This window comes from Pan troglodytes, chromosome 1, assembly GCF_028858775.2.
Source record: "Pan troglodytes isolate AG18354 chromosome 1, NHGRI_mPanTro3-v2.0_pri, whole genome shotgun sequence".
NCBI classification, from domain to species: Eukaryota; Metazoa; Chordata; class Mammalia; order Primates; family Hominidae; genus Pan; species Pan troglodytes.
Window position 1 is genome coordinate 205,060,121 of NC_072398.2, and position 121,896 is coordinate 205,182,016.

The following is a 121,896-nucleotide window of genomic DNA, read 5'->3' on the forward strand; positions in this document are numbered from 1 at the left end:
ATATAAAGGACAGGATTCAAATTCCCCCTGACATGACACGAACTAGCCATGTGACATTGGGCAAATGTCTAGAGTTCTGTGGTCTTTTCTCCCCTATTTGTAAAATAATAGGGGTAGCCTGATAAAACAGTTCAGAGTGATAGCTGAAAGCATAGAGTCAGGGCCAGACTACAAAAGCTCTGCCGCTTCTGTGTGGCCTAGTTGAACAAGTGATCTAAGCTTGCTGCAAACCTGCTGCTAATGTTTGCCAGACCCAGGGCAGGAGTATAGAAGGGAAGCCCACATACCATATGGCTAAGTATTTAAGAGTTATAAATCAAGCTAACAAACTATTTTTTAAAAATATATGTTCTATCCTCCTACCTTGACAAATATACCTCCATAACAACCTAGAAAGCCAGGTTTTGAGTTGAGAATTCTTGGATTCCCTGGAGTTCCATGTGAGAATGTAGCAGAGCCAGCTCCCTTCTCTTCTCATTCCTGTGTGCATTCCCCAGCCCACATGCTCAGCCTCTGTTCACACCCCTTGCAAACAGCCAGCTCTAAGCACAGGGGTGCACTCACTGGCAGGAAGTTTGCCCTTGGGAGGATGGAACCAGGGAAAGGGTTGGCACAGATGCTGAAAATGGACTTGGGCCATTTTGGCAGGGAATTCTGGAGTCCTGGGTATTGAGAGGGTGGCCTAGAAGGGGTGCACAGGCTCCAGGCGGGCATATCTCTTTGGACCCAGGGAACTGTGAGGAGGGACACAGCTGGAGGAGGATTAGGGTGCAGCCCTCTAAAGAGTAGGGCCTAGGACAAGGACCCCATCTGACATATCTAAAAAAGGGGCCGGGTACGGTGGCTCATGCCTGTAATCCCAGCACTTTGGGAGGCCGAGGCAGGTGGATCACCTAAGGTCAGGAGTTCAAGACCAGCCTGACCAACATAGAGAAACCAACATGGAGAAACGTCTCTATTAAAAATACAAAATTAGCCGGGCATGGTAGTGCATGCCTGTAATCCCAGCTACTCGGGAGGCTGAGGCAGGAGAATCACTTGAACCCGGGAGGTGGAGGTTGCGGTGAGCCGAGATTGCGCCATTGCACTCCAGCCTGACCAACAAGAGCGAAACTCTGTCTAAAACAAAAACAAAAACAAAAACAAACTTTAAAAAGCTACTATCTTTCCATGCCTCAGTTTCCTTTATTTTATTATTATTTTCCCCTCTAAAAAAGGCATTCTGAATCAGTTCCTTTATTTAGAATGACCAACTCATCTGGGCTTGCCTGGAACTTTCCCTGTTTTAGCACTAAAAGTCTCAAGTCCTGGAAAAACCCTTCAGTCCCTGGTAAACCAGGAGAGTTGGTCACCTTCATTGCCTCATCTTTGCAATTAAGCTAATAATACCTCATAAGACTGTCATGAGAATTAAGTGAGTTAGTACATGTGGAGTGTTTAGACCAGTGGCTGCTGTGTGGTAAGCATTCTATGTGAGCTATTAACATTGAAAAGATTCCAGTCTAGGCCAGGTGTGCCTGGACTGGCTCATGCCTGTAACCCCACCACCTTGGGAGGCCAAGGCAGGAGGATCACTTAAGACCAGGAGTTCAAGACCAGCCTGGGCAAAGTGGTGAGACCCCATCTCTAAAAAATAATTTAAAATTAGCCAGGCATGGTGACACATACCTGTTGTCCCAGCTACTCAGGAGGCTGAGGCAGGAGGATCACTTGAGCCTGAGAGGTTGAAGCTGCAGTGAGTCATGTTCACACCACTGCACTCCAACCAGGGTGACAAAGTGAGAACCTGTCTCAAAACAACAAAAAAGATAAAATGCTGCCAATAATTATAACATGCTATTTATTGACTATGAGGACCAACTGATTTCAAAGATAAAAAACGTGGGGGAAAAAATACATCTTAGAATTAATTAAATAAATAAGATCTGTGCCAGGCACATTGGGAGGGGAGTGAGATACAGCAATGAGAAAGACCCTGCCTTCAGAAAGCTTCCAGTCTCACAGCGCACTTCCAATCTCAGTGCAGTCCAGTCTCTTCCAATGGAAGTGCACTTCCAATCTCACTGCAGCCGTGTGAGTCACAGGACTGAGACGGGTGCCACAGTGCAGGCACCAGAGCTGTTCTGAGATCAGCCTGTTGCTAGTCAAATATTTATAGGAGTTATTAATATAGACAGAATTGACAGCCATGTCTTTCTTGGGATTTTGGCTCCTCCCCCTCCTTTTCTCTAATGCCTGAAATTTCTAGGGACAAAGCCTTGCAAATCATTTTTGAATGAGTTGAGATAATGAATTAAAGTGCCACATGGTGAGTGTTGAATTGGTACAACGTGGAAGGCAATTTGGCACCATCCAAATTACAAATGTGCTTGCCTTTTAGCCCTGAAATACCATTTCTAGGAATATGTCTTGCAGATATACTCACACCCATAGGAAATGCCATATGAACTAGGTCATTCATTACAGCATGGTGAGCTATTCTGAATAACTGGGAATAACCTAAAGAGCCACGGATATCCCACTGGTTAACTGCATCTTGGAATATTCATACCATGGACACCAGATCAAAGAAATCCTTGATGTATGAACAGGGAAAAGACCCCTGACGTGGTTTTTGTTTGTTTGTTTAAGAGACAGCGTCTCTGGCCAGGTGTGGTGGCTCACATCTGTAATCCCAGCACATTGGGAAGTCAAGGCGGGTGGATCACTTGAGGTCAGTAGTTCAAAGCCAGCCTGGCCAACATGGTGAAAACCCATCTCTACTAAAAATACAAAAAATTAGCCAGGCGTGGTGGCATGTGCCTGTAATCCCAGTTACTCAGGAGGCTGAGGCAGGAGAATCCCTTGAACCCAGGAGGCGGAGGTTGTAATGAGTTGAGATTGTGCCGCTGCACTCCAGCCTGGGTGACAGAGCGAGATCCTGTCTCCTTCAGCTTGGGTTACAGAGTAAGACTCTGACTCAAAAAACAAAGAGACAGGGTCTCATTCTGTCACCCAGGCTGGGGAACAGCGGCGTGATCATGGCTCACTGCAGGTGGTCCTCCCACCTTAGCTAGGACTACAGGCCCGTGCCACCATGCCCAGCTAATTTTATTTATTTATTTGTATTTTTTCATTTATTTGTAGAGACAGGTTCTTGCTATGTAGCCCAGGGTGGTCTCAAACTCTAAGCCTCAGGTGATTCTTCTGCCCTGGCCTCCCAAAGTGCTGGGATTACAGGTGTGAGCTACCACACCCAGACCCTGACATGTATTGTTAAGTGAAAACTGCTAAGCAAAGAACAGTTACAGGAGGCTATCATGTGTGTAAAAAGAGAGGGGATATGAATGCATACCTACAAGTTTGCTTGTGTACACATGAAGAAACTCCTGGATACACAGGAAACTGATTAACAGAGATTATGGTGGGGGAGTGGTTGGTAGAGAACTTGGAAGATAAGGAGGGCTTCTTATACTTTATTTTTAAACCATGTGAATGTGTTACCTATTTAAAGTGTTACATGAGAGCTTCTGACCAGAGGCTACATTTCCCAGCCTGTAAGAATGGCCACCCTATAGGCTGCAAATCTTTATGAGAAATAAAGCTCTCCTTTCCAAATTTATGAACAGACCAACCAGCCCAAGGAATATCTCACCGATTTTAAATCGGATCTTCTCAGCTTAGCGACTGAAGACTGACACAGCCCGATCGCCTCAGAAGCCCCCTGGGCCATCATGGACGCCGAGCTTCGGGTAACTCTTACAGTGGAGGACAGGAATGTCAGGCCTCTGAGCCCAAGCTAAGCCATCATATCCCCAGTGACCTGCACGTATATATCAAGATGGCCTGAAGCAACTGAAGATCCACAGAAGTGAAAATAGCCTTAACTGATGACATTCCACCATTGTGATTTGTTTCTGCCCCACCCTAACTGATCAATGTACTTTGTAATCTCCCCCACCCTTAAGAAGGTTCTTTATAATGTCACCCACCCTTAAGAAGTTTCTTTGTAATTCTCCCCACCCTTGAGAATGTACTTTGTGAGATCCATCCCCTGCCCCCAAAACATTGCTCTTAACTCCACTGCCTATCCCAAAACCTATAAGAACCAATGATAATCCCACCACCCTTTGCTGACTCTCTTTTCGGACTCAGCCCGCCTGCATCCAGGTGAAATAAACAGCCTTGTTGCTCAAAAAAATAAAAATAAAAATAAAAATAAAAAATAAAGTGTTAAATGAATTGAATTTAACCCCATGGGAAGAGTTAACCCAGTAACTACAATTTCCATCAAAGGGTGAAAGTCTAATAGTCATTCACTCATTCAATAACCTATAGCAGGCCAGGCACCGCGGCTCACGCCTGTAATCCCTGCACTTTGGGACGCCGAGGCAGGTGGATCACCTGAGGTCAGGAGTTTGAGACCAGCCTGATCAACGTGATGAAACCCCATCTCTACTAAAAATACAAAAAATTAGCTGGGCATGGTGGCGCACACCTGTAATCCCAGCTACTCAGGAGGCTGAGGCGGGAGAATCGCTTGAACCTGGGAGGCGGAGGTTGCAGTGAGCTGAGATTGCACCACTGCACTGCAGCCTGGGCAACAAAAGCAAAACTCTGTCTCAAAAAATAAAAATAAAATAATCTATAGCAATTAGGAAACATCTCTAGCAATGATACCTAACAAGTGCACAGCACTTTAAATGTGCCAGGCATTGTGCTGTTTTCATTTACATTATTTCATTTAATCCTCACCACTCCCAGAGTGCAAATGTCTAATATCACAGAAGAGACAGAAGATCACAGAAGGATGAGAGAGGTTGTTCTTTTTTTTTTTTTTGTGAGACGGAGTCTTGCTGTGTCGCCCAGGCTGGAAGGCAGTGGCGTGAACTCGGCTCACTGCAACCTCCACCTCCCAGGTTCACGCCATTCTCCTGCCTCAGCCTCGTGCGTAGCTGGGACTACAGGCACCCGCCACCATGCCTGGCTAATTTTTTGTATTTTTAGTAGAGACGGGGTTTCATTGTGTTAGCCAGGATGGTCTCGATCTCCTGACCTTGTGATCCGCCTGCCTCAGCCTCCCAAAGTGCTGGGATTAGAGGTGTGAGCCACCGTGCCCAGCCAAGAGGTTGTTCTTTCCCAAAGTTCTCTGCAAACATTCAGGCGCCATCATCCTGGGCCAGGCCTGAGGATGGCCACTGCACTAGGGATACCAAGACAAAGACAGCACCCTGCCCTCTAGGACCTAATGGTCTAGTGAGGGAGATCGATGTGTAAAACAGCAGACTCATAGACAGGTTTTGAATAGAGAAGGGAGTGTTAGAGCATAGTGCTTGAGGATTAGGGGACAAAGGGAACAGAGAGACCGGGGACAACAAGCAAACCTCTCCCACGACACCCTTTGGCCGAGGACAGGCCTCGCAAGCAGCCGTGGAACTTGGAGGCGCCATGTGGGAGACAAACCCTGCAGCCTCAAGCCCAACAATGAACAAAGGCTGCCGGGCTCTCTGGCAGGAGAGGAGATCTGACAACGGCCTGGCCCGCCGTTTGATCAGTGTAGACATTCCTTCTAGACTTTGAAGCCTGAAGTGCTCTCCTTTAGCTGTCTACACAGATCAAATAAGCTGGATGACTGCCCTATCTCCACTTCGTTGTGAGGCTCCATAGTCACAGCCAGCTCCATAACAATCCAACCAAACCATCTGAGCAGAAGCAAAAATAATTCTCATGGGCAAAGATAGACAGTTCCAAGATGTGAACATTAACTCCTTGCTGCCACTTCAGAAGAGAGTGGATCTTGAAGTTCGTTTTAGGAAGCTTTCGAGAAGGGCGATTCTGCCCCTCTCCAAGGTGAAGTGGCAAAACTGTTGTCTCTCCTTACAGTTGAAAGCCCTTCCTATTCCAAGGCTTATATAGGACACCCACAAAAGCTGACAATAATGAGCTGTGATCTGGCTCTCGGGAAGGCAGCCCCACCCTAAAGAACAGGGATCAGACTGGGTGTGGTGGCTCATGCCTGTAATCCCAGCACTTTGGGAGGCTGAGACAAGAGGATTGCTTGAACCCAGGAGTTCGAGGCCAACCTGGGCAACATAGTGAGACCCTGTCTCAATTTTTTTTAAGTCAAATAATAATAATAATAATAATAAAAGGACAGGAATCATCCCACCTCAAAAGCACCTTTTTATTCAAAGGCTCATTCTAGGGGAAACTTTAACCCAGCCCTCTCAGTCCTCTAGCAGCTGTGAGGAGCTCGGAACATTGTCACAGACTGGCAGAACCAGGCATCTCCCAACAAACCCAGAAGCCAAGTGGCATTGCTAAAAAAGATTAAAAATGAACATGAGTTCTAACATCTACGTTCCTTGCTATGGTTTCCATGGAAATAGACATCTGCTCTAGGGAGAAAGAAAATGTGGGGGGAAGCAGTGTAAGTGCTTTCAGATTATCAGTGTTTTGAAATATTTATTTCTTTTTTCTGTCACAACATTAATAGTCAGGAATGTGAGATTTTTGTGTGGCAATTTATTGTACTTAAAAAAATGCATTAAATGAGTGGGACCTTCCGCTGTGAACCTCCAGATCAAATACAAAGACTTCAAGATAAAAAGCCTGTTCAGTGGGTAAGGACCTCTTGGGCTTGGGTTCCTTACTCATTTGTGTTGCCTGCCTATCTGTCGCTTTCCTGAGGGGTCTCATGCCCATCCTTCTCCAACTTTTCTAATGATTTCTGAGATTCTGTTCAGAAAAATGACAGACGGAAGCACCTAGCCATTTTGAAGCTAAGTTTGGTCTGAGAAGAAGCCTTTCAAGGCTCAGTATCTGAATTATTCCTGGTCCTGCTCACAAGCTAAGTGAAAACCACTTCGATTGGCTTGGTGGGGAGGCCGACCCCACACAAGGGCGATTGTTGGAAAAAATGCCGCAACAAGCATATTTCAGGCAACAGCGCATTGCTAATTGTTTGCTTTGTGTAGTGTGCTGCTGCTTGTATGATCCAGTTTTTATTGTCTCGGGCACCCCTTAGTTGTATTTTATCTCTGGCACATCCCTAGTGACTAGCTAGGCATGAGAGTCTTTCTAAATTAGGACTGTTGTTTCAGGAAGGTTGGTCACATTTGTTTCTTGATTTGGGGAGATGCAGCCCATTAATAAAATAAAGATATCTCTTCTGCTTAGTCAAGATCACAAAGCAGGTGTCTTGGTGTATTGACCACTAACCGAGGACACGGTCTTGGTCAGAGAATGGGAGGAGGCGGGGACCATGTTCATTTCATTTATTTTTTTCCCCTTTTTGTGAGAGAAAGGGCCAGTTATTCTAAGGCACGGTCAAACCAATTTCCTTTGTGCCTTTGCTGAGGTTCTGAGCTATCCAGGTCAGGGGGAACAGTGACCTTGTGGCTCCTTTTTCGATTTTTAAAAAGAACCCAGTGCTGCTCTGGGGAGCACGTGCTCTGAGAACAAAAGCAACACTTAACTGCAATCTGTGTAGTCTAGAACGGCTATTGCTCTTCCTCCCCTATCATCCGCAGAAGGCTTGGCAGAACAGATGGAGTCTGCATTTAAGCTGAGTGGCTTTGTTAGATCAAAGGCGATCAAATTCCAGAGCCCCACGCTTTCCCGCACAGGTCTCTGGTCACCGGCTCGGGAACCTGAGGATGCTGGCAAGAACGCACACAGTGAGGGAAGGGCCACGCCCGCGACCTGTGGGCTGAGTGGATTAGAAATTACGATGATGTCACAATATGGGTGACACGCCGGTGTCGGTGTAGGGCGCCGGGGGCAGGGGGCTCTGCAGGGGCGTGGAGTGGCATTGTGCTGTCACAGGGGCTCCGGCGTCTTAGGCACCCGTGTGGGTGGGGCACTAGAAGGGGCACTGCTCTGTCCGAGTGCTGCCCCTGGGGCGAGGCGGGCACGTGGCTCTACAAGGTGGAGTCCAGGCGGCCAAGGTTTGGAAAGGTACGGAAGGACCCCCCCGCCCTCCGCCTGCTCCGCCCTGCCCTTGTTCTCGAGAATGGGGAGCTGGTTCGGACCTAGTCCGGGGTCCACTGCCACGCCCTCTTCCACGGCGAGACCACCCCCCTAGTCCCAGGCCCACACCTGGGGATGCTCCCCAGGCGCCCTGCAACCCCCCGCATTGTCCTCCTGCCCTCCGGGCCAGGACTACACTTCCCGAGGTGCTTCGGGGTCCCGGGGGGCGGGGCTCCACGCGGGTTGTGGGGGGCGGGGCGGCACGTGCCGCCGCTCTCGGCCAATGCGGAGCCCCGCGGGGAGGTCACGTGCCGCTGTTTGGCGCTTTTGTGCGCGCCCGGGTCTGTTGGTGCTCAGAGTGTGGTCAGGCGGCTCGGACTGAGCAGGTGGGTGCGGGGCTCGGAGGAGGCGGCGGCTGGCTGAGGCCAGCAAGAGGGACGCGGTCGGCGGGAGGGGCTGGGCCGTGGCAGCGACCCCCTGCTGCAGGGCGGCGGGCGGGGCTGCGGGCCTCGGAGGGGTTGGTGGGCGGGGGTCGCTCCGCTTTGTGTGTGGCTCGGGCGGAGCCTCGCCTTTGTCCCCGCTCTCTGGGGGCGCGGCTGTTCGTGGGCAGGGGGCTGGGCGATCACCGGGCGTCCGCTCCGGGGTGCCGTCGAGGAGACAATAGGGGGCGTGGGCCCTCGTTTACCTCCCTCCCTCCCTTCCCTGCGGGCCCCGCCGGGGTCCCCATTGTCTGAAGGGACGAGGCGGTGCCCCAGGGACCAGCGGCTTTAGGACCAAACTGCGGGCAGCCAGGGCCGCGACCCTCCCTGCGACCGTCCCCTGGCGACCGCAGCTGGTGATTGAGGGGCGGCGCTCCCGGGCCCCACGAGGGTTCTTCTGTCTTCGCGGCCGGACGCGCGGACAGCTTGGGTGGCGGCAGGTTGGTCATGGGGACGGCGGGAGGCGGTGGCGAGCTCACCGCGGGGCCACCCGGGGACCTGTTCCCGGGGCCTGCCCCACCCGCTGAACTGTGACGGGGGTGGTGGCGGCGGCCTGGAGGTGTTTTTGGCGGGAGTTGGGGGGGCGTCCGCGCAGGGGGAGTCAGGCAGGGGCGGAGTTACCCGGATTGGACCGTTAGCCCCGCCCACCCCTCCCCTTCCCACGCGCGCGGGCTCCGGGGTGTTGAGTTCGGGGAGATTCGAAAAGGCGCGGGGAGGAAGGGGGCGGGGCCAGGGGCCGGAGCGCAGGGCGTGCTCTGATTGGCCGGGGGCGACTGGTCCTCTTTTCCTCGCCTGGACCAGGGCCACGCCCATCCTGGGTCCGGTGCTGCGTCTAATTCTCTGCTTTTCTTAAATCTTGTCGCTGCCTCTGATTTTAATTCCTAGCTTTTGGGAACCTGTCATCCTACGTTTTTGGTACTAGCTGGCGTCTACAAAAGTCATAATGTTAAAAAGATCAACAAGAGAGACAGCATTTTTCATGACATAACGGCAGCAAATAAAAGTCAAAATCTAGAGGTTCATAAACATTTTGCTTGCTGTTGGGCAAGGAAGCTTAAACCTGAGGGACAATAGGAGTTCAACATTATTGGTTACTATTAGCTTGGGCGTTTTCTTATCCACCACGTCAGACACAGACAAAGCAGGGGTGGGTATTTCATTTGCACAATGAGTTGTAGGCAGTATTAAGATGGCTCCGGGGGCACTGTTGAGTTGAATCTGTAGTATCTTCTTACAGTTTCGGTGAAATGTTAAAGAGTTTATGGGGGAAAAATCCTTCAGCCTTGTGACTTTGTCTGATTTTAAAAATCCAAGAGTTTTATGACCGAGAAAGCTCAGTTAACTTGATTTTCTGCAACCAATATCATATTCAGGTCATATTTCCCAATGTTCATTTAGTAGATTTTGATAATTTTTTTCGTGGTTAATTTAGACGTCTTTATTCCACGTATTTTTCTGACGATGTATGTAGATGTGAGATTTTTTTGGGTCGATGACATATAGAAAGGCAAAGAAAGTGATTGCATGTTTTTGAAAATCATTTTCAGGACTTTCCTTATCCCAGTTGATTGTGCAGAATACACTGCCTGTCGCTTGTCTTCTATTCACCATGGCTTCTTCTGGTAGGTAGTCTATTTGGAAAATCTGAAATTGTAATGGGCTTATGATTTTAGACTGAGATGGCTCAGGTCTTCGCCTTTGATTTGGCACTTATGTTTTGGTCTTACCAAAACCTATTTTATGAATAGGGGAAGAATTTAAAAATGATTATCACTTGAATGTGCCGAGAGCTCGTAATTGTTTATTGGACAGTTTGGCTTAGTCTGAAGCAAAATTGTGGAGTTTGCACAAGTCTTTTGTTTATGAAAGCGATTGTCAGATACTGATGTCTCAAAACAGTATTTATTAATCCAAAAATGTTGAGCTTTGTTTTTCTGGGAGATGGTTTTTATTTTTTTTGAGACAGGGTCTCACCTTGTTGCCCAGGCTGGAGTGCAGTGGCTTAATTATAGCTCATTGCAGCCTTGACTTCTGGAGCTCAAGTGGGCTCAAGCGATTCTCCCACCTCAGCCTCCATAGCATCTGGGACTATCGACATGGGCCACCACACCCACCTAATTAAAAAAAAAATTTTTTTGTAGAGATGGGCTTTCCCTTTGTTGCCCAGGCTGGTCTCAAACTTCAGGGCTCAAGGGATCTTCCCATGTTGGCCTCCCAAAGTGCTGGGATTATAGGCATGAGCCATGGTACCTGGCCTTGGGAAATGGTATTTAGATAATATCTTGCCTGCAAATACATCTTCCCCTAGTGTCAGTAGGCTGATAGGAATAAAAAGGGGAAAAAAACACAACTTTCCTCATCAGCCCTAGTTTAATACATTAAATTGATTTGGGTTTTAGAAAATTATAGTACAGTTTATTAGAACAGGAGAATCCTGGTTTTCTGAATTATAAATATAATCAATTCTAGATATCCAGGTGAAAGAACTGGAGAAGCGTGCTTCAGGCCAGGCTTTTGAGCTGATTCTCAGCCCTCGGTCAAAAGAATCTGTTCCAGAATTCCCCCTTTCCCCTCCAAAGAAGAAGGATCTTTCCCTGGAGGAAATTCAGAAGAAATTAGAAGCTGCAGAAGAAAGACGCAAGGTAAACGAAGCAATTCATAGAAAGCAGGATATTAATTTATGTAATGGGCATATCAATTTTATTTCTATAACAGGAAGAAAACAGAATTGTAGCTACACTGTGATTATTACATATGCCAGTGACTGGAAGGAAATACCACTCCTGTTACATGCCCGCTCCTTTATTTATATTTTTCTCCTTTAATACATGGTGTTGCCTCAAATAATGGAAATTAGAAACAGTTTCAGGAATGTTAAGTCGTTTTTCTGCAGTCATACAACTAGTAAGTGTTGGGGTCAGAATTCAAGCCCTGGTCTATCTTAAACCAAGGCTCATGCTTCTCTCATGCTTCCTCTTTGAAAAAGATTTGTTGCCAGATGATTCTTTGGCACTTCGGTTTTGTTTTTTGAGAGCTGTACAATAACATTTTAAATTGCTAGTGTGATTGTGTTGCTCAGCTGGTATCATGGTAGCTTTTCTCTTATCTAAACAATTCTATTATAAAGTAACTATCTTTAAAAGCTAATCAGAAGAATCAATAAGTATTAATATGCTAGTTGTAGAAAATTTGGGAAATACAGAAATTTATAAATGGAAATTAAAAGTATTCATTATCCCGCTTCCCAGAAGCAGCCAGTGTTAACGTTAACATTTTGGTGTGTTTCTTTCCATTCAATGTTACTCATTAACAACTGTACATAACTTTTCATTTAACTCCCTTTCTCAACAACCCTGATAGGATTGATTTTAAAGCTGGGGCAAGTGAGGCACAAAAGGTAAGGTAATAACCTTCCCCAGACCAGCATAGTGATTTGTAGTATACACACACACACCCGCCCGAAGAGCCTCAGTGCTTACACTAAGGAGTCGTCTTCTATGCAATAGTGTGAGTTCGTGGAGTAGGAGGAAGCAATACAACCAAAGGTTGGACAGTGGAAAGCTTTTTATACATCAACCCTGGCCCTGTAGTCGTTAGTCTGTGCTTTCCATAGTAACTGGCTAAATATAGTGAAACTCCCATCATGACTAGGATTTGGCAGAAGAGAATCAATAGAACCAGTGTCAGATGCTCTGTGGTTATCCTGCAAGTCAGTGGTTCCAATGCGTTTTGAGAACAAGCTGTTCTGTTGAAGGGGTCATACCAAGGTATGGTCTGGTAATTAATGCAGTTTCCTGAGACAAAAGCTAGTAAGCCTTTTCCTTGAAACAAATTTTTCTGTCTTAAATAGTAATCTACAGGCTTAGTCTTGAATTTCCTATCATTGTTTTATCAGTTATGGTTAAAATTTTTACAATGAGCTAGTTTTCTTTGGGTAGCTTTTGAAGTTAAATAGTGAAATTCTTTATAATAAAAGTGCCACTCCCAAGTACATATTCCTCAAGTCATCCAGATACCATTAAGCAGTAAATCTTACAAGGATTTCCTTAAGGACTAATTGGGTAAGAGATTTCTAAACAGATAAGCACTTTTCCAAAATTAAATACAAATACTAGAAAAAGAATATCATTTTCACAGTATTTTATGATAGGGATAATTCAGGTCCTAATTTCGGTGTTATTTAAAGGGACCTTATTTTCTGCCCCTTTCCAGTCCCCTTAGTAAATTATTTTTATTGTAATTTTAACTTATGCTGAATACATTTTATTTTTTGAGGCAGAGTCTCTGTCACCCAGGGTGGAGTGCAGTGGCACGATCTCAGCTCACTGCAACCTCCACCTCCTGGGTTCAAGCAATTCAATTCTCCTGCCTCAGCCTCCCAAGTAGCTTAGACTACAGGCACCCACCACCACGCCCGGCTAATTTTTGTATTTTTAGTATAGGTAGGATTTCACCATGTTGGCCAGGCTGGTCTTGAACTCCTGACCTCAAATGATCCACCCACCTTGGCCTCCCAAAGTGCTGGGATTACAGGCGTGAGCCACCACACCCAGCCTGAATACATTTTAGAGTGCCTAGCCTATTAAACTTTTTTTTCCAGTCCCATGAAGCTGAGGTCTTGAAGCAGCTGGCTGAGAAACGAGAGCACGAGAAAGAAGTGCTTCAGAAGGCAATAGAAGAGAACAACAACTTCAGTAAAATGGCAGAAGAGAAACTGACCCACAAAATGGAAGCCAATAAAGAGAACCGAGAGGCACAAATGGCTGCCAAACTGGAGCGTTTGCGAGAGAAGGTTGGTTTCTTACCTTGTAAAAGGGTTGAGAACTTGGAGTTTGATGCACCAATGAGTTGGCTTGAACTAAGTGCTTTGATAAAAGGTGTTTGGTGTCTTTTTGTCATCCATTTTGGGGCTTAACATGTTAAATGAAAGGTATATTTTAAGATGGAATATTCAGTAATTCCCAGCATAATTGCACAGTCCTTGGAAGTCCAGTAGGCAACTTGTTAGGTTCTACAAGGGACCCAGGAGATTCGATGATGGTGTCTCAACTTAAATTGTGTGGTTCCCACAGTCTGTAATATATGCACTGAGGTTGTGTTGGGCCTCTTTGAGGTGGGGGCTGGGGGTCGTGACTTGACAGGATTTTTTTTTTTTTTTTTTTTGACTGATAACACCTTACCCTTCCTTTACAGGATAAGCACATTGAAGAAGTGCGGAAGAACAAAGAATCCAAAGACCCTGCTGACGAGACTGAAGCTGACTAATTTGTTCTGAGAACTGACTTTCTCCCCATCCCCTTCCTAAATATCCAAAGACTGTACTGGCCAGTGTCATTTTATTTTTTCCCTCCTGACAAATATTTTAGAAGCTAATGTAGGACTGTATAGGTAGATCCAGATCCAGACTGTAAGATGTTGTTTTAGGGGCTAAAGGGGAGAAACTGAAAGTGTTTTACTCTTTTTCTAAAGTGTTGGTCTTTCTAATGTAGCTATTTTTCTTGTTGCATCTTTTCTACTTCAGTACACTTGGTGTACTGGGTTAATGGCTAGTACTGTATTGGCTCTGTGAAAACATATTTGTGAAAAGAGTATGTAGTGGCTTCTTTTGAACTGTTAGATGCTGAATATCTGTTCACTTTTCAATCCCAATTCTGTCCCAATCTTACCAGATGCTACTGGACTTGAATGGTTAATAAAACTGCACAGTGCTGTTGGTGGCAGTGACTTCTTTTGAGTTAGGTTAATAAATCAAGCCATAGAGACCCTCCTGGTTGATACTTGTTCCAGATGGGGCCTTTGGGGCTGGTAGAAATACCCAACGCACAAATGACCGCACGTTCTCTGCCCTCAGTTTCTTGCCCCAGTGTGGTTTGCATTGTCTCCTTCCACAATGACTGCTTTGTTTGGATGCCTCAGCCCAGGTCAGCTGTTACTTTCTTTCAGATGTTTATTTGCAAACAAGCATTTTTTGTTCTGTGTCCCTTTTAAAAGGCAGATTAAAAGCACAAGCGTGTTTCTAGAGAACAGTTGAGAGAGAATCTCAAGATTCTACTTGGTGGTTTGCTTGCTCTACGTTACAGGTGGGGCATGTCCTCATCCTTTCCTGCCATAAAAGCTATGACGCGAGAATCAGAATATTAATAAAACTTTATGTGCTGCTGTAGCAACTCCTGTGAAATGACTAAAGGGAACCTTAATTATTTCTAAAGTAGCATTTGACTCGGGTGGTTAAGGTTGGCAGATACGTCATCTTGTATCCAGAGGCTGTAATAGTCCCCATTGTCAGTGCTTTGCCTCTCAATTCAGGGAACGCCTTTGGCAGCTTTCCTGTGCTATTTGGGAAATAGCCTAATTATATATATTTTGTGCCTCTCAGACATCTGTATAAAAGCTCTTGGAAGCCAAGCACTTATAGCAAAAGATGATTGCTAATACTGCGGTGGGGTCCATGTGTTGCTAACGCATGTGCCTCTGCTGCTTGGCCTGTATCTTGAGATTGGGGTTTTACCAAACTTATTCATGAGAACAATAACAGCCTACCTCAACTTACCTCCTAAGATTGTTAGGATTAAATGGGTTTGTGGCAAGAGAGCACACTTAGAACATAGATATTTAGCATTCCATATAAATCACGATTACTGTTTTCAACCAGAGGTTAATGAGTGATCTAAGTTTATACTCTTGAGTTGGAAATTATGCAGTTTTTATATTCCTTAAATTGACTTTTAAATTTACTTAAATGATCAATCAGAGGAATTGTGAACAAAGCTTGGTTTAAGGAGTTACGCCCATGTAGGGCAAATAGGAGCAAGTGCAAGTATAGTTGAATACAATAGGTTCTGAGCAATATCTAAACCAAGAGGACAGGATGAGGCTTGTGTGCAGTGGTGCAGCACAGTTCATCTTGGCTCCTGTCTCTGGCACATAGCAGGTGCTCTGGGATCTTTAAAATACCAGTTCTGAGTAGATGGGAATATAAAGAGGGCCTGAGGGTAGAAATTTGGCATAATGATACGAGGTGTCCTACAGGTGGCAGTGAGCTTTTGTTCATCTAAGACATTTAGGGAGGGAAACTGGCCTCAGGAGAAAGCAAGGGAAGGATCAACATAGGCCTGAAAAGATGCCTCGTCAGTTACCACCCATCCCATGGTGGCCCTGACTTCCTATCAGAGGACGATCCTGAGCTTAAGTCACAGGCTTAAGTCACAGGAAACTGAAGGGGATGCATCTTACCACAGAAATAGAAGCTCTGGCTTTTCTATTTCACCTTGACCTTTGGAGAAGCACTTAGTCCTGGGCCCCCATTTTCTCCTGGATAAAATGAGATGGTTGGGGGAGATCAGTTAAGTAACTTTCACTCCCCCATTCTTTGCATCTGGCTTGGAGTGAAGAGGAGGAGCGGTGGCACCTACGAGCTTCTGGGGAAGTGTCTCTGGGTATGCATTCCCGGGCCCGGCATTCTCTGCCATCACGGGAGTCTGCGTCTGTCCCACTGGGGCCAGCCTCTCCCAGCAGTACTTCCAATAGGTTGGCCTAATAAGGCCAGAGTGGTTTGACAAGCAGTTGGGGCTGTCACCAAGGAGCAGACTCCATTCCTTTTGTCTTGAATGGAAAATGAGGCTTGTCCCTTCCTGAGGATTTTGTACTTGGGCCTTATGGTTGACTGGGCTCAGTGGAGAGAGGTTTGAAGGACGTGAAGGAGTCCCTTAAATTAACATTTGACAAGCACCTAGATTGTGCTCCACACTGGCCTTTGTGCTAGGGATGGAGAAAAGATGGGGTGGGACCAGCATATCACGTGCGCATGTGAGGGGAAGGAGAGCTGTAGAATGCTTACTTACCTGAGGGTGAGGCTCTCGACCACATACTTGTACTCACCAGGGTGCTTTAGTGCTTTGGTGAAAGGAGTGACCACAAAGGGCTTTGTGGTCTGGGAAGCTTTGAGAGGAGAAAGGACATGAGCTTGTCCTTTTGGAAGTCAGATGAACCTTCCAAGCCAAACCCCAATAAAGCACTTAATTGTTAAACACTTAGTAAGCCTGTGATTGCCACGTGCACAGAGAACCTGCCATAGTTAATGGCCTTTGGCAGGCCCTCCAGGCAGGCCCCCTCCCCATTTTTTTATTCTAAGCAGCAGAGGCTCTTTGAAGGCTTTTGAATGTGGGGGGCTGCAGTGGTCAGTAACAAAACCATTTTAAGGAAGAGAAAGTGGAGGCAGGGTGAGTTGACTGGAGAGTGGCTGCTGTTCAGGCTACGGTGGCCATGGTGGCTGTTGGGGCAGCACAGGGATGAGGTGGGAGGGCCTGCTGGGCTCTGGAGCAATCCATGTGACTGACACTGCACTGAGGAACTGGGACATGTGCTCTAAACTTGGGAAGCTGGAGGAGAAAGAAATCACTCCACTTGGGAAAATGGCAGTGCTACTATTTACTGAGCACTTAACGTCCAGGCATCGTGTTCATTTTCTCCACCATAGAGAAGTGAACAGGCAAAGTAACGTACCCAAGGTCCTAACCTAGTAGGAGAAGCTTACCCAGGCAGACCTGCTCTAAGCCCTGCACAGGGAGGGGGGCTGCTCTGACAGCTCAGCATCCCCTCGTTGCCCGGAACAATTCCCCTCTGCCTCAGACCTGCTCACAAGTCTCAGTGAGCAAATGAAAGCCCTACTATTCAGCCGTTCCCACCTCCTTAAAAAGGCAGGGCCTCTTATCCTTGCATGCCTTGGAGTGAGGTCTCATCCCCCACCCCCAGCACCTTTATAAAGGTGCTCCTGTCTACTCTATCATTCTCCCAGTGGAGAATTCTGATTTTCAGTGATGTTTTAGCTGTCCCGGTAAACCTGTGCACCCAGATGACAGTTTGGCTACCTTACTGCGAATTCATTTGTTTGAATCACTGTTAAATGTGGTTCATTTAGGAATACAGAAGATAAAGGCCAAGTTTTTTCTTTTTTCTTTTTTTTTTCGAGACAGTCTTGCTCTGTTGCCCAGGCTGGAGTGCAGTGGCACGATCTTGGCTCACTGCAACCTCCGCCTCCCCAGTTTAAGCGATTCTCCTGCCTCAGCCTCCCAAGTAGCTGGGATTACAGGCATGCACCACCGTGCCTGGCTAATTTTTGTATTCTTAGTAGAGACAGGGTTTCACCATGTTGGCCAGGCTGGTCTTGAACTCTTGACCTCATGATCTGCCTGCCTCGGCCTCCCAAAGTGCTGGGATTACAGGCATGAGCCACCGCGCCCGGCAAGGCCAAGTTTCTTATAGAAAAGCTTCCCCCTTTGGATGGAGGTTGGACTTAGATGCCCTAGAAGTTCCCTTCCAAATCCAAGACTGATTCTCTACAGGGTTGGACTGCACAGACCACCTGAGATCAGAGACCATGTCATAGACACAGAGCTGAACTCCAAGGACCCAGACACATTGCTGGTGAGCCAAGTCTCTTGACACTTGCCTCCTCCCTTTTTGCCCAGGTGAAACAAAGGTCCAAAATGTCCCTGTGGCTGAGGCCTCTGCCAGCAGAAGCTGGTATTCCGTACTCAAGGGCGTAGGAAAGGGTTTCTGACTTGTTTCGTACATGCACTTAGATTTTTAAAACTTAGTTGTAGGGTTTGATGAGCTCCAAAATGCAGCAGCTTCATGGAAGGGCTCTGGTTCATAGTTAGAAAGGCCTGGCCTGCTTCCATCGTGGCCAAGAGCAGAGCAGTACCTGCCCAGTCCTTGGGCACCATATCCTACTGAGACAAGTAGGCTGCTGAAATTGGATCCATAGGAAGAAAAAACAGGCAGGAAATGAGCCAGCTACCTCATAGCAGCCATCTCAGCAGAAGAGGACTGAGCCTCTCCTGGGCCTGGAGCTTCCAATCCCTGTGGCCTCCTGCTCCCCTCACTGGCAAAAAGCCCCAGTATTCACTGGGATGGGGAAGTCCCCATGCTAAGCCTAGCCTCCCCTCTTCCCTGCTCTCACAGCTCTCTATTTAATAGCAGCAACTAATAATTATTTGCATTGTCTCAGTGAATCCCCAGAACAACCCTATGAGGTTATCATGGCCATTCCATAGGCGAGAAGTAAGGCAACTGGACCTAGATTAGGGGATTGACCTAAAATGACAACTAGCAAGCAGTAGAGTCAGGACTCAAACCCAGACTTTTAACCCCCATGCTGTACTGTAGCTCCTCATGTATCACAAGTGTTACTCATTAATTCAAGTGTCTCCCCAGCTAGAACATAGGGTCCCTGAAAACAGGGACTCCTCCTGTCACATTCACCACTGGATCTCCTGGCTCGTGGTGGGAGGTTAATATGCTGGATTAAATGATGATGAGTGGGTGGGTGACTCCCACGGTCTACCTCAGGGCACTGGCTTTGTCCTCATCCTTTGTGGACCCCATGTGGAGTAAACCCGATTTTCTAGAAACAAATGAAGGGTCTGCACCAGCTTTGCAGATGGCTCTGAGGTGCACAATCCTTAATGGAATCCTCCTGGATCCGAACGCACAAACTGGTGGCCTGCAGCCAATGTTGAACCATAGGCATGTTGCATTCAGCCCATGCTGTGTTTTAAATTGTTGAATTAGCTGACAATTCCATGTGAAAATCTGATTTCAAGCTTATCTTGAAAAAAGCTGACAGATCTGGCAACCCTGGGCTTGCAGTCCCACCCAGCGGCCGTCAGCGGACTCTGGGCAGTTGCTGCCCCCTCGAGGCGGGACTTGGGTTCTGCAGCTCTCCATCCCCTTGGGCCCACCCACTTCTGTCTTTCGCTGGATCCGCCCTGCCCCTGCTGGAGGCCCAGCATTTGCAGTCCCTGACACAGAGACTAGTAACTCCATCACTCCAAGTCAGCCAAACTGTTTTTTAGATCAAAAGTCCAATCAGTATAAAAGGACGTGTAATAGCCTGTAATCCCAGCACTTTGGGAGACCGAGGCAGGCAGATCAGGAGGTCAGGAAATTGAGACCATCCTGGCTAACACGGTGAAACCCCGTCTCTACTAAAAATACAAAAACAAGATTAGCCGGGCGTGGTGGCGGGTGCCTGTAGTCCCAGCTACTCGGGAGGCTGAGGCAGGAGAATGGCATGAACCCGGGAGGTGGAGGTTGCAGTGAGCATAGATCACGCCACCGCACTCCAGTCTGGGCAACAGAGCGATACTGTGTCTCAAAAAAAAAAAGATGTATAATAAAAGTGAATCTCCCTCCCTCCCAGGTCACCTAGCTGTCTCCCGTGTCTCCTTCCAGAGATGTGTTGTACCTCTAAGCCCAGTCACCAAACACTTGCTGGCACCTCTATGGGCCAGACACCAGCTGGGTATCAGGATCACATGGTACTTTTTCAAAATATGAGACTCAGGACCCTCAGACCTTTGGAAGTAGAATTTCTAAAATTGGAGCCAGCCTGTTGCTGGGTGTGGTGGTACACACCTGTAATCCCAGCACTTTGGGAGGCCGAGGAGGGAGGATCACTTGAGGCCAGGAGTTAGAGACCAGCCTTATTTATTTAGAGACACAGCAAGATTCTGTCTCTAAATAATTAAAAAATGAAAGTAAATAAAAAAATAAAATTGGAGCCCCAGTGTCTAGAATTTTTTTCAGACAGGGTCTCTCTCTGTCACCCAGGCCGGAGTGCAGTGGTGCAAACACAGCTCACTGCAGCCTCAACATCCTTGGCTCAAACAATCCTCCAACCTCAATTTCCAGAGTAGCTTGGACTATAGGTGCATGCCACAATGGCCGGCTAATTTTCATATTTTTTGTAGAGACGAGATTTCACCATGTTGCCCAGGCCGGTCTCGAACTCCTGAGCTCAAGCAATCCACCAGCCTCAACTTCCCAGAGTGCTGCGATTACAGGCACGAGCCATCGTGTCTGGCCTAGATTTTTTTTTTTTAAGCCAGCGTTTCTGTTGCTTACCTAGGCAGAGACCCCTCAGGATGCAACATCTAAACACCATTGCCATCTCTCCAGTCCCCAACAGGCTGGTGGAGATGGGCCTGCAGCTGCACCCATCACAACCCCTGCTCACAGTATGCAGACTGTACCCTGCACAGGAGATCCCACTGAGGAGATGTGGGGCCTGAAATCCAGTCATACCCTACAACCAAGGCACACATTACATTCCCTCATCTTCCCAGGAACAGGCACCACTTCCTAATTTACCATGTTACCCATTCAATACAAATACAGGGAGACCTGTGCTCTGCTCTGCTGTGGGACACAGATAGGGGCTCCTCAGGATGCAGGCCCAGGATGACTTCCTGTAGGAGATAATGCTTGGGTCAAGTTTGGTTTAGGGAGTAGAAGCAAAGAAGTCACCTCTCTACTTTTTACCTCCCCAATCCAGGCTACCCCACCCCATGACTCCCTGTGGTTATCAGGGACATCACCATTCTCCTGGCCACTGACAGGGACACTTTAATAACAGTACACATTGGCCGGGCGCAGTGGCTCACACCTGTCATCCCAGCACTTTGGGAGGCCAAGGTGGGCAGATCACCTGAGGTCAGGAGTTTGAGACCAGCTTGGCCAACATGGTGAAACCCCGTCTCTGCTAAAAATACAAAAATTAGCCAGGCGTGATGGCGGGTGCCTGTAATCCCAGCTGCTTGGGAGGCTGAGGCAAGAGAATGGCTTAAACCTAGGAGGCGGAGGTTGCAGTGAGCCGAGTTCACACCATCGCAGTCCAGCCTGGTCAACAAGAACAAGACTGTGTCTCAAAAAAATAAATAAAAACCACTGTACATCAACAAGGCCCTTGGGGACAGCTGGGGCATAAGTAGGTGTCAGCCATACATCAGAGCAGTGTGCCTGCCCTGAGCTGCTTGGGGTTGACCAGCCTGGTGTCCAGAAATGCCTGCTGGAGGGAGTCGTGGTACAGGAACCTTGTGCTCTTAGAAGGTCTCCTGAGAGGCCCTGCAAAGCCAGAGTCCCTCTTAGCAGCTCGGATCAGCGCTATCAAAGTATAGCTCGGGGATTGCTGCCAGCATACAAACTTTTACTGGTCTGCAGCGAGATAAGTACAAAAATTGAAAGTAAGCATTTAGAAACTTTTATAACAATTTTACAAGGTCTTGTCAAATGTTATTAAAACGAAGCTGAGGCTAGAATTTCACCTTTTTCATTTCATTTTTTTCAATTTAAACAAATTGTAGTAAAATATAGATAATATAAATGTACCATTTTAGCCATTTTTGAGCGTACAATTTAGTAGCAGTAAGTGCTTTCACAATATTGTGTAACCACTAGTATTATATAGTATATATTTTTAAAATTTTACAGAAGTATTAAGTTAGCAGCAGATTAAACATTTTTTTCTTAAATTGAGCTTGAGAAGCGCTGGCCTAAATGGTAACCTGTGGGGAAGCCTTGATGGTTTGGAGGTTCCTAATTGAGTCCATTGCTTGGCTTTTTTCCCCAAATCACGGAGTGGAATTAGGTCCCAGAGAATGGTGTTGGCTGAGGCCCAGGCTCCCACCCGGGCTAGAAAACTGGGCAGACGGGCACCACCCTTGAAGGGAGGCCAGCCAGGCACTGCAAAGCCTGGGGTAGTGCTGTCCCATGTGCCTGGGCCGGGAAGGCTAGATGAGAGGCCTGGGGGCGTTTGGTTTAGAGGCCCAGCAGGCTTTCCTTCTGACTCAGTGTAGGGAGGCGGTTGTTTAGAATCTCAAGAATCTCAGCTCCAGCTGGGAGGACCCTCAGCGGCTCAGTGGTGGCATCTACCCTCCCTGTTTAAAGAAGGAATCTGAGGTAAGAGAGAAAGAACTGGTTCGAGCTTGCAACCAGTTAGTGATGTAGTAGTGATGGTCTCAAATACAGGCCTTTTAATTCCTAGGCAGAGGCAGGGCAGATATTTTTTTTTTTTTAATAAAGACAGTCTTGCTCTGTCTCCCAGGCTGGAATGCAGTGGCGCAATCTCGGCTCACTGCAACCTCCACCTCCTGGGTTTAAGCAATTCTTCTGCCTCAGCCTCCCGAGTAGCTGGGATTGCAGGCACCCCACCACCATGCCCAGCTAATTTTTGTATTTTTAGTAGAGACGAGGTTTTGCCACGTTGGCCAGGCTAGTCTCGAACTTGACCTCAGGTGATTCGCCCACCTCGGCCTCCCAAAGTGCTGGGATTACAGGCGTGAGCCACAGCGCCTGGCCTAATTTATTTTTAATTTTAATTTTTAAATTTTTCTCAGACTTTAGTGAGCATAAGAATGGGCAGAGATTTTTAAAGTCACACAGAATAGTGTTCCGGTTCTGGCTCTAGAGCTTTTCAGGGGGCTTGGGCACCCATACCCTCATCTGTAAACTGCAGAGACCCCCTTGCAGGCTGCATGAGTATTGAGCCCAGTGCTGAAATGCCCAGCACAGGGCTGGCCCCTCCCTGCCCAGTGTTCCTCCTGCCAGCTTCATGGGTCTCCCCAGCCTGCCATTTCCCCCTCATTGTGTGTGTTGGTGGTGGGGGGTGGGGGGTGCAGATGAAGGCAGATCCTCTTCCCCAGAATAAGGAGAGCAGGGGGCTCACAGCCTGCTGCACTGGCCCACCTCCACAGCCCTGTCCCCACTGGCCGCCTCTCTGTACTTGCCTCTGCCAACTCTCTGGGTCTTTGGCCTTTGGCCTTTCTTTCCAAGATGCAGAACGTTTGTAAAATGAAGGGGTTGGACCAGAAGAACTCAAAAGTCCATTTTGAGAAGGGGAAGCTAAAGTTCAGATGCCTTAAAGTTCTGTGTCTTTTCTAGGAGGTCCAAACTCCCAGCATATCTGACTGGGCTGCCCCCAGGGGACTGGGACATCTACTTTTGTGTCACCTGGCTCCATCATTTCTCCCTCCTCTCTTTTCTTTCTCTTACATGTCTGAAGTTGTTTGAGCTCTTAAACAATTTGCCGTGCATTGTATAGGCATTTTACATAATCCATCTGAATTTTTTTTTTTTTTTAAGATGGAGTTTTGCTCTTGTTGCCCAAGCTGGAGTGCAATGGCATGATCTCGGCTCACTGCAACCTCTGCCTCCTGGGTTCAAGCAATTATCCTGCCTTAGCCTCCCAAGCAGCTGGGATTACAGGTGCCTGCCACCATGCCCGGCTAATTTTTGTATTTTTAGTAGAGATGGGGTTTCACCATGTTGGTCGGGCTGGTCTTGAACTCCTGACCTCAGGTGATCCAGCCACCTCGGCCTCCCAAAGTGCTGGGATTACAGACATGAGCTGCTGTGCCCGGCCCTGATTGAATCCTTAAAACAACCTTGTGAAGTAAATACTATTCTTTTTTATCCCATTTTATAGATGAAACTGAGGTTCAGAGAGGGTTAGGTCACTCATCCACTGCTAATTAGAGGCAGAGCCAGCAGGCTGCTTGCTCTCTCAATGCCATTTTCCAGATGGCGGGGGTCCCATTCTGGCCTGAATTCATGGGGCTCAATATGGCAGTGCCTGTGCTCACCTCTTCTTTCCAGTTTTTTCCAAATGGTCTCTGACTCAGTCCCCGGATACGCTCGCCTAGCAGGATCTCCTGGGCTGCTGGATCTGTCCCGTAGACCCTGGCCGACCTACGGATGAAATGAGTAGTCAGACAGGTATGCACTGTAACAGCAGCTAGATGACTGCCTGGCTCTAGTGGCCAGAGAGCAGCCCCAGCTTCTCGGGTAATTAACATTTATTCTTCCCCTTTCAGGGAACTTCATGTGCAGATAATCAAAGGTCAGTTTCTGGTCAACATAAGTAAATAAGCCTGTTTAAGATAAATTCCCCCACACTCCCTTGTACCTACTCCTTGCCCTCTGCCTCAGGGTTATGGAACAGCTGCCTTCAGCTGTTCTCTCCTGGAGCTTTGCAGAGCCCTCTGACCTTTCAGAAGGCCTGCTCCTTTTCCCTATAGTTTCTCCCACCACTCTGACTGATCTCCTACACTGGGCAATCAGGGAAGAGGGCTGGGATGTTGGTCCAGTTTCGGACATACCTCATGTGTTGCGTCCCCTTCCCCAAGCTCCTTCTTCTGCTTTCTCTTTAGATCTTCAAGAGCTAGAAGGTTCCCTAAGAGACCACCCGAAACAAGCCTCTCCATCCACGTATTCATTGAATGAATACACCTCCAGTCCTCCTACTTACCAGGCAGTGTTAGGTCCTGAGGATACAGCGATGGACAAGGCAGACAAGGTCTCTGCCCTTGTTTACATCCTGGGGGAGAAGACAGACTATAAAAGAGATTAGGATGAATGCTGTGAGGATGAAAAGGGTGATATAACAGACAATGACTGTGGGCAGGTGCAGTGTGTTCCTGGCAAAGGGAACTGCTAGTGCCAAGGCCTGATGACAGGAACTAGCAGGTGTGAGGAAGGAGCCTAAGTGAGGCCCTCTTGGCTGGATGAGGTGGTCAAGGGGGACCCCATACAAGGAGGTGCTCAGGGTCCAGCTGTGTAGCCTGGGGCCAGGGCGAGGGTTTGGTTATAGTCTGCATGATGCAGTTTTGAAGGGCTTTAAGGGGGGAGTGATGTGATCAGATTACGTGTGTAAAGAATTCTTCAGCCACCAGGAGGAGAATGGACGGTAAGGAGAGCCGGAGTGCACAAGGGAGAGAGATGAGAGTGGCTTGGACAGTGAGGTGGAGGGTCATGGTCAGATTCAGGATCTAGGTCATGGTGAAGCTAACAGGAGCTGTTGGACTGGATGTGGGCATGCAGTGAGGGCTGACTCTTGGGCTTTTCCCTTGGGGAGCTGAGTGAAGAGGGGTGCCATCTACTCAAACAAGCCTGGAGAAGGAGTAGGTGTGGGGGGATGGATGGAGGGGAACAATGGTTTCATTTGGCCATCGTGGCAGACCTTGCTGGCTGCTCTCCCAGGACTGAGTCTCTCCTCCCTTATAACAGAAACCTGAAAAGTGTTTTATTTTGTTGTTTTTGTTGTTGTTTGAAATGAAAGGTCTCACATATTTATTACTGAACCCAGCCAACTAACGCATTCATAACAGATTCAGAGAGGAAAAATGTATTCCAAATAAAACATGTCTAACTGCAGATAACGGTGACATTTTCAGCTTGATATGGTAATGTGATTGTGACCTTCAGACAGCACAAATGTGTGTGCCATCTCATGTGCAATTCCTTATAGACCCAGCTTGGTTTTCCTCCGATGTCTCCTTTTGGAGTTTTACCTGATTTTATTGCCAGTTTTCATCCTAATCCCCTGGAGAATGGAACGATTTTGCTTTTGTTTCTTGACCAGGAAGTCTTGTGAGAAGACATGGCAAGAAGCGGAGTCAAGCACACACCACGATGGCAGAGAAAGGGAGAGAGGGGCCATTGTTTTTGTTGTTGTTAAGTAGTCACCTGTCTGGCTCCTTGTACCTTTTGCCCTTTTCCCATCCTCCTTTTTCCTGGAACAGAGACGTGATACCTAGAAGTACAGCAGCCCTCTTGTGATCATCAGGGTAAAAGTCACATGATGGCTGGGACAGGGAGATGGATAGATCGTGGGTCCTTGATAATATCATTGAGCTGACATACCAGTCTAGGCAAGTTGATCATTTTACTTGTTTAAGCCACTGTTTTTGAGCCATCACACCTGGCCCATTGTGGCTTTTCATTGCTTGCTGCTGAATGAAGTCATAGCTGATGGAGTCATGTTGAGTTCAAGATTTTTGGAGGAGGGACGTGGGTCTAGGGAAGGAGGATGAGGTTACCCCTATGTACTGAGCTAGTCAACCCAGAGTTCAGTCGCTTATTCATTCAAGAAATATTTATTGAGGACCTACTATGCACCAGCACTATCCCAGGTGCCAAGAATTTACCAGCAAATAAAACAAGGATCCTCACCCTTGAGGAGTTTGCATTCTGCTGTAATCAAGAAGCCAGCCTGACTTATGGGCAATTGCATTTCATTTAATCCCAAGGGTGGTGGGGTATGAGGTGTGAACAGGTGATGGTGGTCGGGCATGGCATGTCTATTCCCACAGCCCTCCTCACCCACTCGTGATGTTAGCAAATCAAAATAGTCAACATGTTTCTCCAGTGTTTTCTAGGAGCCAAGCACTGTGCTGTGTTCTACCTCTGAGGGAGGTGTTCTGATTATCCCCATGTTATAGGAAGGTTAAGAAAGCAGCTCTAGTCACACAGCTAACCAGCGGTTGTGCTAGATTTAAACCCAGGGCTTTCTGACTCCAGAAATTCACTGACCCCCTCCCACCCCTGGGCAACCTCTTTAAAAAAAAAAAAAAAAAAAAAAACAAGGGCCGGGCACGGTGGCTTACGCCTATAATCCCAGCACTTTGGGAGGCCGAGGTGGGTGGATCACGAAGTCAAGAGATCGAGACCATCCTGGCCAAAATGGCGAAACCCTGTCTCTACTAAAAATACAAAAATTAGCCAGGCATGGTGGCACGCGCCTGTAGTCTCAGTTACTCGGGAGGCTGACGCAGGAGAACCACTTGAACTTGGGAGGCGGAGGTTGCAGTGAGCCAAGATTGCGCCACTGCACTCCAGCCTGGCGACAGAGCGAGACTCCATCTCAAAAAAACAAAATAAAGCAAAAAAACCACAAAAAACACATCTTTATTGTCTAGAAATCTATATTTTCAAAATCCCCCAGAAAAGATGCTGTTCTCTCACTTCCCCCATTTTCTTCCTTTTCTTCCATACCTCTACTATAAAGGACATTTTTATACCGTATTAAAACTTCACCCAGATGTCCAGATAGCTCCCCACCTATGTATTTCTCTTATTTGCAAGCTGCATGTTCATGTAGCCATCTAAGATGCCAGATAGCCCTTGTACTCCATTCCCCACTTTGTTTCAGCATCACTGGCTTTCCTGTTAACCCACTGAGGAAAGCTTCGGGATTGAGGGGTAGACTTACCGTAACTATGGGCAAATGCTGCAGGCTCCTGGACAACCTCTTGGCCCCTTTTCCTGTACCCCTTTTTGTCATTGTTTAACAAACCACTTCCTGATTTCCCCTTTCTCCTTGTTTTGGAAAGGGACAATGTCTCTTGTTCATTCCTGTGGTCCAGGCACCTGAATGAAGGCCTGGCAACCTTCATTCCTCCATCCCACTTTTTAAGAAGCTTTCTCTATGCTGAGTGCTGGGAATATAGACAAGTCACAGAACAAGACGCACAACCCAGGAGGGAAACAGGTAATTAACAGGTGTCACAGTGTAATGGGTCTGGTAGGATAATCAGAGGGACCAACCTTTCCTTGGTACAGGAAAGGGCATCCAAGTCAGAACAGGGTGGTGGGGACCGGTCAACGAGGGCTGCCTGGAGGAGTTGACACCTGAGCTGAGTCCCAGATGAGAAGCAGGAGTTGAACAGATAAATAAAAGCAGTGGGGCCAGGCACGGTGGCTCATGCCTGTAATCCCAGCACTTTGGGAGACCGAGGCAGGCAGATCACAAGTTCAAGAGATCGAAACGATCCTGGCCATGGTGAAACCCCGTCTCTCCTCAAAATACAAAAATATTAGCTGGGCGTGGTGGCGGGCATCTGTAGTCCCAGCTACTCAGGAGGCTGAGGCAGGAGAATCTCTTGAACCTGGGAGGCGGAGGTTGCAGTGAGCTGAGATCGCACCACTGCATTCCAGCCTGGGCAACAGAGTGAGACTCCATCCCCCACCACAAAAAAAAAAAAAAAAAAAAAGTGGTGGGGGTGTTCCAGACAAAGGGAGCAGCACATGGAGGGTGGAGAGAGGCGAGATGGCAGCATGTGAGCGTGGCTGGACTGTGGATGCAGGTGCACTCGTCTCCCACTAAGGAGTCCCGCCTAAGCATCCTAGAAATCCGGGGCCAGAAGGATCTTAATCATCAACAAATCCAACCTCCTCCTTTTCCAAATGAAGCCCAGAGAGGGGAAGCCATTTTTCCAGGGTCACATAGAAAGCTAATGATGGAGAATAGACTCAAACTCACTGCACTGCCTGAGTTTTGGATTTTCTTTTTTTCCTTCCATTCCTTCCCTCTGCCCTTCCCTCCCACTGTCCTCCAATTCATATTTCTCACGTGCCTACTTTGCACCAGCCCAGTACCCTGACCTCCTTGCCCTAGAACCTTAGGCTTCCAGAGCCTAGGTCATCACCACCTCTTCCTATCAAACCTCCTCCCCACACCCCGTTCCTGCCTGACCTTTCCTACTCGTTAAAAATCCAGATGCCTAGGTTGCTTCCCATACCAACAAGATCAGAATGTCTGGGGGCAGGGGCCAGGTGTCAGTATTTTTTAAAGATCCCTGGATGATTCCATTTGTAGCAAAGTTTGAGAACCACTGTTTTAGCCCTGATGAAGGGCCCCTCCACCTCCTGTCCCTTGGCCTCTGGGTTGCAGATGACCTGGTGATTTTTCTTTTTCTTCCAGATGTACTTCTGGACTCACGGGCCTGGGCCCCACCCAGCACAGATCTCTGCTGAGCAATCTTGTCTCCACTCTGTTCCTGCCCTTTGCCCAGCCCTGGGCCTCCAATCTGCATTGATTACCTGGTCTGACCTCTCTCACCATCCCTAGGTACTTAATAAATATTTGCTGTTGATGATAGCAATGACCTTGAGACTGATGAACAGTCTGGCCAAGAGGATCCTTGATGTGGAAGATAGAAAAAGCCTTTGGGGTCAGGCAGACTTGGATTCTAATACCAGCCAGTTCCGCTTGCTGTGTCTGAGCCTCAGTTTACTCATCTGTGAAGAGGAGGTAGCAAGAATGAAAATGCCTGCCTTGTGGTTTGTTGTAAGGACAGACACTGCCAACGTAGAGGGCCCAGAAGCTCACAGACCAGTTGCTCTGAGAGCAGACCACTCTTGCCCTGATGGTAGGGAACTATTTTTGTGTGTGGCAAGTGGGACCTTAGGAAGGGAGGCAACTGTGAGGCTTCTGAGAAGGACCCTACACAAGGGAGTTTCCTCCCAGGGCAGGTGAATGGAGAGGGTGGCAGAAGCCTACGGGAAGGGGTCACAGGGATCAGCTAGAGAGTGCCACCACCCTTCCTGGGGAATGCAGGGCAAGGTCCCTGGTGGGAGTTTTCCTGGGAAGCCAAAGAAGCGCCCAACGAAGACAGAATCAACATTTGGGTACCTTCAGTACCCAGAGGCAGCAATGCCAACTACAACCACACTGGAAGAAGAAGACCCTCTCCGCATAGATTCTCTGATCTCTTCCTCCTTCACGGCACCAGCCCTGGGGAACCAGCATGGTGGGGAAATAATGAAGCTGGAATACAACCACTTACAGACTTCACAACCTCCTCCTGTAGATACCAAAGGGATTTTAGGATCACATTTTATTTCTCACCTGAGCAAGAAAAGCTACAGGAGCATCTCAAGCAGAGGGCAGGAGTCTCCAGAGGAGTTCAAGGGGCTCTGACAAGAAAAATCAAGGGGCTGTGTTCAAGAACTGGCTCCCTTGGCGATTATATTACAAAGCCCATGTGTGCTGGACGCTGATGAAATTGCTGCCAAATGCCTGTGTAGCCTTGGCAAGGCCCTTTATTTCTCTGGGTCTCCGTTTCTCTCTCTGTCTTTTTTTTTTTTTTTTTTTTTTTGAGGCAGAGTCTCACTCTGTCGCCCAGGCTGGAGGGCAGTGGCGTGATCTCGGCTCACTGCAAGCCCCACCTTCTGAGTTCACGCCATTCTACTGCCTCAGCCTCCCGAGTAGCTGGGACTACAGGTGCCCACCACCACGCCTGGCTTATTTTTTGTATTTTTAGTAGAGATGGAGTTTCACCATGTTGGCTAGGCTGGTCTGGAACTCTGGACCTCAAGTGATCCACCCACCTCGGCCTCCCAAAGTGCTGGGATTACAGGCATGAGCCACTGTGCCTGGCCTGGGTCTCCGTTTCTCTAGCTGTGAAATGACTGTTCTAAAAGAGCCCTGCCGGACTTTGGCAGTCTGTAAGAAGACCTGAGTTCTTCTCTCAGTTCCAAGCAGGAAAATTGAACGTACCCTGAGCCCAGAGCCTGCAACAAACTCTGAGCAGCCTCAGGAAGTCAGGCAGTGAAGTCCAAAAAATGATCTCTTCTGTATAGGGAGAAAATAAAAGCTTAAAAATTTGTAGTTTGAAGATGTCAGTTGCCATGTCAATTTTTATATTATTATTTTTTCCATTTCCTGGTAATGAGATGCTGTGTTATCTTTATTTATTTATTTATTTGTTAGAGACGGGGTCTCGCTTCGTCGCCCAGGCTGCAGGGTACTGGCGCAACTATAAGCTCACCGCTGTCTGGAATTCCTGGGTTCAAGTGAACCTCCCACCTCAGCCTCAGCAGCTGGGACTAGAGGCACATAATACCACACCCAGCTAATATTTAAATGTTTTGTAGAGACTGTGTCTCACCATGTTGCCCAGGCTATTCTCCAACTCCCGGGTTAAGCAATCCTCTGGCCTCAGCCTCCCATGTTCTTTTTTAAACAGCTTCTTTAGAGCACAACTTACATACCATAAAGTTCACCTCTTTTAAAAGTGTACATTGCGCCGGGCGTGGTGGCTCACGCCTGTAATCCCAGCACTTTGGGAGGCCGAGGAGGGTGGATCACGAGGTCAGGAGATCGAGACCATCTTGCCGTCTTGGCTAACAGGGTGAAACCCCGTCTCTACTAAAAATATGAAAAATTAGCCAGGCGTGGTGGCACGCATCTGTAGTCCCAGCTACTTGGGAGGCTGAGGCCGGAGAATGGCGTGAACCTGGGAGGCAGAGCTTGCAGTGAGCCGAGATGGCACCACTGCACTCCAGCCCGGGTGACAGAGTGAGACTCCGTCTCAGAAAAAAAGTGTACATTGCAATGACTTTTAGTAAATGTACAGGGTTTTGCAACCATTACCTCGATCTAATTTTATTTATTTATTTATTTATTGAGATGGAGTTTCACTCTTGTTGTCCAGGCTGGAGTGCAATGGCGCGATCTCGGCTCCCTGCAACCTCTGCCTCCTGGGTTCAAGCGATTCTCCTGCTTCAGCCTCCTGAGTAGCAGGGATTACAGGCGCCTGCCACCATGCCCAGCTACTTTTTTTTTTTGTATTTTCAGTAGAGATGGGGTTTTGCCATGTTGGCCAGGCTGGTCTCGAACTCTTGACCTCAGTTGATCCACTCGCCTCAGCCTCCCAAAGTGCTGGAATTACAGGCGTGAGCCACTGCGCCCGGCCCTATTATTATTATTTTTTTCTTAGAGACAGAGTGTGGCTTTGTCACCCAGGCTGGAGCACAGTGGTGCAATCATAGCTCACTGCAGCCTTGAACTCCTGGCTTAAGCAATCCTCCCGCCTCAAGTCCTCCACCTCAGGCATGCACTACCACGCCCAGCTAATTAAGGTGACATTAAATAGACCTGAGGGAAGTGAGGAGACCAGCCCTGCCGCTGTTTGTTGTGTGACCTGAGCCAGGCACAGGGCCTGACACCTATCTTGAAGTTCTTAATTTTTATTTATTTATTTATTTATTTATGTAGACAGTTTCGCTCTTGTTGCCCAGGCTGGAGTGCAATGGCGTGATCTCGGCTCACGGCAACCTCCGTCTCCTGGGTTCAAGTGATTCTCCTGCCTCAGTCTCCTGTAGCTGGGATTACAGGCATGTGCCACCATGCCTGGCTAATTTTGTATTTTTAGTAGAGACGAGGTTTCTCCATGTTGGTCAGGCTGATCTCAAACTCCCGACCTCAGGTGATCAGCCCATCTCGGCCTCCCAAAGTTCTGGGATTACAGGCGTGAGCCACCGCACCCGGCCTGAAGTTCTTAATTTTTGTGTACATTTTCATTGTGTACAGGGTATGTAGCCAGTCCTGCTGAGGCCAAATGAATTCCAGGCAGAAGGAACACCAAGTGCAAAGCTCACAGAGTGGGCAGGTGTTAACATCTTTGAGTCTGGAGTAGGAAAGGAGGCCATGGTTGGTCTCTCCTCTCTTTCTGCCCTTTGCCCTTTCTTCTCCTCCCCAGCTGCCCACTGTGGTTCTGGCACCTCCAGGGCTGATGCAGGAGGGAGAGGAAAGAGGTTCCGGAGTCAAGAAGGGCCTGACTCCTGGGTACTGTCTTGAGCAAGCATTGATGCTCTCTGGGCTTGGCAGGGGTTTAAAGCTGATGCTCGGCCCGGTGCAGTGGTTCAAGCCTGTAATTCCAGCACTTTGGGAGGCTGAGGTGGGTGGATCACCTAAGGTTAGGAGCTCGAGACCAACCTGACTAACATGGTGAAACCCCGTCTCTACTATAAGTACGAAAAATTAGCCGGGTGTGGTGGTGCGCGGCTGTAATCCCAGCTACTTGGGAGGCTGAGGTGGGAGAATAGCCAAGATTGCACCACTGCACTCCAGCCTACGCGACAAAGTGAGACTCTGTTTCAAACAAACAAACAAAAAAGCTGACGCTCTTTCTCGTTTGGGGGGTGAGAGGAGCACTTTCATGGAAGTCCTGGTCCGGCTCCCCACCGCTCGGCCTGGGACAGAGACCTATGTGCCAGAGTTTGTATGGGAGGTGATCCCAGGAGGTCGAGTGAGACAGGAAGGAGGTTGCTGCTTTAGGAAATGGAGTCCAGATTCCAGGAAACCCAATGGGCAGACAGAACGGGTTGTTTTCTTTTGGACCAGAGTCCGGGGTTTCCTCAACTGCTCCCGCATCCCACTGGGTGTCAGCTGCGTGTGCCTCTAGTCTGCATCTGAGCTAGTGGGCTAGGCAGCCCTCCCAGCTTCAGAGGGAGCCCTGAGGCAGAAAGCGGAGGAACACCAGGTGGGCGAGTGGGGTGGGGCTGGTGTCAGCATGCGCGGCACCGTCCCCACTGCAGAGGCCGACCTGAGCTAGACCGAGAAGGTGTGACCTAGCACATTCTTATGCCTGCGGCCCTGGGGGTGGTCCCTGCAGGGTCTCCCGGCTGCACCCTTGTGGAAGGTGGATGGGTCTCCACCAGCCAGGTGCTCATTGATGACTCCCTCAATCCCAGGACATCACAGATGCCTCCAGCTTCTTCCTGCTGAGGCCTCACGCCACCAGAGGAGAACTTCCTGGGATCTGGATCCGAGGCCGCCCCAGGCAGACTCTCTCCTGTGGCCACCTGTGTGTGCGGTGCCCTCTGGCCGCAGCCCTCTACTCCACCGCCTTAGGGGGCTTCAGCCAGTCCTTTCTCTTTGGCTTCTCAGGCAAGAGTCAGACACCAGGTCATAGGTCCTGGGGCACACCCAGCACACACACTCTGACTAGTCTTTTGGAAGCCCCCTCCCTGGGCTTGAAGTGAGAGGGAAACTACCCCCTCCCACCCAACTTTCTACCCCTGCTTTCCTAATGTCATCTGCCACCACCAGGTCCCCTGTGCACCAGCCCCAGAGCATGACGAGGCCCCATTCCCTAAGCTTACCCCTCCCCTCCCACCTCTGTGCCCTGGACATACTGTTCCCTTTGCCTGGAAAGTCATTTCCCCTCCTCAAGGCTTGGTGAACTCCTCCTCATTCTGTGAGACTCATCCAAGGAGGCCATAAAGCAGTGAATCTGTCTTGGAAATCAGTCCTGCTCCATTGTGCTCCCACTGCACCGTGCTCACACTGCTCTGTGCTCACACTGCTCTGTGCTCCTACTGCACCGTGCTCCCATCACCTTGTGCTCCTGCTGCATTGTGCTCCCATTGCCCTGTGCTCCTGCTGCACCGTGCTCCCGATGTCCTGTACTCCTGCTGTGGAGTAAAGAATTGAAATAGAGTAATACTTGGCATTTCTTGAGCAGTTACTATACGCCAGGCACTGTAAGCCCTTTCCTTGTACGATTCCATTCGCTCCTCCTGCCAACTCTATGAGGTGAATATCATGACCCTGCTTTTGAGTTGAGGAGACTAGCGTCAGGCGAGGTTACAAAATTTGCCAGGGTCACAAAGACCTGGTACACGGTAGAGTTAAAGTGTGAACCCAGGCAGAATACGCCCATGTGCTTCGCTGTTTTGCTACCTCTAGTGAATGATGGCCTTGTTTGGGGGGAAAAGAAAAGAAGGTGTTGGAGATAGCTCAGGCCCTACACATTGTTTCTCTTGCTTTAGGTCCACTGAAACCCTTACTGATGCTCTCCCAGCTCAGAGCCTGACTCCTTTTGGTCTCTGAGCTGATGGTCTCCCAGCTCAGAGCCTTTTGAGTCCTTTCAGGTACTGGACTTAGGTCTGCCCAGGAATCCAGGCTTGCTGGAGACCTTGATCTACTTGGGGCTGAACCTGGTAGCTGGAAGGGCAGCCTGATGATGCACAGGCTACCCACAAGGCTCCCTTCCAGGGTTCAGAGCTCACAGGGTTATAGGGGTCCGGGCTCCTGGAACCATGCATCACTGGGCCTTACCCAGGTGGCCAGAATGCTGTCAGACTGCCCAGACTGGACTGAGGATGGGGGGCAGGGAGGCACTTGGACTGGGGAAAGGAGTTGAGCAGAGCAGGACAGAGAAAGAAGTGTCTGGGCCCCCAGCTTCCCTGCTTGATATCAGCACCGTGGAGCAGATAAGAGCAGGCTTGGATCCAGGTCCACCACTAGCCAACTGGGTGGCCTTGGGCAAGTAGCATTCTCCCAGGCCTGTTTCCTCATCCACAGACGAACATATTGGCAGAACAGCCTCATGGACCTACAGCACATAAAAGGGGCTTTGCATCCGGCCATAACTGTCCACTGTCTTTACTTCTACTGTTTTATCCTTCAGCTCTCAAATAGCCACAGCCTAGTTTCATGCAGTGAATTCTCTCCCACAAGCACACCTCCAGATCCACTTCCCAGAACCTGAATACCTCTGGAGCTGTGTGACCTGGGACACGAAATTTCTCCTCTCTGGGCCTCAGTTTTCCTATCCATAAAATAGGGATTGTAGGGGCAGAAAGGGTAATCTCTTTCCTCTCTGTCATAAGGGTCATGGCTAACAAGCCTGTAACAAAGACAAGTTAACAAGAAAGAAGCATGACAAATTTATTTGATTATAGTTTTATGTGGCACAGAGCCTTCAGAATGAAGACCCAAAGACATGGGGGAAACTGTCCATTTTTATGCTTAGCATTAGAACATGCCCTTTTTGTCCAGTCATATTTCTCCACAGCTGTCCATATGCCATTAGAATCGCTTAAAATCGCTTGAACCTGGGAGGCAGAGGTTGCAGTGAGCCGAGATAGTGCCACTGCACTCCAGCCTGGGCAAGAAAGCGAGACTCTGTCTCCAAAAAAAAAAAAGGAGACTCAAAAGCAGTCTCTCTCCTGCCTTCCTGTCTCTGACCCCTAAACCATAGAAACTAGAACCTCCTAGAACTAGGTCTGCAACCTCCGCCTCCCAGGTTCAAGCGATTCCAAGCTATTCTAATGGCGTATGGACAGCTGTGGAGAAATATGACTGGACAAAAAGGGCACGTTCTAATGCTAATAAGAGACAGAGTGAAGAAGCCCAGCAAGACCTGTCTGTCCAGATTCTTCTTGGCCTTTCTGTGCAGCGTTCCTCCCTCCTGGGTATGGGGCAGGACCCTTCTGGAATAAGGGTCTTAATTTCTTTCTTTTTTTCTTTTCTTTTTTTTTTTTTTTTGAGAGGGAGTCTAGCTCTGTCGCCCAGGCTGGAGTACAGTGGTACAATCTCGGCTCACAGCAACTTCCACCTCCTGGATTCAAGCAATTCTCCTGCCTCAGCCTCCCGAGTAGCTGGGATTACAGGCACCTGCCACCATGCCCAGCTAATTTTTTATTTTTAGTAGAGACAGGGTTTCACCATGTTGGCCAGGCTGATCTTGAACTCCCAACCTTGTGATCCACCTGCCTCAGCCTCCCAAAGTGCTGGGATTACTAGCGTGAGCCACCATACCCAGCCAAGGGTCTTAATTTCTTTATGACCACATGTTACACAAAAAGACTGGGGTGGGGTGGGGGTGGGAGGCAGGAAAGTTAGAGATAGATTATATATATATATATATATTTGAGATGGAGTCTCACTCTGTCACCAAGCTGCAGTGTAGTGGTGCAATCTTGGCTCACTGCAACCTCTGCCTCCTGGGTTCCAGCGATTATCCTGCCTCAGCCTCCTGAGTAGCTGGGACTACAGGTGCACACCACCACACCCAGCTAATTTTTGTATTTTTAGTAGAGACGGAGTTTTACGATGTTGGCCAGGATGGTCTCCATCTCTCGACCTCGTCATCCGTTCACCTCGGCCTCCTAAAGTGCTGGGATTACAGGCGTGAGCCACCGCGCCCGGCCTGGAGCAATATTTTTAGGTGTTATGCCTGGTTTTGGGGGAAAAGGGTTCTAGTTTCTATGACCTGCATTGGGAAAGAAATATTCTAGTTTCTATGGTTTAGGGGTCAGAGACAGGAGGGCAGGACAGAGACTGCTTTTGAGTCTGCTTTTTTCTTTTTTTTTGGAGACAGAGTCTCGCTTTCTTGCCCAGGCTGGAGTGCAGTGGCGCTATCTCGGCTCACTGCAACCTCCGCCTCCCAGGTTCAAGCGATTCTCCTGCCTCAGCCTCCTGAGTAGCTGGGATTACAGGTGTGCGTCACCACGCCCACCTAATTTTTGTATTTTTAGTAGAAATGGGGTTTCACCATGTTGGCCAGGCTGGTCTCGAACTCCCGGCCTCAAGTGATCCACCCGCCTCAGCCTCCCAAAGTGTTGGGATTACAGGAGTTTGCTTTTTCTTTTCTTCTTTTTCCTTTTTTTTTTTTTTTTATTCTTTCCTTCTTTCCATCCATCCATCAAGTGCAGTAGTGAGGAGGGGTAAAGAGTCGAACAAGGAGTTTGATCTGTAACTGACTGAACAATCAAACTGAGATAATTCACTACTTTTGGACCAGACTGAGGCTGCTTCTTAGGCCTTCACTTTGGGGACTTTGGTGTATTATTTTCTGAGCCCCCACAGGATCATCACACTCACCTCAAAGGAATGAATGAGGGTTAAATGAGATAACAGAAAAATCTCTTGTCACCTCTCTGAGCCTCAGCTTCCCAATTTGTAAAATGGCTTAATTATAGTATGTGCTTCGTAGAGTTGTCTGGATCAAAGGAGGTAGTCACTGCAACCATTTAGTGCACCGCTTGGCACATGGCAAGAGCTTAACAAACTGTAGCTTTCTAAAGGAGCCCAGCATGGAGCAGGTGTTCCAAAAATGAAGGCTGAGTCCAAGTCACCTTCCAAGTTTTTAATTTTTATTCACAATAACAGAATATATTCTATTATGCAGAATATCTTCTCCATAATGTCCTTACTTGTTTTCATTGCCTGTTCTCTATCAGCTGTAAATGAAGGTTTTCTATGCTACTCTTCCCATTCATGCAGGTAACAGATTTAACTAATTCTTATGGGTTTGTCTGAACCTGTTGAAGGAGAGACCGGTTTCATGCTATTACATTACGATTATATAACTAACCTTCCTTCCTTCCTTCTTTCCCTTCCTTCCTTTCCTTGCTTCCTTCTTTCTCTCTCCCTTCCCTCCCCTCCTTTCTTTTCCCTTTCCCTTTCCTTTCCTTTCCACAGGGTCTCACTCTGTCACCCAGGCTGGAATGCAGTGCTACAATCATAGCTCTCTGTAACCTGGAACTCCTGGGCTCAACCAGTTCTCCCACCTTGGCCTTCCAAAGTGCTGGGATTACAGGCATGGGCCACCTTGCCTGGCCTGACCATATGAATTTCAAATATAATAGAGAAATACATCTTCCCTAGGACTTTGCAGTGGACAAAGACCCTTCATGCTCATTGCTTTTTTAAATTCTTCTAACAGTGCTGGCAGATTGGTGGTATTATTTCTATTTTACAGATAATAAACCTGTGGCCCAGAGAGAACAAGGAGACTGTCCCAAGATTCCATGGTGAGTTACGGGAGCTCTGGGGCTGGGATCTTCGCATCGTGCTTAGGCACAACCGCCTCTCCCAGTGGTCTCAGAACTCCCTAAGGGCAGAGCGGCTTCTTCTCCTAGGCTGTCTCCTCTTGGCCTCCCATCCGGCAGACTGTGTGCTCCCAAGAGCCGCGGGAGTGGGGGTCTCCCAACTCTGCCTGTTCCAGGTCTTTGCATACTAGAGGAACGGGCAATCTGTGGCATTGTTGATCCAGTATTTACCGAGGGCCTGCTATGTGAAGGGATTCCTCACCCTTCAGGTGCTCCCAGGGCTGGGAATGTGTAACACCAGAGGGTAGAGAGTGGGTGTTTGAATACAGGTCCAGGCTGGGTGCACTCGGCTGGGCAGAGCCGGGGAAGCTGCCCGAGGGGCGGGTTTCGGGTGGGAACTTGAAGAAGCCAGGGGTGCCCAAAGAGGGGGTGGAGCTGCCCCAGCAGAGAAATGAAGGTGCGAACGCTGGGGCGTATCTCGAGCAGAGTGGCCTCGGGAGCAGGGGGCGGGGTGGGCTGAGTAAGCGTAGGGGCCGGCCGGGCTGTAGCTGGGAAACGCAGCCACTCTCCTGCGGCCGCCCTCCCCGACCCTCCCAGGGTCAGCCGGGCCCAGAAGCCGGAGCCTGCGCTTCCCGTCGTCCCGAAGTGCGAGAAGCGCGGCCGCAGCTCTGCGCCGAGGAGCCCCGGGAGTCCACTCCCGGGCCTCGGTCTTCCCATCTATGTGACGCCACAGGAAGTCCTGAGACGCCACCTCTGCGCGGCCGACCCCTCTCCCGCGCGTGCAACACGTGGGCCTGGCGGGGCAGAGCTGCTTGTGCGCGGCGGGCGGGGTGCGGGGCGCTCGGCGTCGCCCGGGCCCGCGGAGGCGGCTGTAGCCAGAGCGCCCGAGGCCGCCCGCCCTCCCCCGGCTTGGGGCGGGGCCGCTGCCCGGCTGCTCTTTTATCTGCCGGCTCCGCCGACCCGGCCCCCGCGGCCCTCCCAGCTCGGCTCCGGCTCAGGTACGGGGCTGCCAAGACGGGGAGGCCTGGCTGGCCGCAGACGAGGGTGCTGTCCACGGGGCGCGGCGGGGCGGCGGGGCGGCGGGGCGGCGGGGCTGCGGGGCTGCGGGGCTGGACGTGGAAAGAGCAAGGCTCCGCGGGGCAGGGGCGGACTTGGGACCCGGGGAAGACAGGCAGGACGCGGAGCCGGAGGGGAGCACCTGCGCTAAGTGAGAGGACGCCCGCCCGGGGAAGCAGCCAGCGGAGGGCGCAGGAAGGAGGAGCTCGCTGGATGGGGGCGTCTTGGGAAGGGTGGGAGGAGCAGAAGGAGCACGGCTGAGGAGGATGCGGATGGGGGGCCTGAGAGCCTGTTTGTCCAGTGAGCAGGGGAGGGGAGGGCTGCTTGGAGAAAATGAAGGATGGAGGGCAGGGAGTGGGTAGGGGCGTCTGGCCCGGGCAAGGCCGCTGCCTTCCTGGAGCAGGACAGTCAGGGAGCTCACTGCTTTCTGGAGGAGGAATCTAGGTGAGACCGGGACAGGAAGGGGTGTGGGTGCCCAGAACCGGCTGATGTGAAGGAGTCCCACTTAGGGATCCAGGAACAGTGGGAATAGCACTGCTGGGGGCCAAGAGGGGCACTTGCTCCATGGGCCCAAGCAGTCTAGACACCTTGGGGGATGAGGGAGCCTCCCCTGGTGTCAGGAGAGCCTGGGGGTCCCCCACACACAGTGAGGGAAGGGGAAAACCCACAGCACTTGCCTCAAGGCTGCAGGCTTTGAAGACCTTCAGAAATTTCCCTGTAGCAGCCCCTGGAGGAGGCCTGTGGGGCTAGGTCAAGCCAAGGCCTCGGAGTCTGAACAGTTTGATGGATTCGGAGTCTGGGTGCTCCTGGGTGGACAGCCCAGGACCCCAAGTCTGAGCTCCTATAGGAGAGAGGGACCCAGCCTCTGGTCATGAGGCCTGTGCTACCTCTGGGTCCTTTTGTTGAGAGGCTGCCCCTCTCCAGCCTTAGTTTCTCTGTCCAGAGGGTTCCTTGCTGGTCAGCAGTGCAGCTCAGGTCCTTTTTCTGTGCCCCATGCTGGGTGACTATAGCTCGTTCACCCAACCTCTCTGGGCCTAAGAGATTCCCCCTCCTCAGAGCGGTTGTAAGTCTCAGCTCCACAGAATACTTTCTTTAAGAATTGCTTTTTCAGGCCATCTGTGGGAGCTCACACTTATAATCCCAGCGCTTTGGGAGGCTGAGGTGAGAGGATGGCTTAAGCCGTGAGTTCAAGGTTGCAGTGAGCTGAGATGGTGCCGCTGTACTCCAGCCTGGGGGACAGAGCATAGACCCTGTTTAAAAAAAAAAAAAAAAGTCTGGGTATGGTGGCTCACACCTGTAATCCCAGTACTTTGGGAGGCCGAGGCAGGCGGATCACCTGAGGTCGGGAGTTTGAGACCAGCCTGACCAACATGGAGAAACCCCATCTCTACTAAAAATACAAAATTAGCCGGGCGTGGTGGTGCATGCCTGTAATCCCAGCTACTCAGGAGACTGAGGCAGGAGAATCGAAGCCGGGAGGCGGAGGTTGCAGTGAGCCGAGATCATGCCATTGTACTTCAGCCTGGGCAACAAGAGCGAAACTTTGTCTCAAAAAATAAAAAAAGAAAAGAAAAGAATTAGGCTGGGCACAGTGGCTCATGATTGTAACCCCAGCACTTTGAGAGGCCAACGCGGGAGGATTGCTCAAGCCCAGGAATTCAAGACCAGCCTGGGCAACATAGTGAGACCTTGTCTCTACACATAATAAAAAAATTAGCCAGGCGTGGTATTGTGTGCCTGTGGTCAGGGCTACTCAGGAGGCTGAGGTGGGAGGATCGCTTGAGCCTGGGCAGTTGAGGCTGCAGTGATGGCTGCACTGCACTTCAGCCTGGGGACAGAGTGATACCCTATCTCAAGAAAAGAAATAGTTACTTATTTCATTCTGATCACATTTTCCAGTACAAATACATGGAGGTCCCAAGTGCCAAAGTTACAAAAAAAAAAAACAACAGTTTCTGTTCAGTTTTGGAAGACATGTAGGGACTTTTTCTTTAAACACTTTGGACCAAGTTGGGGAGTTAGCCTGCATTGAGGGAGGTGACCCAGTTGCTAAGAGACTGGGAGGCCAGCCAGGGATGAAAACTTTGCCTGTATAATCTGTGGTCACCACTGGGTGCCTGGGAGTTACCCACGGTGGACAAAGGGCAAGAGCGCTGGTTTTGGAGTCAGATAGATGTGCTCTGCCCTCCCGCCTCCAGGGCTGGGCTCCCAGGTTGGCTGTGGATCCAGAGAGTTGTGAGGGAGAGGTAAAATGTATGTGAAAGTTCTTGGTAAACACCCAGCCACTATATATTATGAATGGTAGCACCTAATCTCCTTAATGATATTTCAGGTGCCATATTGGGTCATCCTCACTAAAGACCCTTCAAGAGGGTTTTCCTCCAACAGCCCCAGTATTAACATTGGTCTGGCCTTATTATTTGTATCTAATGGGGTTAGACTTTCCCTTCCATGCTGAGAAAAAGTTGTCTTTAAGAGAATGTGCTGAACAATCAGGGCCCGGAAAGGCAACAACGAATATTTTGCATGCCAAGAAGGAGGCAAAAGAGGAAGTGGAATTGTACCCAAATAATACTTATAATAGGTGTTATTTAGCTGAGCTGTAAGCTCCAGGAGGGCAGGGTATTAATATATTGAGGTGTTGGCTGGGCACTGTGGCTCACTCCTATAATCTCAACACTTTGGGAGGCCAAGGTGGGAGGATGACTTGAGACCAGGAGTTCGAGACCAGCCTGGGCAACATAGCAAGACCTCGTCTCTACACATAATTTTAAAAAATAGGCATGGTAGCATGCGCCTGTGATTCCCAACTACTCAAGAGGCTGAAGAAGGATCACCGGAGACTGGGAGGTCAAGGCTGCAGTGAGCTGTGTTTGCACCACTGCACTCTAGCCTGGGCGACAGAGCATGACCCTGTCTCAAAAAAAAAAAAAAAAAAAAATCCTGTGGTGTTACCATTGGTATGAATTCCTTGGGCTGTTAGTTCTACGAGGGCAGTGGTTTAAATGGCTCTGTCACTGAGGAAGCTGCAGCGCCTGGCACATAGGAGGCCTAAAGTAAATATTCTTGGACTGTCCCAGGGCCTAAGGGCCCTTGGAAGTCACTGGTGAATTTACTGTCTCCTTTGACATTTGGAGAAACAGGGCCAAGAGGGGAAGGGACTTGTCCAAGGTCACACAGGGATTGAGTGGCTGAGTCAGGATGAGAATCCCACAGAAACGGCAGAGCCAGCACTGTGCCAGAGCCAACACCTGGCATCCATGGCTTTGTTTTGCTTCCACAAGAGCCCAAGAGGCAGCTATTTTAATCCTCTGATTCCAAAGAGGAAACAAGCTCAGAGAGGTTGAGGGACTGTTGCAGAGTCACACAGCAGGTGAATTCCAGACCCGAAATTTCATCCTCACATAAAAATGAGGCCTGTGGCGTCTCTTGAAACAGCCTGCCGGAGAGCCTGCAGAGATTAGTGGAGGAGGTCCACCACCAGGGCAGCAGTCTTCTCCAGTTCTCCAGGCTCACCACCTGGCTGGCTTCCCTCCAGGCTGGATCTTCCTAGGCCCTGTGGGCATTTGTGTGGGTGAGCCCGTTGGGGCAGGGAGCCTGTCTGCTTCATTTTCTGTGTGCCCCAGCACACAGAATGCCTGGGTAGCGTTGAGGCTGGCATATAGTATAAGCACTGAGTGAAATCTGTGAGATGGGGGTAACCCAGGGCTCTCCCTCTCCATAAGCCCATTTTCCACCACCTCCCTGCAGCCTGGTCTGTTTTGCCCCACGGGTGTTATGGGAACCTTTGACAGTGTGTATCCTTGGAGAGCAGGTGGGGGCTTGCAAGCCTTCGTTAAGGAGAGAGGTGAGGAGGGCTGACCTTGAGTTGAGGAATATGAATTGGGAGGGGTGAGGAAGTGGAGGGGAGGGGAAGGGAGGAAGGAGCGGCTCAGGCTGACAGAGGCACTCCCACTGGAGCCCTGGAGATCGCACTTCAGAGGTTCAGCCAACCCAGAAGACTCCCAAACCTTCTGCAAGACATGTCCAGGCCAGACCGTATGCCATTTGGATCACCTGCTAATTTGGTTCACCCTCTTGTGCCCTCGTGCTCTCCTGGGCTTCTGAGCTGCTGGAGTTGAGGCCCCTTCCCCTGGGACTGTCACTGCTTAGCCACGTCTCTTGGGCCTGTGGGTAAGCACCAATTTTCAGGGCTCTGTGAATTCGAAACAGTTACTCTGAATGGTCTTTGCTAAGAACAATTTAATGATTAAGTAAGGTCAGTGTCCTTGGAAGTCCAAACTCTAGCCAGATTTCCCTGGTCTACACCCCTAGGGATAAGGTAAATGTTTAAGCACACAGTGAACTTCCTGAGGCCCCCAAATCTAATGGAACTAGCTATTGAGGGCTAAAAGAGGATGGTTTTTTTAGAAAACTCGAAGCAAATCTCTCAGGCTGGGGATATTTCAAAGACTACTACTATTATTATTAATAATAATTGCAATATTTGTTGAGTCCCTAAATGAAGCTAAAACTTTGTTCTAATAAATTTAATCTTTACAGCAACCTATGAGGTAGATAATATTGTCATTCCCATGAAGGAGCTAAGGATCAGAGAAGGTAAGTCACTTGTCTAAGGTCACATAGCTAGCATGTTATGCAATCAGGAGTCAAACCTGGTTTGTTTGAATCTGAAGTCCATCTCCTCTGTGCACTTTTATACCGTCTGCTTTTTCCTTTATTCCTAACCTTCTTCCATGCTGATTCCCACTGAGTAGTGGACAGGAACCACTGAAGTTTGCCTGACACCATCAACCAGGCCCTAGTCACCTGGCTTTGCCTTTGCCCTGCTGTGTGATCTTAGGTAAGTCAAACTTTTCAGCTGGCCCTCGGTTTCCCCATAAGTCTCATGCAGAGGTGAATGGTGAGCTGCTTGCTGCAGCAGAGGCCTGGCTAGGAAGGCACACAGTTTAGCTTGGATTTCACCACTATGGGAGTGGTGAAGTTGGGGAGGAGAGGTGTGGGAGGTTGTCTTTAGCCCCACCCTCTGGTGACATCACACAAGACACCCCCAGTCCCTGGAAGCCCCGCCCCTAGTGCCCCTCATCTGTGGAAGTGCTCAGCATCTGGTGAATTTGCCCAGTCCCATAGTAGAGGTCACCAGCCCCCAGGCTTGAGAGAAACCCCCAGGTACCTAGTGCAATTTGCCAGACTTGGAGGGGCCCATGGAGGTGGGCTGGGCTGAGCTGCCTGAATAGACAGGGCCCAGCAGCCTGGTGGGCACACGACTCAGAGGCTGACCACTCAGAGGATGCCCTGATGGTGCCCTCCGGATATCCATCCTCATCCTGCTGGCTCAGGCTTGACCCCTGCCCCTGCTTTTTCCTTTCCCCTGGATCAGAGTCCCTTTCCATGGAGTCAGGAGGTGGAAACTAATTCTGAAAACAGACCTACTTAGGTGGAGTGAGGCCTCTAGCTGAGGTCTAAAGAAAATAGGGCAGTGGGGTCTCTGTCATCCTAGCATGGTGCCTCAGGTTTTGTCCATAGGGCCCATTATATCTGGGGGAGGGAGGTATAAGCGAGCGCTGTCACTCACCTAAGGAGGTGGCTTGAGCCAGGGCCTCCCTGGAGAAGATCAGGAGCAAGCAGGTAGCCAGCAACTGAGGGAGACTGAATTGCTAGAAGCCTAAGAAAGTAATTTATAAGAAAGAGCCTGGTTGCCTGCTTTAGACCAGGATTTTGCAAAGTTGTTCTGTAGGATGCAGACAAGTGTGCCTGGAGCAGGGCAGCAGTAGTGTCTGCAAGCATCTACAGCCCAGTCCTGGCTCCACCTCCCTCCCCCATCCTCCAACCTTGGGTAAGGAGCTTTTTTTTTTTCTTTCTTTTTTCTTTTTTTTTTTTTTAGAGAGTCTCACTTTGTCGCCCAGACTGGAGTACAGTGGCACGATCTCGGCTCACTGCAATCTCAGCTCCCCGAGCTCAAGCGATTCTCCTGCCTCAGCCTCCTGAGTAGCTGGGATTACAAGCATGCACCACCATGCCCGGCTAATTTTTGTATTTTTAGTAGACATGGGGTTTCCCAGTATTGGCCAGGCTGGTCTCGAACTCCTGACCTCAGGTGATCCGCCCACCTCGGCCTCCCAGTGAGCTGGGATTACAGGTGTGAGCCACTGCGGCCAGCTGGGAGCTTTCGACTTCTCTGAATTTCATTATCCGCAACAACAAAATGGGCAGAATAGTACTTACCTCCCAAGCAAGTTATAAGAGTTAATTGCAACAGGACTGTAAAGAGTGGGCATATAGTAAACACTTTCTACATTTAAACTGGCTTTTTTTTTTCTTCTTGAGATGGAGTCTCACTCTGTTGCCCAGGCTTGAGTGCAGTGGTGCGATCTTGGCTCACTGCAACCTCCGCCTCCCGGGTTCAAGGCCTTCTCCTGCCTTAGCTTCCCGAGTAGCTGGGACTACAGGCACGTGCCACCACGCCCAGCTAATTTTTGTATTTTTAGTAGAGACGGGGTTTCACCATGTTGGCCAGAATGGTCTCGATCTCTTGACCTCGTGATCCACCCACCTCGGCCTCCCAAAGTGCTGGGATTACAGGTGTGAGCCACTGCGCCCGGCCTCAAGTGGCTTTATAATATAATTATTACTAGGGAAGGAATCCGTGGTCACATAAGCTTGGCAAATGTTGATTCAACAAAGCTAAGCCAACTTCTTTGCTGCAGGACTTCTTAGAGCTTTTTTTTTTTTTTTTGAGAAAGGGTCTCACTCTGTCACCCAGGCTGGAGTGCAGTGGCACAGTCTTGGCTCCCGGCAACCTCTGCCTCTGAGGCTCAAGGGATCTTCCTGCCTCAGCTTCCCAAGTAGCTGGGACTACAGGTGCACACCACCACACCTGGCGAATTTTTGTATTTTTTCATAGAGACGGGGTTTTACCATGTTACCCAAGCTGGTTTCGAACTCCTGATTGCAAGTGATCCGCCTGCCTCGGCCTCCCAAAGTGCTGGGATTACAGGCATGAGCCATCGTGTCCAGCCCTTCTGAGAGTCTTTAATGTGCTGTTATATCTTGGGAAGTTCCAAGAGTGGGATATGGAGCACAGGACTGGACTTATCAGATCACAGGCACCCAGGAGCTAGGTGTCCACAGGGCACAGCCATCGCCATCATTCGCTGGTCTTTGCCGCAGTAGTGGAATAGAAACCTTGCTGGGTGGGAGGACTCTGGGGAAGGCCTTCCAGTTTCTGGGCTCTGCTTTCCTAAGTGTAAAACAAGAGAGTTGCCCAAGATGCTTTCAGAGGTCTTTTCTGGTCCCCCCAAGGTTCTCAGTTGGGAAGACAAAGTTGTGGACAAGAGTGGGGGCCAGATTGTTGAGGTTGAAACCATCTCTTGGGGAGATGGAGAAATCCAGAACTGGCTCCCCAACCAGCAAGGCTGGCCAAGGGAGGTCTTGTGCTCTGGATGGAAGTGGCCCCGTCAATTAGTGCAGCAGCAATGTCTGCTTCCTAAATCTGCCCTGTGCCAGGCTCGCTGGGGAATAGAAGAGTCCTGCACATGCCTGTTGTCCTAAGTAGCAGCCCCTGTGCAGCAGTGTAACGACTCCTGCTTCCCCACTGGACTAGGAAAGCCTGGGGAGCAGGGCTGATGCCAGAATCCTAATGCAGGAGGAGCTTAGGAATGCAAATCAGGCTCTGGAGATGTGGGCTTGTGGGGGTGGGGTCGTCTTGATGCTGCCCTTGCATAGCAAGCACTCTGCATTTACTTGGACTGTGTGTGACTTATTTGATTGGTTTTGGGGGTGATCACAGTGCCGCTGGGGGCAGAGAACATGAATGCTTTATCCTGCCTGAATCTCTTTTCCTTGTCTGGTGACTGGTGCAGAGGTAGTCACAATAAATATCTGATGAACCTGAACACTGAGTCCAGTAAGTAAGCTTGGAGGGAATTTATTTGGCAGGCAGGGAGGGATTGTCTGGCAGGTTTTTCAATAACTATTTGAGTTAATGAATAACACAATGAATGACGGTAAGCCTGAATTATGTAATTGAAGCCAGGTAAAACAGTATAAAATTAGGAAACGATAAATAGCCCTTGCCACCTTGTGTTGCAAAGTGCATTTTAGGGTAGTGGTTAAGAGCACAGTGGCTCACATTTGTAATCCCAGCACTTTGGGAGGCCGAGTGGGAGGGTCGCTTGAGGCCAGGAGTTCGAGACCAGCCTGGGCAACAAAGTGAGACCCTGACTCTATAATAAAGTAAAAATAAATTTTAAAAATCAGCTGGGCATGGTAACATGTACATGTAGCCCCAGCCACTTGGGAGGCTGATAGGAGGATTGCTTGAGTCCATGAGGTCAAGGCTGCAGTGAGCTGTGATTATACCACTGTGCTCCAACCTGGGGGACAGAGCAAGACGCTATCTTAAAAACAAAACAAGGCTGGGTGCCGTGGCTCACGCCTGTAATCCCAACACTTTGGGAAGCCAAGGTAGGTGGATCACCTGAGGTCAGGAGTTCGAGACCAGCCTGGCCAATGTGGTGAAACCCTGTCTACTAAAAATACAAAAATTAGCTGGGCGTGGTGGCGGGCACCTGTAATCGTAGGTACTCGGGGGGCTGAGGCAGGAGAATTGCTTGAACCCAGGAGGCGGAGGTTGCAGTGAGCCAAGATTGAGCCATTGCACTCCAGCCTGGGTGACAGAGCAAGACTCTGTCTCAAACAAACAAACAAACAAAACACACAAAAAACCAGACTTGAGTTCAGAGCATGCCTCTGCCATTTGCTACTTCCTGGCTAGGTGGGTGGGCAAGGCACCTAACTTCTCTGTACTTCAGTTTCCTTACCTGGAAAATGGGAATAATGATAGTGTTTGCCTCTCAGGGTTGCTGGGAAGCTTCTAGCAGGTGCTGTGTGAGCATTTGCTATGATTTGTTTTTGTTTCTATATCTTTTGCCAGATCATGACATTCCTGAGGGCAGGGATCAAATCTTTCACTCTGTTCTTTGTCCCATCCAGCACAGGGTCTGAGGCAAAGAGGGGCTCAGTAAGTGTTTGTTAAATGAATGAATCAAGGTTAAACTGTGTAACCCATTATAGGTCAGGGGAAAGTGGGATTGGGGGAGCAGTAAGGAGGCCCCAGAGGTGGCAGCTTGTACTGGTCTTAAAGGATTTCAGTGCAGGGAAAGGAAGGTGGCACAGGGTGTGACATTGGGGTTAGGTGGGGAATAAGGGTAGTAGGAGCAGGTCATGTGGGCCTTGAATGCCAGGGTAAGGGGTTATATTGGATTTATTTGGAACTAGCAACCATGGGCAGTTGGGGGAGGGCCTGGAGAGGGGATTTTGAGAGTGGGGGTGTGGTTCATCAGTTGTTAAATGGGGACTTTCAGGAAAAAAGTGGTCTTTTGAGTTGGGCCTGGAAAGATATGAAGTGTTATCAGAATGGTGTCATGTTGTTCTTTCTTTTTCTTTTTTTTTTTTTGAGACGGAGTTTCCCTCTTGTTGCCCAGGCTGGAGTGCAATGGTGCGATCTCGGCTCACCGCAACCTCCGCCTCCTTGGTTCAAGTAATTCTCCTGCCTCAGCCTCTGGAGTAGCTGGGCTTATAGGCAGGTGCCACCACGACTGGCTAGTTTTGTATTTTTATTTATTTATTTATTTATTTATTTATTTATTTTTGAGATGGAGTCTCACTCTGTCGCCCAGGCTGGAGTGCAGTGGCGTGATCTTGGCTCACTGCAAGCTCCACCTCTCGGGTTCATGCCATTCTCCTGCCTCAGCTCCCGAGTAGCTGGGACTGCAGGTGTCTGCCACCACGCCTGGCTAATTTTTTGTATTTTAGTAGAGATGGGGTTTCACCGTGTTAGCCAGGATGGTCTCGATCTCCTGACCTCATGATCTGCCCGCCTCGGCCTCCCAAAGTGCTGGGATTACAGGCGTGAGCCACCATGCCCGGCCTAGTTTTGTATTTTTAGTAGAGACAGGGTTTCTCCATGTTGGTCAGGCTGGTCTCGACCTCCCGACCTCAGGTGATCCGCCTGCCTCAGCCTCCCAAAGTGCTGGGATTACAGGCGTGAGCCACTGCACCCGGTCATGCTGTTCTTTCATTCAGCAAACATTGAGTGCCAGCTACTTGCTAAGCACCAGGGATTCACAAAATAATGAGACAAACTGCCTCCCCTTGATGAGCTCATATGAACAATCATGAGTGCCAGCTACTTGCTAAGCACCAGGGATTCACAAAATAATGAGACAAACTGCCTCCCCTTGATGAGCTCATATGAACAATCATGAGAAGTGTGAAAATGGTCAAAGGATGGTCTGATGATAAGCACTCAAGTGGAGGGGTCATCGTAGGAGGTTCAGGAGGCCAGGGAAAGCATCCCAGAAGAAATGTGTTTTTTTGTTTGTGGTTTTTTTTTTTTTTTGAGACGGAGTCTCGCTGTCGCCCAGGCTGGAGTGCAGTGGCGCGCACTGCAGGCTCCGCCCCCTGGGTTCACGCCATTCTCCTGCCTCAGCCTCCCGAGCAGCTGGGACTACAGGTGTCCCCCACCTCGCCTGGCTAAATTTTTGTATTTTTAGTAGAGACGGGGTTTCACCGTGTTAGCCAGGATGGTCTCCATCTCCTGACCTTGTGATCCGCCCGTCTCGGCCTCCCAAAGTGCTGGGATTACAGATGTGAGCCACCACACCTGGCCCCTGTTTGTTTTTTTAGGAGACAGGATCTCGCTTGAGATCAAGCTTGATCAAGCTTGAGTGTAGTAGTGTGATCAGAGCTCACTGTATATCAAATTCCTGGGCTCAAGGGATCCTCCTGCCCCAGCCTCTCCAGTAGCTGGGACTACAGGCACATGCCACCACACCTGGCTAACTTTTTTGTAGAGATAGGATCTCACTACATTGCCCAGGCTGGTCTTGAACTCCTGGCCCCAAGCAATCCTCCTGCTCTGACCTCTCAAAGTGCTGGGATTACAGGAGTGAGGCCGCATGCCTAGCCAAGAAATGGGGTTTTGAGGAATGAATAGGGGTTTGCCTAGTAGGCAAGATGAGGAAAATGTCTCAGGCAGAGGGAACGGCTCGTGTAAAGCTACAGACATGTGAAAGAGCAGTCCAGGGGTTGGTGGGGCTGTGTCTGGATTTGAAGTGCACTGTGGTTGTGCAACAAGACTGGAGAGGGTAGCAGGGACCAGGTCATGCAGGGTAATGGAGGGTCAGTAGGGGACCCTGGCCACTCTCGAGGAGCTAGATAGGTAGAGACAGTGGGTCTATTAGCAAGGTCATTATTGCCACCAGTTGAACACTAATGGTGGCATGAACACGGGCTGAGAGCGCCTCACCCCTCTCATGTGTTTCACATGGCCAGATCTGTTCTTTAGGAGAGAAAACAGCTGGTGCTGCTGTGTAGAGCCTGGACCAGAAAGGAAATTAACAAGGCAGGGAGCCTTATTAATTAATACATTCCTCAAACATTTATTGAGCACCTACTATGTGTCAGGCACTGTTCTAGGTACCTGGAATACATCAGGGATCCTTGCTCTCATGAGGTCAGAGATGAGGAATTCCACAGGATGAGTCTTCTGTTCTTAAACCGAGTGTAAGGATAAGGCTGACGGAGAGGAGGGAGTAGGATTTGGGCATCAGAGCCCCCCAGCTGCTGCTCGTGGGGGTAAGGACACCAGGCCCCTGACTTTGCTCTGGTCTCTCTCCCAGCTCCCTGCCCAGGCCCACAGCCATGGCCATGGCCCAGAAACTCAGCCACCTCCTGCCCAGTCTGCGGCAGGTCATCCAGGAGCCTCAGCTATCTCTGCAGCCAGAGCCTGTCTTCACGGTGGATCGAGCTGAGGTGCCGCCGCTCTTCTGGAAGCCGTACATCTATGCGGGCTACCGGCCGCTGCATCAGACCTGGCGCTTCTATTTCCGCACGCTGTTCCAGCAGCACAACGAGGCCGTGAATGTCTGGACCCACCTGCTGGCGGCCCTGGTACTGCTGCTGCGGCTGGCCCTCTTTGTGGAGACCGTGGACTTCTGGGGAGACCCACACGCCCTGCCCCTCTTCATCATTGTCCTTGCCTCTTTCACCTACCTCTCCTTCAGTGCCTTGGCTCACCTCCTGCAGGCCAAGTCTGAGTTCTGGCATTACAGCTTCTTCTTCCTGGACTATGTGGGGGTGGCCGTGTACCAGTTTGGCAGTGCCTTGGCACACTTCTACTATGCTATTGAGCCTGCCTGGCATGCCCAGGTGCAGGCTGTTTTTCTGCCCATGGCTGCCTTTCTCGCCTGGCTTTCCTGCATTGGCTCCTGCTATAACAAGTACATCCAGAAACCAGGCCTGCTGGGCCGCACATGCCAGGAGGTGCCCTCCGTCCTGGCCTACGCACTGGACATTAGTCCTGTGGTGCATCGTATCTTCGTGTCCTCCGACCCCACCACGGATGATCCAGCTCTTCTCTACCACAAGTGCCAGGTGGTCTTCTTTCTGCTGGCTGCTGCCTTCTTCTCTACCTTCATGCCCGAGCGCTGGTTCCCTGGCAGCTGCCATGTCTTCGGGCAGGGCCACCAACTTTTCCACATCTTCTTGGTGCTGTGCACGCTGGCTCAGCTGGAGGCTGTGGCACTGGACTATGAGGCCCGACGGCCCATCTATGAGCCTCTGCACACGCACTGGCCTCACAACTTTTCTGGCCTCTTCCTGCTCACGGTGGGCAGCAGCGTCCTCACTGCGTTCCTCCTGAGCCAGCTGGTACAGCGCAAACTTGATCAGAAGACCAAGTGAAGGGGGATGGCATCTGGTAGGGAGGGAGGTATAGTTGGGGGACAGCAGTCTGGGTTTGGCTCCAGGTGGGAACAAGGCCTGGTAAAGTTGTTTGTGTCTGGCCCACAGTGACTCTCTGTGCACGACTCAACTGCCAAGGGCGTCACTGGCCAATTCTTGGATTTAGGGATTGGCTAGGAGTTGCTGGGGTCCACTCCTGGGCCTGCCCCAGCTCCTTGCCCAGGGAGAGGGAAAGAGTTAAAGGTGTGGGCCACTCCAGCTTGCCCTTCCACTGCCACTCACTGGGGTGAGGCTGGGGGTCAGCTTGGTGAGGATTGGGGCTTCTAGATTGTCTAGGCAGGAGGTGAAACTTAGGCCAGAGTCAGATTTGAGCTGAGCCAGGGGAGGCCTTGGCAACCTACTTCTACTCAGATTTCATTGCTGGATGCGGAAGGGGCAGGCCCAAAATATATACAGGATCTTACTGTCCCTTGAAGCCCAGCCACAAGTGTTGGAGCTGCAGAGAGACCCCAAAGGTAGTAGATTGTGCCAGATACAAATGGGTCCCATCCAGTGCTTCATACCCCTTCAGTCACTATCCCAGACAGTGAGCCCCAGATCTCCTAGCTCTGGCTTCTGTGTCCCACACAGCCTGTTCCCAGCTTCTCTCCTGGTTCCCTTGTTAAGGATTCATTTATCCATTCAGTGTTTCCTGGGCCTCTGCTCAGAGGCAGGTCACCACTGGGCCCTGTGGATCAATGCAAGATGACAAAGGCTTTTTTTTTTTTTGAGGAGTTTCGCTCTTGTTGGCTAGGCTGGAGTGCAATGGTGCGATCTCGGCTCACTGCACCTCTGCCTCCCGGGTTCAAGCGATTTTCCTGCCTCAGCCTCCCGAGTAGCTGGGGTTACAGGCATGCACCACCATGCCTGGCTAATTTTCTGTATTTTTAGTAGAGACAGGGTTTCTCCATGTTGGTCAGGCTGGTCTTGAACTCCTGACCTCAGGTGATCTGCCCGTCTCGGCCTCCCAAAGTGCTGGGATTACCGGCATGAGCCACTGCGCCTGGCTGACAAAGGCTTTGATATCAGAATGAACTGTCAAGGGAGGTGCTGGAGAGGGATTAACCTGTGCTGCCTGGGACCCTCAGGGTCTTAGGTTGGGGAGTGTGAATAGGAGTTTGCAGATGGAGAATAGGAAGGGCATTCCAGGCAGAGGGAAACCTGTGCAGAGACCCAGGGGTGTGGAAGGAAAAGTGGGGTTGGGGCTGGGGTGGTCTGGATTATGGCCTGGATGCAATAAAGTACTGTGACAGTAGCCGCCTCTTTGTTTTTTGTCTCCTGTTTCAGGGAGGGGCCCCTGCTCACATTACTGGAGGTTTTCCGGAGGAAGCTGGGGCCCCTGGGAGTGGACACAGGGTGCAGGGAGCAGTTCTTGTTTTATCTTTGCTGGGGGATGGGGTTGGGGCCTTATATACCATATTTATATATACAAAATTTGTTTGGCAAGGGAGTGGGGGGCAGTTTTATTACTAAAGTTTTATAAGTAGTTAAGGTGTTTAAAATATGCATAATCCCACTTTATGATCTGACAAAGACTTTTTTGTTTGGTTTTTCCTTCAATTAAGGAGGGTTTTTTTTGTTTTGTTTTTAGTGGAGGGGGCAGGGGCGTGCACACTCCACCACACATATTGAGCCTCGTCGCATGCGCACCAAAGAAGTATGTTATGTTAACTTTTATAATATTGCTTTTTCCGTAGTACACAGCAATATATATACAATGAAGGAAAATTGGGAAGATAAGAAAACCCAAATTAATTAGAAATATCACTTCACTGCTGAAATATCATGGGGGACCTTATGAAATACACACACATACACACGCACACACGTGTAAAATATGTGTATATAAATAAATATTTTGATATAGGCCAGGCACGGTGACTCACGCCTGTAATCCCAGCACTTTGGGAGGCTGAGGCAGGCGTATCACCTGAGGGCAGGAAGTTGAGACAGTCTGGCCAACATGGCGAAAACCCATCGCTACTAAAAATACAAAAATTAGCCAGGCGTGGTGGCACACACCTGTAGTCCCAGCTACTTGGGAGGCTGAGGTGGCAGGATCGCTTGAGCCCAAGAGGTTGAGGCTGCAGTGAGCTGAGACTGTGCCACTGTACCCGAGCCTGGGTGACAAAGCGAGATGGCTCTGTCCACCGTGAAGACAGGCTCTGGCTGCAGAGATGGCTGAGGTTCCTGGCTGACCTGCTGCAGACTGGGCAAGAGGTGGCTGAGCTTCTATCCTCCCTCCACCAAAAAAAAAATTACAAAATTTTTGGCCGGGCGCGGTGGCTCATGCCTGTAATCCCAGCACTTTGGGAGGCCGAGGCAGGCGGATCACGAGGTCAGGAGTTCGAGACCAGCCTGGCCAATGGTGAAACCCCGTCTCTACTAAAAATACAAAAATTAGCTGGGTGTGGTGGCGTGCGCCTGTACTTCCAGCTACTAGGGAGGCTGAGACAGAAGAACCGCTTGAACCCAGGAGGCGGGGCTGCAGTGAGCCGAGATAGCGCCACTGCACTCCAGCCTGGGCGACAGTGAGACTCCATCTCAAAAAAAAAATTTTTTTACATGTACAATATGTAAACATTACATATAATATACATATATTCCATCTATGGAGATTGTGGTTAGGGACGGAAGGATGGGTGGGGGTGCCAGCATTTTTGCATTTCCAAGGGGTTTTCTGAATTCACAAAGTACTTTCACAAACCTCATTTGATCCTCTTTAAAATCCAAGGCACAGTAAACGGTGAAAGCAGGACTGAAATCTAGTTCCTGACCCCAAATTTTAACCTCTTCAAAATCCTCTCCCATGTGGCTTCGTAGTTACGCTTACATTAAAAAAAAAAAAATTACCAAAGTTGTTCGCACACTCGAGTGTCTGGTAACCACTTAGGTCGAGGACCCCTGGTCTGGAGTCGACGGGCCTGATCTCGGCTCAGCCACTTCCTTCTGGGGGTGATCGCGAAGATTCAGCGATGACACGAACAAATTCCTAAGCCCGGGGTAATACTGTAAGAAATTTTCAATATAGCAAAAAGAAAATGTACATTTCTGAGGCTGTAGAGAACCGTTCACACAGCAGCTTCCGAATCCGCTCTTGAAAGAGCGGATCAGAAAGAACACGCACTCCTCCGCGCAGGGAAATACGCCGCACGCACTCAAGGGACCGGCCGCGAAAGTTAGTGCGTGGGCGGGGCACAGCGAAGGGGGCCGGGGCCTTGCCGGGGCGGGGCTGGCGCCCGGGGCGGTCGCGACGTAGCCCCGCCCCCAGCGTTGGCGCGAGATCCGAACGTCGGCGGCCGCGGTTCTGGCGTTCCCTGAGGCGCCGGGAGCCTGCGCCGGCGTCCTGCCGGCTTCGTCTCCTCAGCGGCCATGAGGCGGACAGGCCCCGAGGAGGAGGCCTGCGGCGTGTGGCTGGACGCGGCGGCGCTGAAGAGGCGGAAAGTGCAGGTGGGACGCTGGGGGGTGAGAGGGCGTTGGGAACCAGGTAGGGCCTCGAGGCGTAAGACGGGAGGAGTTTGGGGGACACCTGGAGATGATGAAAGCGAAGTCGGGGACAGAGAAGGGAACAGCGTTGGGGATTCACAGGCGAGAGGGATTGTGGTCTGAAGAAGGTTGAAAAATGGGGCTTGGGGAGGATGGGAGGGACGGAAGGAAGGAGCGTGCTGTTGAGGGGTGTGGAGGAGCGGTGCGCAGGGAGGGGCGGCGAAGGTTCAGGTGTGGGAGAGGCGGAGGGAAAGTTCGCTCGGAGCAGTTGAACTGACCAGGCTCCCTAGGAGGCCACAGTCCCTGTGAGACGTCCTAGTAGAGGCTGGAGCATTGGGAGATGGATGCGAATGCAAATTGGGGAAATTCTCACCCCGGGGTCTGTTTCCACCCAATTTGCCAAGTTGCAGGCCAACTACCTGCCCAGAACCGGTAACTTTGAGGGGAAAAGTAGAAGCTGTGGGAAGGGGAGCTGGCCTCCTATGTACTGAGCAGTCACTGGGTGCCGGATACTGCATTAGATACTGAATATGCGTTATATGTATCGTCATTCTTACTGGGAATGAGGAAACTGAGGTTCAGTAACTAACCTAGGCCCGCCTAACTAGAAGGAGCTGGAAATCACATTCAGGTCTGTCACCTAGGCAAGATGCTCTTCAGTCACTGTAAAGAAACAAAAGTGCGAGATAATAATCATTCATGTTTCTTGAGCATTTTATGCTGGTGCTAAGTGTTTTAGGTATGTTACCTTGTTTGGCACAATTCTATATGGTAGATAGTGTAATGATACCCATTTTACATACGGAAAACAGGCTCAAAACAGACACTAGGGGCAGGATTCTTGCTCTCAGGTTGCTCACAGTCTTATAGGGAAGAAAAGAGGTGTATAAATAATAACAACAATACCTAACCTTTATTGAGTGCTTTCTGTGTGTCAGGCATTTTGCCGAGACTTTATACACTTTATCAATGGCAGGTACTCACCAAAATTCAGTAAAGTAGATTTTGTCATTATCCTGGTTTTATAGATAAGAAATTTGATCGTTTTATTATTATTATTTATTATTATTATTTTTTGAGATGGAGTCTTGCTCTGTCGCCCAGGCTGGAGTGCAGTGACACGATCTCAGTTCCCTGCAAGCTCCACCTCCGGGGTTCACGCCATTCTCCTGCCTCAGCCTCCTGAGTAGCTGGGACTACAGGCGGCCACCACCACACCCGGCTAATTTTTTGTATTTTTAGTAGAGACAGGGTTTCACCGTGTTAGCCAGGATGGTCTCGCTCTCCTGACCTCGTGATCTGCCCGCCTCAGCCTCCCAGAGTGCTGGGATTACAGGCGTGAGCCACTGCGCCCGGCCTATTATTATTATTGTTATTTTTGAGATGGAGTTTCACTCTTGTTGCTCGTGCTGGATGGAGTGCAGTGGCGCGATCTAAGCTCACTGCAACCTCCGCCTCCCGGGTTCAAGCGATTCTTCCGCCTCAGCCTCCCGAGTAGCTGGGACTACAGGCGCCCGCCACTACGCTCGGCTGATTTTTGTATTTTTAGTAGAGACAGGGTTTCACTATGTTGGCCAGGCTGGTCTTGAACTCCTGACCTCAAGTGATCCGCCCGTCTCGGCCTCCCAAAGTGCTGAGATTACAGGCGTGAGCTACCGTGCCCGGCCGATTGTTTTATTTTTTTAAAAATTATCAAAATGGCCGGGTGCGGTGGCTCACGCCTGTAATCCTAGTACTTTGGGAGGCCGAGGCGGGCGGATCACCTGAGATCAGGAGTTTGAGACCGGCCTGGCCAACATGATGAAACCCCGTCTCTCCTATAAAAAATACAAAAATTTGCTGGGCGTGGTGGCAGGTACCTGTAATCCCCGCTACTCGGGAGGCTGAGACAGGAGAATTGCTTGAACCCAGGAGGTGGAGGTTGCAGTGAGCCGAGATCGTGCCACTGCACTCCAGCCTGGGTGACAGAAGACTCAGTCTCAAAAAAAAAAAAAAAAAAAAAAAAAAAATCAAAATGTGCAATAGCTATTTATTACTCCTTGAATTAGGAATAAGCTGTTTGTACCCTTTGAATACATTCTTGAATGACATGGGATGCGTGGGAAACTTGTATACCACTTTGATTTGTTAGTTAATTTTGGAGACAGGGCCTCAGTCCGTCACCCAGGCTAGAGTGCGGTGGCGTAATCACGACTAACTACAGCCTCAACGCCCCCGGGCTCCAGGTGATCCTCTTGCCTCATCCTCCCGAGTAGCTGGGATTACAGGCATAGTGCCACAAAGCCCAGCTCATTTTTCGTATTTTTTTTTTTTTGTAGAGACGGGGTTTCGCTGTGTTACCTAGGCTGGTCTTGAACTCCTGAGCTCAAGTGATCTGCCCACCGTGGCTTCTCAAAGTGCTGGGATTACAGGTGTGAGCCACTGCACCCAGCCACCAGTTTAATTTAGAAAGAGAACAGAAATAGAATTAGGAAGAGTTCAGGAGAGCGAGAAAGGGAATATTCCACAGGGAAGAGGAGAGCCAATATTTGTCTCTCTATAATTTTGTTTTGTTGTTGTTGTTGTTGTTGTTTTCCGAAATGGAGTCTTGCTCTTGTTGCCCGGGCTGGAGTGCAGTGGTGCGATCTCAGCTCACTGCAACCTCCACCTCCCGGGTTCAAGCAGTTCCCCTGCCTCAGCCTCCAGAGTAGCTGGGATTACAGGCATGCACCACCTTGCCCAGGTGAATTTGTATTTTTAGTAGAGACGGGGTTTCTCCATGTTGGTTAGGCTGGTCTTGAACTCCCAACCGGAGGTGATCCGCCTGCCTCGGCCTCCTGGGATTACAGGCGTGAGCCACTACGCCCAGCCTAATCTTGTTTTATTGTTTGTTTTGTTTTTTTTTTTTGAGATGGAGTCTTGCTCTTTCACCCAGGCTGGAGTGTAGTGGCATGATCTCGGGTCACTGCAGCCTCTGCCTCCCAGATTCAAGCGATTCTCTGCCTCAGCCTCATGAGTAGCTGGGATTACAGGCGTGTGCCACCATACCTGGCTAATTTTTGTATTTTTAGTAGAGACAGGGTTTCACCATGTTGACCAGGCTGGTCTCGAACTCCTGGAAGTGATCCACCTGCCTCAGCCTCCCAAAGTGCTGGGATTACAGGCATGAGCCACCGTGCCTGGTCTGTCTATAATTCTTATACCCCCAAATCCTGCCTTTTTCCCTGGCAATGTTATGGTGAAAACATTTGTCTTGTTGATGTAGTGCATGACAGTTATGGAATCCTCCAGGATCTCTAGGCCCTTAACTTATTCTGATTTCTAGAGGCCTGGATCTTATGACCATACTCACTAACACCATTTCTCCTTCTTGTTACTTGATTCCCAAAGATACTTGTTAAAATCTTTGGTTCCTGACTATTAACTATTACTCTGACTTCCAACCCAGAGAAGAGTACTAAAGATTCCCTTTCACAAGGTGCCTCTTCCTAGAGTGGCTATCAAATAGGCATACAGTCCTTTGAGTTTTAATGTCAGGGATGGATGGGCAGTAGCTAGTGTCTGTGTTTTTGAAAACATGCCTCTTCCCCCTTCATCTCTAAACAGAATGGTTTGCTATTTTTGAGAGAATGAGTAGTTTGTAGTCTGGCCAGTAGACAATAGTAGTCTATGTTTGGAGTGAGTTTGCTTCTCTCCTAATTTGAACTACCCATTTGGCCTCGTTACTTAGGCCTTGTATGTATACTAGATTTGCTTTCATTTTGTTTTTATATTATGAAAATAATATATGTTTGTTTAAAAAAAATTAAACAGGACTGTGGCTCGTGCCTGTAATCTCAGCACTTTGGGAAGCTCAGCACTTTGGGAAGCCAGGAATTTGGGACCAGCCTGGGCAATATAATGAGACCGCAACTCCACAAAAAATAAAAAAAGTTTATCATGGGCGGAGGAGTGTGGCAGTTTTAATGTACATCCACAAATTCTTCAGTACTTTTCCTTCCAAAAGAACTTAATTCCCCTTTCCTTGAGCACAGACAGTATTTAGTGACTCCAATGAATAGAATGTGGTAGGTTATAGTGTTAGAATTCTGAGTCTAAGCCTGGCCAACATGGTGAAACCCCATCTCTACTGAAAATACTAAAATTAGCCAGGCTTGGTGACGGGTGCCTATAATCCCAGCTACTCAGGAGGCTGAGGCAGGAGAAGTGCTTGAAGCCAGAAGGTGGAGGTTGCAGTGAGCCAAGGTTGTGCCACTGCACTCCAGACTGGGTGATACAGTGAGACCCCATCTCAAAAAAAAAAAAAAAAAAAAAAAAAAAGAAAGAATTCTGAATCTAGGTCATAAATGACATTGCAGCTTTAGCTTCATTGTCTCTTTGGGAGAAGCCAGCTGTCATGTTGTGAGGACACTCAAGCAGCTCTGTGGAGAGGTTCATGCAGTGAGGAGCTGAGGCCTTTTGCCAACAGTTGTGTGAGTGAGGGAGTCATCTTGAAATTGGATACCGCACCTCTAGTTGATATTTTGAATGCAACCTCACTAGACTGTGAGACAGACCCACCCATCTAGGCTTAACCCAAATTCTTCATGCACAGAAGTTGTGAGATAATAAATGCCTGGCTGGATTTCAGACTGGTGACCCACTTATACCTCTTATTTCCCCCTTTTTGAACATAATGTCTGTAACAGTTATGCCTGTTCCAAATTGTATGTTACATGTATGAGGGAAGATAATTTGTCTTTAGTTCACAGGCCTGCAGATCTAAAGGAACTGTATTTAAACTACATTTTTGGACTTCACATGTACCTGTTTTAGATGCTAGTATCCTTGATATTAAGCTAATGCTATAAAGAGATGAGATTTTTGTAGAGTTTTGGGAGGGAGGGAGTATATTTTGCATATGGGAAGAATGTAAGTAATTTGGGGCCAGAAGGTGGACTGTGATGGTTTCAAAATATGTCCACACTCTTCCCTTCAAGAGGTGGAGCTTCATTCTCCTGCCTTTATGTTTGGATTGGACTTGGTAACTTGCTATTTATTTATTTATTTGTTTGTTTATTTTTTTGAGATGGAGTCTTACTCTGTTGCCTAGACTGGAGTGCAGTGGCATGATCTTGGCTCACTGCAACCTCCACCTGCTGGGTTGAAGCAGTTCTCCTGCCTCACCTTATGAGTAACTGGGATTACAGGCATGCACCACTATGCCCGGCTAATTTTTGTATTTTTAGTACAGACAGGGTTTTATCATGTTGGCTAGACTGGTCTCAAACTCCTGACCTCAGGTGATCTACCTGCCTTGGCCTCCCAAAGGGATTACAGGCGTGAGCCACTGCGCCGGGCCGTAACTTGCTTCTAATGAATAGAATATTGCGGGAACTGATGGTGTGTGACTTTTTCAGATTGGGTCATAAATGGCTTTGTGACCTCTTTTGATTGCTCACTCTGGGAAAAGCTAGCTTCCATGTTGCTACATGAAGCCTGCTAACAGCCATGTTAGTGAGCTATCTTGGAAGTGGATCCTTTCAGCCCCAGTTAAGGCTTCAGATGATTGTAGCCTGAGCCAACATCATGAATGCAACCTCATGAGAGACCCTGAGCCAGAACCACCAAGCTAACCACCCTGAGAAGCTGTGTGAGATTAATGTTTTTTTGTTTTGTTTTTGTTTGTTTGTTTGTTTTTTGAGACAGAGTTGCTCTGTCACACAGGCTGGGGTGCAGTGGCATGATCTCAGCTCACTGCAAACTTTGACTCATGGGTTCAAACGATTCTCCTGCCTCACCCTCCTTAGTAGCTGGAATTACAGGCGCCCACCACCACACCTGGCTAATTTTGGTATTTTTAGTAAAGATGAGATTTCACCATGTTGGTCAGGCTGTTCTCAAACTCCTGACCTCAGGTGATCCGCCTGCCTCCGCCACCCAAAGTGCTGGGATTACAGGCATGAGCCACCACGCCGGCTGAATGTTTATTGTTTTAAGCTTCTAAGTTTTGTGGTAATTCGTTACAAAGCAATACAACACTAATACAGCTAATATTAAGAAAGATTTTGTGAACAATATTTGGAGACTTTAATACCCACTTTCAATCATGGATATCAACAAGGAAAAAAGATTTGAACAATACTATAAACCAGGTAGACCTAACAGACAAAAATATAGAACAGTCTACCCAACAGCAGCAGAATACATAGTCTTCTCCATGACACATGGAACATTCTCCACAAATACTAGGTCACAAAACAAATCTCAATAAATTTAGAAAGATGGAAATCATACAAAGTATATTCTCCATAATGGAATGAAAGTAGAAATCAGTAACAGAAGAAAAAGTAGAAAATCCACAAATAGGTTGAAATTAAACAGCACATTTCTAAATAACCAAGGGTCAAAGAAGAAATCAAAAGGAAAATTATAATAGAAAGTACTTTGAGATAAATGAAAACAAAAATATAATGCACCAAGATTTATGGGATGCAACTAACACTATGCTTAGAGGGATATGTATAGCTGTAAATGCTTTTATTAAAAAGAATCTCGGCCAGGCGCAGTGGCTCACACCTGTAATCCCAACAGTTTGGGAGGCTGAGGTGGGTGGATCACCCGAGGTCAGGAGTTTGAGACCAACCTGGCCAACACGGCGAAACCCTGTCTCTACTGAAAATACCAAAATTAGCTGGGCGTGGTGGCAGGCGCCTGTAATCCCATCTACTCAGGAGGCTGAGGCAGGAGAACTGCTTGAATCCAGGAGGCGGAGGTTGCAGTGAGCTGAGATCGTGCCATTGCACTCCAGCCTGGGCAACAAGAGTGAAACTCCTGTCTCAAAAAAAAAAAAAAAAACAAACAAACAAACAAAAAAAAAAACCTTAAATAATCTAATCTTCTACCTTAAGAAACTAGAAAAAGAAGAGCAATCTAAACCCATAGTGACCAGAAGGAAGGAAATAATACAATTTAGAGTGAAAATAAATAGTAAAGAAAAACAATCAACATCAAAAGTTGGTTCTTTGCAAAGATCAACAAACTCAACACACCTTTAGCTAGACTGATCAAGAATAAAAGAGAGCACAGTGGCTCACACCTATAATCCCAGCATTTTAGGAGGCTGAGGTGGGAGGATCCCTTGAACCCAGGAGTTCAAGACCAGCCTGGGCAACATAGGGAGGCCCTATCTCTACCAAAAAATACAAAAATTAGCCTGATGTGGTGGTACATGCCTGTAGTTCCAGCTACTCAGGAGGCTGAGGTGTAAGGATCACTGAACCCAGGGAGGTTGAGGCTGCACTGAGCGGTGATTGAGCCACTGCACTCCAGCCTGGGTAAGAGAGTGACACCCTGTCTCAATCAGTCAGTCAGCAAGAGGCCAGGTGAGGTGGCTGAAAAAACCCTATCTCTACTAAAAATACAGAAATTAGCCAGTTATGTTGGTGTGTGCCTGTAGTCCCAGCTACTCGGGAGGCTGAGGCAGGAGAATCACTTGAACCCGGGAGACAGGTTGCAGTGAGCCGAGATTGTGCCACTGCATTCCAGCCTGGGCGACAGAGTGAGACTGTCTAAAAAAGAACATAAAGAGATAAAAATAATTATAAGAGAATACTATAAACAACTGTATGCTAACACATTTAGATAACTTAGATGAAATGGACAAATTCCTAGGAAGTCACAGACTACCAAACTTGCCTCAAGAAGAAATAGATAAAAATCAACTGACTGTAAATGTAAGGGTTTACTTCTGGACTTTCAGTTCAATTCCTTTGGTCTATAGACCTATAACGAAGAGATTGAATTAGTAATTTTAAAACTTCCTGCAAAGAAAAGTCCAGGTCCAGATAGTTTCTCTGGTGAATTCTACCAAACATTTAAAGAATTATACCAATCCTTCAGACTCTCTCAAAAAAATAGAATAGAAGAGGAGGGAACACTTTCCAACTCATTTTGAGGCCAGTATTACTCTGATACTAAAACTAGACCAAGATATCACAAGAAAAGGAAATTATGGTCTGGTATCCTTTATGAATACAGATACAAAAATACTCAACAAAATACAAGCAAAACAAATTTAGCAACACATAAAAAGGATTATAAATCATGACCAAGAGGAATTTATCTTAGGAATGCAAGGTTGGTTTAAATTTGAAAACCAATTAATATACCATACTAATAGCATAAAAGACAAAAACCACATAATCATGTCAATAGACACAGAAAGAGCATTTTGACTGACATAATTTTGTGATTAAAACACTCAACAGACCAGGAATAAAAGGGAATTTTCTCAGCCTCACAAAGGGCATCTGTGAAAACCCAGTTAACATCATACTTAATGGAAGAAGACTGAATGTTTCCACTCCTAAATCAGCAACAAGACAAAGATCTTGCCACTCTGTTTACCATTGCACTAGAGATTTTATGCAGGGAAATTTAGCAAGAAAAAGAAATAAAAGATATCCAGATTAAAAAGGAAGAAGTAAAATTATCTGTTTGCAGAAAATATGATCTTATGTATAGAAAATCCTAAGGAATCCACTTAAAAAATTAGAAAAAATGAGTTCAGCAGTGTGACAGGATACAAAAATCAGTTGTACTTCTGTATGGTAGGATTTTATCCAAAAAATGAAACTAAGGAAATAATTTCATTTACAATAGAATCAAATAGAATAAAATACTTAGGCATAAATTTAACAAAACAGTGCAAGACATACACTGGAAACTATAAAACTCATTGAAAGAAATTAAAAATGTAAATAATGGAAAGACATTACATGTTCATTGATCAGAAGACTTAAGATAGGAATATGCCCCAATTGATCTACAGAATCAGTGCAGTCCTTATCAACATCTCAGTTGTCCTTTTTGCAGATATTGACAGTCTGATCCAGAAATTCATGACATCCGAGGGATCTAGAAAAGCCAAAACAAGCTTGAAGAGTAACAAAGTTGGAGGAATCACATGTACTGATTTCAAAATTACTATACAGTTACAGTACTTAAGATGGTTTGATACTGTCATAAAGGTAGACACATTATAGATCAAAGGAATTGAAAGTCCAGAAGTAAACCCTTATATTTATGGTCAGTTGTTTTGTTTTTGTTGTTGTTGTTGTTTTTAGAATCAGGGTCTCAATTTGTTACCCAGACCGGAGTGCTATGATCACACCCAGAGTGCTGATGTGATCATAGCTTTATTGAGATATGATTCATATACCATAAAATTTGCCCATTTAAGTATGTACCCCCGAGAGATAGGAAAACGTATGTCTGCACAAAAACTTGCACACAAATGTTCTTAGCAGCGTTTCTCATAATAGCCAAAAAGTGGAAACAATCCAAGTAGTCATCAACTGATGAACATCAACTGGTAAACAAAATGGTATATCTAGGGTTGAGTGCAGTGGCTCACGCCTGTAATCCCAGCACTTTGGGAGGCTGAGATGGGGCAGATCACTTGAGGTCAGGAGTTCAAGACCAGCCTGGCCAATATGATGAAACCCCGTCTCTACTAAAAAAATACAAAACTTAGCCAGGCATGGTGGCAGGCACCTGTAATTCCAGCTGCTCAGGAGACTGAGGCAGAAGAATTGCTTGAACCCAGGAGGCAGAGGTTGCAGTGAGCCAAGATTGCGTAGCTGCACTCCAGCCTAGGTGACAGAATGAGACCCTGTCTCAAACAAACAAACAAAATAACACAAAATGGTATATCTATATAATGGAATATTATTTGGCAATAAAAAAGAGTGAAGTATTGATACATGCATGGATGGACCTCCAAGCATTAGGCTCAGTGAAAGAAGCCAGTCACAAAAGACCAGATATTGTATGACACATAAAAGGCCCAGAATAGGCAAATCTGTAGAAAAGAAAGTAAGTGATTTTCTGGGCCTGGGGTGGGATGGGAATGAGGAATGACTGCTAAGGCTAGAGGGTTTCTTTTGGGGGAAATAAGAACTGTTCTAAAATTAGATTCGGTGATAATTACACAACTTCATAAGTATACTAAAACTTAACTGTATACTTAAATGGGCAAATTTTATGGTATGTGAATTGTATCTCTATTAATAAAGCTGTTAAAATGAAAAGAAAGACGCTTTGTGGAAGAGTTAGACCTTAAATGAAGGGCCAGATTTTGTTGGAAATGGGAGTGCAGTGGGACATTATGAATACTGCCGCAGAAGCAGGAAGTATAAGGGATGTTTGTGAAACACGAAATAAAAGTTAAGGAGTCTTGAAGACCACCATAATTTTTGACAGCAACTTCAAGTTTGGGGGTCCCCAAAACCATTCTCGGGTTTCATAATTTGCTAGAAGTACTCACAGAAGTCACTGAAAGCTGTTATGGTTACAGTTTATTGCAGTGAGGAGACACGAATGAAAATCAGCCAATGGCAGGGGTATAGAGAGCCAAGTCTGGGAGAATCCCAAGCCTAAATCTTCCAGTGTCCTCCTAGTGAAGAAATAGACAATGCCAACTGCTCTCAGCAGTGATATGTAACAGTACACACAGAGTACTGCCAATCATGGAAGTTTAACTGAGCCTTGATATCCAGAGTTGTTTTGGGGGCTTAGTCACATGCATGTGGTTGACTCACCTTCCTGCTGACTTTAGTTTTCAGCCCTTATAGAGGTAATGCTGTTAATGCATGGCCTAAAGACCCCTCCATAAATCACATTGTTAGCACAGATTATTTGGTGTGGCCCAAAGCTCCCAGGTTAAAAAACAAAACAAAACACTCCTATCAGGTGGGACATTCCAAGGATTTAGAGATTATCTCTCAGGAGCTGCCAGGCCTCTCCTTGCGTAAGATTCTTTTTTTTTTTTTTTTTTTTTTTTTTGAGACGGAGTTTCAAAAAAACTTTTTGCCCGGGCTGGAGTGCAATGGCACGATCTCGACTCACTGCGACCTCCGCCTCCTGGGTTCAAGCGATTCTCCTGCCTCAGCCTTTCATGTAGCTGGATTACAGGCGTGCACCACCAACCCAGGCTAATTATTTTTGTGGTTTTAGTAGAGACGGGGTCTTACTGTGTTGGGATTACAGGCACGAGCCACCGCACCTGGCCAAGATTCTTTACTACATAGGGAATAATTCAATTTGGCTAAAGTGTAGACTATTCCCTGGAGTTGAAGGTGAGCTTAGGAGGGTAAACTAGTGCTATGTTGTTGGAAATTGATGGAAATTGTTGTCATGGGAGCTATCTCTTAAGAAGATTAACCCATTAGTGGTTATTTGAGAGTGTGTAGTATCCTGACAGGTAGGCTAGAGGAATTTGGAGGATACTGCTGAAGTTTAGGTAAGAAATAACAAGGGCTTAGTCCAGGATGGCAGAAGTTGAAAGTTGTTTATTTTTAGTTGTTTATTTTATTTTATTTTTGAGACAGGGTCTCACTCTGTCACCCAGGCTAGAGTGCGGTGGCGTGATCTTGGCTTACTGCAACCTCTGCCTCCCGGGCTCAATCGATTCTCTCACCTCAGCCTCCCAAGTAGCAGGGACCACAGGCATGCGCCACTGTACCTGGCTAATTTTTTTGTATTTTTGGTAGACTGGCTTTCACCATGTGGCCAGGCTGGTTTTGAACTCCTGAGCTCAAGTGATGTGCCTCCCAAAGTGCTGGGATTACAGGTGTGAGCCACTGTGTCTGGCCAGTTGTTTATTTTTATTTTGGTTTATTAGTCTCTCTCTATATAAAAGTATAGGTACGCTCAAGAAGGACCTAAATAGGCTTAGTAGGGGATTGCTTAAATGTTTTTTAAGGTTGGGTGTGGTGGCTTATGCCTGTAATCCCAGCACTTTTGGAGGCTGAGGTGGGCAGATCACTTGAGGTCAGGAGTTTAAGACCAGCCTGGCCAACATGGTAAAACCTCATCTCTACTAAAAATACAAAAAAAATTTAGCTGGCATCGTGGCGCATGCCTGTAATCCCAGCTACACGGGAGGCTGAGGCAGCAGAATCACTTGAACCTAGGAAGCAGAGGTTGTGGTGAGCCAATATCGCGCTACTGCACTCCAGCCTCGGTGACAGAGTGAGACTCCGTCTCAAAAAAAAACAAAAAAAAAACACAAAACTGTTTTTTAAGCTATAATTTTGGTCCAGTTATTTGGACCAGCTCTCAGTGTCTTTTAAAGCCCTTTTGCATCTTCACATATGATTACATTTAGCAGCTGGAAATTGGTAGCTGAGTAGGTAAAGGACAGAGAAAAATAAAAATAGAAAATGTGACTTGAAATAGTATTTGGAAATTGGGAGAATAGGTATATAGCTGCTGATTGTATCCATATACTACAATACTTCTGTTGAAGTTAACACTTTCCAGGGGGATTCAGGATTTGCTCCAGGGTGAGGATTCTTCCTCCACTGCATTTCAGTTGAGGCACAATGGTCGTCTTTCTTTTATAGGACTGTCATCTCTGTGACCGAGAGAGCCATATGCAGCCACTGCTATAATGGAAGTAGTTAAAATAAGAGAAGATTTAAACAGATCTTCAATAAGTAGTCCTTATTAGAGCAAAACTGAGAGTAAATGTACAATGACCTCTGATATGCATGCATTATGGCCTTTAAGTGAAAAAAATCTCATTAGCAGGGAGTACCCTTTTTTGAGACGGAGTCTCGCTTAGCTGCCCAGGCTGGAGTGCAGTGGTGCGATCTCACCACAACCACTGTCTCCCAGGTTCAAGCAATTCTCCCGTCTCAGCCTCCTGAGTAGCTGGGATTAGAGGCATCTGCCATCATGCCTGGCTAATTTTTGTATTTTAGTAGAGACAGGGTTTCACCACATTGGCCAGGCTGGTCTTGAACTCCTGACCACAGGTGATCTGCTCGCCTTGGCTTCCCAAAGTGCTAGGATTACAGGTGTGAGCCACCACACCTGGCTTTTTTTTTTTTTTTTTTTTTTTTGAGATGGAGTCTCACTCTGTTGCCCGCTGGAGTGCAGTGGCCCAATCTCTGCTCACCGAAGCCTCCACCTCCTGAGTTCAAGTGATTCTCCTGCCTCAGCCTCCCAAGTAGCTGGGACTACAGGTGCACGCCACCATGCCTGGCTAATTTTTGTGTTTTTAGTAGAGATGAGGTTTCACTATGTTGGCCAGGCTGATCTCGAACTCCTACCTCAAGTGATCTGCCTGCCTTGACCTCCCAAAGTGCTGGGATTACAGGCGTGAGCCGCCGCACCCGGCCTGGGAGCACCCTTTTATGAGACTTAGTAATGCCGGTGGATGTAGACATATCAGATCTCCAATTAGGAATTGTGATAGAAGAAATTTGCTTTTCTCCTTTCCCCGTTGAATTTTCATGAGGTTTAGATGAAAAACCAATACAGAGTGGTGCTCGAGAAGATTCCTGCAATAAATTTGTGTTGTTAGATTACTTTGGGATGGAAAACTTCATAGTTCTCTGTGGGTGTACGCTTCCATCCCATCTGTGTTCTGGACCTTATCTGTGACATCAATTATAGTGACAGGAGCTCATCTTAGCTTGGATCACAGCATTAGAAAAGCCTTAGTGTTTTCTGACAGCACTATTGCTGTTGTGCTGAAAATGTAATGAGTAGCTATAAATAAAATGAAAACGGGAAATCCTTCCTGCATATCTACCTTCCTAAAGTATTTATTGAATTGAGTACCTATTATGTGTATTAAGCTATATTAAGTTCTGTGCAGGATAGGAAAAAGGTATGTGAATCACATGCTGATGTCAGGATTTTGTAGGATGATAAGTTTTCAGACACCAAGTGATAAATGGCCAGTTCAGAAGAGGAAGAGACCACACATGGCTGGGGGAATCAGGAATGCTTGGTGGTAAGCTGAAGAGTATGTTTTGGAGCTGGGTGTAAAAAATGCCTTTCTCTGTGAGGCATACAAATGAGGAGATTGGAGGCCATCAGCAGGGACTGACATGTAGTTCAGTATTATGTTATGGGATGCATGGAGGGCTTTTGGTAGTAGAGAAAAAGGTAAACTGGAATCATCAATGTGTGCAGTGTGAGTCTACACTTTATGCTACAGGTAATAGAGAAACTGTTGACAGATTTTGAGCAAGATGACGTGATCACAGCTGTACTTTGAGATTAATCTAGAAGTTATGTGGGGGATGAATTGAAATAGGTGGTGAATGGAGGCCTGACCAGCTAAGAGACTATTGTCATAGTTTAGGGCTAGGCAAGAGTTTATGAGATCCTAAACTAAGGTAGTGTGTTTTCAGTTCTGCAGAGAACTAAGAGAGGTTTGAAGTTGAAGCAAGTTTTGAATGAATACTTTGTTACTAATTCAACAGAGCTAACTTAAGTTGTTGGAGATGTATAATGATGAGACCCTGATAGCTTTTCTTGGTAACACTTCTTAAACAATCCTCCTTAGGGCATGCTTATGAGGTAGCGTCATCCTTTCAGCCTGACTCAGTGAGGCATGACAGTGCTGACTAGAAAGGTTTTCATCCTAAATGTCATCAAATTAATGCTGGGAAAGACTAAAAGGAAAGAGGGACTTGGTGATGATGCTCTCAGTGACTCTAAAAGTGGAGGAGAATGAGTAGGGGCCCTGGGAAGCATAAAGGAAGAAGGAGCGTGGCAAAAGGAATAATACTTTCACGTGTGTCAATGGTGGAACATGAGACTTCATATACAAATTTAAGACCAGAGTGACCATTATGGAAAAAGGAAGTTACATCAAATTATGTAATAGAGTTGAAGGTCATAGTGAATCATGAAAAAAAAAGGAATTATATTTGTTTGAAGCAAAACTTTAAGATAAACTTATAGATAAATTATCGGAAGAGTTAAAAGATAAAATAAGAGCTAAACTTAATTTAAGTGCTGTGGAACCATGAGAACATTTTCTAATAGTGAGAGGAGTTATGTATATGATCCCAGCTCTTTTTTGATAATAGATTTGTTGAGCATAAGAAAGGGTCACACTTGGCCGGGCACAATGGCTCACACCTGTAATCCCAGCACTTTGGGAGGCCGAGGCAGGTGGATCATGAGGTCAAGAGACCATTCTGGCCAACATGGTGAAACCTCGTCTCTACTAAAAACACAAAAATTAGCCGGGCATGGTGGTGCACACCTATAATCCCAGCTACTCAGGAGGCTGAGGCAGGAGAATCGCTTGAACCCGGGAGGCGGAGGTTGCAGTGAGCCGAGATTGCGCCACTGCACTCCAGCCTGGGCAACAAGAGCACAACTGTCTACATAAATAAATAAATAAAACAATGAAACTTGCTGCCTCGATGACTCTTCCTTTCATGGAAGATTTCTCTGCAGCATATGTTGCTGTTTGATAGCATTTTACCCACAAAACTCCTTTCAAAATTGGAGTCAATCCTCTCAAACCCTGCCTTTGCTTTCTCAATTAAGTTTATGTAATATTCTAAATTTTTTGTTGTCTTTTCAACAATGTTCACAGCATCCTCACCAGGAGTAGACTCCATTGCAAGAAGCCACTTTTTTTTTGCTTATCTATTAGACGCAATTTCTCATCCATTAAAATTTTTATTGGGAGAGTGTATCAATTCAGTCACATCTTCAGGGTCCACTTTTAATTCTAGTTCTCTTGCTATTTCCATCACATTTACAATTACTTCCTTCACTGAACTCTTAAATACTGCAAAGTCATCCACGAGAGCTGGAATCAAATTCTTCTAAATTTCTATTCGTGTTATTTTGACCTCCTCCCATGAATCATGAATCCCCCTTTTTTTTTTTTTCTTCAAACAGACAGGAGCTCGCTATTTTGCCCAGGCTGATCTCAAACTCCTGAGCTTAAGTGATCCTTTAGTCTCAGTCTCCTGAGTAACTGAGATTATAAGGCAGCACCACCATGGCCAGATAATCACGAATGTTCTTACTGACATCTAGAATGGTGAATCCTTTTCAGAAGATTTTCAATTTACTTTGCCCAGATCCATCACAGGATTTATCTATGGCACCTGTGGCCTTATGAAATGTAGTTCTTAAATAGTAAGACATAGAAATTGAAATTACTCTTTGATCCATGGGCTACAGAATGAATATTGTGTTAACAGGCATGAAAACATTAATCTTCTTGTACATCTCCATCAAGTTCTTGAGTGGCTAGGAACATTATCAATGAGCAGTAAAATATATATATATATATATATATATATATATATTTTTTTTTTTTTTGAGATGGGGTCTCTGTCACCCTGGCTGGAGTGCTGTGGCACGATCATGGCTCACTACACTCCAGCCTGGGCTCAAGAGATCCTCCCACTTTGGCCTCCCAAGTAGCTGGGACTACAGGTGCATGTCACCACACCTGGCTAATTTTTAAATTTTTTGTAGAGACGGAGTCTCACCATGTTGCCCAGGCTGGTCTCAAACTCCTAGGCTCAAGCAATCTGCCTGCCTCAGCCTCCCAAAATTCTGGGATTACAGGTGTGAGCCACTGTGCCCAGCTAATGAACAGTAATATTTTGAAAATAATCTTTCTAAGCAGTAGAAAGTCAAGAGTGGGCTTGAAATATTCAGTAAACCATGCTATAAATAGATGTGCTGTCATCCAGGCTTTGTTGTTCCATTTATAGACCACAGGCAGAGTAGATATAGCATAATTCTTAAGGCGTAAGGATTTTCAGAATATTAGGTGAGCCTTGGCTTTAAATCACTAGCTGCATTAGCCCCTAACAAGAGAGTCATCCTGTCCTTTGATGCTTTGGAGCCAGGCATTGACTTCTCTGTAGCTACGGAAGTCCGAGATGGCATCTTCTTCCTATGTAAGACTATTTCGTCTACAGTGACAATCTGTTGTTTTGTGTAGCCACCTTCATCAGTGATCTTAGCTAGATCTTCTGGATAACTTATTGCAGCTTCTGCATCAGCACTCGCTGCTTCACCTGTACTTTTTATGTTATAGGGACAGTTTTTTTCCTTCAACCTCATGAACCAGCCTCTGCTAGCTTCAAACTTTTCTTCTGTGGCGTTCCTCACCTCTCTCAGCTTGCATAGAATTGAATTCAAGTTAAAGCCTTGCTCTCTGAATTAGGCTTTGACTTAAGCGAATGTTGTAGCTACTTTGATCATTTATCCAGACCACTCAAACTTTCTTCATATCAGCAATAAGGCTGTTTTGCTTTCTTATTTGTGTTTTCACTGGAGTGGCACTTTTAATTTCCTTCAAGAACTTTTCCTTTGCATTTACAACTTAGCTGTTTGGTGCAAAAGGCTCAGCTTTTGGCCTCTTGGGGCATGTCTTCTTCACTTAAGCATGATCATTTCTAGCTTTTGATTTAAAGTGAGAGACCTATGACTTCTCCTTTCACTTGAACACTTAGAGGCCATTATAGAGTTCTTCATTGGCCTAATTTCAGTATTAAATAGGGCAGCCCAAGGAGAGGGAGAGAGTTGAGGCAGTGGCCAGTGAGTGGAACAGTCAAAACATGCACAACATTTATTGATGAAGTTTGCCATCATATAGAGATGTGGTTCATGGTGCCCCAAAACAATTACAATAGTAACATTAAAGATCACTGATTGGCCAGGCGCAGTGGCTCACGCCTGTAATCTCAGCACTTTGGGAGGCCGAGGCGGGCGGATCACGAGGTCAGGAGATCGAGACCATCCTGGCCAACACAGTGAAACCCCGTCTCTACTAAAAATACAAAAAAATTAGCCGGGCGTGGTGGCCAGCACCTGTAGTCCCAGCTACTCGGGAGGCTGAGGCAGGAAAATGGCGTGAACCCAGGAGGCAGAGGTTGCAGTGAGCCGAGATCGTGCCACTGCACTCCAGCCTGGGTGACAGCGAGACTCCATCTAAAAAAAAAAAAAAAAAATCACTGATCACAGATATAATAATGAAAAAGTTTGGAATACTGCAAGAAGTACCAAAATGGGACACAGACATGAACTGAGCACATGCTGTTGGAAAATGGCACTGACGGACTTGCTCAACACAGGCTTGCCACAAACCTTCAATTTGTAAAAACAAAAACAAAAACACATCTTCAAAGCGTAAAGCAAGGTGCAATAAAATAAGGTATGTCTATACTGTATAAAATACAAACAGCTGCCTTTATTTTGAGGTAGGGATAATCAGCTGAAGGACTTTGTACCTGTGATCTTTCTCAGTTCCAAATAACCTTTTCTCACACAGTCATAACAGTCCACTGAGATAGAGGTAGATCCTTGAAGCCATGGGTCTTCTAAGAGAGCTATAACTGGGACAGTATCACTTCTGACCTCACTCTGACCTACGGAAGGTACATCCTTCAGCTCCTGCCAACTTGGCAAAAAGCTTTATTCCCAGATGTTTTGCTAATTGAGGTCTTAGTATTTTCTGATAATCTGTAGTTTTCTGTAAAACTTCTTTATAGGACTTAGCATACTTGTAGTAATTTAAATAACTATTAGTCTGTTATTCTCTCTTAAGCTATAAACTTTACTGGAGCAGAAAGTCTATTTTGTTCATCGCTATCTTCCCAGTCCTAGCATATAGGTACTCAAATATTTGTTGGCATACTAACCGCATTATTTTACATATCTAGGATGTGGCTCCTATAAAATTTAGAGAGCCATGTGCCAGCTTGGGTATCCTCAAATGTATTGAGTTGGTCCCAAGAGTGAGCACCTCAAGAGGGCAAGGCAGAAGTGCATGGCATTTTTATGACTTAGTTTTGGAAATCATGTACGGTGTTTGTTACTTCTGTCATACCTTATTGTTCAAAGTAGTCACAAAGTACTTTCCAAGTTCAAGGTGAGGGAATAAGGACTTCATAACACTTGATGGGAAGAGTGTCATAGTCACATAAGAAGAACATGTGAAATGGGAGATCTCGTATTGGCTATCTTTGAAAAAGAATGTTACAGTTGTTTATAATTTTCACAAAATTTGGAAAACTTTTTGGCCCTTATTTCTTCAAACATATTTTCTGTCCCCCTCCACATTGTTTTTTTGAGACTAATTATATGTATGCTTTATATCTCACTAAGACTTTGCTTCTTCCTTTTCAGTTATTTTTTTCTCTCTGCTTCATTTTGTATAGTTTGTGTTACTATTGTCTTCAGGTTCACTGTTATTTTCTTCTGTAGTCTCCAATCTGTGGTTAAGCTCATCTGTTGAATTTTTTTTTATATCTTCTATTTTCTCATCTTATTATGTTCATATTTTCCTTCAAATCCTTGCGCATATTTATTCCAACTATTTTAAGTTAACTGTTAACTTGTCTGCTAATTCTCTTATCTATCACATTTCTGGGTCTGTTTCTCTATTAACAGATTCACCCCCACCCCAATTACAGTATTTTTCTGCTTCACATATCTAGTAATTTTTTATTGCATGCTAGACATTACAAGTGCTACATTAAGTATCTGGATATTGTTGTCTTTAAAGAATATTGGCCAGGCGTGGTGGGTCACACCTGTAATCCCAACACTTCAGGAGTCCAGTGGGCAGATCACCTGAGGTCAGGAGTTCGAGACGAGCTTGGCCAACATGGTGAAACCTCATCTCTACTAAAAATACAAAAATTAGCCAGGCATGGTGGCAGGCACCTGTTGTAATCCCAGCTGCTCAGGAGGCTGAGGTAGGAGAATCGCTTGAACCTGGGAGGCAGAGGTTGCAGTGAGCTGAGATTGTGCCATTGTACTCCAGCCTGGGCAACAAGAGTGAGACTTCGTCTCAAAAAAAAAGAAGAATCTTGAAAATTGTTTTGGCAGGTAGTTACTTGCTAGTCAGCTTGATACTTTCAAAGCTTGCTTTTAAGCTTTGTTAAGGCAAGTGTTTGGAATAGTTTTTGCTCTAGGGCTAGTTTAGCTCTACTACTAAAGGATGATTCTCCTTAGAGCTCTAATGAATGTCCCTGGTATTCAAGATCATCCTATCCAGATAGTGGGAACGCAGATGTCCCCCAGCCTGTGTGAGCTCTGGGAATTGCTCAGCTTGCAATTCCAGTTTGCAGTTTCATTGCCTGGCTTTGTGGGGTTTCACCTAATACATGTGTAGGTTAGTATTCAGTAATGGACTAAAGGGATCCCTATGCAGAGGTCTCCCTTCTGGAGGTCTTTCTCTGCGCTGCAAATCTCAGCCACCTCAGTTTCCACAAATTCCAATCTCAGTCTACTCAATTCCTGAAGAAAGATACATTGTGGTCTGCAAAGCACTTCTGGGCAGAAAGCTGGAATGATCACAGGGCTCACCTTATTTGTTTCCCTTTTCTCAAGGATCACAATTCTTTACTGCCTGTTGTCTGCTGTTTATATCAATTTTTTCATGTATCTTTGATCCAGTTTTCTAGTTGTATGTGGTGGAAGAGAAGATTCTGTACCAGTAACACAACATGTTGAAGTATGAATTTACCCCCAGGATTTCTTTCTTTTTTTAACCACTTAAAGTACAACTTAGTTTCCAAATGTAAAAATGAAGTCAACTTTGAGTTAGAATAAATAACTCGGCTTCAAGATTCAGGCCTACCTCTAACTTGCTGCATGAATATTGGCAAATCTTACTTGTTTTTTGGCAGACACAGCAAAATTGAATTGAATATAATCCTATTTGCCCTACTTCTCAGGCATTCTTTAACAAGCAAATGGAAATAAAAACAAATCACATTAAATAAGGATGAGGTTATATATATAGTTAGTTGACAACTCACTTTTCAAACCTCTCTTGCCTATCTTCCAGTTCCATTCTCTAAAGAATAAAAGCGCCTGAGTTAAAAGTGTAGTGAGACTGGTGCTGTTTCACTGCTCCTCCTCTTAATATTAGCCAACTGCTACTGAATGTTTTCTATGTGCCGGGAACTGTGTAAGCCTTTTATGTGATTAAATTTACTAAATTTTCTTTTTTCCTTTTTTTTTTTTTGAAACGGAGTCTTGCTCTGTCGCCCAGGCTGGAGTGCAGTAGCACGATCTCGGCTCATTGCAACCTCCGCCTCCCTGGTTAAAGCGATTCTTCTGCCTCAGCCTCCCAAGTAGCTGGGGCTACAGGCGCTTGCCACCACGCCTGGCTAATTTTTGTATTTTTAGTAGAGACAGGGTTTCACCATATTGGCCAGGCTGGTCTTGAACTCCTGACCTCGTGAGCCACCCGCCTCGGCCTCCCAAAGTGTTGGGATTACAGGCATGAGCCACCACGCCTGGCCTTACTAAATTTTCATAACTGCCATATGGATAGGTACTATTATTGTCATTTGACACCTAAGAATGAGATTAAGCAACTTGGAGAAGGTCACATAGCAAAGTGGCAGTGGCAGAACTAGGACTGATTTTTTTTTTTTTTGTATTTTTAGTAGAGACGGGGTTTCGCCATGTTGGTCAGGCTAGTCTCGAACTCCTGACCTCCTTATCTGCCCGCCTCAGCCTCCCAAAGTGCTGGGATTACAGGCGTGAGCCACCGCGCCCAGCCAAGGACTGATTCTTGAGCCATGCTCTTAACCACCACTATGTGACTACTTAAAAACTACTGAAAATGCATCAACTGCTGCTGTAGAATCATTAATTATCCTTAAATATAAAAGAGCATCATCTCTGCCATCCTGTTAACAAATCCTGTTTGTTTAGTCAGCCTGACTGATTTCCATGGGGAAGCAGAAAGATTGGGCTATCATTGGAATATGTGATTCCTGAGAAAAACACCGTTACGATGGCTGGAAATGGAAGATGATGTCCAGCACCAACTACCTTGAGAATAGGCTATAAGTGGAGTACAGAGGATCTAGTGTGGTTCTCAGAGGATCACTGGTGTGTACTGAATCTCTACTGTATGTCTTTTAATATTAATAGGCTCATTATTCTTTTTTCTCTCCTTTCTCAGACACATTTAATCAAACCAGGCACCAAAATGCTAACACTCCTTCCTGGAGAAAGAAAGGCTAATATTTATTTTACTCAAAGAAGAGCTCCATCTACAGGCATTCACCAGAGAAGCATTGCTTCCTTCTTCACCTTGCAGCCAGGTATGGTGACCCATATGGGAATACTTCATTATCCAGAGCAAAAAAGGAGTGTGTTCATTTGTCCATGTTAGACCATTTATGAGAAATGGTGAAACCAGTGCATTGTGTTAAACTTAGCCTGTTAGAAGAGGTTATAAAACATAAGTTGTTGCCTTTTGAAAAGCAATATATGTGTACTTTTACAAACATACTTTTCTGGTTCTGTTTTGCTCAGCTTAATATTAAATATTTGTATTTGCTGACAGAGCAGTCAGGAAGAGTGTACTTGGGAGTTGGAGGTGCACTGGGGAGTTGCCCTGCCATTAGTTAGGTGGTATATATCTTGGGTTGGCCACAGTGGGTACTCTGTCTAAGGTTAATCGATAATTGATATTTTTGTGTGACGCTTCTCAAATTAGTGAAAGGTTCAAAGATGCTTTTTCTTAGCCTCACATAAAGTTGGCTTATGTCTCATCCTTTGGCTGTTCTTTGCTTCCAGGTCCCTGTTCAGGGGAGCAGCTGACTCAGAGCAGGCTGGGCCTTAAACAGCAGGGTTCCTGCCACTTGGAGGGTGTTGGGAAGAGTGCTCTAATGCCGGGTGTGATTCTCAGGATTGCTTTGCCTAAACCTTCAAAATGCCCTCTCCCTCCTCCAAACAAAAACGTACACTCTTTTGCTTTATGTAAGGGCAGATTTAAAAAAAACAAACAAAAAACCCACTTTTTCCACTTACAAATTCTGGTGTATTTTATAGTCTATATTGAATTCTAAGGAAAAGTTGAGAATTCTCACAAAACCTAGTTTCTGCAGTATAATTCTTATTGTAGAAGGAAAGAGGAAATCAGTTATTCTGCTTTGTTTTTATAATTAGATCTTGGAATAATTTCAGCCAAGTTGGGAATTCTATGTCCTCCATCCTTATCTTAAGGCAGAACAGAATCCACTCTGCCTGATAAAATTAACAGGCTGGACACTAGTAGTTGTTTCACTATTCTACCTACTGATTGACTTAGCATCCTAATTGTGTCTTCACTCCCTTTCCAATGAAATGCCTGGGGAGTGGAGGACCCACGTTTTTCACACTGTCACCAGAAGGTTTCTCAGAGTTGGATAGTTAATGTCATCTTTAAGACCTTACAAAACTAGTATGTGTTTAGCATGTTTCTTTAAGGATAATGTCTAGGAATGTATATTTGACCAGGATCACCATTTAGTAAAAAACCACATTAAATAAAAAACAAAAGCAAAACTGATGTGCCGTATGTTAAACAAACCTACAAATGAAAACTCAGCTGGTAAAGTAGGCTATGGTCTGATAGTATGCGATGTTTGACTTTATTAGGTAGGTGATGGGAAGTATCCATGTATTTGAGTAGGGAATATAAGATCTGATGTTTTAGAGTTTATTCATGATAGACTGGCAAGATTGAAAACAGGAAGATTGGCTACAAAGTTATGTGAAGAGTCTTAAGACTCCTGCACTAGGTAGTAATAGTAGCTGATACTGATTTCAGAAAAAGCCAACTGAATCCTGCTTAGGGCAGTTTTTCTGCAGAATAATATTTGTTCATTCCTGTTTTATTAGGAAAGACAAATGGCAGTGACCAGAAGAGTGTTTCATCTCATACAGAAAGTCAGATCAACAAAGAGTCCAAGAAAAATGCGACCCAGCTAGACCATTTGATCCCAGGCTTAGCACACGATTGCATGGCATCCCCTTTAGCCACTTCAACCACTGCAGACATCCAGGAAGCTGGACTCTCTCCTCAGTCCCTCCAGACTTCTGGCCACCACAGAATGAAAACCCCATTTTCAACTGAGCTATCTTTGCTCCAGCCTGATACTCTAGACTGTGCTGGAGACAGTAATACCCCACTGGCTTTTTCCTTCACCGAGGACTTGGAAAGTTCTTGTTTGCTAAACCGAAAGGAAGAAAAAGGGGATTCTGCCAGGAAATGGGAATGGCTTCATGAGTCTAAGAAGAACTATCAGAGTATGGAGAAACACACCAAACTACCTGGGGACAAATGCTGTCAGCCCTTAGGCAAGACTAAATTGGAAAGAAAGGTGTCTGCCAAAGAAAACAGGCAGGCCCCTGTCCTCCTTCAAACATACAGGGAATCCTGGAATGGAGAAAACATAGAATCAGTGAAACAAAGCCGTAGTCCAGTTTCTGTGTTTTCCTGGGACAATGAAAAGAATGACAAGGACTCCTGGAGTCAACTTTTCACTGAAGATTCTCAAGGCCAGCGGGTCATTGCCCACAACACTAGAGCTCCTTTTCAAGATGTAACCAATAACTGGAATTGGGACTTAGGGCCATTTCCTAACAGTCCTTGGGCTCAGTGCCAGGAGGATGGGCCAACTCAAAATCTGAAGCCTGATTTGCTCTTTACCCAGGACTCTGAAGGTAATCAAGTTATCAGACACCAATTCTAAATGTTTGAAGCTTTGTTTCTAAAAGTACCTTGAAATGATAGAGATGTAGGAAAATATAGTTGTGGGTGGAGAGAGGAGTGAGTTTGTTTAGGTGGGAAGGTGGCATGGGATGAAGTTGTCATTACTGAGCATCTTCTCTGTGTAAATAAAGGGCAGTACCATTGTTAAGACAGTGGGATTGGCATCATGGCTTTCCCTCAGGAAGATGGTGGCTGGTAAATTCCCTGAATGAGTCTATGATGAACACTGAGGCAGCACAGTGGGTATTTATCTCTATGAAAGTGCCTTTTACTCAGCCTGCACAGAGCCATCTCTTTGCCCTTCCAGATGTCTGACTGGGACCTTGCTTATGGATGTGTTTTTGTTTTTTTTTTTTTTGAGATGGAGTCTCGCTCTGTCACCAGGCTGGAGTGCAGTGGTGCGACCTCAGCTCACTGCACCCTCTGTCTCCCGGATTCAAGCGATTCTCCTGCCTCAGCCTCCCAAATAGCAGGGACTACAGGCATGCGCCACCACGCCCAGCTAATTTTTTTTGGATTTTTAGTAGAGACGAGGTTTCACCATATTAGCCAGGATGGTCTCCATCTCCTGACCTCCTGATCCGCCCACCTCAGCCTCCCAAAGTGCTGAGATTACAGGCATAAGCCACCACGCCCAGCCAGATGTGTGAGCTTTTAATCTCTGGCTGATCTTAACCCACATCAGCCTAAGCTTGGGATGATTACTCTTGACCCTTTTTTTTCAGTGATTAGCAAATCTCCCCACAACCCAGGTGTGGAGAGAAGAGAGGTAGAATGGTGCTAGTTTCCTATTTTATTTTTGTGGTAACTGTACAGCACTTTAAAGTTATATACTCTATGTTTAAATATCTCCCTTAAAAAGCCTGAGCTGTATAACAATCTGGATGTGACTCTGTTACCCTTTTCCCACAAGATAGGAGGGAATCCCCTTTGTAAAACTATGAATCCAAATAAATGTTTACAAAGTGGCTCTTGTGATAATTGGTAATTAAACCATTACCAATTTTATTTTTGAAAAGGCAACACTGTAATAGTATATGCTGTCATTGCCCTGAGCCTGATCTGAACCAGAGTCTAGTTTGACCTGTCTTCTACCCAAGGCATTATTCTTTGTTGTTGATGTGGTATCTAAGAGGCTTAAACAACCTCTAAGGGACAAACTTGCAAGGTTATAAGAGAACTGCTTCTTTTTTTTTTTTTTTTTTAAACTTAAATTTTATTTTTTTGAGACACGGTCTCGCTCTCTTGCCCAGGCTGGAGTGTGGTGGCATGAACACGGTTCACTGCAGCCTGGACCTCCTGGGCGCAAGTGATTCTCCCACCTCAGCCTCCCGAGTAGCTGAACTATAGGCACATGCCACCATGCCCAGCTAATTATTTTTAAAATATTTTGTAGAGATGAGGTCTTGCTTTGTTGCCCAGGCTGATCTTGAACTCCCAAAGTGCTGTGATTAGAGGTGTGAGCCACTGTGCCTGGCCTAATTTAAATGTTAAATTCTACTTTTATCGTGTATGTCATCTCTCCAGTCATTTTCCTGGAAGACCTGCTTTTAAGAATGTATGGGGCTTAGTGCGGTGGCTCATGTCTGTAATCTCAATGCTCTGGGAGGCTGAGGTGGGAGGTTTGCTTGAGACCAGGAGTTTAAGACCAGCCTGGGCAACATAGCAAGACCCCATCGCTACAAAAAAATTTAAAAATTTCCTGGGTGTGGTGGTGCATACCTGTAGTCCCAGCTACTCAGGAGGCTAAGGTGGGAGGCTCACTTGAGCCCAGGAGTTTGTAGGCTGCAGTTAGCTAATGATCCCACCACTACACTCCGGCATGACAGAGCTAGATACTGTTTCTAAAAAAAAGAAAAAGTATAGGGCAAAATCTCTACAGAAAGGGGGAAGAAACCCCGTAGAAGGGCAGGACCTTATAAGGAAAGAGGAGAAGCCAGTAGCCTGTTTAAGTTCATACACCTTAAAATTAACTATAATCCTATGCCCCTGAAGGATACTGGGTAATCGCAACTCAAGAGATGGACACAGCAAATGCATTCTCTCTCCAAGTCCTTCCTTTAATGTCAGGTAGTGCTTCAACCCAAACACAAGCAGTATACATACCATAGAGAAAGGGACCTGAGGGCATCTGAGTCATGCATGGTGTGGTACATACAAACCTTGGCCCAGCCCAAAGGAGCAGTCAAGGGCCTGGAAGGAAGATGGTTTGCTCTTTCCCCCTCCTCCTTTCTCTTTCCTACCGGGCTTAAAGTCCGTGGAAGAGAAAGTTTTTAATCAGTGGAACTGATAAGGCCTCAGGGCCGTGGAGGGTAGATTTGGTTGTTCAGTAATATAAAATGTGTTTAAGAAAAAAAACAGCCCAGGCTTCCCAGCAGTAGCCCATGTGTTGGCTGGTTCAGCAGCCTGACCTCTACATCTAGACAAGGAAGTGAGGAGGGTGATTGCTGGGCATTGGTGTAGGTTTATGACGGAGCAGCATAAGATTTTCCATGCCCTGTGAACATGTATACAAACATTTATAGCCCCTTCCCCTCAGCCCTGCTCTGCTGCAAGGAAGCTGCTGAGAGTGAGTGACAGCTGGGCACAAGTGTCTTGTGAGACCAGTTATAGGGTCTAATGCAGTGAAGTCAGTCATTTAGGACCTATTTTCACACAGGGGCAAGGAAAAACCAGAAACAACTTCTCTCTTACCCTTTAAACTAAGATACTTCATTCTACACGATTACCTGAAACAAATGTCTCAGGTCAAATCACAAGCCTTAGCTTCTGCTAGGGTTTGAAGTCTGGGAAACATATAATCCAGCTCTTCTCTTTCAGTCCAAGCTCTAGCTTGTCAGCAAGACTGTTGCAGAAGATCTATCCTTAAGAGGCAGAAACATCTGCGGTGAGGAAGGCAGCTATTGAAGGTATTCCAGGAGCATGAGACTGAGTTTGCAGAGCTGAGGGTTGTCAGTTTCCTTTTCTACTGATATCTTCTTCCTTTAGAGCAAACTTCCTCCTTAGGACCTCAGAGATAAGCACAGCAGGGTCTTCCTCCTTCAATAAACTCCGGTTCCTAGAGACACAATAATAGCTTGAGTACTTACTCTTTCCTGTGTAGTGCTGTATATCTTTTGAATACATTATCTCATTGAATCCTCACAACAATCTTACGAGGTAGGTGCCATTACAATTCCCTTTCACAGATAAGGAAATTGAAGCACAGAAAGGTTATACAAGTTGCCCAAGGTCACTAGTCACTCAGCAAGTAAGCAGTGAATCCAGAGTTCAAAACCAAACTAGCTGGTTCTAGATCTCATCTATTAACTAGAATGCTTTACTATTTCCTGAAATAGCTATAAAGTATGGGCAAAGTAAAGGACCATCAATCTGTTAGAGTTGGCCTCTGGTGGCTAAGCTTCTGCCTTCTGGCCCTGTTTTCTTAGTAGCATTTCCCCAGAGGGTCAGCAGGGGAAGTGACTGATGACTCTTGGCTATTCTGACCCTTGATAGTTCTGGAGAAAAGGTGTGCTTGGGATTTCCTACCACCGGGTCTCCCCTTCAGGGGAGATGATTTTTTATGAGAGCCAGAATTAGAGCAAAACATTCACATAAGAAACTCACTCATGGAAACAAAACCAACTCCAGACTGAAGTAGGCCCAAGTTATCTGATACATCATATAAGAGGGTCCTAGATACCTGGAAAATAGTTGCTTGAAATCCTAGTGAACTTATATACATTCATCATGAAGGTGTTTTACTGGTGATTAAGCTAAATATAAGAGCCAAGACTGACTATTCAACCTTCAAAGCAAAAACAAGAGGGACTGCGTTTGGTTGGTGACATATGTGAACCTTTGCTGACTGGGGTACTTTCCCATTCTTATTCACTGACCCAGCTCCTTCTGATCTGAGGACACAAGTGGGAGGAGGGGGCTAGCAATAAGGGTCTTGAATCTAATTTGGTCCAAAAGGCAAGTAAGAGAAAGTTTGAGAGTCAACCTATAAAACATTTTGTTCAGAAGAAAACAGCTCAGAGAAGACCAAAAACAGCAGCAACTGAATTTGGGAATGTGGAAGACCAAAGAGATATGGGTGAGTATGACCAACCTGACTAGGGCCAGTGAAGGAAGGTTAAGAGTGACTTCCCTAAATGGGTCAACTGCCAGGAAGCAATGAGGGAGTCACTTAGCCTGGTCTACTTTTCAGAGGGAAATGGATCCCAGGAGACAAAAAGGGATCCAGGGCAAGTAACTTTCCCTTTAACAAGAACTTTATCAACTCAGGAGAGGACCTCGCTTCCCTGTCCCCAAAACAGTTTTTCATCTGCATTAACAAACAGAGCTGCACAAGCTGGGTGCTGGCCATCAAGGTCTGGCTCTCAAATGCCCAGGAACCTGCATTCAAACCAAGCTCCTCTGGTGAGTCCTGTGCAGCTGTTGAAACCGCAACCCACAACTGGAGAAACACTATGCAATGGGGTGACTCCCTGAGGCTTCTTTGCCAGATGAAGTTTTTCAAGGTAGGTATTCCCCAAAGACCCTCATACTCCATCGGAAAAACCTAGAGCTCCACTCCTTGGGGTTCTACTTTAGTAAGTTAAAGGTGTATTTTTAACAAATCTGAGCAATTCTGATGGGCAGCTAGGTTTCGGAACTACTGGTGAGTCTCAAAAGCCTTATTCTCAAATCACTGAATGTGCAGGGTTTGTTTGCACAATGGACCACTGTATTTTAAAGCAGAAATCTCCAACTTTATGAAATTCTCCTCCCACCAAAAAAGTCTACCAATTTGAGATAAGAAAACATAACAAAACATAATGTCATGCAACCCCTCACTTTGAAGGGTGGGCCATGAAGACACTGTCACTAGCAGTATGAGGACTGAAGTGGTAAAGCCACCTGAGGACAGAAGTTGGATTAGATGAGCCTTCTTGTAAAATCCCTACTAGCCTCATATTTGGTTGGGGTGACCAAACCCAAAAAATGTAGTGTTGCTCTTTCCTCAAACTGGGGCCCCAGGCACTGGCAAGCAGGTAGTCAGCAAGCTTTATGAATGACATAACATATGGTACTACTAAGAACTTACTATGTAAGTATGTTGCATTACATAATTGGCCATGGGCAACTCTGAGTAAATAGATACCAGAGCTCCTGATCAGATACTTACAGATCTTGACTCTGTTTCATTCGGTGAAAGTCCTTCAGGATACCCATCATGTCTGCAAAGCTGCTGGCCTTGGACAAAGAGACGCAGTCATCCTCTTCAGACGAACTGCAGGCAGCTTTGTGTTCTGGTTTGCAACATTCAGGGCTGGCAGAACAAAGCAGGGGGACTGATGGAAGCTCAGGGACCTCCACCTCTGTCTCCTCGGTGATGTCACTAATGACAAAGGAAGTTGTAGAGTGGAATGAGGATCCAAAACAAGGTAAGGGAGAAGAGACATTTGAACTTCCTGGAGATAAGAAATCTGGCGTTAATGAAGCCGAAGCTGAAAGAGAAAACAATAGGCATGGGTGGACATTGGGGCTAGAACACAGTAGCAATATCTTCTCCCCACAGCCCTGCCTACTGAACATTCATTTCCTGGGCTGACACCATGACAATCTGGGAGAGCCAGGATGGTATCTATAGCCAGTGGAGGGTCATTCCACTATGCTTCTCACTCGGGGGCTCAGAAAGCTGTAGAAGCACTGGGCTTTTCCAGTGTTCCAGGAAGGCAGGAAAACCCAGCCCCATAATGGCCTTGGCATTTAAAAGCTCCCATTCCACAATAGGCTGTGGAGTGACAGCCCTGTCATAGGCCAAAGCAGCAGTGATAAGAGCTAAGGCCTGAATTTGTCCTTTTCTCTAACTAGACTAGTGCTTTTGACTATGCTCCTTTGAAATCTTGCTATCTGTGAATTAGAAGACATGTTCTGAGCAAAACCAGAATGGTGACAGACCTCCCAACCTTCCCAAATTTCAGTGGAGAGAATTTCCTCAGTTTTTACATTTCTAAAAATACTTTAAAAACACTAAATACACTAAAAAAAAAAACACTAAAAACACTAAATACATAAAAAAATAAAAAAAAAGATGTTACTTCTGCTTGTCTCTTGGATGACAAAAAAGTAGCCAAGAAATAACAAAGTTTCAGTACAATTCTTCATAAAACTTACATGTGAAGAAATTAAATACATGAAGATTTCAAGGAACACCATGATTTTCATGTGTCCCACCAAATGATAAATTTCAGAGCTATGACTCTGAGTCAATGCAGAGTGAAAAAATGAGGATGGGAGGAATATGAAGATAAGCCCTGAGCATCTTGGGAGAGATCCACCTGTTGGCTGTCCATGCCTCTGGTTAAGGCAGGCTTCCCATCCATTTCCAGTGGTTCTGCCTTAACTGTAGACAGAAAGCTGGAGGGGTGGGTTACAGGGCTTGTTTGCATAATAGACCACTGTTTTTTTTTTTTTCTTTTTTTGAGACGGAGTCTCACTGTGTCGCCCATGCTGGAGTGCAGTGGTGCAACTTCAGCTCATTGCAACCTCCACCTCTGCCTCCACCTCCACCTTCCAGGTTCAAGGCATATGCTGCGACGCCCAACTAATTTTTGTATTTTTTATAGAGACAGGGTTTCACCATGTTGGCCAGGCTGGTCTCGAACTCCTGACCTCAGGTGATCCACCCACCTCAGCCTTCCAAAGTGTTGGGATTACAGGCGTAAGCCACAGTGCCCGACCACTGTATTTTAAGGCCAAGATCTCCAACTTTATGAAATTCTCCTTCCACCAAAAAAGTCCACCAATTTGAGATAAGAAAACATAACATAATGTCATGAAACTCCCCACTTTGAAGGGTGGGGCATGGGGACAATGTCACTAGCAGTATAAGAACTGAAGTGATAAAGCCACTTGTGATTCCTGGTAGAAACAACAAGGCAAGGGAAGATAGGTGCTTAAAAAGGGTAAGTCTCAGTGGTGGTGGGGGGAATGTTTACTTCTTGTATTGAAAAGGAAAGCAGGGTGCGGTGGCTCATGGTTGTAATCCTAGCATTTTGGGAGGCCGAGGCAAGTGGATTGCTTGAGCTCAGGAGTTTGAGACCAGCCTGGGCAATGGCGAAACCCTATCTCTACTAAAAATACAAAAAATTAGCTGGGCATGGTGGCATGCGCCTATAATCCCAGCTACTCGGGAGGCAGAGGCACGAGAACTGCTTGAACCCAGGAGGTGGAGGTTGCAGTGAGCCAAGATCGTGCCACCGCACTCCAACCTGGGTGACAGAATGAGACTCTGTTTCAACCGTGGGCACAGTGGCTCATGCCTATAATCTTAGCACTTTGGAAGGCCGAGCTGGGTGGATTGCTTGAGGCCAGTTTGAGACCAGCCTGACTAATGTGGCAAAACCCCGTCTCTACTAAAAATAAAAAAAATTAGCCAGGTGTGGTGGTGCACACCCGTAATTCCAGCTACTCAGGAGGCTGAGGCACGAGAATCGCTTGAGCCTGGGAGGCAGAGGTTGCAGTGAGCCAAGATTGCGCCACTGCACTCCAGCCTGGGCAACAGAGCAAGAACCAGGACCCTGTCTCCAAAAAAAGGAAAACTGGCTGGGCTCGGTGGCTCACACCTATAATCCCAGCACTTTGAGAGGCTGAGGTGGGTGGGTCATCTGAGGTCAGGAATACAAGACCAGCCTGGCCAACATGGTGGAACTCTGTCTCTACTAAAAATATAAAAATTAGCCAGGCCTGGTGGCACACCCCTGCAGTCCCAGCTACTCAGGAGGCTGAGGCAGGAGAATCGCTTGCACCCGGGAGGCAGAGTACAGTGAACTAAGATCGTGCCACTGCACTTCCAGCCTGGGCGACAGAGCAAGACTCTGAGAGGAGAAAAAAAAAAGCTACTGTGGGCTTATGTAAGATGTGATCTTAAAGACACTTAGAAGAGGGTATCAGTTTGGGGGCTAAGGGAGGGACTCTGCCTGGGGTCACAGGTTAATATTTTGTTCTTAACCAAACCATTCAGCCCAAAATGGCTGGTAGAAACCATCTAAGAGGCACTACAGGCTAGCCAGGCTTCAGGACAACCCCAGGGCCCGGAACCTAAGTACCTCCAAACCAAGGATTACCGTTTTCTTTACCCCTGTCCTGCCCAAGAGCCAGGGGAAAGGAACAGCCTGTTACGTTCTGGCCCTGGCACAGGGGCTCCTACCTGCATCAGCTGCCACTATCTTTGCAATCTGGCTGCGCAAGTGGCTCAGCTCGTCCTGCAGCTCAGTAGTGCGGCTTAGGGCTGGCAGAGCTGGCTTCTTCAGGGCCAGAAGCCTCTCCTCGGACCCACGCAGGTTGGGAACAGAGGCATTGCGCTGCATGACAATCAGAGGGCTGGGTTTCCAGGTGTGCCTCAGGGGGCGCGTATCACTCCTGGACCAGGGAAAACCAAGTAGATCAGTTAGAGACAGCAGGCCACTGTGCTCCTAAAGTTCCTTCCCCCACTTCTATGAGAGTAGTATAGTAAGGTTCTGCTCCTCTCTGAGCCCACAGTTCTCATTTCTCTCTCCTTGCTGCCTGCCACCTCTTCTGGGAAGTTCTCCATTCCTTAGCAGACCAGCTACTGCCTCAACTACCTGACCCGGGCATATGTCTCCTCTTCATCCGCAGCAATCCAGGCGATGTCAGCCAGGGTAGGGACTGGGGGCACATCTCTCAAACACAGGTCAGAGATGTTGGGCAGGGTCTATGGAGAAGCAAAAGTCATCAACATTTACAGACGCCATCATGAGCCAATCAGAAACTGCAGAATACACAGGAGGGGTACCTAATCCGGCACTGGGTGTCAGGAAGGCTTCCTAGAGGGGGCAGAAGAAGGTTCCTGGTCGAAAACATTGAACAGAGGCCAGATGACAGTCAGGCATGGTGGCTCACACCTGTAATCCCAGCATTTGGGAGGCCGAGGCAGGCAGAATGCTTGAGACCAAGAGTTTGAGATCAGCCTGGGCAACATGGCAAAACCCTACCTCTACCAAAATATACAAAAATTATCTGGGTATGGTGGTATATGCCTGTAGTCCCAGCTATTCAGGAGACTGAGGTGGGAAGATGGCTTGAACCTGGGAGGCAGAGGTTGCAGTGAGCTGAGATTGCACCACTGTACTCTAGCGTGGACAACAGAGCCACATTCAAAAACAAAAACAGGCAAGACACATGAGTCTATGGGATTACAAACAGTTCTGTGTCTTCAGTGGAACAGGCCTGAGTCACCTTTTAGTAGAGATGGCAACTGTCTAAAACCACGGTGCCCTCTGGTGAAAATACAAGTACAAGGTCATCCACAACCTGTTACAGCAATAGGAAATTTTTCCTGACTAGCTTTTTATAATCCTGTATAGCTAATTGAGATCTACATTGTTACAGCAATGCTGTTTTAAACAAACCTGAAAATTTGAATATATTTAGATTTAAATAAAAATAAATGATTATACAAAAGGAACCATAATAGGATTTCTTAAAATAGCTCCTCAACCTAGAGATGTTGAGTAAAGTGAAAAATTAGGATTCAGTCATGTTGACTGTGATTACAACAAAGTAAAAAACATCCATCTAGAAAAAGAGGACTACACTAAGACATTAATAGTTATTGTATTATTACTATGTAATTATAGGTAATTTATTTTCCTTTTACTTTTCATAATTTTAATATTTTCATATGCTTAAATTTTCAAAATAAATTGGTAAGAGTCCCTTAAATAATATTTAAGGTAATTTAATAATAATAATAAATGCATATTTACACACAAGTAAAATTCAACTGTTTCTGCTACAAATTATTTGGTATGGTAGATGGATCCAGGATTGATCGCTCCTGCATTTAGATAGGAAACCTGGGACTCACAGGAGTTAAGTGATACTCCAAGGTCACACAGAGAAGAACTTCCAGTGACCCAGGAACTAGTGCTAAAATAGGGCATTTGGGGGAAGCCTCCATTTGTTTTCCTGATTAGCCCTGAATGCTCCTTTGCTCTTGGCAATTAAATGAGTAAACACATATAAAGTACAGCACAGTGCCTGACACATAGTATGTGCTCAGTAAATGTTATCTAGTATTACCAATACTACTCACATATATTCCTGCTCTGTGAGAGCCTGTGCCCTTGATTGTCTCTGCCCAGCATCTGGCCAAAGAACTGAAGAGGGTATAGCCAAGTGTGGGGACAGCCTCTATGCAGTGAGCCACACTCCCTAGCTGTCTCCCTTTTTTTTTTCTGATGCTTCTGAGGCAAGTTAGGACCAGTTCCTGCCCAGGATCTTCAGACAATTCTGGATAGCTGGCAATCTGAATACTGGGACAGCTTTTCCTGCCCCCTACCCCTGCAACACTTCCAACTCCATTCCTGACCCTAATACGAACCCTGACACCTCTTCTAATTCCAGATCCAGTTCCTACAGACTCTGCTTCTTAGCATCTTTTATACAGATTTGGCTCCTTCATTTCTGTTTCTACCTGGGCCCACATCCTTTCATGCACATATTTCTATCTCCTCTGTGTGGGTAGAAAGCACAAGTATTTCTTTTGTATCCCAGCTCCCCAAATGCACACATCTGAACCATATAGTTTGGGGCTGGTGCTTAACCATTTAGTTCCTAGAGGGAGGCAGCTGGGACTAATAAATGCTACTTAGCTTTCTACCACAGAAGGGGTCTCAAGAGACTTGGGCCAGGTAGGAATCTCTGCTGCTGAGTGGGTGCTAAAGGATCCCTAGACACAGAGGTAAGACCAAAGCACCCCAGTAAAGGATGCCCAGATTGGCCAAAAAGAGAAGGCTGAGGAATTATGGCCTCAGAGAAACACTAAAAATAGTGGAACTGGGCATGGTGGCTTGTGCCTGTAATCCCAGCTACATAGGAGGCTGAGGCAGGAGGACTGCTTGAGCCCAGGAGTTTAAGACCTAGCCTGGGCAACATAGGGAGACCTCATCTCAAAAAATAATAAAATAAAAATACTGGCTACATGGTCAATTCTTAGGGCTGGTGAAGAAAAGCAGAGTTCAGCTCAAAAATCACAATACTCAGTGTCCCATGTGGGGGACCTGTCAGGTTCCTTGTGGTCACAGGTTTGTATGCACTCAGGAGGACACAGTGACCAGGATATCTTATAAGCATTTAACAAATATTTCATAACAGAATGAAAAGTGACCAGGAAACAACCTACTTGGGCAGTACCAAGGGGTTTGGGGCACAGAAGCAGCACTGTCTGAGCCTCTACTCTCCTGCCCTTCCAACATACTCACCTCAAAGGACGCCCGGGCACACGGCTTCAAGGGTAGGTTGGTCCCAATTCTTCTTACTACACTTCGAGCAGCCCCATGTGGCTTGTTTTGCCAGATTGGGATGGTCTGGAGCAAAGAGAGACGGAGACAGCTACAACCCCAGAGAATGAATCCAACTACTGTCCTTGTCCTCTCCTCTCTAGCAGGGAGACTGAATTCCACAAACCTAGGGACAGGGCACTCTCTAGGGGCAAGTCAACTCTCAATTATAGTGAGGGCAGGTTCCCCAGTTGCCAGCCTACACCCTGGCCAGCCACCCAAGGGAATACCTGCTGCTGCTAAGGCAGTCAATGTTGGGAGGGTCAGGGAAGGGGAGAGGAAGTAGCTGAGTGTAGAGATTATCCAGGCTTTCCTTCCCGTCCTCTGTACAGAAAGGCAGACATACACTGACTCCTGAAGTGCCCCAGGATCATAGTTGGTTCTTCTTAGGGGGAGGGAGTGAAACGGTGGCCTTGCTCCAATTCCAGGCCTCTGGAGAAAGGAGTGCTCAACTGGAGAGTCTCAGAACCTTATACAGTACTTCAGCAGGCCCAGCACCCAACCTTCCCCACCATACCCCTGCCCTGGGAATGCCCCTTACCACAGTGGCTTCCATTCCTGACATTTGAACCAGCTCCTGCACTTGAAGGACAAGGCAGCCACTGGGCAGCTCCGGGAGGCGGGAGGCGTGACTCCTTCATATCAGGCCATCTGGAGGAGCACCAGATTTCCCTCTTGTGAAACAACCCCCCACAGTGGGGATTTAATGGTCACCACACAAGCCCTAAAAAACCAGGCCCTGCAGAGCCATGACTTCACAGGGGAGAAAACCAGCCCAAGAGGCTGCCCTCACCCAACACTTCTCTAAGTCCAGACTCTTAAAGGTTCTGTTAAAGATTTGCGGCCAGGCGCAGTGGCTCACACCTGTAATCCCAGCACTTTGGGAGGCCGAGGTGGGCGGATCACGAGGTCAGGAGAGCGAGACCATCCTGGCTAACACAGTGAAGCCCTGTCTGTACTAAAAATACAAAAAATTAGCCAGGTGTGGTGGCGGGCACCTGTAGTACCAGCTACTTGGGAGGCTGAGGCAGGAGAACGGCGTGAACCCAGGAGGCAGAGCTTGCAGTGAGCCGAGATCACGCCACTGCACTCCAGCCTGGGTGACAGAGCGAGACTCCGTCTCAAAAAAAAAAAAAAAAAAAGATTTGCCTAGTGAGCTTGGCCAACCCAAGAGCCTTCCTGGGCTCTCAGGTTTCTTGAGGCAAAACTTCTAAAGATGCAAATAGAATCCTTGGTAGCTACAAAGCTCATCTAGCCAAATTATAAGTACTATCCAAGCCCAGGATTCATTCTTGAAGATGAGATGTAAAAGCACTGCTGGGCCCTTGCAAAGGGGGAGATCAGAGAAAATAGGAGAACGAACACCAGCTCATGCCAATCTCAGTCTCCTGAGCTACAGAGAAAAAGAGCCAAAAAAGTTTATCCTGGCTCAGCCACCTTCTGGCTTTGTAGCTACAGGCAAGTTATTTAACTTTTCTGAATGTTGGTTTTTCCATCTGGAAAAAGGAGACAGGAAAAGCTGCCACTGGAGGCTACCCTAAGGGTCAATGAGTGAAATGGGGTTGAGTGCTTAATGAACTGTTAAAACATGACACAGATGGGTGAGGTGACATCTGACTGCTCTTCACAGCAGTCCTTGCATGGTGAGCAGATGCAATCAGTGTGCTCGTTCATTCACTTGTTCATCAAACACCAGCAGTACCCACTTGTGCCAGGCCTTGTGCTGGGCACCGTAGGGGCTATGGAAGGAGTAAGACACAGTCATGCTCTCAAGGAACTCGCTGTCCAGCAGAGTGATAGGACATGAATACATACTTCTAGCAAAGGCTGAGTAGCATTAGGCAGGTGGCCAGATGAGGTCAGAGCTCTGGCCCTAGTGCCCTGTAGTAAGTTGCGAGGGAGTAGGAAATGAAGACAAAACAGCAAGAGCACAGGTCCAGCACAAGAAGGTGAAGGACATGGAAAGAGGAGCAGAGCATGATAAAGCTACAAAAGTAGGGGGCAAGTCATGAGGTCCGGGTCACTGGGGAGCCCTGGACAGGCTCTGAACGGGAGATAGACTAGACTGACAAAGCAGCTCTTTCTGGAGACCTCCTGTGGAGGGTCCCCTCTTCTACCCTTGGGAGACGAGGTGTCATTCACTTTACGATACACATGGGGAAAGGAAGTTGGACAGGGGAAGGCACTTGTCTAAGGTCACTCAGTGGTCATGCCAGTGCAAAGCACCCAAAGCCTGGTCCAGGTCCTGCCACCTCCTGCGTGGGCTCCATCTTCTCGGCTCAGTTCAAGCCTTTATTATCAGAGTCCCTCTGTGTGCCAGGCTCTGTGCTGAATGTCCGTGTCGGCCACAAATTGCACTAACGGTGCTTACTGCCACTTCCTCTCCGACCTTACCTCCAAAGACCCAGCTGGGCCTAACCCTCACACACAGCCAGAGGAATCCTTCCCAAACACACTGTTAATCACATTGCTCATCCGTTTAAAACTGGCTTACTAGAGCCAACACAGGATAAAATCCACAATCAGTCCCAAACCCATCTTTCTCTGCCGTCTCTAGACCACACTCACTGAGCACCAAGGCCTGCACGCTTCGCAGCCAGCCCTCCTGCTCTCCCCCTTGCCCTCCAGCCACACTGGCCCTCAACCCCCAACACTGGGCCCACCTCTGAGCCCTGCATCAAACAGCAGCACCCCCTTCGCCGAGCTCATTCTTCATCATTCCTCAGAGCTCAGCTTAAGCATCACCTTCCTTCCCTGCGACAGGGTCAGGTCCTTTCCTGTGCGCTCCGCAGCACCCTGCCTGTCCCTCGGAGTCCTCGCGAGAGGAACTAGATAACTGTGATCCCCGCGCACAGCACGGTGTCTGCCTAGGACACAGTGAGCGCTTCAACGCGCTGAACTAAACGAATGAAGGGGAACACCAACTCAGCTGTCACCCCCGCCCCCAAGTGTCACTGGCTAGAAGATCTTCCCCCGGTTCGCCGGCAGCACCGGTGGGTCTTGTCACCTCTGCGCCCCGCAGCCCTCCGGAGGCTGCAGTTGCTGTCTGTTGACAGGCGTCCCCTCAGGAGAACGGGAGCTCCTCCAGCGCAGGGCCCCGCTCAGCACCCCTGGTCCCGGGGGCCCCCACGGAGGCCGCCGCGCTCAGTGAAACTTTGCCGCGCGCAGCAGTGGCCGGAGACCCGCGCGGACCCTCTCCCCGCGGGGACCCGCCAGGGCGAGTCGCCCCTCCCCCGCGGCAGACGACCCGACCTGGGCCAAGGTCGGCCAAGTCCTCGCCGCCTGCCCAGCGGCCCTTGGACCCACAGGACCCGGACCCGAGTGCGCGGAAGCCTCCGAGCCGCGGCCAGGTCTCAGAATGCGCGGCGGGGCAGCCCGGCCCGTCAAGCAGCGAAGCCGAAACTAGAAGCCTGAGGTCTGGCTTGGTCACTGTTTGCTGGGGAACTCCGACGAGCAACTACCCTTCGGGAACTCAGTTTCCCCCGGGCCAAGTGAGACGGACAGCTGCGGCTCCCGCGAGAACTCGCGCGGGAACAGGAGCTGCGGGCTCCGCACAGCGCCCGGCACGTAGACCCAGTCTACTAACGGGCTGGAAGGTCGCGCTCCCGCCTCCGCGCCGCCGTAGAACCTTTCTCACCTCAGGCTCGGGCTCCCGGACTCTCTCACCTCACGGCCCCTCCTTCCACCTTGGGCCGCCCAGCCTCAACCTCCTTCACTTCCGCTGACCCGCCCCCCGGAAGCGATCCTCCGCAGCTGCGCACCGAGCCGCACCTCCGCGCACCCTCAGGAGGCGGGTCCAGCTCGGCGGCGAGGGGAGCGCGGCCCCCGAGTGGGCGAGGCGCTGGCGGCCGTAGGCTCCGATACCGCGGAGCACACTCCCCTCCATCGAGACCGTGGCCCCGCGGGGTCTGTGTCCCCGGGAGGAGTTGGCTGCGTTTGGAAATCCCTCGGCCTGGTATTCGTCGCGTCTCCCTGCTTGTTGCTCTCCACGTTTAGCCCCATCCGACTTCTGGAAGCCCAGGGGTGTGTCGCTCGACCCCTAAAATATGCTCCTACCCCTAGGGCAAACTTCAGAATCCTCACCCTGGCCCCCTTCCCAGTTCTTGGTTCCCAGGCAGGTCCCTTTGCAAAGCCTCTCTCCAGCAAGAATGCGCAGAATGGGCCTCTTTCTCCTCTGACTCCTGCCCTCCAGCACTTTGCAGCTTTCTTCTATTTTAGCCTCTCTCTCTCTCTCTCTCTCACACACACACACACACACACGGTATATTCAATGAGTTTGCTTATTAGATGGGTACTTGGTGTACAAGACTCCAGAGGCTCTGTGGGAAGAGCCACATTCCTTCCAGGCTCACTAACCCACTCCCTCTTTGTGCTCCGGCCCTCACTGTCTTGGTCTGTGGCATGCAGTTCCTGGGTCACATTTCCTTCTCTGCCTTCAGCACAGCCTCGGGCTGTGCCTGGCTCCCAGGCTGGAGTTCCTTGGTTCCAAAGCCTGCAGTCCCCTCTGCCAGAGACAGAGCTGGTTTCATGGGTGAACAGCCCATGCAGTCACAACGGGCCGCATGCTCAGAATCCTGTACTTGGTTTAGTACTTTGCTGTTGCCGTCTTGAAATGATTTTCTAATAGGGGGTCTTGTGTTTTCATTTTGCACGGGGCTGTGCAAATTATGTAACTGGTCCTGGCTAGAGACCTCAGAGGTCGTCCACCCTGATCTCCACCATATCTCAAACGCTGAAGATTGACTTCCAGGTCTGGCCCTCTTCCCAGGATGGCACATTGTGTTTTAATCATTACCTTTCCCTCCTGTGCGATGGCGGATCATGCAAGTCCACGCTGGCTGTCTGTCCTGGGTGTAGATGCTGATTTGGTGTCCCACTCAGATCCCCTTGCAGGAAGAATGGAGCCCCCTACCTGGGAATTTCCTTCACCTCCCAAGCCAATGACTGATACAAGGTCCAAAAGGCCAGTTCAGCTCTGCAGTGTGGTTTATACCCCACAGCTCTTCCACTGTGGGTCAGGCCAAGGCTGGGCTGAGACTGTTCCTGCTCAGCATTTTTCCTTTCCCTCTTCTGCTTCCTTCCTTCTTTTACTGGTTTTTCTGGAAGTACACTCCCCCCCAGCCCCACCAAACAAACAAAACAAACAAAAAAAACACTTCATGCCTGTCTCAGGCTCTGCTTTTAAGACAATGATTTTAACTTCCAGATCTCTCTCAACAGAGAGCACCAGATTCTCAAAACACTAAGTCTTACCACTTGTTCTATCGTAAAACTTATTTTGGGCAAGTCACTCAAGCCTTCGATAGGTAAGATAGTACCTGAAAGCATTCCAGCTCAACTCTGCCCCAAGAGGGAGCCACCCCATGGAAGGATGGAGCTGAGCAACATGCCACTCAAAGGAAAAGCACTTAGAACCACTCTAGTTAGTCTTCTCTAATTTTATTACAGGGCATGTTGGGGACAGGGGAGGGAAGTGTTAGAGGAGTGACAGGAGGGCAGCCCGGGGCCCTCTCCCACCCTGAGCCTCGAGGCCTGGTGGGGGACAGGAACTGCAGAGGCATCAGATAAGGCCTCAGAAAGCCCAGGCCATCATTTTCCATGGTACCAGGCTGGCTCAATGTGGAACTGGCCCTCCCAGAGCAGCAGGAGAAGGGCTCGCATGGGCTGCTCCCGTCACCTGTGCCTGACAGGATGGGGGAGGCAGAGAGAGAGCATCAGACGCCCTCCCTCCCCATAAGGGGCATGGGGGATGGGGACACTTCCTCCCAGGACACAGGGAGCCTGGCTGAGCTGGCTGGCTCATGCCCCATCTGGTCTGGAGGTCAGAGGGGAGTGAGACACTCTGGTTTGAAAGGCCTTCCTTTCCACTTTGGGGAAAACAGGCAGGGAGAGAGGTGAGGGTGCCATGCCAAAAAACACCCCCAAATCCAGATGCAGACTTTGGAGCCCCATGTGGGTTTGAATCTCAACTCTACCTGAGTGACCCTGGGCAAGTCACTTCACTTCCCTGAGACTCAAGTTTCATCAAGATGGGAACAATGAGCATCTGCCTCACAGGCTTGTCGTGAGGATTAAGTGAGAAGGTGCATGTAATATTAGCGATGACTGGATGATACAAAATTAAGAACAAGGCTGGGCACGATTGCTCACGCCTGTAATCCCAGCACTTTGGGAGGCTGAGGCAGGTGGATCACCTGAGGTCAGGAGTTCCAGATCAGCCTGACCAATATGGTGAAACCCCATCTCTACTAAAAATACAAAAATTAGCCAGGCATGGTGGCATGCACCTGTAATCCCAGCTACTCGGGAGGCTGAGGCAAGAGAATTGCTTGAACCTGGGAGGTGGAGGTTGCAGTGAGCCAAGATCGAGCCATAGCACTCCAGCCTGGGTGACAGAGCAAGACTCAGTCTCAAAACAAAACAAAACAAAATTGAGAACAAGACTGGCTGGGGAAGGCTCAGTGGACACGCCCAAGGCAAGTGGGGTAACTCGGCACATAAAAGGCCCAGGAGTGGCTGCGGAGATGTCTGCCTTCCTTCTTCCTCTGCCAGGCTGAGTGAGCCCCGGGTGGGGTGAGGGGGTGGGGAGAGAACTGGGGGCTGGGGAGGGGGCAGCCTGACTTCAAGACCTTAATGAAAGAGAGTACAGGCATGCCTGTGGGCCTGTGTGGAGGATGGGACAGTGCTGGGGATCATGGATCCTCTGAGGACTGTTTTTAAAAAGCTGAAGAGGAGAAGGAAGAGAGGACTACTTCTTCCCATAGGTGCAGCTGCAAAGACATCAAGCTGGACCCATCGAGGATTTCGGATTCAGCCATCATGGGGCTGCTGCCGGGGAAGCCACTGCCCCTCCTTTCTCCTCAGCACTGGGGTTATAAAAAAATACGTACAAACCATGAGAAAGTTTGTGTAAAAACACTTTTCTGCACATATAAAAAGAGAGACTGGCCGTGGTCAGTGGCTCAGGACGTGGACCAAAGTCCCAAGAGTGGCCAAGGGGAGTCCGTGGTGCCCCAGAGGTAGAAGAGCTAGCCTGGGGCACCCCTGGTTGCCGGGACAGTGCCGGCTCTGGAGAAGGCTGTGGTGTTTGGCTGGGTTGTGCTTCTGTGGATGCAAGGTCTGAGGGGCAAGAGGGGTGGCAGGAGCGCTGGCTTCCGCAGTCCTGCAAAGACCCTGTGCTAAGGTAGGCGGTGGGAGTGCCTTGGCCCTGGGCCTCGGGAACCCCCTTAGTGAACCCCATTGCTAAAGGCAGAAACCCCTTCACAGTAAACTTCCCCAGACAGCTGGTCAGTGGCGTGGTCAGGGAAGCTGCAGGGGGTCCCGTCTGATTTCCACTCTGATGGAGGGTTCTGCCCAGAGGCTCCAGAAGACTGGCTCCTGCTGAGACTGACCCCAGCTGGGGACATCAGGCACAGGAGGGCAGTCCAGGGTATGGCCAGGAACGAAGGCTCTAGATAAACAGGGGAGCCGCCTTGGCAGCCTGGCCCCTCCTGGCTGGGGCTTCTTGATGTTTCCTGTGGGAAGGGCTGAAAGCAAGGAGAGGGTGGTGGCCCCGTCTTCCTAGCCTGCTCCTCCCTCCATTCTTCACCCCACAAGGGCCTAGACTGTGTGGCTGGCTAGGAAAGGTCCAGGGAGTTCACCCAGGCCCTGATCTGGGGGGGCCAAGCAGCTTCCAGAGCCAAATGGATAGGGAGAGCCGAGTGACAGTCAGAGCTAGAGGTTCCTCTGCCCAGTCAGCCCAGACATCCCTTGTCTACCCGCCACCATGGAGCCAAGGCTGTGGTGGCCACCCTCAGTGGATCTTGTACCCCCCAAGGCAGCCTAGGAGTGGGGTGGGAGTGGGCGGCATCTGCAGTCTGAAATGGGCTGAGGACCACTCTGGCTCTGAGGCGTGGGGGCCTGTGCATCAGATCCCGTCCGGGCACTCTAGGGCTGGAGGAGGGGCAGGCCACGCCGGAGTCCCTCCTTCAGGAACTGCATGTAGGTGGCCGTGGACGGGTCTTCAAAGGTGGATGAGAAGCTGAAGAGATTGCTCTCGATTTCCTCGGGCTTCATGGAGGTGATGTCCAAGAAGTAGTTGGCATTGATGTGGTGGACCTGGGAGAAGGGCCGGGTGAGGCAAGTGGGGCGGAGGGGGGCCCCCAGGCTCCCTGTGCCCTCTGTTCTATGGGGAGAAGCAGGGATGCTATCAGGCCTTGACTGTCCTTGTCTGAGGTGGATGGTGGGCAGGCAGTGCTGCTGTAAGCCCTCGCCAGCACCCGACACCATCTCATCACCCTGTGTCTGACGAGGGGGCTCCTCCCTGCCTTGCCTACCAAGTGAAAACCCAACACCTTCCAACATCACCTCTTCTACTAGCCCTCTGCCCCCGCCCCCCGAAATGACCCCTCTCCTCTGTTCCTGTGACCCCGGACTCCATCCTGAACTCCGTCCTCCCTTCTCTCACTGCAGCCTCACATTCAATGGGCCTCTCCTTTGGCCTCTCGCTCCAGAGACTGAGCTCCTTCAGCACGGGGCCGTGTCTTTATCTTTGTGCCTGGCACACAGTAGGTGCCCAGTAGATGAACAAATGAATGAATCAGCATTCAATCAACATTCATATGAATGAGAGGCCTGGTTCTCCCAACCAGGCCCAGCCTCATCCAGTTCCCCGAAACCATCTCATCACCCTTGTGCCTGGGACAGCAGATGCCTTCTGCCTGGTGCCCTTTCCTTTGCACCAAACCCTCACTGGACACCTCTCCCGTGACAGCCCCTGCTCCTGAACTGCTCCCATCCTAAGATCCTGAGGAAGCCAGCCCCCTCCTACGGCCCTGGGTCCCACACTAACCATGCCTTGGGACTTAAAGGATAAGGGGTCGCTTTGATCAGAAGAGCTGGAGATCTGAGGCTCAAGGGCAGGCCTCGGTTCAAAGCCAGCTGCACTTAATTGACTGCAACATTTGTCCAGTCTCTGAACTTTCTGGGCCTCCTTGTTTATAAAATGGGTATTCATGACCATCCATCTCCCAAAGCTGCTGTGAGGCCCCAGTGAGAAGACTTGCTGAGTGCTAGGTAAGGGGCCCTTAGGGAGAGGTGGGGTCTTGAATCTTGGCTCAGGGCCCTCTCCTGGTCTCTGTCACAAGGCCTGGCTCCTCCCTCCCCTTCCATCCCAGGACTGGCTGCCATGGTCCAAGGTGAGCCTTCCCTTCCAGGCTGTGTTTCTAGGGAGGCGCTGACTCTGCCTCGGGACTATGCTCACTGCTGCGCAGCCCCCGATGACCAACACCTGCATCACGATTCCTGTTTCTACACGGGGACAACGGAGGCTTAGACTGGGTAAGAGACCAGCTTGAGGCTTTGCAGCCAGGAAGTGGCAGGGACAGTCCCGAAGCCTGATGAAGTCTGCACATCCACGCCTCCTGCTGGTTGCTCCCGGGGCCCCGAGGTGCCTGGGCCCTGTGGGGTCTGAGTGGGGGTGCCTACCACGGTGCCATTGGGCAGGCAGATCATCATCTCCACGGGGAAGCTGTACTTCTCCAGGTGCAGGCCAGCCAGCTTCTGGTGGGACGAGTTCTCCTGGTTGTTCTGTGGGGACAGTTGCACACTCCTGATGCCGCGGCCCCCACCACTGTTCTGGACGCTCCTGTTCCTGCCACCTGCCCGCTCACCTGCAGTTCCTCCAGCTCCTTCACCAGGGACCAGGTGCTGATGAAGCTCTCGTTGAGCAGGGTGAGGATGGGCGAACTTTCCAGGACAGTCTCCCGGAGAGTCCGCCCTGAACCTGTTCAGGAAGAGGAAAAAGCTGGACGACAGAAGGGTGAGGTGCCCCCACATCTTGCTGGGGTGCAATCTTGCTTTGGGGAGACCTCACGGGCTGCAGGACAGTCTCTGCACCCAAGTGAAATAACAGATTCAAAGAGCCTGAGGCAGAGTAGGTGCTGAATAAATGATAGTTGGAATTAACATCAATAATATACCAGCATCCTGGGCTGAGATTAGGGTTAGGGGTTCTACCTGGCCCTGGGGACTTGCAGACAGTGACAGCTTCTTAAATCCAATGAACGCTCTGTGTCCCAGGGCCTTCACACAGGCTGTTCCTCTACCTGGAACACTCCATCCGGTCACTTGAGAAACTCCTACTCATCCTTCAAAGTCTCAGCGTAAATATCACTGTCTTCACAAAGCCTTCCCTGACCCCCAGTTATACACTCTGGTGCCACTCTGGACTGTCCCCTGTAGAACACTCACCGTGCTTGTACTGACTCATTTGGTGTCTGCCTTTGCACTGTGTCTCCCCCTTTGAGGGCAGGGACCCCTTCTGCCTTCCTCACTGTGGGACACCAGCACCCAGCCCACTGCTGCACTGATGGTTGACAGGGTGAGGGTGGGGCACTGTTTTGTTCATCTTTGTGCCCACTGCCAGACACCCAAAGGACGTTGCATCTAGGGGGCCTCTGGTGAATTTCCTGAATCAATTAACACAAGCCCAGCCTCTGGCCCGATTTTTTCTCTTACACGTATATAACACTTAACAGTGTATGCGGCACTTTCACCTCCATGTCCACAGCTATGAGAGGTAAGTGTGTTATCCCCTCTTACTATTGAGAAAACTGAGGCTCACAGAGGGGAAGACACTTGGTCAAGGTTACCAAGCTGACAATGGCTGAGTTTGAACCCAGTCTGCCAGGGCCCTTTCTTCAGCATCTGGTAGCTCCCTCTGGGCTCAGCACAGAAACCCCCAAGCCCTCACCCCACGCCCCTACCATGGGCAGTCCCCGAGGCCCTCACGACTCAACAGAAGAGTCCCATTGGTCTCAGAGCCTCTGGTACCCCACAAGGTGTGGACTTTCCCACTGCTCCCCTTAGATCCAGCCGGGCCCCTCACCTCAGCAGGACTGGTCGTCCAGGGCCCCCCACAGCAGGATTGAGTGCACCAGCTTGTTCTCAGCCTTGGCTCGGTCGAAGGCCTCAGTGAACGGCAAGTAGGAGACCTGGGGCCACACCGAGACAGAGCGAAGCCATCATCAAAGCGGCCAGGGTCCCACTCGGGCTGAGTCTGTAGTGTGTGCAAGTGTGTGTGTGTGTATGTTTGTGTGTAGGCATATATATTTGTGTGTATGTTTGTGTATATGTACATTTGTATGTGTATATATATGTTTGTGTATGTTTGTATATATGTGTATGTGTGTGTGTATATATATGTTAGTGTGTGTGTTTGTATGTGTGTGAAGTGGGTGCTGCTAAGCCAGGGGATGGATGTCTCCTCCAAGTTCTATTTATTATTATTATTTTCATTTATTTTTTATTTTGAGATGGAGTCTCACTCTGTTGCCCAGGCTGGAGTGCAGTGGCGCAATCATAGCTCATTGCAGCCTTGAACTCCTGGGCTCAAACAGTCCTCCTGCCTCAGCCTCCCCAAAGCTTTGGTACTACAGGTGCGTGCTACCACCACCCCCAGGTAATTAAAAAAATTCTTTTGTAGATATGGGGTCTCGCTATGTTGCCCAGATTGCTCTTGAACTCCTGGCCACAAGTGATTCTCTGCCTCCGCCTCCCAAAGTTTTGGATTATAGGCATGAGCCATTGCACCTGGCCTCTTCCTCCAAGTTCTGAATGGCAGCGGGGAGGCCCCGCTGGCACAGCTGGGCCCAACAGTGAGACAGCCTCAGTAGCAAGCCCTGCACACATACCAGCGCCTGTGCCCAGCTGCTGCTCCACAGCTCCCAGCCTCTGCCCATGCAGCCTGACCCTGGCCTTCACCCCTGCCCAGCCTCACCTTCTTGAAGGGGTACATGGCCACCTCCAGGCGCCGGGCAGCCTCCTCCCAGCTCAGCTCCTGCTGCCACTTGATCTCCTCAAACACAAACTGCAGGGGCTCCCCTGAGGGCAGGTGGCTGTCGATCATGCTGCCATCCTCATCCAGGATCACGGAGGGCACAGAGGGGCCCGTGGCCTCCAGCTCCATCTGGGCCAGAGGTCAGTGGTGGGGGGAAGGCTCAGAGATGGGCAAGAATCCTCAGGGGCTCCCCTAGAGACCCTCCAAAATGCTCCACTCATTGCAGAGGGAGGGCGGGGCCCTGCAGCCGAGCCCACCTGGATGGGAGCCTCCTGTGCGCTCACCTGGGGTATGTAGCCGATGTCCACCTCCATGTTGCTGCTTTCACTGGCCCCGTAAAGCCACTCCATGTCCACATTCAGAGACCTGCGATGGCCAGGACAGAGTGACACCATCATCAAAGCCCATTATCTGTGTCACACTTTCTCTCACATAATACCTGCAACTGTCTCCACTTTCCAGATGAGGACACTGAGGTTTCTCAAGGTGAACACCTGCTCTCAGAGCCACTGGGATTCTGGCTGCAGAGCCCTGGCCCTCTTCCCCACCAGGCTGCCCCTTCCTAAGGCACTGGAGCCACTTCACCATCCGCCAGCCCTGCCCCTCGCAATTCACAAAGGGCCTGCACAGCCATGGCCCGTGTACTGTCCAGGACCCTTTGAAGCAGAGAGATGGCCAGTGCCTCAAGGCGGGTCACAGGGTGGGGCAGGAATGAAAACGAGCACCGTGGCCCCTGCACAGGCCTCTGGCGGGCAGCAGGAAATCTGAGCCGAGCAGTGCAATCTGCAGATCCGCCGCACGAGGGAGCCCCAGCACTGACAAACCACCACCTCCGCAGCAGGGGGCACAGAGGGCAGAGCTAGGTACCCCCCGGGGGTCAGCAGTCCCTGGTGCCTGGTCCTCAGACACGAGCCCAGGAACAGCTGGTCCTGGAGCTGGCCACTGCCTCTCTCCTTCTGTCCCATACAGTCCAGGCCCCCTCCTCAACAACGCTGGGATGGAGGCAGGTGTGCCCAGCCCTAGGTGAGCAGATGGAGGGCTTGTGCCCTCCTCTTCCTTTTCCCTTTGATCGGGAAGCCCCTGCCCTTCCCACTCTGGGGAGGGAGGGAAGCCACCCCCACTCCTAGGGGCAATTTTCTCTTCCCATGTTATCCCAACCATCCTCTCACACCTGCCCTGTGGGTGAAGTAGGCCAGGAGTCAGTCTCCCATCCGGCAGATGAGGAAACAGGCCTACAGAGGGCCAGGGCCTTGCCCACAGCCACACAGCCAATGGGTTCCACAGCTGAGACTTAACTGCAGACCTCCTGGCTCCCAGCCAGGTCTTATCCCTGTAGAGCGGTCACTCAGGCCCACTAGGTGGCCACTTGCTATCAGTTAGGAATCTGGACAAACTTGAAGCCAGGGCCCCCTGGGTCCTCTACTCTGCTGACAGGTGGCCAGCCCTGAGGAGGTGAGGCAAGCAGGTGGCTGGTGTAGCACCGTCCCGGAAGCCCCTCTGGGGCTCTGCAGCAGTGGAGGGCCTGCCCTCAGCCTTTGGATGTGCTGTTTCTCTGCCTAGCAAAACCCTCAGAGCCCTGATCTCTGCTGAGATGACCTTTTTCTTCTGGGAAGCCTTCCTGGACCCCACAGCTGGGTCCCTGCCTAGTTGCTGGCCTTCCCCTTGGTGGCGTGCACAGGCTGCGGTTACAGCTCTGCCTGGGGCCTGTCAGCAGTATGAGGGCGGGGAGGCCCAGCTTCAGGAAGGGTCTGCGGACTGCTGCACTGGGTCCCAGGCACAGAGGTGGAGGGCCAGGCCACGGGTGCCTGGGAAGAGCTGGTGGGTGATCAGCTCATTCTCTTGCCTGCCTCATGCCACCTCCTGCCACGTCAGCCCCATGAGATGGGCTCTGGGGAGCAAAGGAAGGGGCAGAGACAGAAGAGGCCCCTAGGCTCCTGGAGCTGGGGAGCAGGACAAGCTGTAGGAGGGAGCCAAGGCTGGGCCAGGGTCAAGCTCCCACCTGTGGTTGGGCACGAAGAGCCGGAAGTCGCGGACGTGGGTGGCGTCTTTGGAGAGGATGATGTGGCCGGTGAACTGAGCAGGGGAGAACCAAAAGGGGAAGTCGGGCGGCTCACTGAGCTGGAACTCGGCATGGATCCTGTGGGGAAGGGGATCTGCTGCACCAGAGCTGCCCACCTTCTCCCCAGGAGCCCGGGAAGCCTTGGCCAGAATCATCAGGGAGAGGAGGCTGAGTGTGGGGGTGGAGGTGGATGGGCCAGGGGGCAGCAGCGAGGCTCTCCAAATGCTGCTCATCCTTCGAGGCCCGGGTCACATGCCCCTCCTCTGGAAGCCCTGCCTGGACCCCCTCCCCCAGCCTTCACAGCTTCTGGAGGGCATGTGTGACTGGGTGTCCTTCCCGCTTCTGTGTGGATGGCACAACCATGGCTACCAGCCCCGTGCCAAGCAAGTTCCACAACTTTTCTTTCTGAACCCTCACGTGCCTTACGAGGAAGTCATCAGCACCTGGATCCACAGGTGAGAAAACTGAGGCTCAGAGAGCCAAAGCTGCTTGCCCAAGACGGCAGTGGGAGGAGAGGTGGAGCTGGAAGGCTCAAGCCGGGCCCTCCCCTCTGGGCGCTGTACCGTCATGCCTCCCCGGTGCTCCAGGCCAGCCAGTGTGGCCCACTCACCGGAACATCACAGTGTAGTAGAAGTCGCTGATGGCAGTCAGGCAGGCCACAGCTCCCTGAGGGGCAAAGCGGGTCTTCACAAAGGGCCGAGGGTGGAACATGCTCAGGAGCCGGTGGATGATGACCTGGGGGCGGCGGGAGGCACGTACTGGCTTGCTGGGTCCCGCTGGGCCTGGATCCGCTGGGGTGGGGGTCAGCCCAGACCCGATGGCCCAGGGGCCCCATGGGGAGGGGGCAGGTCCAGAGGAAGGCAGGAGAGCAGGTGGGGCAGGCCTGGCACTGGGGTCCAGGCGCAGACAGGGGGTGGCCACTCCTGGGCTGGGGCGGAGGGGCCCCACGTCGCACCCCAGCTGTCCTCACCTCCTTGCCCTTGGGCGGCGGTGGATAGAAGCGGTTGTTGGACAGGTAGCCAGTGAACACGCTCAGCTCACTGGGGATGATCCACCAGGGCTCACCCAGCTCCTGGCCTGGCGGGGGAAGGAAGGGCTGGAAGTGGCGGGTGGCAAACACTGCACTTGGTGAGGCGGCGGCTGTCCAGTTTCGGAGGCCGGACAGGGCGAGGCGGGAGACCTGGGGCGGGGGAAAGCAAAGCTCCAGGAATCTGAGAACATGACTCCGGGGTCTCCTGTACCATGTGGGTGGAGGTCTCCCTCAAGCCCCGAGCCAGCCCACACCAAGGGAGCAGATGGACCCCAGGGAGGTTCCTGCCCTTATCATGGCCACAAGCTTAGCAATATCCCGCCAGAGAGAGGCTCCTCTCCCTGCTGCAGTGCCTCTGCAGCCCACCCAGGCGCAGCCCACCCAGGCGCAGCCCAGGCCAGAGCAGCTCGCTCGAGGGCAAGGTTGGAATGGGGATGGTGGGGCTCTGTGCCTCACATAGTCCCACCTCCATCCTATGCATAAGCCCATGGGCCAGCCTTGGGTGCCACCACCCTGCCTGGCTTCCCTGGCCCTCCAGCAGCCCTACTCTCCCTCCCCAGTCTCCTCTCCAAGTCTCCTCCCAGGGACTAATGTCCCACTGGCCAGCTCAGGGTTTCGGTTTGGAGCTAAGTCCGATGAGGGTGGTGGCCAATCATGTTTGAGGTGAAATCTCTAGGGTCAAGAGCAGGATGAGACCACAGGGAAGGGGAAGGAAGGCCACCCCCAGAAGGGCCCTGCCTTAAGTACAGCCTGCCCTACCCTGGGCAAAAGGCCTTCCCTAAGCCCGAGTCCTCATCGGTGACCTGCCTCGCCTCTGTCTGACAAGCTGATGGCTCGGAGAGGACGCTCAGAGACCACAGAGCTGTCTACACGTCGGCCAGCATTTGGGGAACAGCAGATTCCCTCTTCTGTCGCCACCTCCCTGGCAGCAGGAGCTCAGGCTTGGTGGGAGGTGGGAGGAAAGCAGGCAGAGAGCTCCCACAGAGACAGATTTAACAGGCGGTTCTTAAGGCAGAGCTGGCTGTGCGGGGCCAGGCCGAGCCCGCCTTCCTGGGTCCTGCTTGTAGGCTTGCCACCCCCTGCAGGGGACCTGCCAGCGATGGGTGCTGGGCTTGGTGGGGCTCTGCTCGGGGGCCAGGGCTAGGGGTGCTGCTCCTGCCTCACCCCAGTTCTTGCTGTCTGTGCGGACTTATCTGCTCAGACCAGCCCATCACTGCCAAACCCATGGAGATGGGTTCCCCATCTCCTTTTGTGGAAGGTCAGACCGGTTTTGACCACTTCCTGGACTCCTGCCTATCTGCTGCACTGTCTCCTTGGCTGAGAAGAACACGTTTATTCATTTGTTCATTCCACAAAATGTTTTATGCACCTACTGTATAGGAAGTTTCTATCAGGATACACTGTGCACCCTGTCTTCTTGGAGCTTATAGTGGGAGACGGCAAGTAAACAGGACCCAAAATGGGCAATGCCCTTCCCTGTGAGCTCCTCCTTGGAATTTCTGTCCCTCCCTGAACCTGGAGCGATGAGGTTAAGAAAGGGGCTCCCGGCCGGGCATGGTGGCTCATGCCTGTAATCCCTATAATCCCTGTACGCCTGTAATTCGGGAGGCCGAGGCAGGTGGATCACGAGGTCAGGAGATTGAAACCATCCTGGTCAACATGGAGAAACCCCGTCTCTACTAAAAACACAAAGAAATTAGCCGGGTGTGGTGGTGGGCACCTGTAGTCCCAGCTACTCGGGAGGCTGAAGCAGGAGAATAGCTTGAACCCGGGAGGCGGAGCTTGCAGCGAGCAGAGATCGCGCCACTGCACTCCAGCCTGGGCGACAGAGCGAGACTCCGTCCCCCAAAAAAAAAAAAAAAAGAAAGAAAGGGGTTCCCCAGCACTGCTTCCCTGGGCTGGGCCAGGTGGCAATTCCACCACAGGTGCCAGCCTCAAGGTCATTCCCAAGTTTCTTTTGCCATGTGGCTGCCAGGCTCTAGAGTTGGGCACTGCCAAGGGGCTGCTGCTGGGCAGCAGACATCCAAAATCCCCTGGGGACCTCAACTTCAACATGTGCAGACTGACCTCATTCTCTACCCCTACTCCCTCCCCGCCTACAGTCCCCATCTGGGCAAGCAGCCCACCATGCCCCTGGTCACAGCCAGAAGCCTGAGTCATCCAACTCCTGCCCACCCACTGTCCATGAGGAGCCGCTCCCTGCCCTTCCTTCCCCAGCATCCTCCAGGCTGCCCTTACTCTCCATCTCCTCTCCGTCTCCCCTCCAGAACTGGTCTTCTTGCCTCCCACTTCTCCCCATTCTACACATGCCCCGTCCCTGGCCTGGAGAGCCCAGGTCTGATGAGAAAGCTGTCTTATTTAAAATCTGCACGATATTCAGCCACCACAGAATGAAGGCCAAAGGCAGGCAACAAAGCCCTTGGTGGGGTCTGGCACCTTCTCTCCTGGCCCCACTGATTGGGATGCCCCTGTGTGGGTCCTGCATGCCCCCTGGGCCCAGACACACCCACTGCCTGGCCTCAGTGACCAGCCTGGCACTCCTGCCTTCAGGCCTCTGTTCGTGCTGAAGTGGCATTGGCTGAGATGAAAAGGCTGGGTCGGGCTGTGTGGGCTGGGCACAGAGAGGCAGTGTTCCTGGCAGAGGGAACCACATGTGAGAAGGCTCCCAGTTGGAAGAAAGCCTGGGGATTTGGAAGGAAGGAAGTCTGGTGTGGTTGGAACAGAGGAAGCCCACAGAGGGGAGGAGAGAGTGGGAGAGAGTGCAAAAGGGCAGGCAGGGGCTGAGGCAGCTTCATCCTGCAATGCGCTCAGGACCCTGTCCAAAGGGCCTTGGGTTGGGGAGGGGCTGGCAAGGAGAGCATCTGTCCACCTCCTACCTCCACCTTCTCAGGTGCCCTCCCCACCCCACAGCCCTCTGCTGGGGACCAAACCTCAGGTCTAGATCATCAGAGTTCAACAGAGTACCTATCAGGAGCCAGGCACCATGCTGTGCCCCATGGGGAAGAGATGGCTGTGTGGGAAGTAATCATCATAGTATGTGGGGCGGCTGCACTAACAGGGTCTCTACCGCACTGCTGCTTCCTCCAAGACCCCCCCCCAACCTGTGCTCAGTCACCCTGCTGAGCCCTCCTCATCCTGCAGTCTACCAGATGTCACTTCCTCTAGGAAGCTATCCCAGACTCCCCAATCTGGGCCAGAAGCTAATGCTTCTCTCTCCTGCTCCCCCAGCAGGCTGTATGCCTGGACAGCAGGGACAACATCACCGCACATGGACCTCCAGGGCCTGGCTCTAGTGGGCACACAGAGGGCAGAGGAAAGATGGATGAATGGAGCAGAAACTCATCTTCAGGATACACACAGATGACCCCACTGCCTGTGGTCCCCAACTCACCCCTAGGAAGCCATCTTTGCTCTTGGTCATGGTCTCCGGGAGCAGAGGCTGGAATCGGGCTTCTATGGTGAGCGTCTCCTCACTAGGGTCAGGGGGCAACTCCTCCTCCTCGTAGCTGGCCACGGGAGTTGACCCTATGAGACACAGACATCGGAGAGGCACTGCCCTTATGCTACAGGGCTCACCTCTCCCTCATCATCCACACTAGCTGGTGATTAACGGAGCCAGGCAGGGGGTGGGGGTAGCTGGGGTGTTAACAGTTAACAGTCACCAAAGTAACAACCAGTGTATCGCATTTTAGTTTCAGGATAGCCCAGGGAGGCAGATAATAACATTACCAACTCCATTTGACAAATGAGAAAGTGTTCAGAGAGGTAAAGTCACTTCCCCAGGTCACATAGCTAGATGGTGGGGGAATCGGGATTGAAACCCAGGCCTGTTTCCTCGAAACCCATGACCAACCACGACCCTTTTCTAGGTCTTCTGGGACTGAGAGGAACTCAGTCAAGGGAACCGGAGTAATGAATGAAGCAAGAAACAGAAACAGGCTCTTTGGTGTCATAGGGAGAGCACTGGTTTGAGAGTGAGGAGACCCACTTTCCCCTGCTTTTTTTTTTTTTGCGGGGGGGGGGGGGTGGGGGGGCATTGCCCCAGCTGTAGGAGGGGCTGGACTGGCAGTGTGGCTGGATTTGATTTCTTGGATCTTTTCCTGCTCAGAGATCTGGCAAGTCTATAACCTTCCCAGTATAGAAGGATTCATTTTGAAGGGAGAAATGACGCCTATTTCAAAAGGGGTGAGTAATAGTCACCAGTAACAAAGTGTAGCCAGCGGAGGGCAGGGGTGGGTCTTGCCCTGTCTGCCCTCTCAGGGCAGGGTAGTGGTACAGAGATGATGCCTGGCATTTGCTGACTGACTGGCTAGCAGGCTGAATGATGCATTAAAGCAGTTCTCAACCAGATGTCCTCAAAATCACCCAGGATGCCTTTAAACTACAGATGCTCACAACCCACCTCAGACCTACTGAATGAGAATCTGCAGGGGTGAGAGTCTGGAATCTGCCCTTTTAATGAGCACTCCCTACTGCTCCTGATCCAAATCCCTATTCTGAAGAATCACTTATTTCTGTATTTGTAAGTCAATGAGGTAAAACTTTCCAAAACGCAATCTAGAAACCCAAGAAGAAGGGAGCAACAGGAATATGCAGGGTTATTAGTAAGCCTTGCTTATTCAATTATTTTACTGATATCACAGATAAATATTAATAATAATGATTCCCAAGGCAGCTCATGCCTGTAATCCCAGCACTTTGGGAAGCCGAAGCAGGCGGATCACCTGAGGTTAGGAGTTTTAGACCAGCTTGGCCAACATGATGAAACCCCGTCTCTACTAAAAATGCCAAAATTAGCTGGGCATGGTGGTGCACCCCTGTAATCCCAGCCCAGCTACTCTGGAGACTGAGACAGGAGAATTGCTTGAACCTGGGAGGCAGAGGTTGCAGTGAGCCGAGCACTCCAGCCTGGGTGACAGAGCAAGACTCCATCTCAAAAACAAAAAACAAAAAACAAAAAAAACAAAAACCAATAATAATAATGATGCCCCCACCACCTAGCTGTATGATCTGGGGAAGAGACTTCACCTCTCTGAGCCTTTGCTTTCTCATTTGTCAAATGGAGTTGGTAATAATGTTATTAATTATAATAATAATACTCAGCATTTTACAGCCCTTTGGCTTTTTAATAAAAAGTTTTATTTCCTGACTTATGAGTAACATTTGCCCATTATAGGTAATTTGTAAAAATTTTAAGGGATAAGGCAGAAAATTAAACACGCTCATAATTCTACCAAATAGAACTAGTTGGCTCTATTTCCTGCTTGGATTTGATTCCCCCTGCCCTTTGATTTCTCAATACTTGGTCCATTTTTGCATTCACAGCCTAGAGGTAATGGGGGAATTCTTTTACCCTGATGGAGAAAAAGATTTCTGTGCAAAAAATTAAAAGTGCACCTCAACAAGCTTTGCTAACATGTCATTATGAGAGAACTCTCACTCTGGCCACAAAAAAGGACAAAGAGGTAGCTGTGCAAATGCACAGAAGTGTATGCAAAACAAGAAGTACAGGCAAGGCCACAAGGGGACGACCTGTTTATCTGCCCATCTGCTTTCATGACAGAACTGTCTGCCACTGAGAGACATTGATACACATCCACTCCAGCTCATTAGCATTTTTCATCCAACCTTCCTCCTCTAGCAGCGATCACAGGTCACCGGGCCAGCACGGAGCCAACCTACACAATACACCCCTGAAAAACAGCAGGCTAGTGACAGCGCTTTGAAGCTTATGCACCCGAAACAGCCAGCATGTCTCTCTTGCCTTTCCCATCAATGACTGACTTACACCAAGCAATCTGGGTAATAAGTAGGTGTCCAAGATCCTAAGTTCAAGAAACGTCACAAGAAGTTGGAAGAAAATGGGCACAGAGGTTAGGGTGGTGGTGGGGCAGCGAGAGAAGCATTTTATAATTCATTAGAATGTTTCAGCCCCTCATCTTTAACCAAATAAATAAATAAATAATCACTGACTGCACTAGGCAAAAATGATAGCAAGAATGGAATAGGAGGCCGGGCACAGTGGCTCACGCCTGTAATCCCAGCACTTTGGGAGGCTGAGGCAGGCAGATCTCTCGAGGTCAGGAGTTCGAGACCAGCCTGGCTAACAAGGCAAAACCCTGTCTCTACTAAAAATACAAAATCAGCCCGGCATGGTGGTAGGTGCCTGTAATCCCAGCTCCTGGGAAGGCTGAGGCAGGGGAATTGCTTGAACCAGGGAGGCAGAAGCTGCAGTGAGCTGAGATTGCGTCACTGCACTCCAGTCTAGGTGACAGAGCAAGACTCCATCTCAACAACAACAACAACAACAAAGAATGGAATAGGAATCTGAAAGCACCTAAGCAAAGTTTCAGATTTAGTAATGATAGTTATAGCTCCTGGCTGGGTGCGGTGGTTCACACCTGTAATTCCAGCACTTTGGGAGGCCAAGGTAAGAGGATCGTTTGAGCCCAGGAGTTTGAGACCAGCCTAGGCAACGTAGTGAGACTGCATCTCTACAAAAATAGAAAAATCAGCTGGGCGTGGTAGCACATGCCTGTGGTCCCACTTACTCAGGAGGCTGAGGCAGGAGGATCAATTGAGCCAGGGAAGTTGAGGCTGCAGTGGGCTGTGACTGCACCACTGCACTCCAGTCTGGGTGACAGAACAAGACCCTGTCTCAAAAAAAAAAAAAAGTTATAGCTGCTGTCTATTGGAAATCTACTGCATATTCGTCACTGTGCATTTCTTTTCTCTACTGAAACCTGTGAGCTGGTGCAGGACCCTGAAGCCAGATGGCCCCAGTTCTAGCCCTGGCTCCGCACCTTTCTAGCTTAGGAAACTGGGGAGCCTGCCTGTGCCTTAGTCTCTCAAACTATTAAACATGGGGATCATGACAGTGTCCATCTCCCAGGGCTACTGTGAGGTTTAAAGAGAGAACCCACATGAAGTACTTAAATACCTGGCACGGAGGAGGTGGCCAAGGAATGGTTTTTTTGTTTTTTTAGTTTTGCTTTGTTTGTTTGTTTTGAGACAGGGTCTCACTGTGTCGCCCAGGCTGGAGTGCAATGGTGTGATGTCAACTCACTGCAACCTCTGCCTCATGGCCTCTAGTGATCCTCCCACCTCAGCCTCCCAAGTAGCTGGGACTACAGGTGTGCACCACCACACCCGGCTAATTTTTGTATTTTTGTAGGGATGGGGTTTTGCCATGTTGACCAGGCTGGTCTTGAACTCCTGGGCTCAAGCGATCCTTCCATCTCCCAAAGTGTTGGGATTACAGACGTGAGCTACCTCGCAGACCAAAGAATGTTAGCTGGTATTATTGCTCACAAGTCTGAGAAAAACAGGCTCAGGGGTTGCTGGAGCAGCTCGCCCAAGCCACCAGCTACAAAGTGTCAGAGCTGGGAGGAGTCCAGGGCCTCTGAGATCCCACGAGCTTCCCTCCACTCCAGACGGCCGCTCCTGCTCAGTGAAGACACCGTTGGCCAAGGCGCCCTCCTCCCCAGCCGCCAGCCTCTCCTGGTACCTGTTAGCTTCTCAGCAATGGGTTTGAACTCCTCAGGGCTGATGTACATATCCCCGTCAGTGTCCAAGGAGGAAAAGAGAAAAAGGCCATCTGTCCCCAGGGTCTTCAGCGCCAGTTCCTGCTTGGGAGGAGAGACTGGGCTGGGCACCATTTGGCGGCCTGGTCTCCTGGTCCCCAACAGGCAGTTGCTTCCGCATGGAGCCCCTTCTCCCACCATCTTCCTGAGTTCTCCCAGTGCCTCCCGGTCCATCTGTGCAAATGTTGCCTCTGAACTGCCCCAGAGCCTCCAGTCCCTCCTAGTCCCTGCTCATCCACTGTCTGGTCCGACTGCCCCCTCCCAGTTTGTCCCCACTCCGCCTTCCGCCTGGCCCTGGCTGCTTGGCCCTGTTCCTCCTGCACCTTCTGTCCTCTCCTGTGTCCCCTCCTCACTGTCCCAGGGCTCCCCAGTGCCCCTTTAAGACTCTGCGGGAACCAGCTTCACTGTGTCCAGGTCACTCCTCTGGATAGAGACCCCCTCCAGTCTGTCCCAGCCCCACACTGGCCTCCGTTCGCCTTCCCCCCATCAGCCCGGCCCCAGGCACCCCCCACCCGCCTCCCGTGTCCCCTCCTTCCCGTGCTCCCTCCCGTCCAGTCCCCCTCCGCCCTCCGCCTCCCCCGACTCGTCCCTGCCCATGTCCCCCCTGCTGCCGAGGCTGGGTCCTTCAGTCCCCGCTCCCGCGCTCCCGCCCCAGCCAGCTCGGGCCCGGACCTGCCGCGCGGCCGCCTGGGCCTCGGCGTGGCGGGCGCAGACCCGGACGGCGGCGGCAGCGGCGGCGGCCAGCAGGGCTCCGAGCAGCGCCAGGGAGCGGGCGCGGCGGCGCGGTGGCGCGGGAGGCTGCGCGGCGGGGCCGGGGCTGGGCGGCCCGCGTTGGCCCGGCCGGGCCCGGCCCATGGCTGCAGCTGGCGGCGGCTGCCGGCGGCCCCGGACGCGAAGGGGCGGGGCGGGGCCGGGGGCGGGGCGGCCGGGGCGGGGAGGGGCGGGGCGGCCGGGGCGGGGAGGGGCGGGGCGGCCGGGGCGGGGAGGGGCGGGGCGGCCGCAGGGGCCGGGCGGGGGGTCGCTGGTTCCCGGCTTCGCAGCCCGGCCAGAGCCCGGGGCGGGGTCAGCTACACCGGAAGGCCAAGAGGGGCTGATCGCGTCTATGCGGTCGGGTCCGTAGTCCCGGCCACCCCAGCCTCCCCAGGCCGCTTCCTGCCTCTCCGCGCCCCTTCCCGTGCTTCCGTTCCCAAAGCTAAGCCAGGCCTCTGCGGCCCACTTGCCTGGCCCAGCCCAGAGAGCGATTCCAGACTGGGGACTGGGACAAAGAAGGGGCTGGGGCCAGAGGCTGGGGAGAAGCCACACACCCTGTGCTTTCCTGGAGAAGGGGCGTCGGGGGCCACTGAGGCCTCGTGTCCCTCCTCTGCTGGCAGCCGTGCACGAGGCCAGAGACTGCTGAGGGGCATCCGTCCATCCTTATCCCACCAGTTTTCTAAAAGTTCCTCTGTCATCTAGAGCAAGACCAATTAAAAAGAAAGCCCAGCCCCTGTTCCCCTCATGTGCAGTTGGGGGGCCACCTCCGCAGATGCATGGGTTATGGGGATTGGCCTTGTTCCAGGCACAGCAGGTGCAGCTCTGAACCTGCACTTCCCTGGGCCCAAATTTCCTCATCTCCACCAAGGAGTTAAAAGAGCCCCCCAACCCCCACCCTCCGGGCTCTGGTCTGGTGAGGGGAAGGCGAGGCTCCAGCCCCTCAGCAGCTGGAGCTACCAGAGGCCCTGGCTTTTCTGGAGAACAGCACGCGGCATGCTTGGAGGAGGGCCTTGGAAATAGGGGTGGGTGGTGTTGAGGACATATTTTCATGCCTGTCAATCCCCAGGACCCTTGGTTCCTTGGGGCTCTCTTCCATTCTTTCAAAGCCCCCAGTTACCATGGGGTGGCTCTAGATGTCTCTACCTGCATTTTCTCAGGCGAGGGTGGCAGCTGCAGAAGCCTCTAGACAAGAACTCTGAGCCCAGAGGCGAGCAGTGCCTGCCTTTGCAGAGCCCCACCAACCCCCCCAGCGCAGGGGCACCTGTCAGGCCTGAGGGATCCAAAGGATGCTGAGCTCTGCCCATGTGCTGGACTTCAGGTGGGGTGATTTACACATTCTCTCACTCTGTTCTCAAGCCACCTTGTGAGGTAGAGACTGCTTCCCTGGTTTTCAAATGAAGAAGCCTGACCTCTGGCACCCAGGTCTATGGGTCCAAATCTCCTGCCATCCTGCCTCCCAGGCTTCCCACGGGATGACCCGGTCGACTGAGTTGGGGGTGGGGTCCTGCCTCCACTGCCCATCCTGTTCTTCTTTGGTGGCCAGCCATGGCAGCGCCAGGTGAGGCCTTCCCAGAGCCCACACAGGGCGTGGCACATCGTGGGCACTCCTCAGTGTCTGTCGGATGAATGACTCCCAGGGACCTTCCAGAGTTGTGGGCCCAACCCAACCCTTGCCCTGTGCTCTGGCCCCAGTGTCCTTAGAGGGACCCACTGAGGGCCTGACATCTGGCATTGGCTTCTGAAGGCTTCCAACTGTGCCACTTTCAACTCATTATTGCTACTGTTTGGGGACACCCTGTGTACGATACATGCTACTAGAAAACCAAATTCCATTCTATTGGAAGCAAAACTAGTAGAGCACAAAGCAGGTTAGGAGGGGAAGATTGATGAGCTAAGGCTTCTGGAAAATAAACAAAGGAAGTTTTCTTTCCCAGATAACTTTTATTTATTACACTTGCTTTTTCTTAAAGATACAGTTACCCCACTGGTCTCTGCTGCCCAGTGCTGAAGAAATGGGTTTCTGGGGCTTGCGGGACTTGGGGGATGATTCTAGAAGCTCAGGAAGGCGCACAGTGGGGGTGAGTTAATGACAATCAGGTCAGATCAGTGTGCCTCTGTGAAAAGGATCAATCTTGGGCCCAGCTCTGGGAGATGTCAGTTCTGGGAGGTGTCAGCTCTGGGACTGGCAGTGGAGCAGGGCCGGTTTCCCACTGGAGGGCGCCCTTCCCAGAAGGGCTTGTCCCAAACCAAGATCCCCGGCAGGGCAAGGCCGTGAGAGATAGGGCCTAGTGGGTGGTTCTGGCTGGGGCAGCCCTGCAGGATCTCTTTGGCACCTTGCTGTTGCCTCCCAGTGGGCAAGGGTGACACTTGGGAACTGGCAGCCAATGGGAACCACAGCAAGGTGAGTGACGCACTGGCCACGTCCATGAGGGTCTCGGAGGTTAGTGGGCACTCGCTCATTCATCCTTCCAACACATGTATTGAAGGGCTACTATGCCGTGTCCTGGCGATTGGGTGTCCATCAGAAAACAAAACAGTCTCTGCTCTTCCAGATGAGTCAATGGATACTGCAACCCTCCTCTCGAGGGGTAAGTGCTCTGAGAGGGGTGTGCACAGAGGAGGGTCCCCCTGACTATCAGGAGGGCTCAGAAGAGGCTTCCCAGAGGAGAGGTCTGGCCAGACCTTGACTTCAGGAGCTCACCAGGCATAGCACCCAGGAAGATCATTCCAGAGGGTGGGAACAGCAGAGGTGAAGGCCCAGTGATGTGAAACTCGATGGAGTATCCGTAGCGTCTCGAGAATATAGTCCAGTGGATTTGAGCAGAGGGACCCGGGGGGGAAGTGTGAAGAGGGAGGAGGAGGAGGCAGGAAGGTTGGGCTGGCGCTCTGGCCAGCTTGTGAAAAGCCTGGACTTTACCATTGAGACAATGTGGAGGCATCAGAAGAGAGGGACATTCAGCCACTGCAGCACCCTTCAGACTCCCTACTGGGTCCCAGCTTCTGCCTGGGGGCACCCACACCCACCTCCCTGCGCAGAGGGTGTTGGCGTAAGCACTCCAGGCCACTCCATCCACCCATGAGAAGAGGAGGGAGCCTGACCTGCCTGCAGCCACATTTAAGTAGGGGCAGGGTCACTGCCTCGAATCCTGGTGTCTCTCTCTCTTTCTCTCTCCTACACACACACACACCCCTGATGTGTGTGTGTCTCTCTTTCTCTCTCCTACACACACACACACGCACACGCACACACACCCCTGCCTGCCTCCTAGTAGCATCCTCTTCTGCTTCCTGTCTCTTTGGGGTAAACTCACCAGGAAAGGCCTTCTTCCTGCAGGGGGCGCTGCTGCCCTCCAGGGAATCAAATCAAATTAGGATTTTCCATTCCAGTTTCACCGGCGACAGTGAGCCAGGAAGAGGGCCATTTGGCTCTGTTTTTTGTGTTTCTTCTCTTCATCTGGGACCCTAGAGAGGCAGGTGATTTTCCCCAAACCCAACCCTAACATCTTGGCAGCCAATAATAGGACCAACATTTGAGAACAAAGGATCACTTGGGGGAAACAGGCTTCTGGTGCCACTGCAGGAGTTGCTTAAGCATGCCCGGACCACGTGGGCCTCTCTGCAAACTAAGTACCTGCTGTGTGCCAGGGACTGTTCTCAGCCCTGGGAACACAGTATTATAGAAGACGGGCAAGGCACTTCCTCTGTGGGGGCTGAATATTCTACTCGGAGGAAGGAAATGACAGACACACAAGGTAATTTCAGAGAAAGGTAAGTGTGAAGGAGTGAGACAGGGCACTGTGGCACAGTGCCACAGGCAGGCATCAGCAGCGTAGCTGGGAGGTGACACATACACTGCGCCTGGAATGGGAAGAAGCAGCCAGCTATGAGAAGAATCGAGGAAGGAGCGTCCCGGGCACGGAGAAGAGGGGAGAGCCGGTGCAAAGGCCTGGGGTGGAAACAAGCTTGGTATGTCCAGGAGACACACAGAAGGCAGAGTGAGTTATGGGAAGAGAAAAGCTTGGTGACAGAGGCTGGGACAGGACGTCGGAATCTTGCAGGCCTCGGCAACAAACTTCATTCAATTTATTTATTGAGACAGGGTCTCACTCTGTCCCCCAGGCTGCAGTGCAGTGGCACGATCTCAGTTCACTGCAACGTTGAACTCCTGGGCTCAAAGCATCCTTCCACCCCAGCCTATCAAGTAGCTGGGACCACAGGTGTGAGTCACGGCACTTGGCCAAACTTCATTCTAGATATGATGTGAAACCATTATAAGGTGTTAAGCAGGGTGGTGACAATGTGTGACTTGGTTTTTTGTTGGTTTGTTTGTTTTTGAGATGGAATCTTGCTCTTGTCGCTCAGGCTGGAGTGTAGTGGCGCGATCTCGGCTCACTGAAACCTCTGCCTCCCGGATTCAAGCAATTCTCCTGCCTCAGCCTCCAGAGTAGCTGGGATTACAGGTGCCGGCCACCGAGCCTGGCTACTTTTTGTATTTTTAGTAGAGACAGGGTTTCACCATACTGGCCAAGCTGGTCTCAAACTCCTGACCTCAAGTGATCCGCCTACCTCGGCCTCCCAAAGTGCTGGGATTACAGGAGTGAGCCACCGCACTCGGCTGGTGACTTGTTTTTTAAAAGACCTTTCTGATAGCCCAGATGCAGAAACAACCCAAATTTCCAGCAATGAATGGATAAACAATGCGGTGTATCCATTTGATAAGTATTAGTGGGCAATAATAAACCTTAGAAACTTTAAGCTGGGTGGAAAAAGCCAAACACAAAGACCACGGCTTGTGTGATTCATTCAGTGAAATATCCAGAATCCACAGATCCAGAGAGACAGAAACTAGATTAGCAGTTGCCTGGGGCTATAGTGGGAGACCGGGAGGAGGGGGCTGGGGAGTAACTGCTAATGGGTACAAAGTTTCTTCTGGGGTGATAAAATGTTCTAAAATTAGATTATAATGATGCTTGCACAATTCTGTGATATACTAAAAAAACATGAATTGTCCATCTTTGAAGTGGGTGGATTTTATGGCATGTAAATGATATCCCAGTAAAGCCTCTTGGTTTTGATGTTTGTTTAAAGATCTTTCTGGTTTCTGGGTAGAGAATAGAGTTAGGGGATGGACAGAGGAAGGAGGGAGACAGGAGGCTAATGCAGTCGCCCAGACATAAGATGGCAGGGATTGGGCAGGCGTGGACAAGATATATGAGTGTAGCAGAGCCACAGACAGGATTTGCGGATGGGTCAGAAGTGGACGGCGAGAGGAAAGACCAGCATCAGCCGTGGGTTGAGCTTGGGTAGCTGGTGGCACCATCCTGAGATGAGGCACCCTGGAGGGACCCCGGCTGGGGAGAAGGCTTGGTCCAGTCTGCCAGGTTAAGATGCCTGAGAGCTGGCTGGGCGTGGTGGCTCACGCCTATAATCCCAGCACTTTGGGATGCTGGGGTGATCATGAGGTCAGGAGGTCGAGACCATCCTGGCCAACATGGTGAAACCCCATCTTTACTAAAAATACAAAAAATTAGCTGGGTGTGGTGGCGCATGCCTGTAGTCCCAGCTACTCGGGAGGCTGAGGCAGGAGAATCGCTTGAACCTGGAAGGCTGAGGTTGCAGTGAGCCAAGATCACACCACTGCACTCCAGCCTGGTGACAGAGGGAGACTCCAGCTCAAAAAAAAAAAGATGCCTGAGAGTCACCCTCACGGAGGTGTCAAGGAGGCAGTTGTGTGTGTATGACTATGGGGCTATGAACTGTAGGGAAGGGGGGCATGGATTATAAATCTGGGAGTTGCCAGTCTAAAAATGGCACTTAAAGCCACAAGATTCAATGAGATCATTGAAGAGAGAGAAGAGAAGCTGCCTTTGGCCTATGTGGCCACAGATGCCGCCGTGTCTTGGAATGTTGAGTGGCTTTGGCTGGATTTACAGGCATGGAGCTGTGGCTGTGATTAGCCAAAAAATAGATTAATGTTAGAGGTCATGACAGGCTTGGCTTGGCTCTCGTACTGTCCAGGCTGGGAGAGAGATTTGTTTCCCGGGGTCAGTAAATGCCCCCGGGACTTTGCCAGATGGACAGATTTATTCTCAGCATCACGAGTGCAGAGGCCCTGGTTACCCAGCCTGGCTGCCCACTAGTCACCTGGGGCCTTTGAAGGAGACCAATGCTTGGGGCCAACCCCCAGTTGGTTGGGGGAAAGAGGGACATTTTTACCAGCTCTCCAGTGATTTTGAGGGAGAAAATGTAAAGACGGCCAAGTTCCACACACAAGCCACAAAAAAGAGTTTGACATTCGGGGCCTGTGAGTGTCAGGCACAGGCAGATGGTGCCGGATGATCTGGCCTGAATTCTGCTCCACTTGTCTTGTGTGTTTTGAACTGGGTCCAGGGCCAAGGAGGGAACAGTGCTGGGGGGGTCAGCCACCCTGGTCTGCTCAGGACTGACACTGATGGAGCACCGAGGATGTGGGATACTCGGTCCTACAAGCAAGAAAGCCCTAACTGGGAAGAGCTAGTCACCCAAACAAGGGAGAGGCATAGCTCAGCTTGCATCTGAGAGGCTTTATTTCATCATCTCTGATCTTGGTTGTGCACTTCAGAGGTTTTTTTTTTTTTTTACCACAAATGAGTACAAGAGGGCTTCATAATGACCAGACAAGAAAGTGTGAGCATCCTTATTAGACAGGAGCTAAGTGGTTATAAGTTGTATCATATAAATTAAGACAGAAAATGCAGAGGATTTTTTTTTTTTTTTTGAGACAAGGTCTCACTGTCACCCTGGCTGGAGTACAGTGGTGCAACTTCAGCTCACTGCAATCTCTGCCTCCCAGGCTCAACTGATCCTCTTACCTCTGCCTCCTGGGCTCAAGAGAGCCTCCCACCTCAGCCTCCCGAGTAGCTGGGATTACAGGCGCCTGCCACCACACCCGGCTAATTTTTGTATGTTTAGTAGAGATGGGGTTTCACCATGTTGGCCAGGCTGGTCTCTAACTCCTGACCTCAGGTGATCCGCCCACCTCGGCCTCCGAAAGTGCTGGGATTATGGTTGTGAGCCACTATACCCAGCCTATTTTATTTTGAGATGGGGTCTCACTCTGTTGCCCTGGCTGCAGTGCTATGGCATGATCATAGCTCACTGCAGCCTTGAACTCCTGGCCTCAAGCCAGCCTCCCGCCTTGACCTCCCAAAGTGCTGGGATTACAGGTGTGAGCCACTATACCCAGCCTCAGTGGAATGTTTATAATCCAAAAAACCACGAAAAGAATGAAATGTCTGTGCCTGAAATTAGGTGATGGTGAAAGAGGTCCACATAGGGTTTGCTCTGGGGATGGCAGGTATTGACTGGAAGCAGCACATGCAAGCCTTCTGGGTGCTGGAATAGTCTTGATCTTGACTGGGGAGGTGGTCATATGAGCGTGCATATAGGTCAACATTCCTTGAGCTGGTCATTTAAGAATAGTGCGTTTTAGGCTGGGTGCAATGGCTCATGCCTGTAATCCCGAC

At 49.3% G+C, this 121,896-nt stretch overlaps 5 protein-coding genes and 2 pseudogenes across 25 annotated transcripts; 4 read left to right on the plus strand and 3 right to left on the minus strand.

The window, feature by feature from the left end:
- Positions 1-7,719: 7,719 nt before the first annotated feature.
- On the plus strand, positions 7,720-14,142 carry STMN1 (stathmin 1). Of its 4 annotated transcripts, XM_063784460.1 has the most exons (6): positions 8,257-8,336; positions 8,706-8,869; positions 9,977-10,051; positions 10,899-11,071; positions 13,030-13,221; positions 13,623-14,142. In XM_063784460.1, the coding sequence occupies exons 3-6, from the start codon at positions 10,039-10,041 to the stop codon at positions 13,692-13,694; spliced, it is 450 nt and encodes a 149-aa protein (XP_063640530.1). In that variant the 5' UTR covers positions 8,257-8,336; positions 8,706-8,869; positions 9,977-10,038; the 3' UTR covers positions 13,695-14,142. The 4 variants fall into 4 exon arrangements, with proteins under 4 accessions (XP_016812119.1, XP_001137168.1, XP_063640530.1 ...); XM_016956630.4 differs by lacking the exons at positions 8,257-8,336; positions 8,706-8,869 and adding an exon at positions 7,720-7,938; XM_001137168.8 differs by lacking the exon at positions 8,706-8,869 and having other exon boundaries at positions 8,210-8,336.
- Positions 14,143-26,961: 12,819 nt separating this feature from the next.
- On the minus strand, positions 26,962-27,330 carry LOC134809795 (small nuclear ribonucleoprotein F-like; annotated as a pseudogene).
- Positions 27,331-29,215: 1,885 nt separating this feature from the next.
- On the plus strand, positions 29,216-30,022 carry LOC104006874 (uncharacterized; annotated as a pseudogene).
- Positions 30,023-38,783: 8,761 nt separating this feature from the next.
- Positions 38,784-53,271, plus strand: PAQR7 (progestin and adipoQ receptor family member 7). 8 transcript variants are annotated; one of them, XM_016956595.4, is made up of 4 exons: positions 38,971-39,172; positions 43,773-43,829; positions 43,988-44,073; positions 50,915-53,271. In XM_016956595.4, the coding sequence occupies exon 4, from the start codon at positions 50,937-50,939 to the stop codon at positions 51,975-51,977; it is 1,041 nt and encodes a 346-aa protein (XP_016812084.1). In that variant the 5' UTR covers positions 38,971-39,172; positions 43,773-43,829; positions 43,988-44,073; positions 50,915-50,936; the 3' UTR covers positions 51,978-53,271. The 8 variants fall into 8 exon arrangements, with proteins under 8 accessions (XP_009449337.1, XP_001136453.1, XP_016812084.1 ...); XM_016956596.4 differs by lacking the exon at positions 38,971-39,172 and adding an exon at positions 43,191-43,403; XM_001136453.8 differs by lacking the exon at positions 43,773-43,829 and having other exon boundaries at positions 38,952-39,172.
- A 2,017-nt stretch (positions 53,272-55,288) lies between these two features.
- Positions 55,289-82,709, plus strand: AUNIP (aurora kinase A and ninein interacting protein). 2 transcript variants are annotated; one of them, XM_009451000.4, is made up of 4 exons: positions 55,289-55,466; positions 77,239-77,380; positions 78,945-79,769; positions 82,639-82,709. In XM_009451000.4, exons 1-4 carry the CDS (start codon positions 55,389-55,391, stop codon positions 82,707-82,709), a joined length of 1,116 nt encoding a protein of 371 aa, XP_009449275.2. In that variant the 5' UTR covers positions 55,289-55,388. The 2 variants fall into 2 exon arrangements, with proteins under 2 accessions (XP_009449275.2, NP_001230768.1); NM_001243839.1 differs by lacking the exon at positions 82,639-82,709 and having other exon boundaries at positions 55,389-55,466; positions 78,945-79,885.
- MTFR1L (mitochondrial fission regulator 1 like) lies at positions 81,854-94,954 on the minus strand. Of its 9 annotated transcripts, none has more exon segments than NM_001246545.1 (7): positions 81,854-82,876; positions 84,971-85,292; positions 87,998-88,209; positions 88,413-88,522; positions 91,074-91,178; positions 91,693-91,802; positions 94,789-94,847. In NM_001246545.1, coding segments are annotated over 6 exon segments (879 nt in total). In that variant the 5' UTR covers positions 91,717-91,802; positions 94,789-94,847; the 3' UTR covers positions 81,854-82,770.
- Positions 94,955-96,574: 1,620 nt separating this feature from the next.
- SELENON (selenoprotein N) lies at positions 96,575-114,513 on the minus strand. Of its 2 annotated transcripts, XM_024357070.3 has the most exons (13): positions 114,314-114,513; positions 113,566-113,683; positions 112,610-112,711; positions 109,450-109,583; positions 105,999-106,208; positions 105,639-105,763; positions 104,969-105,106; positions 103,254-103,335; positions 102,910-103,098; positions 102,019-102,124; positions 100,802-100,914; positions 100,617-100,718; positions 96,575-99,248 (listed from the first exon to the last, which is right to left on the minus strand). In XM_024357070.3, the coding sequence occupies exons 1-13, from the start codon at positions 114,494-114,496 to the stop codon at positions 99,078-99,080; spliced, it is 1,773 nt and encodes a 590-aa protein (XP_024212838.1). In that variant the 5' UTR covers positions 114,497-114,513; the 3' UTR covers positions 96,575-99,077. The 2 variants fall into 2 exon arrangements, with proteins under 2 accessions (XP_024212838.1, XP_016812071.2); XM_016956582.4 differs by lacking the exon at positions 112,610-112,711 and having other exon boundaries at positions 114,314-114,511.
- Between the last annotated feature and the right edge of the window lie 7,383 nt (positions 114,514-121,896).

Excerpts from the sequence above, each read along its gene's own strand:
- STMN1 (XM_016956630.4), top strand. Across the intron at positions 11,072-13,029 it reads CTGCAGAAGAAAGACGCAAG|TCCCATGAAGCTGAGGTCTT; the intron begins GTAAACGAAGCA and ends TTTTTTTTCCAG. Across the intron at positions 13,222-13,622 it reads TGGAGCGTTTGCGAGAGAAG|GATAAGCACATTGAAGAAGT; the intron begins GTTGGTTTCTTA and ends CTTCCTTTACAG.
- PAQR7 (XM_009451062.5), top strand. The coding sequence starts at position 50,937 with ATGGCCATGGCCCAGAAACTCAGCCACCTCCTGCCCAGTCTGCGGCAG.
- AUNIP (XM_009451000.4), top strand. The coding sequence starts at position 55,389 with ATGAGGCGGACAGGCCCCGAGGAGGAGGCCTGCGGCGTGTGGCTGGAC. Across the intron at positions 55,467-77,238 it reads TGAAGAGGCGGAAAGTGCAG|ACACATTTAATCAAACCAGG; the intron begins GTGGGACGCTGG and ends CTCCTTTCTCAG. Across the intron at positions 77,381-78,944 it reads CTTCTTCACCTTGCAGCCAG|GAAAGACAAATGGCAGTGAC; the intron begins GTATGGTGACCC and ends CTGTTTTATTAG.
- MTFR1L (XM_063798977.1), bottom strand. The coding sequence starts at position 91,716 with ATGTCAGGAATGGAAGCCACTGTG. Across the intron at positions 88,523-91,073 it reads GTGCCCGGGCGTCCTTTGAG|ACCCTGCCCAACATCTCTGA; the intron begins GTGAGTATGTTG and ends GCTTCTCCATAG. Across the intron at positions 88,210-88,412 it reads GAGACATATGCCCGGGTCAG|GAGTGATACGCGCCCCCTGA; the intron begins GTAGTTGAGGCA and ends TCCCTGGTCCAG.